Below are 144,179 nucleotides of genomic sequence, written 5' to 3'. Positions count from 1 at the left end.
CACGGCGAGTGGAGTTTATACCAAAAAGCTCTATTTTTGTCTCATCAGACCACATGACCATCTCCCATTCCTATTCTGGATCATCCAGATGGTCATTGGCAAACTTCAGACGGGCCTGGACATGCGCTGGCTTGAGCAGGGGGACCTTGCGTACGCTGCAGGATTTTAATCCATGATGGCGTAATGTGTTACTAATGGTTTTCTTTGAGACTGTGGTCCCAGCTCTCTTCAGGTCATTGACCAGGTCCTGCCATGTAGTTATGGGCTGATCCCTCACCTTCCTCATGATCATTGATGCCCCAAGAGGTGAGATCTTGCATGGAGCCCCAGACCGAGGGTGATTGACTGTCATCTTGAACTTCTTCCATTTTCGAATAATTGTGCCAACAGTTGTTGCCTTCTCAGCAAGCTGCTTGCCTATTGTCCTGTAGCCCATCCCTGCCTTGTGCAGGTCTACAATTTTATCCCTGATGTCCTTACACAGCTCTCTGGTCTTGGCCATTGTGGAGAGGTTGGAGTCTGTTTGATTGAGTGTGTGGACAGGTGTCTTTTATACAGGTAACGAGTTCAAACAGGTGCAGTTAATACAGGTAATGAGTGGAGAACAGGAGGGCTTCTTAAAGAAAAACTAACAGGTCTGTGAGAGCTGGAATTCTTACTAGTTGGTAGGTGATCAAATACTTATGTCATGCAATAAAATGCAAATTAATTACTTAAAAATCATACAATGTGATTTTCTGTGTTTTGTTTTAGATTCCGTCTCTCACAGTTGAAGTGTACCTATGATAAAAATTACAGACCTCTGCATGCTTTGTAAGTAGGAAACACTGCCGATTTTGCAGGTTATCAAATACTTGTTCTACCCACTGTATGTATGGCCAAATATAACACAGTCATACTGTTTGTATATCAAAGTCAGCACACATGAAAGTTCAATCATAGACATGACATGTTTATATTGCACAAGAAGATGGTCATGCTCTGATCACAGATAGCGCTCTATAGCACTTTTATAAGCTTCAATTTTTACTAATCAACAGCAAACTATAAATTGGTCTTTTAAGCAATAACATTTCCTAAAAACTATTAGGAAAAACATGAACATTACAAATAGTTTCAGTTAATCATTAAAGCTTGTGACAGTCTATTTCATGTGTAGTGTTTTTGCATACAGATTCTGCTTTTGGTATTAAGCTAATAGAGGAAAAATAAAGTAGAAAGGTAGACGTCTACACTCACCCGTGGTCTCTTCCACTCCACCATACCAGGAGGTGGCTTCCTGTAAAACAGGGATGCGTTGGTGACAGGAAACTCTGGATCCTCAAACAGTTTCTTGTCCTCCAGACATTTCCTCTTCAGCTCAGAGTAATGCTGGTTCTTGTATGAAGTGGCCGTGGAGAACATGGTTCGGACGCTGGAACCTTGAAACTGCAAACTGACCACAGAAGAAGACGTCATGTTACTTTATAGGCAGACTACCAGGACAGTCCTTGTCAGCTTAGGATCTATTATTGTTCACCTTTGACTCTGGGTGTCTGGACAAGAGCTCAGCATACCCTACACTAATACACCCCATAAATCCCAGAGTAGCTCTTTCTTGGATAATGTTGTAATGGAATCTTTCATCTGAATCACTGTAGTTTAGATATAGTCTCCCATAGAGGCCAACCGGGCAACAAGATGGCCTAGAAATAAATATATCCAATAACCAATATGCAAATGATGCATATTTAAATAAATTCAAGTAGAAAAACAGTTTTCTACAAACAACTACGCTACATCACTTTAAAAGTTACAGTCAAGCATAGATTTTACTGCAATCTGACCACAAACTGTTCCTGGTTTTGTGATGGAAACATCCCATGGGTGATCAAAAACATCTGATCAAAACTGCTATCCTTTGGGAATATTCTGATATTCTAACTCTATGACCAGTCTCTTTACTCCTGACCCCCGACCCCAGAGGTCAAGCTCTTTATAAACAAGATTAGATTTTATATGGAGTCTGTCTGCCAGTGCAGTTTCGTACATTTGCTGTCTGCCATGAATAACACAGACACAAATAATTAAATTCCACCGGAGAACAGTCAAGCTCTAAACTAAATGACACTTTTCCCAAAAACATTACACACTTTAGGAAATGCCTCTCAGAGCAAAGCCCATTTGGAACACAGTGAGAGGCAGTTCACGATGAAGTTGTCATGATTCTGACAGTTCATTATCATCATGGCCAACTATCTGCTTCCTTCAGTTTTCAGTCAGAACATTACGCAGAAATGGACCCATATCCAATACACTAGAATAATTGGTGGGAAAAAAATGTGAATGTTTTTCTCCTCCGTCTTTCTCTCCCTCTCCTGTACACTTTCTCTCCCCCTTCACACACAGAACAACCACATTCTCTGTCTCTTCTTCAAACTATTAAAGCAAAGAGAACTCCTTACATGTATCACATTTAAGGATCTAGAAGAAAAAGCCCAGTAAAAGTGTCTTCGTACCTCCGTCGTAGTGCTGTGACAACCCCCTCCTCCAGGATAGTGAAAGAGAAGGGTGTTTCCACCAGGTCTTTGTACCTGTCTTTCTCACCCCTCCCCCTCCTCCCCCCCTCCCCCACAACATCTCTGCAGTGACCCAGTTTAGTTTTGCTTGTTCATGCTCAGGGCCACACCCATATCCCAGGAACAAGTGTTCTACTTCACACAGTCTGTGTTGACTTATTGTGTCAGTGGGTGACTATCATGAAGTGAGTGTGTGTGTGGCTTTATTGATTGAATAAGTAACTGTGATGTGAGTTTGCCATGCAGTTCTGATCATGCCTTTGTGATGTCACTTCCCTGTAGAAGAGTCCTTCCTCGGGTGTACACTGGCGTGTCTGTGTGTGTTTATACCACGTGAAACCTCAGTACCTGACTGACGAGCTCCAACAGGTTTTTCTGTGTTTGGTGTAAATGTCATCACTGCAGGGGAGATTGAGGAGGGGGGAGTATCGCTGTTATAATTGCCACAGCTGTTGGGTTTATTGTTATAATGGTCTATTTTAGTGTACGCTGATAAAATAGGCTTAGACTCAATGGTCACCAACATTGTACTAAAAGCTGTTGCTGTTTAAATGGTAAGGTCACCAGTATGCATCATCAAAGGTTATGTTACTAACAAAGTTAGAACAAGAATGGTGGCAAAACGACAAGCTTAATTCACTGTAATAATGCCTGTATACTTAATGTTGTAGGTGGAATGCTATTATCACTATCCAGCTGGGAGAATGTACACATCCACTGTGGTTTCAGTTTAGCAGAGCTGCCTTAGATGCAGGTTCTAATGACAGAGGCTGTGATAGACAGCATTTCACTCCCTATACAACTGCTGCTGAACAAATGGACAGATGCTGCTGCTAAGGGGGAGTACATGTTAAGTATATAACAATTTGACAAATTCATTCATGAACAAAATGTTTTTAATATTATGTCTGATAATAACTGCAGCAATTAAATGTCTCCACAGTGTGTGGCTCTTACCTGTTCTTGTCCTCCTAAAATCCCCAAATAAATCCTAAAGTTCCTTATAAGGTTGCAAAAATGTCCCCTCTGATACACCTTGGGAAGATCTACTGGGACGTCACAACTAAAGCCAAAGGGTTGTGTCCTCCTGTCTGTCCCCTTCCTATGACAATGGTCTGCAGCACGTAGGGCTCCAAAGGAGCAACCAAAAACACACAGCAATGGTATTTCCACTCCTAACCACAAACACACTCATTAACAAACAGAAAAACCCACATTCACTGACGCACACCAAAAATTGGTCTGACGAGTGGTTCATTAGGGCAGAATGCATCATGCAAAGTGCTGGCTCCCAGTCTCATTCCTTTCTAGTGAAGTTCGAAGAGAGATATGTTATCCACTGCATTCCTGGAGCCGTTGGGCTCTCCAAGGTGCAGAGGAGAGGAGAGGAGAGGAGAGGAGAGGAGAGGAGAAGAGAGGAGAGGAGAGGAGAGAGAGAGAGAGAGAGAGAGAGGAGAGAGAGAGAGAGAGAGAGAGAGAGAGAGAGAGAGAGAGAGAGGGGGGGGGGGGGTTGGGAAGAGAGAGGAGTGGGTAGAGGAGAGGAGGGAGAGAAGAGGAGAGGAGGGAAGAGGAGAGGTGGAAAGAGGAGAGGAGAGAGAGAGGTGGAAAGAGGACAGAGAGGGGAGGAGAGGAGAGGAGAGGAGAGAAGAGAGGTGGGAAGAGGAGAGGAGAGAAGAGAGGTGGGAAGAGGAGAGCAGGGAGAAGAGAGAAGGGAAGGGGAGAGGAGTGGAGAGTTGGGGGAAGAGGGAGATGGAAAGAGGATGGAGAGGGGAGGGGAGGAGAGTAGGGAAGAGGAGATGAGGGAGAGAAGGGGAGAGGAGGGAGTGAAGAGGAGAGGAGAGTAGAGGAGGGAAGAGTAGAGGAGGGAGATGAGAAGAGGGAAGAGGAGAGGAGAGGAGGGATAGATGGAAAGAGGCAGGAGAGGGGAGGAGAGGAGGGAGAGAAGAGGAGAGGAGAGAATAGAAGAGGAGTGGAGGAGAGGAGGGGAGGGAAGAGGAGAGAATAGAAGAGGAGAGGAGATGAGGGAGAGGAGGAAAGAGGAGAGCTGGAAAGAGGCGGGAGAGGAGAGGAGATGAGGGAAGAGGAAGAGGAGAGAAGGAAAGAGGAGAGGAGGGGAGGAAGAGGAGGGAGAGAAGAGGAGAGGAGGGAAGATAAGAGGAAAGAATAGAAGAGGAGAGTAGGGAGAGGAGGAAAGAGGAGAGGAGAGGAGGGAAGGAGAGAGAGGTGGAAAGGGGCGGGTAGAGCGGAGGAGATGAGGGAAGAGGATAGGAGGGAGAGGAGAGGAGGGTAGGGAAGAGGAAAGGATGGAGAGAAGCGGAAAGGCGGGGAGAGGAGAGAAGAGGAGGGAATAGGAGAGAGGGGAGGGAAGAGATGAAGAAGAGGAGAGAAGGGAAGATATTTTTTGTATTGTCATTTATCAGTATCCTCAGCTCCCCTACTTCCCGCGGTTATGGGGATACCTAGTCAGATGCATTGAACCGAAACGTGTCTTCTGCATTTTTTAACCCAACCCCTCTGAATCAGAGAGGTGTGAGGGGCTGCCTTAATCAAGGCTCAAGAGAAGAACAGCAGATTTTTCCTTACCAGCTAGAGGATTCAAACCAGCAACCTTTCAGTTACTGTCCTAACGCTCTTAAGCTCTAGGCTACCTGCCGCCCCGAGAGGGGGTGAGTATGGAAGAGGAGGGGAGGGAAGAAGAGAAAAGGGAGAGGAGGCATGGAAGAGGAGGAAGAGGAGAGGAGAGGAGGGAGGAGGAGAGGAGGGGAGAGGAGAGGAGAGAGAGGAGGTGAGAAGAGGGCAGTGGAGGGAGAGTTTGTAGGAGGTCGAAGTCAGGTAGGAGGAGAACTTTACTGCCACTCTCTGTTGAATCAAAGGACTAGTGGAAGCTCGTCAGGCTGGGCGAAACCTGTCTCTTCTCCTGATAGGCCCATTCAACAATAGTTAGCATACCTGTTACCATTCCTGTTCCATTGTTGCAGATAGAGCAGAGATAACAGTCCCATGATACTCCACAGCTGGTTGGATGAAACCACGGAAACTAGATTTACCGGCAGGATTGCCTTTATGCTTCTCTATCGAGATGTCATCAACCGAGAGACACTGTGAGCACTGATAGACTTACAGCAATACAGTCTGGTTCCCTTCAATGTTTCGTCATGCACCTGTAGTCTGTAAAGCCGACTGTTTGCATAACTACATCTTATTGACGGATGGTTGCGCTGTCTAATTCTGTGGAAACTCAGTGCCAAGTTAAAAATAAATGGGCTGGAAATATCCCACAGAATTGTCTGTATGCAGAACCATGTACTGTCTCAGTGAGGTAGCATTGGTAGTGGGATGAGCTGTGTGCTGTCTTAGTGAGGTAGCATTGGTAGTGGGATAAGCTGTGTGCTGTCTTAGTGAGGTAGCATTGGTAGTGGGATGAGCTGTGTGCTGTCTTAGTGAGGTAGCATTGGTAGTGGGATGAGCTGTGTGCTGTCTTAGTGAGGTAGCATTGGTAGTGGGATGAGCTGTGTGCTGTCTTAGTGAGGTAGCATTGGTAGTGGGATGAGCTGTGTGCTGTCTTAGTGAGGTAGCATTGGTAGTGGGATGAGCTGTGTGCTGTCTTAGTGAGGTAGCATTGGTAGTGGGATGAGCTGTGTGCTGTCTTAGTGAGGTAGCATTGGTAGTGGGATGAGCTGTGTGCTGTCTTAGTGAGGTAGCATTGGTAGTGGGATGAGCTGTGTACTGTCTTAGTGAGGTAGCATTGGTAGTGGGATGAGCTGTGTGCTGTCTTAGTGAGGTAGCATTGGTAGTGGGATGAGCTGTGTGCTGTCTTAGTGAGGTAGCATTGGTAGTGGGATGAGCTGTGTGCTGTCTTAGTGAGGTAGCATTGGTAGTGGGATGAGCTGTGTACTGTCTTAGTGAGGTAGCATTGGTAGTGGGATGAGCTGTGTGCTGTCTTAGTGAGGTAGCATTGGTAGTGGGATGAGCTGTGTGCTGTCTTAGTGAGGTAGCATTGGTAGTGGGATGAGCTGTGTACTGTCTTAGTGAGGTAGCATTGGTAGTGGGATGAGCTGTGTGCTGTCTTAGTGAGGTAGCATTGGTAGTGGGATGAGCTGTGTGCTGTCTTAGTGAGGTAGCATTGGTAGTGGGATGAGCTGTGTGCTGTCTTAGTGAGGTAGCATTGGTAGTGGGATGAGCTGTGTGCTGTCTTAGTGAGGTAGCATTGGTAGTGGGATGAGCTGTGTGCTGTCTTAGTGAGGTAGCATTGGTAGTGGGATGAGCTGTGTGCTGTCTTAATGAGGTAGCATTGGTAGTGGGATGAGCTGTGTGCTGTCTTAGTGAGGTAGCATTGGTAGTGGGATGAGCTGTGTGCTGTCTTAGTGAGGTAGCATTGGTAGTGGGATGAGCTGTGTGCTGTCTTAGTGAGGTAGCATTGGTAGTGGGATGAGCTGTGTGCTGTCTTAGTGAGGTAGCATTGGTAGTGGGATGAGCTGTGTGCTGTCTTAGTGAGGTAGCATTGGTAGTGGGATGAGCTGTGTACTGTCTTAGTGAGGTAGCATTGGTAGTGGGATGAGCTGTGTGCTGTCTTAGTGAGGTAGCATTGGTAGTGGGATGAGCTGTGTGCTCGTCCACATCATGTAGTGGCCTGGTGGTCCCTGTATGCCATGAGACAGGCTTTAGGAGGAAATTACAGTTATTAGTTTAAAATTCCAGCAGACAGAGAGACACAAATCCTGTCTGGCTGCCTGGCCTCGGTCTGTGTGTGGCAGGGCCAAGCGCTCAGCCAAGGGACAGTCACACAACTCTGAACATGGCAGCAGCAAATTAGGTCAAATCCATGCTAGAGTGAAACACGGCCTGAAGAGATTCCCAAAATAAAGGGGACGCATGGACCAGCAGAGATAGGTAAGGGGGCCATCGGAGCAACTCTGAGGTCTCATATACAACCCAAAGCTGACAATATCAAGACCAGTAGTACTTGTGATGCAACATAATATAAACTAGCAGACTGGTCTCATAGACTAGACATAACATAGTAAAAGTAAATCTGAGAAACTCAAATTAGTATGATATGGTTACATAAGATAGGTTACTTTTAAGGGAAAAATAAAAAAGAGGGGTTGTGTGGGTGGGCAGGTATATAACATGAACATCTAGCAACCTGAAGCTTGTGTGTTCAAATCTCATCACAGACAACTTTACAACTACTTGCTACTTCTCAAAAAATTAGCATGTTAGCTAACCCTTCCCCTAACGCTTCCCCTAACCTTCACCCTTCCCCTAACACTTCCCCTAACCTTCCCCTAACCTTAACCCTTCCCCTAACACTTCCCCTAACCTTCACCCTTCCCCTAACCTTAACCCTTCCCCTAACCTTAACCCTTCCCCTAACGCTTCCCATAACCTTCCCCTAACCTTAACCCTTCCCATAACTTTCCTTTAACCCTTCCCCTAACGCTTCCCCTAACCTTAACCCTTCCCATAACCTTCCCCTAACGCTTCCCCTAACCTTAACCCTTCCCCTAACGCTTCCCCTAACCTTAACCCTTCCCCTAACCTTAACCCTTCCCCTAACGCTTCCCCTAACCCTTCCCCTAACGCTTCCCCTAACCCTTCCCCTAACCCTTCCCCTAACCTTAACCCTTCCCCTAACCTTAACCCTTCCCCTAACGCTTCCCATAACTTTAACCCTTCCCCTAAGCTTAACCCTTCCCCTAACCTTAACCCTTCCCCTAACCTTAACCCTTCCCCTAACCTTAACTCTTCCCCTAACGTTTCCCCTAACCTTAACCCTTCCCCTAACCTTAACATTTCCCCTAATACTTCCCATAATCTTCCCTTAACCCCTCCCCTAACCTTAACCCTTCCCCTAACGCTTCCCATAACCTTCCCTTAACCCTTCCCCTAACCTTAACCCTTCCCCTAACGCTTCCCATAACCTTCCCTTAACCCTTCCCCTAACCTTAGCCCTTCCCATAACCTTAACCCTTCCCCTAACCTTAACCCTTCCCATAACCTTAACCCTTCCCCTAACCTTAACCCTTCCCCTAACCTTAACCCTTCCCCTAACGCTTCCCATAACCTTCCCTTAACCCTTCCCCTAACCTTAACCCTTCCCCTAACCTTAACCCTTCCCCTAACGCTTCCCATAACCTTCCCTTAACCCTTCCCCTAACCTTAGCCCTTCCCATAACCTTAACCCTTCCCCTAACCTTAACCCTTCCTATAACCTTAACCCTTCCCCTAACCTTAACCCTTCCCCTAACCTTAACCCTTCCCCTAACGCTTCCCATAACCTTCCCTTAACCCTTCCCCTAACCTTAACCCTTCCCATAACCTTAACCCTTCCCCTAACCTTAACCCTTCCCCTAACGCTTCCCATAACCTTCCCTTAACCCTTCCCATAACCTTCCCCTAACGCTTCCCATAACCTTCCCCTAAAGCTTCCCCTAACCTTAACCCTTCCCCTAACCTTAACCCTTCCCCTAACCATAACCCTTCCCCTAACGCTTCCCATAACCTTCCCCTAACCTTAACCCTTCCCCTAACGCTTCCCCTAACCTTGCGCTAACACTTCCCCTAACATTCTCCTAACCTTCCCCTAACCTTCCCCTAACACTTCCCCTAACCTTCCCCTAACACTTCCCCTAACACTTCCCCTAACCTTCCCCTAACCTTCCCCTAACACTTCCCCTAACCTTCCCCTAACACTTCCCCCAACCTTCCCCTAACACTTCCATTAACCTTCCCCTAACCTTCTCCTAACACTTCCCCTAACCTTCCCCTAACCTTGCCCTAACGCTTCCCCTAAACTTCCCCTAACCCTTCCCCTAACCTTCCCCTAACACTTCCCCTAACCTTCCCCTAACACTTCCCCTAACCTTAACCTTAACCCTTCCCCTAACCCTTCCCCTAACCTTAACCCTTCCTCTAACGCTTCCCATAACCTTAACCCTTCCCTTAACACTTCCCCTAACCTTCACCCTTTAACCTAACCTTCACCCTTTGACCTAACCCCTGAGCGTAACCCCTAACCTTAACCCCTAGTAATAGCTAACATTAGCGTTAGCCACCTAGCTAACACTTATAACATATATGAAATGGATGATGGACATCCACAAATTAATACATACCATACAAAACGTAACATATCATACTAAACGGAGTGTCCCCGGATCATTGTACAGAATAATACGAAATGCTCTGAGACAATGTTGAAACTGGGCTTACGTGACTGAGGTTTAATGAGGAATTTATGTACAGAATAATACGAAATGCTCTGAGACAATGTTGAAACTAGGCTTACGTGACTGAGGTTTCATGAGGAATTTATGTACAGAATAATACGAAATGCTCTGAGACAATGTTGAAACTGGGCTTACGTGACTGAGGTTTCATGAGGAATTTATGTACATGTAGTTGTAACAGCCCAGGGCAGCCCAGCTCTCTCAAGGGTCCAGTTCTAGATTGTGTAACACAACATGACTAGTAGTCTCCATGTTGATGGACCAGGCAGGGCACTTCTACCCTACTAGGGACCCAGACAGAGAGGAAAACCAACCTGACTCACTCCACACACAACAACTCTGAAGATCCCTCCTAAACATTCTCACCATCAATTGCGTACACAAAGTCAGTGTTAGGACATCATTCATGAGAGTACTAATAGGAAGTCAGTGCAAACGCTGATTCACATTGTTGCTGATTCATTCTCAGAAACCATGTGGGGAATATAAAGCTATATCCTGTCATAGTTCTGTGGAGCAAACAAAGCACAACCCTACACTTGTGAGTGTACTGGCAGAGTTGTGTCCCATGAACGGCTGGCTATTCATATCAGAATCAGCCTGATCCCTTCTCATCAGTGTGAAATCTCCCAATGACCCCTGGTACCATTCCAGTTACAGAGACAAGGAACATGAAAGCTGTCTGTGTCTGAGTTTGAGTGAATGTGAAGTCCCTTACTGTAGTTACTGCAGAATGAACTGTACCTCTTCTATTGGTAACTTGTGTCTGGCCCGGCCTGTGCCGGTTAAATACCACAAGACAGGATTGTTAACTATAAACCCATTTCCCTTCTAAATTCAACTCTATGGTAACCACTGCCAAACCCTATTCTCAGCAGTTCACACAAAGTGTTGAAACATCTCTGTTTTTTCAGTAATTGCAGTAATTACTCAAAAGCCAGAGCCCGAATTAGTGACCTTGTCATGATGTCTAATATCAGTGTCCTCCCCTGATGAGGGGGATTCTTAGCAAGTCAGTCTAGTGAAAAGTCAGTCTAGTGAAAAGTCAGTCTAGTGAAAAGTCAGTCTAGTGAAAAGTAGCCAGTGGTGCCAAATGACCTGGTGTCGACCTCAGGATGAAGATGTCCTGTTTAATTGCCAACCAGAGCTCCAGTACAACAGCCTCCCACTGTATCAAATCACTTTCACCATCACCCTTCTGCAGGCAGATGGAACCCAGACTCCTGATCCTCATGCCAAACTCATTGTGGATTCCTTAGACAATGAATCCATGCAGTGGCAAGTCCTACACATTCCTAGGGAAAGGCAACAAATAAAGGGATGAACTCGTCATGCCCTGACAAGCCACCTGATGGCAGACAAACCATGTTTTTGTTCTGGCCAATGCCAGACGTGGTAAAGCAAGTGGTTCAGTTGAGCTGGAGCTACAAGGCAGATCTGTTCATTCAGGTAGGTTTTTGGAGTGGCCTGTGTGAACTTTTGCCCTAACCTCTCTGGCAGCTTCATGAAATGTTCCTACGCGCCCTTAACCTTAACCCTTCCCCTAACGCTTCCCCTAACCTTGCCCTAACACTTCCCCTAACATTCTCCTAACCTTCCCCTAACCTTCCCCTAACACTTCCCCTAACCTTCCCCTAACACTTCCCCTAACACTTCCCCTAACCTTCCCCTAACCTTCCCCTAACACTTCCCCTAACCTTCCCCTAACACTTCCCCCAACCTTCCCCTAACACTTCCCCTAACCTTCCCCTAACCTTCTCCTAACACTTCCCCTAACCTTCCCCTAACCTTGCCCTAACGCTTCCCCTAAACTTCCCCTAACCCTTCCCCTAACCTTCCCCTAACACTTCCCCTAACCTTCCCCTAACACTTCCCCTAACCTTAACCTTAACCCTTCCCCTAACCCTTCCCCTAACCTTAACCAGTTACAGAGACAAGGAACATGAAAGCTGTCTGTGTCTGAGTTTGAGTGAATGTGAAGTCCCTTACTGTAGTTACTGCAGAATGAACTGTACCTCTTCTATTGGTAACTTGTGTCTGGCCCGGCCTGTGCCGGTTAAATACCACAAGACAGGATTGTTAACTATAAACCCATTTCCCTTCTAAATTCAACTCTATGGTAACCACTGCCAAACCCTATTCTCAGCAGTTCACACAAAGTGTTGAAACATCTCTGTTTTTTCAGTAATTGCAGTAATTACTCAAAAGCCAGAGCCCGAATTAGTGACCTTGTCATGATGTCTAATATCAGAGTCCTCCCCTGATGAGGGGGATTCTTAGCAAGTCAGTCTAGTGAAAAGTCAGTCTAGTGAAAAGTCAGTCTAGTGAAAAGTCAGTCTAGTGAAAAGTAGCCAGTGGTGCCAAATGACCTGGTGTCGACCTCAGGATGAAGATGTCCTGTTTAATTGCCAACCAGAGCTCCAGTACAACAGCCTCCCCCTGTATCAAATCACTTTCACCATCACCCTTCTGCAGGCAGATGGAACCCAGACTCCTGATCCTCATGCCAAACTCCTAGTGGATTCCTTAGACAATGAATCCATGCAGTGGCAAGTCCTACACATTCCTAGGGAAAGGCAACAAATAAAGGGATGAACAGTTGAGCTGGAGCTACAGGGCAGATCTGTTCATTCAGGTAGGTTTTTGGAGTGGCCTGTGTGAACTTTTGCCCTAACCTCTCTGGCAGCTTCATGAAATGTTCCTACGCGCCCTTGCGCCCAGTCCCCCTCGTGGGTAACATACTGTACTGAACTTTTAGTCCCCTAATCTAACCTTAACCCTGGAGATAGGGCCCAGAGACATAAAAATATACATTTTGTCCTGTCAAAGGTTTCTCGGTGGATTATGCTTGTCCATCAACTACTCTTGCAATTAAGCTTTCGGGCCATCCTGGATAATGCCCCAAAATCCAATATGTCTGCCTCAATACCATTAAATTGAGGTTTAGGCACCTATAAATGTAAAAATATCTATGATAGAATACCATTTTCCGAGGTGTGTTATATATCTATGCTTTACTGTGAATCCGAAATGTCTGCCATACTGAGCATTAAAGCCAGGCATCACACTCAAATATTTCCCCCCTTCTTTTATTCATGTCACAATCAACTTTTACCAGTTGAATAAAGACACAAATATAATACTTTGTTGTATTACACTTTTTCTGAAATATTTTATTACAGTGCCTTGCGAAAGTATTCGGCCCCCTTGAACTGTGCGACCTTTTTCCACATTTCAGGCTTCAAACATAAAGATATAAAACTGTATTTTTTTGTGAAGAATCAACAACAAGTGGGACACAATCATGAAGTGGAACGACATTTATTGGATATTTCAAACTTTTTTAACAAATCAAGAACTGAAAAATTGGGCGTGCAAAATTATTCTGCCCCCTTAAGTTAATACTTTGTAGCGCCACCTTTTGCTGCGATTACAGCTGTAAGTCGCTTGGGGTATGTCTCTATCAGTTTTGCACATCGAGAGACTGAATTTTTTTCCATTCCTCCTTGCAAAACAGCTCGAGCTCAGTGAGGTTGGATGGAGAGCATTTGTGAACAGCAGTTTTCAGTTCTTTCCACAGATTCTCAATTGGATTCAGGTCTGGACTTTGACTTGGCCATTCTAACACCTGGATATGTTTATTTTTGAACCATTCCATTGTAGATTTTGCTTTATGTTTTGGATCATTGTCTTGTTGGAAGACAAATCTCCGTCCCAGTCTCAGGTCTTTTGCAGACTCCATCAGGTTTTCTTCCAGAATGGTCCTGTATTTGGCTCCATCCATCTTCCCATCAATTTTAACCATCTTCCCTGTCCCTGCTGAAGAAAAGCAGGCCCAAACCATGATGCTGCCACCACCATGTTTGACAGTGGGGATGGTGTGTTCAGCTGTGTTGCTTTTACGCCAAACATAATGTTTTGCATTGTTGTTAAAAAGTTCAATTTTGGTTTCATCTGACCAGAGCACCTTCTTCCACATGTTTGGTGTGTCTCCCAGGTGGCTTGTGGCAAACTTTAAACGACACTTTTTATGGATATCTTTAAGAAATGGCTTTCTTCTTGCTACTCTTCCATAAAGGCCAGATTTGTGCAATATACGACTGATTGTTGTCCTATGGACAGAGTCTCCCACCTCAGCTGTAGATCTCTGCAGTTTATCCAGAGTGATCATGGGCCTCTTGGCTGCATCTCTGATCAGTCTTCTCCTTGTATGAGCTGAAAGTTTAGAGGGACGGCCAGGTCTTGGTAGATTTGCAGTGGTCTGATACTCCTTCCATTTCAATATTATCGCTTGCACAGTGCTCCTTGGGATGTTTAAAGCTTGGGAAATCTTTTTGTATCCAAATCCGGCTTTAAACTTCTTCACAACAGTATCTCGGACCTGCCTGGTGTGTTCCTTGTTCTTCATGATGCTCTCTGCGCTTTTAACGGACCTCTGAGACTATCACAGTGCAGGTGCATTTATACGGAGACTTGATTACACACAGGTGGATTGTATTTATCATCATTAGTCATTTAGGTCAACATTGGATCATTCAGAGATCCTCACTGAACTTCTGGAGAGAGTTTGCTGCACTGAAAGTAAAGGGGCTGAATAATTTTGCACGCCCAATTTTTCAGTTTTTGATTTGTTAAAAAAGTTTGAAATATCCAATAAATGTTGTTCCACTTCATGATTGTGTCCCACTTGTTGTTGATTCTTCACACAAAAAATACAGTTTTATATCTTTATGTTTGAAGCATGAAATGTGGCAAAAGGTCGCAAAGTTCAAGGGGGCCGAATACTTTCGCAAGGCACTGTATATGCAAATAAGGCAATACATGCAGTTCAGTGGGATGCAGACTGTGGCCTTCTCTCAATTGGATTAGCTCACCTCCTGCGTCCTCTCTCCTCCGTCCTCTCTCGTATCATTTCCAAAAAAGGTCAGAGGTAATCGAGGAAAGTCAATGAGGAGAGTGAATGTGGACAGAAATTCACTTGTTTAAAATGAGACAGCCCTTCGTCACTCTCACGTCATAAGGCAAATTATCCGAAAAGAAATGTGTAAAATAAAATAAAAATGTCAAAAAACAAATGTAGCTAGTTGTGCAATACATTTCCTAGATAAAAGGAAAAGTAGGCCTGCCATGTTGTTTTCAAATGTATGCATGCTTTTCTCCTCCCACAATGCAACAACTGATTGAAAGGGGGTCAACTACCTCTTACATTATTATGATCCACTTCCATGTCATTGAGTGAATATGAACACACAGCTTTAATAATTAAGGAATACATTTTGTGTTAATTTGGGGTTGTGTGCAGTAAAGGCTTGGGAGCCTCTGCTATGGTGCAATCTTGTCTGTCCAAAGTGGTAACGGAATGTGGTCTTTTGTAGGCGAAGTCACACACACACACACACGCATACACACACACACACACACACACAAACACACAGCTTTAATGTAGTATTTTGTAGGCGAAGTCACATGCACACACACACACACACACACACCCACACACACACACCCACACACACACACACACACACACACACACACACACACACACACACACACACACACACACACACACACACACACACATACACACACACACACACACACACACACACACACACACACACACACACACACACACACACACACACACAGCTTGAATGTAGTATTTTATATGCAAAGTCACACACACGTACACACACACACAATATGTAGTAACTTACTTTGAAGAGATGGTGATTGTGCCTGAATAGCGATTGGTAGTCAGTGTACTTCTCTTTAAAACCTTTTACTACAGGGGCTGAATCAGGGTCACACAGAGTGTTTCTTGGTAGTCTTAAACAAATCTACTTTGACACAAAAGTACACACCTCACACACATGGTTATGGGCAAATCATAAAGAAGACAGCTGTACCATGTCAGTTATAGAGTTGCAATGTGTTCAAGTATGAGTTTGCATCCCAGTATTACACTTTATATACATGACACTTTATATACATGATACTTTATATACATGACAGAAGACTGAAAAACTGTTTGATAAATAACAAATTTAGGCTGACAATCCAGTTTTCAGACAAATTGAAAGTATTATATTTGTGCTTATGTTCAACTGGTAAAAGTTGATTGGGATATGAATAAAGGGGAAAGAAAGACCCTATAAGGGTTTGATGCCTGGCCTTACAGTTTTTAACAATCACTTTGGCACTAATTTCAGAACCTAGTGGTCATTTTTCAAAACTCTAGACACAAAACTCAAAACGGTCATCACTTGTAACACAGGCTGTCCAATGTTCAAAACATTGCATTGGGCATTCATATCTTTAAAGAAACCTTGCACTTGCAGAATCATTGGTTCAAATAACATTTATCATGAAATATCATAGTAACATTCATTTAGATCACCCACACACAAGATACTGATAGTTTCACTGTGTAGTTGTTCGTCCAATCATTAAATATTGTAGTACAAAATATGTGATACATGTTTCAATATGCTACTACATGTAAATACATCACTGTAAAAGGACTAGTAGAGAGAATACTACAGACACTGGAATCATTGAACAAAATCTGATATTCATTGATAAAATACAATAAAATCACAACATAGGTTTCTTTGAATCAAAGCAAAAATAATTAGCTACCAAAAAAGAAAAAAACTACAGTAAAACATCAACTGCAGTGTTCCTCACCTGGCTTACTGTAAAAAGCCAAACAAAGGGTTGATTACTGTACTTCTATATTTCCATCAACCCTGTCTTGTGGATTTGGCCACAGGTTCTCATCTACATCACAATGGATGTTTTCATTAGCCAAACATCTTGGGAAGAATCTTCGGGCATGGCGAATCCAGGCCTGACACTGGTCTGCCGTGATGTCATTGCATGCGTCATCCATGGCCTGGAGAAGGGCGGCTTGTCCGTGAGGGCGCCTATCTTCCACCTCCATGTGGAGAAAAATTCCTCAATCGGGTTAAGGAAAGGAGAGTATGGGGGTAAGTACAGGGTGGTAAATTGTGGATGGGCCTGAAACCATGCTTGCACCATCTGAGCATGGTGGAGTCCGTGAGGGCGCCTATCTTCAACCTTGATCTTCCACCTTGATCCACCTTCCTTGATGAGCTAAATCAGGTCTGTAGAGCTGATGGCATGACCTATGTCATTGTGTGGGATAATGTCAGGACATTATCCCACACAATGACATAGGTCATGCCATCAGCTCTACAGACCTGATTTAGCTCATCAAGGAAAGTTACATTCGAACAGCGAATCATGTGGCTGCCTGCAACTCAATATATAGAGTATATAGAGTCGAGAGCTTTAGATGTTGTTCGACCAAACATTAGAACAGGAAGATGAGTAATCTAAGCCAGTTTGACCGTGGTATGATTGTTGATGCCACACATGGTGATTCCAGCATCTCAGAAATAGCTGCCTTCCTAGGATTTTTATGCACTACAGACTACAGTAGAGTTTACAGAGAATGGTGAGATAAACAAAACACATTCAGTGAGCGGCAGTTCTGTGGGCAAAAACACCTTGTTAATGAGAGAGGTCAGAGGAGAACATCCAGACTCATTCAAGCTAACAGAAAGACCACAAATGCTCAAATAACAGCTGTTTAAAACAGTGGTGTGCAGAAGGGCATCTCTTAACGTACAACACCGTGAATAATTCAGGCTGTTGTGGAGGCAAAAGGGGGTCCTACCCAGTACTAGATAGGTGTACCTACTAAATGTCAAATCTGAAAACATGGTCTGGATAAGTAGTACATGGGACCATAGAGACAGTGAGGAAGAATGATGACGAAATATTACATCCATAGATAATGTAGTCCAATTGGTTCATGTTCCACGGTAAGCAGCCATCTTCTTTGAGTATTTCGTGGGTGATTGTTCCTGTCTCTGTGTTTGTTTGCACCAGATAGGGCTGTTTTGGTTTTTCATGTTTATTGTGTTTGTATTTTCATCTTTATTAAAGATGTTTATAAATAACCACGCTGCATTTTGCTCCTCCTCTCTTTCACCAGAAGAAAACCATAACATTTTGATCATCGGTTGTGAGTTTTGTGTCTAGAGTTTTGAAAAATGACATCAAGGTTTCTGAAATTAGTGCCAAAGTGATTGTAAAAAACTGTAATATGCTCATACAACAAAATACAACAAGTGTGTGTGTGTTTGGTTTGGTATTGTGACAGCAAAATTATCATTTCTATTGTGAAATGCACTCCGTTAAGACTACTACACTGACTATGTTGTGTCTGATGTGTGAAACACTGATACAATCTCAGGAAATAAGTAGAAATTGTATTAATAATATCCAATACAACGTGTGTGAGAGAGAGTAGAGAGAGAGAGAGTAGAGAGAGAGAGTAGAGAGGAGGAAGTGTTGTACACTGAATGCTACTCTGTGTTACAGTATGTTGTCATAGTGATGTTAAAACACTTTCTCACATCTTTTTATTTATTTATTTAACCCTCAATTAACTAGGCAAGTCAGTTAAGAACAAATTCTTATTTACAATGACGGCCTACCCCGGCCAAACCCGGACGACGCCGGGCCAATTGTGCACCGCCCTATGGGACTCCCAATCACAGCCAGATGTTATGCAGCCTGGATTCAAACCAGGGACTACAGTGAAGCCTCTTGCACTGGGATGTAGTGTCTCAGACCACTGCGCCACTCGGGAGCCCAAGTCATTCCACGCCTATAGAGGAAATTGGTCTGTACTTGAGTCTATATCAGCACTGTCCTCCCCATTTCCTGGTTTGGCATCACCATTATCAGGCGGTAGGTCATACCAGTACCTACTGGGTAAACAACACTGAGAACCAGACAGTCGGACACTGTGGTACAAAACATGCTCAGGAAGTATATCCAGAAGATTTCCGTTTTTACTGAAGCCTTTTTATTATGTGGAGTATTTATCTCTTATGCTGTGGTTAGCAGTTTGCTGTCCACCCATTTCCAAGACCCCTCTTCAGCTATGTCAGACCAATCTAGATGTTGATGCTAATCTTGTTGAGGTTGTTGATAAAGATGTTGTCATCAAATGCAATAGGCTATATGTGTAAAATACTAGAAAATACATTATGGACCATAGATTACTATGGAAAACATCTATATCCCTCCACTCTTTTCTTACTATCTCTCTACTCTCTCTCCCTATTCTCTCTCTACTCTATATCTCTCTACTCTCTCTCCCTACTCTCTCTCTATTCTATATCTCTACTCTCTCTCTACTCTATATCTCTCTACTCTCTCTCTCTACTCTCTCTCTCCTCTATATCTCTACTCTGTCTTCTATATATCTCTACTCTATATCTCTACTCTATATTTCTTTACTCTCTCTCGCTCTATTCAGCTCTCTCTCTCATTCTATATCTCTACTCTCTCTCTACTCTATATCTCTCTACTCTCTCTCTCTACTCTCTCTCTCCTCTATATCTCTACTCTGTCTTCTATATATCTCTACTCTATATCTCTACTCTATATTTCTTTACTCTCTCTCGCTCTATTCAGCTCTCTCTCTCATTCTTTCTCTCTACTCTATATCTCTACTCTATATCTCTCTCTACTCTCTCTCTTTCTCTCTCTCTACTCTCTATCGCTCTCTCTACTCTCTCTCTACTCTCTCTCTCTCTATTCTCTCTCTCTACTCACTCTCTCTCTCTACAATCTTTCTCTCTCTCTACTCTCTCTCTCTACTCTCTCTCTTTCTCTCTCTACTCTATCACCCTCTCTACTCTCTCTCTACTCTCTCTCTCTCTACTCTCTCTCTACTCTCTCTCTCTACAATCTTTCTCTCTCGCTACTCTCTCTCTCTACTCTCTCTCTCTCTTTCTCTTTCTCCAGTATTTATATTTATTATGGATCCCCATGAGCTGCTGCCAAAGCAGAAGCTACTCTTCCCGGGTTCCTGAAAAATTAAGGCAGTTTATACAATTTTATAACATTACAATACATTCACAGATTTCACAACACACTGTGTGCTCTCAGGCCCCTACTCCACCACCACCACCACATATCTACAGTACTAAATCCATGTGTACGTATAGAGAGTATGTTATCGTGTGTGTGTGAGTGTGTGTATGCATGTGTCTGTGCCAATGTTTGTGTTGCTTCTCAGTCCCTGCTGTTCCATAAGGTGTTTTTTTAATCTGTTTTTTAAATATAATTTCACTGCTGGCATGAGTTACTTGATGTGGAATAAAGTTCCATGTAGTCATAGCTCTAAAACTGTATTTTTTTGTGAAGAATCAACAACAAGTGGGACACAATCATGAAGTGGAACGACATTTATTGGATATTTCAAACTTTTTTAACAAATCAAAAACTGAAAAATTGGGCGTGCAAAATTATTCAGCCCCTTTACTTTCAGTGCAGCAAACTCTCTCCAGAAGTTCAGTGAGGATCTCTGAATGATCCAATGTTGACCTAAATGACTAATGATGATAAATACAATCCACCTGTGTGTAATCAAGTCTCCGTATAAATGCACCTGCACTGTGATAGTCTCAGAGGTCCGTTAAAAGCGCAGAGAGCATCATGAAGAACAAGGAACACACCAGGCAGGTCCGAGATACTGTTGTGAAGAAGTTTAAAGCCGGATTTGGATACAAAAAGATTTCCCAAGCTTTAAACATCCCAAGGAGCACTGTGCAAGTGATAATATTGAAATGGAAGGAATATCAGACCACTGCAAATCTACCAAGACCTGGCCGTCCCTCTAAACTTTCAGCTCATACAAAGAGAAGACTGATCAGAGATGCAGCCAAGAGGCCCATGATCACTCTGGATGAACTGCAGAGATCTACAGCTGAGGTGGGAGACTCTGTCCATAGGACAACAATCAGTCGTATATTGCACAAATCTGGCCTTTATGGAAGAGTGGCAAGAAGAAAGCCATTTCTTAAAGATATCCATAAAAAGTGTCGTTTAAAGTTTGCCACAAGCCACCTGGGAGACACACCAAACATGTGGAAGAAGGTGCTCTGGTCAGATGAAACCAAAATGGAACTTTTTGGCAACAATGCAAAACGTTATGTTTGGCGTAAAAGCAACACAGCTGAACACACCATCCCCACTGTCAAACATGGTGGTGGCAGCATCATGGTTTGGGCCTGCTTTTCTTCAGCAGGGACAGGGAAGATGGTTAAAATTGATGGGAAGATGGATGGAGCCAAATACAGGACCATTCTGGAAGAAAACCTGATGGAGTCTGCAAAAGACCTGAGACTGGGACGGAGATTTGTCTTCCAACAAGACAATGATCCAAAACATAAAGCAAAATCTACAATGGAATGGTTCAAAAATAAACATATCCAGGTGTTAGAATGGCCAAGTCAAAGTCCAGACCTGAATCCAATCGAGAATCTGTGGAAAGAACTGAAAACTGCTGTTCACAAATGCTCTCCATCCAACCTCACTGAGCTCGAGCTGTTTTGAAAAAATGTCAGTCTCTCGATGTGCAAAACTGATAGAGACATACCCCAAGCGACTTACAGCTGTAATCGCAGCAAAAGGTGGCACTACAAAGTATTAACTTAAGGGGGCTGAATAATTTTGCACGCCCAATTTTTCAGTTTTTGATTTGTTAAAAAAGTTTGAAATATCCAATAAATGTCGTTCCACTTCATGATTGTGTCCCACTTGTTGTTGATTCTTCACAAAAAAATACAGTTTTATATCTTTATGTTTGAAGCCTGAAATGTGGCAAAAGGTCGCAAAGTTCAAGGGGGCCGAATACTTTCGCAAGGCACTGTATATAGTACTGTGTGCCTCCCATAGTCTGTTCTGGACTTGGGGACTGTGAAGAGACCTCTTGTGACATGTCTTGTGGGGTATGCATGGGTGTCAGAGCTGTGTGCCAGTAGTTTAGACAGGCAGCTCGGTGCATTCAACATGTCAATACCTCTCATAAATAAAAGTAGTGAGGAAGTCAATCTCCACTTTCAGCCAGGTGAGATTGACATGCATATGATTAATATTAGCTCTCTGTGTACATCCAAGGGCCAGCTGTGCTGCCCTGTTCTGTGCCAATTGCAATTTTCATTTTTTTGTGGCACCTGACCACACGACTGAACATTTGTCAAGGTGCGAGAAAACTAGGGCCTGTAGGACCTGACTTGTTGATAGTGTTGTTAAGAAGGCAGAACATCGCTTTATTATAGACAGACTTCTCCCCATCTTATCTACTACTGCATCAATATGTTTTGACCATGACAGTTTACAATCACGTGTTACTCCAAGCAGTTTAGTCATCTCAACTTGCTGAATTTCCACATTATTTATTACAAGATTCAGTTGAGGTTTAGGCTTCAGTGAGTGTTTTGTTCCAAATACATTGCTTTTAGTTTTAGAAAAAAATAGGGCTAACTTATTCCTTGCCACCCACTATGAAACTAACTGCAGCTCTTTGTTGAGTGTTGCAATCATTTTAGTCGCTGTAGTAGCTGACGTGTATAGTGTTGAGTCAACCGCATACATAGAAACTCTGGCTTTACTCAAAGTCAGTGGCATGTCGTTAGTAAAATTTTAAAAAGCAAGGGGCCTAAACAGCTACCCTGGGGAATTCCTGATACTAACCGGATTATATTTGAGAGGCTTCCATTAAAGAACACCATTTGTGTTCTGTTAGACAAGTAACTCTTTATCCACATTATAGCAGGGGGTGTAAAGCCACAACACATATGTTTTTTCAGCAGCAGACTTTGATCGATAATGTGAAAAGCTGCACTGAAGTCTAACAAGACAGTCCCCACAATCATTTTATCATCAATTTCTCTCTGCCAATCATCAGTCGTTTGTGTAAGTGCTGTGCTTGTTGAGTGTCCTTCCCTATAAGCGTGCTGAAATTCTGTTGTCAATTTATTTTCCGTGAAATAGCATTGTATCTGGTCAAACACACATTTTTCCAGAAGTTAACAAAGGGTTGGTAACAGGCTGATTGGTCGGCTATTTGAGCCAGTAAAGGGGGCTTTACTATTCTTGGGTAGTAATGACTTTATTTTAATAATTTTGCACGCCCAATTTTTCAGTTTTTGATTTGTTAAAAAAGTTTGAAATATCCAATAAATGTCGTTCCACTTCATGATTGTGTCCCACTTGTTGTTGATTCTTCACAAAAAAATACAGTTTTATATCTTTATGTTTGAAGCCTGAAATGTGGCAAAAGGTCGCAAAGTTCAAGGGGGCCGAATACTTTCGCAAGGCACTGTATATAGTACTGTGTGCCTCCCATAGTCTGTTCTGGACTTGGGGACTGTGAAGAGACCTCTTGTGACATGTCTTGTGGGGTATGCATGGGTGTCAGAGCTGTGTGCCAGTAGTTTAGACAGACAGCTCGGTGCATTCAACTTGTCAATACCTCTCATAAATAAAAGTAGTGATGAAGTCAATCTCCACTTTCAGCCAGGTGAGATTGACATGCATATGATTAATATTAGCTCTCTGTGTACATCCAAGGGCCAGCTGTGCTGCCCTGTTCTGTGCCAATTGCAATTTTCATTTTTTTGTGGCACCTGACCACACGACTGAACATTTGTCAAGGTGCGAGAAAACTAGGGCCTGTAGGACCTGACTTGTTGATAGTGTTGTTAAGAAGGCAGAACATCGCTTTATTATAGACAGACTTCTCCCCATCTTATCTACTACTGCATCAATATGTTTTGACCATGACAGTTTACAATCACGTGTTACTCCAAGCAGTTTAGTCATCTCAACTTGCTGAATTTCCACATTATTTATTACAAGATTCAGTTGAGGTTTAGGCTTCAGTGAGTGTTTTGTTCCAAATACATTGCTTTTAGTTTTAGAAAAAAATAGGGCTAACTTATTCCTTGCCACCCACTATGAAACTAACTGCAGCTCTTTGTTGAGTGTTGCAATCATTTTAGTCGCTGTAGTAGCTGACGTGTATAGTGTTGAGTCAACCGCATACATAGAAACTCTGGCTTTACTCAAAGTCAGTGGCATGTCGTTAGTAAAATTTTAAAAAGCAAGGGGCCTAAACAGCTACCCTGGGGAATTCCTGATACTAACCGGATTATATTTGAGAGGCTTCCATTAAAGAACACCCTTTGTGTTCTGTTAGACAAGTAACTCTTTATCCACATTATAGCAGGGGGTGTAAAGCCACAACACATATGTTTTTTCAGCAGCAGACTTTGATCGATAATGTGAAAAGCTGCACTGAAGTCTAACAAGACAGTCCCCACAATCATTTTATCATCAATTTCTCTCTGCCAATCATCAGTCGTTTGTGTAAGTGCTGTGCTTGTTGAGTGTCCTTCCCTATAAGCGTGCTGAAATTCTGTTGTCAATTTATTTTCCGTGAAATAGCATTGTATCTGGTCAAACACACATTTTTCCAGAAGTTAACAAAGGGTTGGTAACAGGCTGATTGGTCGGCTATTTGAGCCAGTAAAGGGGGCTTTACTATTCTTGGGTAGTAATGACTTTAGATTCCCTGCAGGCCTGAGGGCACACGCTCTCTAGTAGGCTTAAATTGAAGATGTGGCAAATAGGAGTGGCAATATCGTGTGCTATTATCCATCCAGATTGTCAGACCCCGGTGGCTTGTCATTGTTGATAGACAACAATATTTTTTTCACCTCTTCCACACTTAATTTACGGAAGTACAATTCTTGTCTTTCATAATTTGGTCCGATATACTTGGATGTGTAGTGTCAGCGTTTGTTGCTGGCATATCATCTCTAAGTTTGCTTATCTTGCCAATCAAAAAGTCATTAAAGTAGTTTGCAATATCAATGGGCTTTGTGATGAATGAGCCATCTGATTCAATGTTGGCTTTTTTCCCCAAAATTTAATTTAAGGTTCCCCAAAACTTTTTACTATCATTCTTTATATAATTGATCTTTGTTTTATTGTGTAGTTTCTTTTTCTTTTTCTTTAGTTTAGTTACATGGTTTCTTAATTTGCAGTACGTTTGCCAATCAGTTGAGCTGCCAGACTTAATTGCCATACCTTTTTCCTCATCCCTCTCAACCATACAATTTTTTAATTCCTCATCAATCCAAGGGGATTTAACAGTTTTTACAGTCATTTTCTTAATGGGTGCATGCTTATTAGTAACTGGAATAAGTAGTTTCATAAATGCATCAAGTGCAGCGTCTGGTTGCTCCTCATTACACACCACAGACCAGCAAATATTCTTTACATCATCAACATATGAATCACTACAAAACTTCTTATATGACCTCTTATACACTATATTAAGCCCAGCCTTTGGAACTGTGGTTTTCCTAGATATGGCTATTATATTGTGATCACTACATCCTTTGGATTTGGATACTGCTTTAAAGCAAATATCTGCAGCATTAGTAAAGATGTGATCAATACATTGGCTGTTTTTTGGAGTCTTTAATGCTAAATCAGTTCTTACAAATCCATTTTCCAATGTTCCCGAGCTAGCCTTCCTGATGTCGTTTGACTCCACATGGACTACGACAGTGTCAGCCCCCGGCATTTGTGGTAGAACAGTCGGAAGCAGCCTTGTTATGTCCTCTACTCGTGCTACTGGGTAGCACAGGGTTTTTGCCTTGGGGACCGAGATGTTTCTCACCATAGAGCTGCCTATGATGACAGCCAGTGATGTTGAATGGGACGATTTCTCAGGCAGCCTCATCTCTCTCTCTCTCTCTCTCTCTCTCTCTCTCTCTCTCTCTCTCTCTCTCTCTCTCTCTCTCTCTCTCTCTCTCTCTCTATCACCTCTTCCTCCTTGCTTTTTATGATCACCAGGTGTGCTACTCTGTTGATACAGTGCAGTCTGCTCTCCTCCCATGTTTTAGTCTCGGTGGAAATGTAGTACCAACCTTTAAAATCATCTCTCTCTTCCTCTCTAGCTGGTCTCTCTCTTTAGTCAGGTTGTTGTAACTGGTCTGTTGCTGGTCTCTCTCTTTAGCAAGGTTGTTGTAACTGGTCTGTAGCTGGTCTTTCTCTTTAGTCAGGTTGTTGTCACTGGTCTGTAGCTGGTCTTTCTCTTAAGTCAGGCTGTTGTAACTGGTCTGTAGCTGGTCTTTCTCTTTAGTCAGGTTGTTGTAACTGGTCTGTAGCTGGTCTTTCTCTTTAGTCAGGTTGTTGTAACTGGTCTGTAGCTGGTCTTTCTCTTAAGTCAGGCTGTTGTAACTGGTCTGTAGCTGGTCTTTCTCTTTAGTCAGGTTGTTGTAACTGGTCTGCAGCTGGTCTCTCTCTTCAGTTGCATTGGTCTTGTAAAGGTAAAAACTTGAAGAACCCCTTTGGTTCCAGGTAGAACCCTTTTGGGTTCCATGTAGAACCCTTTCTACAGAGGGTTCTACCTAGAACCAAAAAGGGTTCTACCTGGAACCAAAAACGGTTCTCCTACGGAGACAGCCAACGAACCCTTTTGGAACCCTTTTTTCTAAGTGTAGATAAACTTACAGTGGACAGACATACCTATTATCCCAGCCAGTAGGAGAACACACAGCAGCCCCAGACACACCGCAACAGCTATGAAGGGTCTCTTCCCTGTGCTACCAAGCTCTGTGGACACATAAAAAGATGTGTATATTATTTGTGTGTATAGTATGTGTGTGTGTGTGTACATTATCTGAGTGTTCAGGTTGTACTGTGCTTCCTGGGGTCACTGCATCCTCAGTCTCTTTCTCCATCCAGGAGATGTGTTTGGAGTTTTGCTCTTCATAGACACCATCATAGTTGTCAGCTCCATTTTCATAAATGGGTCCCCTAAAATACACTGTTTTCCACGAACATCTTCATAGACATAAGCAGTGGACCCAGACATCTCCATGGTCTACCACTGACTGTCTGAAAGCTGTCCGGTGAGTTCAGTCTGGACAGGGAACTATCATACCAGGAAGATATAGACTACAAAGGGGAAGTAGAAAACAAAGGCTAGATGTTGACATATTTTAAAAATCATACAAATATCAAACAGTTCCAAGAAAATTCAGGGAGTATCCTGAAATCCCCCTTCCTTTCACCTTTCTGCAGATTTGGACCCTCTGTTTCCTCCCAAATATACATCAACATGTTCAGACAGTCCAGGATTAGAAACACGGATCATGACATTGATGAGTAGGTAGGTTTAAAGCTCATTATGGTGACCATTTTTAGATTATGGTGGCCATTTTATAATTACCCCAAAAATAGTAGAAATTAGTATAGATAACATAACACAGCTCAGAAAATGGTTTTCTATCATACCGTTTTTGTTTTACATTCATAGGTGCCTACACCTCCCTTCAATGGTATTACAGCAGCCATATTGGATTTGGGACAAAATCCAGGATGACAGTCCAGCTCAAACCCAGCTAGCCATAAACCTAACCTAACCTTAACCTTAACTATAGCTCTAGCTTCCATGGATCTAGCGTCCATGGATCTGTCCATGGCAGAGATTCAGTCCTGCAGCAGAGGGTGTCAAAGCCACACATGCACTCTACATGGCCATTAGAGCACAGGGACATGGCCTAGAGAACACTTATTTGCTTGTGTTTTCTCCTGTTTGATCAGTGTCATGTGAGTCATTTGGGGTTGTGCATGAAGCGATTGTAATGATTCACAAGGGAAATTGTGCTACGTATTTTGTGGATGCATTATATCTGTTGTGCTGTTGTACAGGAATAACAAATGTTGTGACAGTGTTCACAACAAATATAATCAGGGACTCAGACAAAGCAGACGTGTTTTTTTTGTAATCACATTTATTTATTTGTGATCTTTTTATATGACAGCAATGTTCACAAAAAATGGAAGCTTCGGAGTCTAATTTCACGCAGTTTTGATCTTTACATTGTATAGTTGTGTCCATATAAGGACCATAGAAAACCCCCTACCTAACCCAATATCGGTACATGCATTAATGTACTAAGCATGCAATCTTACTTTAAAAAAAATCTTACTTAGAAATGTTTAGTTTTACAAAGATAAGTTACTTTTTAAGACAGAATTCACCAGAACTAAATGGACATACGTCATCTCAGCAAGACACACATGTTGAATTCTATAATTTTGTAAACTATCCTCTAAACTACAGAACCTTTGTTTCTTTGCCTTCTAAAGTCTATAACAGTAGAAATATCCATGTGCAAAATGAATACCTCACAAGAAATATTCATTTAAACAAAGGCCAAAAAGTGGGCATGACTGAGAATCATACACATGAGATGGAGTTCAGAGATGGAGTTCAGACAATCATGATTATGTTTTTCTGTGCTATGAATAATCAGTAATGACCACAGATTTATAATCCATGGCTGATAGGGGATGATTTATGACTGTTTATTCTGTTTTTGACATGCCTTCAAAGGTAAACTGGACTTTGCGTTGTTCCAAATAATTCATATAAAACATTGTTTAGTCACTTAAGCTACATTATCTAAGAAATGAACCATTGTATCAATCTGTTTATTATTCTTGAGTAAATATTGTAGTTCATTTCTTTGCAAACCCATTGATGATAGTATTGGTTATTCATCAGAACGTCCTTGAATACAGTACTGTGACTATAGAGTATAAAGGTCTGAATGGTCCTCTGTTAGAAGATTCCTAGACTAGATGAGAAAACAAAGGTTTGAATGGTCCTCTATTAGAGGATTCCTAGACTAGATGAGAAAAAAAAGGTTTGAATGGCCTCTATTAGAAGATTCCTAGACTAGATGAGAAAACAAAGGTTTGAATGGCCTCTATTAGAGGATTCCTAGACTAGATGAGAAAACAAAGGTTTGAATGGCCTCTATTAGGAAACTCCTAGCACCATGGTAGAATGTAGAGAATGATAAGGTACTATTTACAGAATAGCCCAACTGCCCTGTCCATTTCCAATAGACTTTGTCATATAGTGTGTATAGCATGTCTGTCTGTCTGTGTGTGTAGGTGGGTGTGTGTGTTTGGCTTTACTATCTTTGTGAGGACCAGAAGTCCTCACAAGCATTTAGCCGATTCCCACAAGCAAAAAAGGCTGTTTTAGGCTTAGGGGTAAGGTTTAGGTTCACAATTAGGTTGAGGGTTAGAATTATGGTTGGGGGGTAGGGTTATGTTTAGGGAAAATATAATTTTGAATTGAAATCAATTATTTGGTCCCCACAAGGGTGGTAAAACAAACGTGTGTGTATACAAGCATGTGTGTGTCTATGTGTGCATATTTCTGTCTGTGGTCAATAGTCCTGTATCCTTCATAGGGTTGACCAACTCTCAAAAAGAATAATGCCAGAGTTTACCTGTAATATGTTATATTCTAGTGGATGAATGTCATGAATCTGTATTGAATTATATAAGGTACACAGTAATTGTGGATGTTTTTAGCCCATACAGATGGTTAGGTGCATGTGTTGATAAATGCTTTATCTTAGGATTGTCTTATTGCATTTTTGGTTGTACTCTCCCCAGTAAAATATGAGTAACAGTGAAGATATACTATAGTAAATATGATGGATTTAGGCAGATTTTGTCTGTCTGTATGGATGCATTTACTACTAGAAAATAATGGACATGCTACTCTCTCTTCACAACCATCTTGGACACTGCTCTTCAGAGAGAAAGCATGTCTTCCAGCCGCCCTGTTAAGTTTTACCAGAGGAAACCGTACAGAACAGCAGCAGTTATTTAGTGCTTGGCTGTGTTTCCAGCAGGTCTACTAATGTGCCACGGTCACAGCTGCATCGAAAGCAGTGTAAACGTGAGGGGAACTCCCCAGTAGTGTACATCGCAATGAATTCCCCAGACACCCCTGTTTATACTGGAGATTAATGTTTACTGTTGAGACTCCGTGTTTCCATGGCAACGGAGACGGACAAAATGGTGAGTTCTCATGAACAGAATAGAAACACAGCGTTTCTCACTGTGGTACTGCTTGTGGAATTCCTTCTATATAGCCATCTTATTATATAACCATAACTCATTCTTATGCGTTATTCACTGTGTATTTATTCCTCATGTCACTATTTCCTTCTGTTTATCTTTCATTTGGAATTCTTGGAACAGGACCCGGAAGCATTTCACCGTTAGTCTACACCTGTTGTTTCCGAAGTATGTGACAAATAACATTTGATACCATTTTTTTTGTACCTCTTGATGTCTCTACATATCTTTGCATCTCTTTCAGACTTCCCCCTACCACAAACACACATGCATGTGCACACAGACACCCACAACAAAATACACCCAAGTCATTCTGCTGAGCACTACCAAGGGACATATGACTAGAATACGGACTGTATTGTTACCATGGTAGCTTAAACATTTTTTTTACTTGCCATTTTAAATGTGGGCGATATGATCATCACTTAAAATTCCTTCCAAATTCACCCAAGCTTGCACGTTTCTAGAATATGTTTCCGCTAATTTTACACAGAAGAATCCACTGCAGCACAGGCTGCTTTGTTCACTAGCCTAATAATGGGCAAAAACAGCGAGGAGACGGACTGTTGTGTGATTTCAACAGGATTTATGGATATGACCGTGTGTGGATATTGATGTATGGTAGTGGTGTGAATAAAACAAAGAGACAGAAGTGTAGAACTGTGTTGCTCAGTTAAGACTGAGCGAACAGCCATCGTTGGATTACAGCCAAAGGGAGGTGGAACACAACTCTTTTAATTGCAAAAGGGAATTGATTAATACATAGAACGAAGCACTGAAACAAGCCACTGTGACATTGCAAAAAACACCATCAAAGACATTGTACATTTCCCAGTAACCCAAGTCATAAAGAGAATAATACATTTTGCACCATGATAAAGTTATTATCTTGGCAGTCTACAAACAATGAGAGTTCACACTGCGCTGACCGCAGCGCTACAAAGACATTTAAAAAAGCTTTACAGTTGGTTAACAAAGAACAAGTCTTAGTTTTCCTCTTTATTATAAAAAAAAAAAAAGGCACCACTGGAGCTGAGAGGTGTTTCCCACCTCCTGTCTGACATGGTGACTGCAGCTTCACACAAAACAACTGACACTTAATGTTAAGCTGAAGAAAATCTGGGGCAAAGATAAAAGATATCAAACAGCTGGTGAGAAAGTCGAACTGAAATGTCCACATAAGAAAAACAAACTCTTAAGGTTTTATTTTACACAGTGTTGATTCCCAGACGGGGTAAAAGTGGACCTGCAGTTGGACTAGCTGTAGTGCTGACATCACAATGACATCACCCTGCAGACGGAGGGTGGGAGGAGTCTAGTTGCTGCGCTGCTCACTTGGGTCCAATTTAGCAGATTTTTTTGCAGAGTCAGGTAGATCCAGAGAGAGGTGCACACCTGACATACGTAATACATAGTCTGTCTACCTAATAGGCTAGTATGTCACTATTCCTTGTGATGACTGCCACAGAAAAATGTCCCTGTATGCCTGCACTAATTCACTTTGCATTACACAATGTGTCCATCAGATTTCATTGGACATTCTCTCCAGGAACATGACATTATTATAACCATTCATGTGTTATTGTTTTAGACATATATGTATATTACTTTTAACATCATTTTATCAACAATAAAATTCCACTTTTTTTTGAGAACAAATCCAAAAATGCAATTTCCTCCTATCTAAAAACGTTGTATTCAATCATTAAGCACTAAGAAAAAAAGAAACAAGATCTAGCCATGCAAAATGTGAGAAGCTCTACTTATTGTTTTTCTATGCGGGTGAAAATCTATTTCCCCTATATGGACATGGTCTGGTCAGATTGGACTAGGTCCCAGTAACATACAGACAGTACATGTAGCCTACACGTATGACTCTACTGGGGCATTACAGATTATCTACATTTCAAATTTCCACATTGCTCGTTTATTCAAAACTTGCTCAATATAGTACACCTGGCTTTATCACATGAACATTAAAGTCTCCTTAGAATCAGTTTGAAAAAGGAGGAAAGATAATCATGCTAAAATAGACTTAAAAATCCTAAACCCTTTTTTAATAAAAAAAGATGTGCTTGTTTGTTTTTAAAAAAAGGGCCACATTTTCTGGCTTTGGTTGGTTGGTTGGCTTCTACACACTAAGAGGACTTCTCCCCAGTACTCCTACTCTTAACGGTTTCAGAGCTTCTTGGCTCCTGTGCCTTGCAGTTTTTTTCCCTCATAGATAGATGAAAAACATGTTATGTTGATTCAACGTTTGGCAGACATTGTATTGACGCTCGATGGAAGCATGAATGTTAGGCATTAGCTGGGATGTAGCAATGGCTATACACAGTATTTACAGCGGATGAAAAGGACATTCAACTCTCATGGCTAAAGAGCCTTCACCTAAAACTAAAAATGTTCATTACTTTAACACCTTGAACCATAGCACAGAAAGAGAGATGGACAGAGAGACATTATTCAAACTTTGACTCAAGTCTGACTACTACACCCCTGGATAAATAGTCCATTTGCTGCTTGGAATTGTTCACGTGAATTTGGAATATGTGTTGTTTGCACTATATCAGGATGCATGGTTTTCAAGTTAAAAAGACACCGTAGATATATTGTAGATATATTGTGGGAACTGCCTTTTTGAAATTGCTTGTAAATAAATGATGTGCTCTCCTTTGAAAGTATAACAATAAACATGTAATAGTGAACCTTCACACAATATAATGATTTGGTGAATTTGTTAGAGGCGGTAATTCGTACATCATTGTCGTATACGCCCAGCATATACATTCTTAGCAACATAGGATATAAAAACATGATCTAGTGGTGAATTCTCAAGCAGCAAAAGGTGGAACAGCCGTGGTGGCCAAGCCAGGTAGACTTAACGCGTGGCACCAGGGAGAGATCAAATGGAGAAGTCCTCCAGGAACACTAGAGGGCGCTGGCCGTTAGTGAAGGTGGAGAGCATCAGAGATACATCTGAGTGGTAGGTAGGCCTGGGTGAGACAGGCAGGCAGCAGCAGCTGACTGACAGACAGACACAGACAGGAGGCTCTACATAGACTCGCCAAGAGAATCATCATCATCCAGAGATAGGGGCAGGTAGAGATCCTACAGGGAAAAACATGGAGGATCATTATCTGAATGAGCTGGGCCAGGGGTTTTCAAGCATTTCTTGCCCAGAGACCCCCGTCCAGGCAAACCGGCAGACCAGGTATATATTAGCAAAACAAAAAAACACACATCTTGTCTTATCAGATGAATGGTAATGGTAAGTAGAAGTAATCAACATTTTATGAATATACACTGCTCAAAAAAATTAAGGGAACACTAAAATAACACAACACAATAACACATCGGAATGAATGAAATATTCGTATTAAATACTTTTTTCTTTACATAGTTGAATGTGCTGACAACAAAAATCACACAAAAATTATCAATGGAAATCAAATTTATCAACCCATGGAGGTCTGGATTTGGAGTCACACTCAAAATGAAAGTGGAAAACCACACTACAGGCTGATTCAACTTTGATGTAATGTCCTTAAAACAAGTCAAAATGAGGCTCAGTAGTGTGTGTGGCCTCCACGTGCCAGTATGACCTCCCTACAATGCCTGGGCATGCTCCTGATGAGGTGGCGGATGGTCTCCTGAGGGATCTCCTCCCAGACCTGGACTAAAGCATCCGCCAACTCCTGGACAGTCTGTGGTGCAACAGATGTTGGTGGATGGAGCGAGACATGATGTCCCAGATGTGCTCAATTGGATTCAGGTCTGGGGAATGGGCGGGCCAGTCCATAGCATCAATGCCTTCCTCTTGCAGGAACTGCTGACACACTCCAGTCACATGAGGTCTAGCATTATCTTGCATTAGGAGGAACCCAGGGCCAACCGCACCAGCATATGGTCTCACAAGGGGTCTGAGGATCTCATCTCGGTACCTAATGGCAGTCAGGCTACCTCTGGCTCAGGCTACCTCAGGCTATGCTCAGGCTACCGAGCACATGGAGGGCTGTGCGGCCCCCCAAATAAATGCCACCCCACACCATGACTGACCCACTGCCAAACCGGTCATGCTGGAGGATGTTGCAGGCAGCAGAACGCTCTCCACTGCGTCTCCAGACTCTGTCACGTCTGTCACATGTGCTCAGTGTGAACCTGCTTTCATCTGTGAAGAGCACAGGGCGCCAGTGGCGAATTTGCCAATCTTGGTGTTCTCTGGCAAATGCCAAACGTCCTGCACGGTGTTGGGCTGTAAGCACAACCCCCACCTGTGGACATCGGGCCCTCATACCACCCAAATGGCGTCTGTTTCTGACCGTTTGAGCACACATGCACATTTGTGGCCTGCTGGAGGTTATTTTGCAGGGCTCTGGCAGTGCTCCTCCTGCTCCTCCTTGCACAAAGGCGGAGGTAGCGGTCCTGCTGCTGGGTTGTTGCCCTCCTACGGCCTCCTCCATGTCTCCTGATGTACTGGCCTGTCTCCTGGTAGCGCCTCCATGCTCTGGACACTACGCTGACAGACACAGCAAACATTCTTGCCACAGCCCGCATTGATGTGCCATTTTGGATGAGCTGCACTACCTGAGCCACTTGTGTGGGTTGTAGACTCCGTCTCATGCTACCACTAGAGTGAAAGCACCGCCAGCATTCAAAAGTGACCAAAACATCAGCCAGGAAGCATAGGAACTGAGTGGTCTGTGGTGACTACCTGCAGAACCACTCCTTTATTGGGCGTATCTTGCTAATTGCCTATAATTTCCACCTGTTGTCTATTCCATTTGCACAACAGCATGTGAAATTTATTGTCAATCAGTGTTGCTTCCTAAGTGGACAGTTTGATTTCACAGAAGTGTGATTGACTTGGAGTTACATTGTGTTGTTTAAGTGTTCCCTTCAGTTTATTTGGTAGACAGTTTCATTATTATGATCTCCCCACAGTTCACTAGAAGAGGAAGTGGAGAATAAAAGTATATTTGCTAGAAAGGTAAAGGTATTTTGGCGACATAGAGAAAATTTGCTATAGTAAAGCACATTCTGCAATTCTACCCATTTTTCCATGGCGCTGAGAGACAATTTTGATGTTTTTAAAGCTAATTTCCTGCAATTCTATGCATTTTGCCATGACTACTGCGGTGTTCCTCTGCGGAAACATTATAAAATAATATATGGGCTTGTGCCCTGAAAGCCTGGTTTTGGAATTTTCGATTCTCCCTGACAAACATTGTTTCCATCTACAGTTTTTATGCGAGTCAAGTCATACCGTAAGGAAAAAAAATAACGAGAGTTGTGATGGAAACAGGAACGGTCGGTACAATTTTGTGACTAGCTATTATTATACATGTTTTGCTTTAATATTGCAGATACAGTGCATTCAGAAAGTATTCAGACCCCTTGACTTTTTCCACATTTTGTTTCATTACAACCTTATTCTAAAATGGATGAAATAATCCCCCCCTCACCAATCTACACACAATACCCCAAAAACAGTTTTTTATGTGCAAGAAAAACCCCCCGAAATATTACATTTAAATAAGTATTCAGACCCTTTATTAAGTACTTTGTTGAAGCACCTTTGTCAGCGATTACAGCCTCGATTCTTCTTGGGTATTAACCTACAAGCTTGGCACACCTGTATTTGAGGAGTTTCTCCCAATCTTCTCTGCTGATCTTCTCAATCCCTGTCAGGTTGGATGGGGAGCGTTGCTGCACAGCTATTTTCAGGTCTCTCCAGAGATGTTCACTCGGGTTCAAGTCCGGGCACTGGCTGGGCCACTCAAGGACCTGTCCCAAAGCCACTCATGCGTTGTCTTGGCTGTGTGCTGAACCTTTGCCCTAGTCTGAGGTCATGAGCGCTCTGGAGCAGGTTTTCATCAAGGATCTCTCTGTACTTTTCTCCATTCATCTTTCCCTCAATCCTGACTTGTCTCCCAGTCCCTGTCACTGAAAAACATCCCCACAGCTTGATGCTGCCACCACCATGCTTCACCGTAGGGATTGTGTCAGGTTTCCTCCAGACGTGACGCTTGGCATTCAGGCCAATGAGTTCAATCTTGGTTTCATCAGACCAGAGAATCTTGTTTCTCATGGTCTGAGAGTCTTTAGGTGCCTTTTGGCAAACTCCAAGCAGGCTGTCATGTGCCTTTTACGGAGGAGTGGCATCAGTCTGGCCACTTTACCATAAAGGCCTGACTGGTGGAGTTCTGCAGAGATTGTTGTCCTTCTGGAAGGTTCTCTCATCTCCACAGAGGAACTCAAACAGAGTGACCATCGGATTCCTGGTCACCTCCCTGACCAATGCCCTTCTCCCCCAAATGCTTAGTTTGGCTGGGCAGCCAGTCCTTCCATTTAAGAATGATGAAGGCCACGGTGTTCTTGGGGACCTTCAATACTGCAGACATTTTTTTGGAACCCTTCCCAAGATCTGTGCTTCGAAAGAATCCTGTCCAGGAGCGCTACGGACAATTCCTTCAACCTCACGGCTTGGTTTCTGCTCTGACATGCACTGTCAACTGTGGGACCTTATATAGACAGGTGTGTTGTAACGTGTCGTTAAATGGAGACCAAGGTGCAGCGTGATAGGCGTACATTTTCTTTCATTTGAAATGTTCCACCAAAAAACAATAAACAACTCAACGAATGTAAAGCTAGGAGTGCAACACATGCAACACACAAAGACAAGATCCCACAACTGAAGGTGGGAAAAAGGGCTGCCTAAATATGATCAAAAAATGGGAGACAACGATAGACAGCTGCCTCTGATTGGGTACCATACTCTGCCAACAAAGAAATATAAACATAGATTTCCCACCCTAGTCACATCCTGACCTACCACATAAAACATTTAAAGGATCTCTAAGGTCAGGGTGTGACATGTGTGCCTTTCCAAATCATGTCCAATCAATTGAATTTACCACAGGTGGACTTCAAGTTGTAGTAACATCTCAAGGATGATCAATGGAAACAGGATGCACCTGAGCTCAATTTCCAGTCTCATAGCAAAGGGTCTGAACACTTATGTAAATAAGATATTTCTGTTTTATATTTTATATTCTTCAAAGTAGCCACTCTTTGCCTTGATGACAGCTTTGTACACTCAAGCATTCTCTCAACCAGCTTCATGAGGAATGCTTTTCCAACAGTCTTGAAGGAGTTCCCACATATGCGGGGCAGTAGTTGGCTGTTTTTCCTTCCTTCTGCGGTCCAACTCATCCCAAACCACCTCAATTGGGTTGAGGTCGGGTAATTGTGGAGGCGAGGTCATCTGATACAGCACTCCATCACTCTCCTTCTTGGTCAAATAGCCCTTACACATCCTGGAGGTGTGTTGGGTCATTGTCCTGTTGAAAAACAAATGATAGTCCTACTAAGCGCAAACCAGATGGGATGGCGTATCGCTGCAGAATGCTGTGGTAGCCATACTGGTTAGTGTGCCTTGAATTCTAAATAAATCACAGACAGTGTCACCATCACACCTCCATGCTTCATGGTGGGAGCCACACATGCGGAGATCATCCGTTCACCACTGCGTCTCACAAAGACACTGCAGTTGGAACCAAGGATCTCAAATTTGGACTCAGACCAAAGGACAGATTTCCACCAGTCTAATATTAATTGCTCATGTTTCTTGGTTGAGAGAAGAGTGTGCAAAGCTATCATCAAGGCAAAGGGTGGCTACTTTGAAAAATCTCAAATATAAAATATATTTTGATTTGTTTAACACTTTTTTGGTTAATACATGATTCCACATGTGTTATTTCATAGTTTTAATGTCTTCACTATTATTCTACAATGTAGAAAATAGTAAAGGTAAAGAAAAACTTTGCAAGGAGTAGGTGTGTCTAAAACGTTTGACTGGTACTGCATGTATGAAATTAGTTTTGATTTAGAATGGACCATTATCATGCACCTGTATCGAAACAGGGGCAGGGGAAAAAATACATGTCATCTATGCACTTAAATAGCAAATGGAGGATGCTTTTCCCGATGATTTATTTTCATGCCAGCCATCATTCCCTCCGGCGTTCGACGTCGCCGGTTTACTAACCACCAGTCCAGACATTCATCATTAGGCAGACCTGGACTCCATCACTTCACTGATTACCTCCCCTAAATCTGTCACTCCCTTAGTAAATACTGTCTGAGGAATGGAACTGTCTTTCATGTTTGAAACTCGTGTTTGTTATTTTGTTCTCTGTTCCGTTTATTATTAAACTCACCACCTGCACGTGCTTCCCTACTCCTAGCGTCTACGTTACACTCCTGTGGTAAATTTAAGCAATGTGCTTAATTTCAGGAAATTTGAGAGAAATATACTAGGCCTAGCCTATAGAAAGCTGATGGGATCCTCCTCTTTTTATTAGAGGCCATCACTCTGTATTCTCCCATAATTGCATAGACTATAGAAATGTTGCTCATGGGCTCTCATGAAGTGTTTGATTACATTTGCATCGATGTCAGAGTGATTAGAGGGGCAACAGAGTGCTGAGTACCAGGCAGTTAGCAAGTTTGGTAGGTTACTAATGACCAGCAGCAGCATCAAAGCTTGGAGAAGCCTAATTACCGTGACTAAATGGTCATGTGGAATTTGACTGCCTTCATGACTCGTGACCGCGGTAATACGGTCACCGCAACAGCCCTGGTCCTCCCACTACGACTCTGGAAACAATGCAGTTTATTAGGCTACAGATTAAATAACTTATGATAAACTTCACAGGGTGGGGAAAGTGCACAGTAATCTTAATGATATTTTCCAATAAATATCAAGGGCCTGATTGGTGACATGATGATCGATGCTTGACTGCCGTTTGACAAATAAAAATATTTGCCATAATAATCTCATCATGTAGACAAGCATACCGGCATGGCACACCCTACCCACACTGTATCTGCAAGCCATTTGCTAAAGCCCCAAGAACAGAGTAGACACATTTGCTATTTAAATCAACAGTTTGTGATATGTATTTTGTACATGAAAACTTAAGCGAAAAAGTACTGTGTGTGCACTACGTCATCACACTCTGATTTCTATCTGCAACAAGTCTGTTTGATGGAAACTCACCACTTCTGGGAAAGGTGTATTTTGTTTATGCTGATTTTAGAACATTCACATGAAGATCTGTCGCCAATTGAGTGGAAACCTAGCTAGTGTCTAGCTTTAATTTGATTGTTAGTTCTCAAAGATGGTATCAATTATTCTTCGATCTGGTTTTGGTCGTTTAAGTTGACACTCTTCGATCCTGAAAATTGCCCACTTAGACTAAGACAAAGAATTTTCTATACAGAAAAAAACCTGTAATTGTCTCCAATGACTGTAATTTCCTCCATATTAAATGGGTAGTTCAAGATAGCCATTTATCTACTGCCCTAGAGTCGGACGAACAGAAACAGCTAGCATGCTAACTGTTCCTGTAGACTTCCTGTCATTGCACTAATGCTAGATAGCTATGGGGTTCTATCGGGGTACTACAGGGTTCAATTCTCGGGCCGACTCTCTTCTCTGTATATATCAATGATGTCGCTCTTGCTCCGGGCGATTCCCTGATTCACCTCTACGCAGACGACACCATTCCGTATACATCTGGCCCTTCCTTGGACACTGTGCTAACTAACCTCCAAACAAGCTTCAATGCCATACAACACTCCTTCCATGGCCTCCAACTGCTCTAAAAAGCTAGTAAAACCAAATGCATGCTTTTCAACCGTTCGCTGCCCGCACCCGCCCGCCCGACTAACATCACCACCCTGGACGGTTCCGACCTAGAATATGTGGACAACTATAAATACCTAGTTGTCTGGCTAGACTGTAAACTCTCCTTCCAGACTCATATTAAACATCTCCAATCAAAAATCAAATCTAGAATCGGCTTTCCATTTCGCAACAAAGCCTCCTTCACTCACGCCACCAAACTTACCCTAGTAAAACTGACTATCCTAAAGATCCTCGACTTCGGGGATGTCATCTACAAAATAGCTTCCAACACTCTACTCAGCAAACTGGATGCAGTCTATCACAGTGCCATCAGTTTTGTTACCAAATGAAATTATACCACCCACCACTGCGACCTGTATGCTCTAGTCGGCTGGCCCTTGCTACACATCCGTCACCAGACCCACTGGCTCCAGGTCATCTATAAGTCTATGCTAGGTAAAGCTCCGCCTTATCTCAGTTCACTGGTCATGATAACAACACCCACCCGTGGCACACGTTCCAGCAGGTATATCTCACTGATCATCCCTAAAGCCAAAACCTCCTTTGACCGCCTTTCCTTCCAGTTCTCTGCTGCCAGTGACTGGAACGAATTGCAAAAATCGTTGGAGACTTATTTCCCTCACCAACTTTAAACATCAACTATCTGAGCAGCTAACCGATTGCTGCAGCTGTACATAGTCCATCTGTAAATAGCCCACCCAATCCATCTACCTTACTTTTCTGCTCTTTTGCACACCAGTATCTCTACTTGCACATCATCATCTGATCATTTATCACTCCAGTGTTAATCTGCTAAATTGTAATTATTTGCTCCTATGGCCTATTTATTGCCTACCTCCTCATGCCTTTTGCACACACTGTATATAGACTTTATTTTTTCTACTGTGTCATTGATTTGTTTATTGTGTTATTGGCTTGTTTATTGTTTACGCCATGTGTAACTCTGTGTTGTTGTCTGTGTCACACTGCTTTGCAGACCCCCTGAGTACTTCAGCGGACACCGTGGATCCTCGTTTGAAAACGCCTGAGCTAGGGGACAGATCCTGTTCAATGAGTTCTGAGCTGAGCTATGGGCTTGAAGGTGAAGTATGAGAGAGATGAAGAGAGAAGGCAGTATGAGGGAGAACAGGGAAAGAGAGAGAGGGGAAGAGAGGGGGGGATAGGTGGTGGAGAGAATGGGGTACCTTCTGCTTGCGGTGGATGCCTGGGCTGTTGGGGGTGGAGGTGGGGGACTGCTTGCGGTGGATGCCTGGGCTGTTGGGGGTGGAGGTGGGGGACTGCTTGGAAATTGGGGTAGAGAGCTGGCTGCTGGAGCCCGTCCCGTTGGCTGTGAGAACCCAGACGAAGTGAGAAAGAAAAGGTGTAAAGAGAGAGAATAAGAGAAAGAGAGAGAAAAAGAGAGAGACCAGTGAATTAGATTGTGTAAGACCTGTATGCCAGGAGTAATGTCTGTCACAGCCAGGAGAGGTCTGGCCACTCCTCAGAGCCCGGTTCCTCTCTGGGTTTTTTCCTAGATTCCTCCCTTTCTAGGGTGTTTTTCCAAGCCACTATGCTTCTACATCTGCATTGCTTGCCCTGTGGAGTTTTAAGCTGAGTATCTGTATAGCACTTTATGACATCTGCTGATGTAAAAAGGACTTTATACAATACATTTGATTGATTCATTGAGTGCTTGACCCTCACTTGGCTGTGGACAGAGTCTCTCTGGGCGGCTGACTGACTGGGTCCCTGTTTGTTCCTCTCTGCCGGGGGACATTTGGCCATTACTCTACAGCCCTTTCAGGTTGCTAAGATACCCCTAGCCTAGACAGTGTTTACATCAGAGTGGTGTGATGTCGTAGTTTGTGGAGTAAGACATTTTAAAAGAGCAAAACTGAATCCCGAAGGAAAGACTAAAACAGATGGCCACTCTCTCTTCCAGGCTGAATTGGTAACAGGTACAGTAGCACAAGAGCAGAGCTTTGCAGATGAAGCCAACTTCAATTCCATAAAGTTCATATCTTCATCCAGATCAAAAATGTATATTTAACTAAAACCAGAAAACCAGAACTAAAAAGCTAAGAATGAATGATATGAAAGCAGTATGGACAGAACTAGGTTGGGAAGGCAATGAAGATATGGAGTATTCTAGTCCATGCCTATTTCAGAAGATTTGTCTATGGGTGTATATGATGTAAAGCAGTATAATGGCCAGGAGATGAACTTTTAGTCTGATTCCAGGCTTTAAATATAAATTGAATAAAACAACAAGGCCATGGTGTTATGGAGAGAAGCAGGGGTACATCACAGAAAACCTGGATTTTTATTTCAAATGAAGAAAAATAACAAAAATGTGCAACAAAACTAAAATAACAAACAAAACAAAAGTGTGAACAAAAGAGTAAAACCCAAACCACCATTGGAGGAGGTAGTAAGTAGGGTTAATATTGGGAAGGTACATACAAGGGAGCAAGCATGCTGGCAGTCAGGATTACGTTTACTACCACCACGATAAACATATAATCAATAAACAATAAATATTTTCAGACCAAGCCAAAACAATGTGATACCAAATATTAAAACAGTGTGATGATGTCCTTTAAAACCAAACTATTTTGATCATGTGTGACTGCAGTGTAAAATGGGGGCCTCTGTAGAGGCTGTAAAAATTGTTTTCATTAAGACATTTATCTTATGTTCTCCTGCTCATGACGCGGCTGCATCAGATCAAATTAAACAGGCCAACACTGGCACCCTCTACCCCTGTCTCTACCCTATGTGTACCCCAACCCATCCTGATTCCACCCACCTGGGTGGCCACTTTACCCTCATCACAATAAAGAGGCTGTTTAACCTTGGACAAACTAGCCACTTGGCTGTCCATCTGCTGCCTTTACAAGCCTGGGCCCCACCGGTACACACTGAAATATTAAACGAAACACAACATACTTAATGGAGGTGCACAAATTTGGGTAAAATAGCCAACATTTGATCAGTGAGTTCAGTCTGAGCAAGCACCTCACTGTGGAGTGACAAGACCAGGGGGCATGCGACACTAAACCAATCAGTCGGCGTGACACGTCAGCTAGGATAGCACCTTAATGGTGTGTTAAAATCTTAGCCTATGTGTGCACTTCACTGGATGAATTGGTGTGAGAAAAAAGTAAATAATGGTGCCATCTTGTGTCATCAACCTTTCACCTGTCTAGTGAACACTCTGACCATATGAGTAGGTATAACAGGTCTAGTAGGTATAACAGGTCTAGTAGGTATAACAGGTCTAGTAGGTATAACAGCTCTAGTAGGTATAACAGGTCAAGTAGGTATAACAGGTCAAGTAGGTATAACAGGTATAGTTTGTATAACAGGTCAAGTAGTTATAACAGGTCTAGTAGGTATAACAGGTCCGGTAGGTATAACAGGTATAGTAGTTATAACAGGTCTGGTAGGTATAACAGGTCTAGTAGTCACAACAGGTCTAGTAGTTATAACAGGTCTAGTAGTTATAACAGGTCTAGTAGGTATAACAGGTCCGGTAGGTATAACAGGTCCAGTAGGTATTACAGGTCTAGTAGTTATAACAGGTCTAGTAGGTATAACAGTTTCAGTAGTTATAACAGGTCTAGTAGTTATAACAGGTCTAGTAGGTATAACAGGTATAGTAGTTATAACAGGTCTGGTAGGTATAACAGGTCTAGTAGTCACAACAGGTCTAGTAGTTATAACAGGTCTAGTAGTTATAACAGGTCTAGTAGGTATAACAGGTCCGGTAGGTATAACAGGTCCAGTAGGTATTACAGGTCTAGTAGTTATAACAGGTCTAGTAGGTATAACAGTTTCAGTAGTTATAACAGGTCTAGTAGTTATAACAGGTATAGTAGGTATAACAGTTTCAGTAGTTATAACAGGTATAGTAGGTATAACAGTTTCAGTAGTTATAACAGGTCTAGTAGGTATAACAGTTTCGGTAGTTATAACAGGTCTAGTAGGTATAACAGGTCTAGTAGGTATAACAGGTCTAGTAGTTATAACAGTTCCAGTAGTTATAACAGGTCTAGTAGTTGAGGGAGATTGCTGCTTACTCCTGATTGTTCTCTTCAAATCTCTGTCTATCTATCTTGTTGGCCCCCTCCTTGACACAGTATGTCACGGATAATAATAGCTCCAAGCTCTAGAGACAGATGTGAGGTATTTACAATCCTCCACTACCTTTGTTTCCTTTTCAGATTTCATATTTTCACCAATGCTTAAGGAAAGCAGATCTGGATTAGTATCATTTTGTAATTCATAATCTGCTCACATTATCCTGATCAAACAAAGGCTGGATTTGTTTGTGTCCCCATTTTGATTTATTAGTGGGGGTATTGGGCAACGCAGCATGCAGAAAGTGTTGTGTTGAGGTTAGAGGGCAGTGCCCACCAGTAAACATTGTCTGCCTCACTGTCTCACTCACAGTATAGACAGACATTGCAGACAGAACAGACAACAGGAACCAGGGTTTAAACACCCTGACTGTGCAATGAAATCCTGGACAACAACATGCAAATTACAGACATATAATTCAACATAAAAAAAATGAATGAAACAAAATCAATAGAACAGAAATTCACATTATGATAATGACACGTAAAAACAATAATAACCACATGCATCCATGTCAGTTGGTTTAAATCTAGCTGCATTTAGAATCAGGGTGGGTGGATGGATGCTCATAGTAAAGGTGAGTAGCAGTATCTGTATTAAAGTCTATGTGGGCCAACATGGAGTCACATAGAAGATGAGACAACAATGAGCTCACTCGATTCAGCAGGAGACTTGCTGCGCCGGATCGGACCTGGACTCTTAGAACCTTTCTTCTTCATCATCCTGCACCCTTCTGTGAAGAGAAACGCAGAAGCACACGAACGACAGACAGACAGTGTGTGAGCATCAGACAAACCGTAATCACAGTAGCATCTTTCATGTGAAAGGCAGCATTGACAAAGAAATAGACGTTCATACAAACAGATTGACATGGACACTGTAAAATGTTAATTGATTACCAAATGGCATACAGATGTGTCTTTAATGAAGTCCATTGTTGCTGAAATGTTTTCAGCAAGGTGGGTAGTTTGGTGGTCTCTGTTGTACAAAGACTAGCTTCATAGTGAGCTTCAGTCTATGTGGTTTCTGTGTGTACAGCAATTATATATTGTGTATGCAGAGCGGTGAGGTTTACTGTCTGTAGACAGTATGCAGAGCGGTGAGGTTTACTGTCTGTAGACAGTATGCAGAGCGGTGAGGTTTACTGTCTGTACAGTAGTTGTGTGTGTCATGCAGTTTATTTTGGGTCATTGCATTAATAAGTGTAAAGAGTGCAGCATGAAGCCGACAGCCACAAAGACTGCTAGACATCCTCCCTCTGCTCACCTCTCCACTCCTCCTCTGCCTTCCTCTCAGCACTACAGTGCTTTTCTATTCCTCCACCCTACTCTCCTCTCTAAAAAGCTTCACTCCTCTAGCGCCCATCCCTCCTCCCTCCACTAGCGCCCATCCCTCCTCCCTCCACTAGCGCCCATCCCTCCTACCTCCACTAGCGCCCATCCCTCCTACCTCCACTAGCGCCCATCCCTCATTCCTCCACTAGCGCCCATCCCTCCTACCTCCACTAGCGCCCATCCCTCCTACCTCCTCTAGCGCCCATCCCTCCTACCTCCTCAGGCGCCCATCCCTCCTACCTCCTCTAGCGCCCATCCCTCCTACCTCCTCTAGCACCCATCCCTCCTCCCTCCTCTAGCGCCCAATCTCCTCTAGCGCCCATCCCTCCTCTAGCACCCATCCCTCCTCTAGCACCCATCCCTCCTCTAGCGCCCATCCCTCCACCTTCCTCAAGCACCCATTCCTCCTCTAGCGCACATCCCTCCTCCCTCCTCTAGCGCCCATCCCTCCTCCCTCCTCTAGCGCCCATCCCTCCTACCTCCTCTAGCGCCCATCCCTCCTCCCTCCTCTAGCGCCCAATCTCCTCTAGCGCCCATCCCTCCTCTAGCACCCATCCCTCCTCTAGCGCCCATCCCTCCACCTTCCTCAAGCACCCATTCCTCCTCTAGCGCACATCCCTCCTCCCTCCTCCCTCCTCTAGCGCCCATCCCTCCTCCCTCCTCTTGCGCCCATCCCTCCTCTTGCGCCCATCCCTCCTCCCTCCTCTTGCGCCCATCCCTCCTCCCTCCTCTTGCGCCCATCCCTCCTCCCTCCTCTTGCGCCCATCCCTCCTCCCTCCTCTAGCTCCCATCCCTCCTCCCTCCTCTAGCGCCCATCCCTCCTCCCTCCTCTAGCGCCCATCCCTCCACCCTCCTCTAGCGCCCATCCCTCCACCCTCCTCTAGCGCCCATCCCTCCACCCTCCTCTAGCGCCCATCCCTCCACCCTCCTCTAGCGCCCATCCCTCCACCCTCCTCTAGCGCCCATCCCTTCACCCTCCTCTAGCGCCCATCCCTCCACCCTCCTCTAGGGCCCATCCCTCCTCTAGCGCCCATCCCTCCTCTAGCGCCCATCCCTCTACCCTCCTCTAGCACCCATCCCTCCTCTAGCGCCCATCCCTCCACCCTTCTCTAGCGCCCATCCCTCCACCCTCCTCTAGCACCCATCCCTCCTCTAGCACGCATCCCTCCTCCTCTAGCGCCCACCCCTCCTAAAGCGCCCACCCCTCCTCTAGCGCCCACACCGCCTCTAGCGCCCACACCGCCTCTAGCGCCCACACTTCCTCTAGCGCCCACCCCTCCTCTAGCGCCGATCCTTCCTCGAGCGCCCATCCCTCCTCGAGCGCCCATCCTTCCTCGAGCGCCCACCCCTCCTCTAGCGCCCATCCCCTCCGCCAGCGCCCATCCCTCCTCTAGCGCCATCCCATCCGCCAGCACCCATCCCTCTTCTAGCGCCCACCCCTCCGCCCTCCTCTAGCGCCCATCCCTCCTCTAGCGCCCATCCCCTCCGCCAGCGCCCATCCCCTCCGCCAGCGCCCATCCCCTCCGCCAGCGCCCACCCCTCCGTCTAGCGCCCACCCCTCCGCCATCGCCCACCCCTCCTCTAGCGCCCATCCCTCCTCTAGCGCCATCCCCTCCGCCAGCGCCCACCCCTCCGTCTAGCGCCCACCCCTCCGCCATCGCCCACCCCTCCTCTAGCGCCCATCCCTCCTCTAGCGCCATCCCCTCCACCATCGCCCACCCCTCCTCTAGCGCCCACCCATCCACTAGCACCCACCCATCCACTAGCGGCCACCCATCCACTAGCGGCCACCCCTCCTCCCTCCTCCAGCGGCCACCCCTCCTCCCTCCTCCAGCGGCCATCCCTCTCCCCTCCTCCAGCGCCCCGCTCTCTTCCAGTATCCCTCTCTCGCCACTCCTCTAGCGCCCACCCTTCCTCTAGCGCCTATCCCCTCCGCCAGCGCCCATCCCCTCCTCTAGCGCCCACCCCTCCGTCTAGAACCCACCCCTCCGTCTAGAGCCCACCCCTCCGTCTAATCAAATCAAATACATTTATATAGCCCTTCTTACATCAGCTGATATCTCAAAGTGCTGTACTAAAACCCAGCCTAAAGCCCCAAACAGCAAGCAATGCAAGTGTAGAAGCACAGTGGCTAGGAAAAACTCCCTAGGAAGGCCAAAACCTAGGAAGAAACCTAGAGAGGAACCAGGCTATGAGGGGTGGCCAGTCCTCTTCTGGCTGTGCACGGTCTAACGCTCACCCCTCCGTCTAGAGCCCACCCCTGCGTCTAGAGCCCACCCCTCCGTCTACCGCCCACCCCTCCGTCTACAGCCCACCCCTCCGTCTAGAGCCCACCGCTCCGTCTAGAGCCCACCCCTCCGTCTAGAGCCCACACCTCCAGTCTAGAGCCCACACCTCCAGTCTAGAGCCCACACCTCCAGTCTAGAGCCCACCCCGTCTAGAGCCCACTCCTCCGTCTAGAGCCCACCCCTCCGTCTAGCGCCCACCCCTCCGTCTAGCGCCCACCCCTCCGTCTAGAGCCCACACCTCCGTCTAGAGCCCACCCCTCCGTCTAGCGCCCACCCCTCCGTCTAGCGCCCACCCCTCCGTCTAGCGCCCACACCTCCGTCTAGCGCCCACAACTCCGTCTAGAGCCCACACCTCCGTCTAGAGCCCACACCTCCGTCTAGAGCCCACACCTCCGTCTAGAGCCCACACCTCCGTCTAGAGCCCACCCCTCCGTCTAGCGCCCACCCCTCCGTCTAGCGTCCACCCCTCCGTCTAGAGCCCACCCCTCCGTCTAGAGCCCACCCCTCCGTCTAGAGCCCACCCCTCCATCTAGCGCCCACCCCTCCTCCCTCCTCTAGCACCCACCCCTCCTCCCTCCTCTAGCGCCCATCCCTCCTCTAGCGCCCACCCCTCCTCTAGCGCCCATCCCTCCTCTAGCGCCCATCCCTCCTCTAGCGCCCATCCCTCCTCTAGCGCCCATCCCTCCTCCCTCCTCTAGCGCCCATCCCTCCTCCCTCCTCTAGCGCCCATCCCTCCTCCCTCCTCTACCGCCCATCCCTCCTCTAGCGCCCATCCCTCCTCTAGCGCCCACCCCTCCTCTAGCGCCCACCCCTCCTCTAGCGCCCATCCCTCCTCTAGCGCCCATCCCTCCTCCCTCCTCTAGCGCCCATCCCTCCTCCCTCCTCTAGCGCCCATCCCTCCTCCCTCCTCTACCGCCCATCCCTCCTCCCTCCTCTACCGCCCATCCCTCCGCCAGCGCCCACCCCTTCGTCTAGCGCCCACCCCTCCGCCATCGCCCACCCCTCCTCTAGCGCCCATCCCTCCTCTAGCGCCATCCCCTCCGCCAGCGCCCACCCCTCCGTCTAGCGCCCACCCCTCCGCCATCGCCCACCCCTCCTCTAGCGCCCATCCCTCCTCTAGCGCCATCCCCTCCGCCATCGCCCACCCCTCCTCTAGCGCCCACCCATCCACTAGCACCCACCCATCCACTAGCGGCCACCCATCCACTAGCGGCCACCCCTCCTCCCTCCTCCAGCGGCCACCCCTCCTCCCTCCTCCAGCGGCCATCCCTCTCCCCTCCTCCAGCGCCCCACTCTCTTCCAGTACCCCTCTCTCGCCACTCCTCTAGCGCCCACCCTTCCTCTAGCGCCTATCCCCTCCGCCAGCGCCCATCCCCTCCTCTAGCGCCCACCCCTCCGTCTAGAACCCACCCCTCCGTCTAGAGCCCACCCCTCCGTCTAATCAAATCAAATACATTTATATAGCCCTTCTTACATCAGCTGATATCTCAAAGTGCTGTACTAAAACCCAGCCTAAAGCCCCAAACAGCAAGCAATGCAAGTGTAGAAGCACAGTGGCTAGGAAAAACTCCCTAGGAAGGCCAAAACCTAGGAAGAAACCTAGAGAGGAACCAGGCTATGAGGGGTGGCCAGTCCTCTTCTGGCTGTGCACGGTCTAACGCTCACCCCTCCGTCTAGAGCCCACCCCTCCGTCTAGAGCCCACCCCTCCGTCTACAGCCCACCCCTCCGTCTACAGCCCACCCCTCCGTCTAGAGCCCACCGCTCCGTCTAGAGCCCACCCCTCCGTCTAGAGCCCACACCTCCGTCTAGAGCCCACACCTCCAGTCTAGAGCCCACACCTCCAGTCTAGAGCCCACCCCGTCTAGAGCCCACTCCGTCTAGAGCCCACCCCTCCGTCTAGAGCCCACCCCTCCGTCTAGCGCCCACCTCTCCGTCTAGCGCCCACCCCTCCGTCTAGCGCCCACCCCTCCGTCTAGCGCCCACCCCTCCGTCTAGAGCCCACACCTCCGTCTAGAGCCCACCCCTCCGTCTAGCGCCCACCCCTCCGTCTAGCGCCCACACCTCCGTCTAGAGCCCACACCTCCGTCTAGAGCCCACACCTCCGTCTAGAGCCCACACCTCCGTCTAGAGCCCACACCTCCAGTCTAGAGCCCACACCTCCAGTCTAGAGCCCACTCCGTCTAGAGCCCACCCCTCCGTCTAGCGCCCACCCCTCCGTCTAGCGTCCACCCCTCCGTCTAGAGCCCACCCCTCCGTCTAGAGCCCACCCCTCCATCTAGCGCCCACCCCTCCTCCCTCCTCTAGCACCCACCCCTCCTCCCTCCTCTAGCGCCCATCCCTCCTCTAGCGCCCACCCCTCCTCTAGCGCCCATCCCTCCTCTAGCGCCCATCCCTCCTCTAGCGCCCATCCCTCCTCCCTCCTCTAGCGCCCATCCCTCCTCCCTCCTCTAGCGCCCATCCCTCCTCCCTCCTCTACCGCCCATCCCTCCTCTAGCGCCCATCCCTCCTCCCTCCTCTAGCGCCCACACCTCCTCCAGCACCCACCCCTCCTCCCTCCTCTAGCGCCCATCCCTCCTCTAGCGCCCACCCCTCCTCTAGCGCCCATCCCTCCTCTAGCGCCCATCCCTCCTCTAGCGCCCATCCCTCCTCCCTCCTCTAGCGCCCATCCCTCCTCCCTCCTCTAGCGCCCATCCCTCCTCCCTCCTCTACCGCCCATCCCTCCTCTAGCGCCCATCCCTCCTCTAGCGCCCATCCCTCCTCCCTCCTCTAGCGCCCACACCTCCTCCAGCACCCATCCCTCCTCCAGAGCCCACCCCTCCGTCTAGAGCCCACCCCTCCGTCTAGAGCCCACCCCTCCGTCTAGAGCCCACCCCTCCGTCTAGCGCCCACCCCTCCGTCTAGCGCCCACCCCTCCTCTAGCGCCCACCCCTCCTCTAGCGCCCATCCCTCCTCTAGCGCCCATCTCTCCTCTAGCGCCCATCCCTCCACCTTCCTCAAGCACCCATTCCTCCTCTAGCGCACATCCCTCCTCCCTCCTCCCTCCTCTAGCGCCCATCCCTTTTCCCTCCTCTAGCGCCCATCCCTCCTCCCTCCTCTAGCGCCCATCCCTCCTCCCTCCTCTAGCGCCCATCCCTCCTCTAGCGCCCATCCCTCCTCCCTCCTCTAGCGCCCACACCTCCTCCAGCACCCATCCCTCCTCCAGGACCCATCCCTCCTCCAGGACCCATCCCTCCTCCAGGACCCATCCCTCCTCCAGGACCCATCCCTCCTCCCTCCACCCTCATCTCGTGTCCATCCCTCCACCCTCCTCTCGTGTCCATCCCTCCACCCTCCTCTCGTGTCCATCGTGTCCATCCCTCCCCTTCATGCACCAGGAGTCACACAGCCAGATGTCTGTGTGCCAGTGCTCGTGTGAAATGCCACCGGGTATTCAAAAATCCTTCACACCTAAAGAGCATATTAGACACTCACTTCCCCTCTACACCACGCTCACCCCGCCCCTGTCTGGAAGAGTGGTTTAGTCTATGAAATACTCTGCTACACCCCCAGGGAGAGGAAATTATATGACCCAAAGATGACAGAAGTGTTCTTAAAATGACAGATTTGACTTATCTGAAATAGCCTTATGTATTTAGACTTTTAAAGGGTTAATTAAAGGGCTTTGAGTTCAGTCCACATTTGCCATGGCCAATTGAAGGTGATCCAATTCTGCTTGTAGTGATGCTTATTAAATACTGAGCTACATACACTCCCCTCTGTCTCCTGCAATGGCCATCAAAACTGGATACATTTTTACGTGTAAATCCGATTAAGCAACAGGATCCAAATCTATACCAAATATGTCTGTGTATGGTGATAGGATTGGATTATCTCTGACTGTGCTGTATCAGTTTGGACCAGTGCAGTGTGTGAAAGACAGGGCCACTCCGTTCCTCGCTCCTGGCCCCACCCAGGCCAACTCAGTGGTCTCCAGCAGACATAATATGATGTCAGTGTGATGTCGGCATGACCCCACTGACCTTGGTTATTAAAGGCCCCCTGGGCTGATTTGGGTTTGGTTCCAGAGGGGTAGAGCGCTGAAAGAAAGGAACCACAACATTAAAGCACACGGGCCAACTCCTCAGTCAAGGACCCAGAGGACTGGCAGGGGGTTAGGAAATAGACCCTGCCTAAAACATATCAATCCTACACTGATAGTGTACCGTAATCATGTATATGATTTCCCCTTGTTACTGAGCTCTCTGCTATAGAGAGGTGTGACGGTGCTTGGGAGAGGGAGCTGAATGTGCAGTGGCCTGTGTAGCTATTATGTGAAAATAACCTTTAAAACACCTGTAGGAAGTGGCCAGGCTGGGTAGTGTAGCTCTACTTCTCTCCTCCACCCAGAGTCAGTATCAGCACCAATGATCTCAACCTGTCACCAACAAGATGAATGGCTGTTCCTCCACCCAGACTTATCTTTCCCTGCTGCTTACTGCCACAACACAGCAGACCAATACTTGACATTTACATTCACTACACACACACATGAATACACAGTGGCACACACTATATTTATTCTGGTAAGTAAGAGGCATCTGTTCTAGTGTAGCCTGGAAATGCCTGTCCTACATGTAGGCCTGTCTTTTAAAATGTGATGGGAGGAACACATAGAATGGCCATTCTTAAGTCCTTCCCATTATGGCCCTGGCGGTACCTGATCCTGTTTGGCATTTGAGGTGCCCTAGAGACTACTTACCACTCTATTTACATGTCATCCCCCAAGATGGCATAGCAGTTCAGACGTATTTTTGTCCTTGTCCTGTCGTGTCCCGTATATATATATATATTTACAACTTTTTTTTCACATACATTTTTAATTTTCCAAAAACTCATCTTCAGAACACTCTCCTGCAATCCGCTTCACCAATTTATATTGATATAAAAAAGTATTATTTACCTCAGATCTGTGATCCTCCGAGAGGCTAGCCAGAAATTAGCCAGAAGCTAGCCGGGAGCTAGCCAGAAGCTGGTCCAGAAGCTACTCTGAAGCTGGTTCAGGGGCTAGTTCAGAAGCTAGTTAGCTAATTTACTGGCTAATCGTTGGTACTCAGCTGACCACGGTTTGTGGTCATCGGCTGTCCTTTGGCTCGAGAATCTATCGCCAGTTTTGTACGGCGCGGTGCAGCGCAGCGCGGCTCGGAGCGGAACATATCGGACCAATTTTTCTCTCCATGTCCCTGGATTTCGGCCGCTGGCTCTGGACGTCCATGCCTGGATCTCGCAGCCAGCTAGCTGCTATCCGTGTGACTATCGGCTTTCGTCGATTCCGGAGCTAACATCAATTGTTCCGGAGCTAGCCAGCTGAAGAGTTCCATCAATCACTCCTGGGCTGCAGTCACCTATCCGGACCTGTTTTGCTGCCTACGCGGAGCCCCACCGGGCCTTCACGGCTGGACTGCCGACGTTGTCTACCCGAGGGAATTGTCCGGCTGGCTCCTCCGGCGCAACGTTGCCTGGGCGCCCATCTGCAGCCTGCTAGCCGTTGACTATCTTATCGGCTGCTATCTGAATAGACAATCGGACAATTTTTATTTTATTTTATTTTTATTTATTTATTTATTTTTCTTCTTGGGCCTCTATAACTATATCTATTGTTTTTATTTTTGTTGTTGTTGTGTGATTTGGATTAATCCCCTCTACCACACGGAAACCCACTAATCTACTGACGGAACGCAAGAGTTGGCTAATAACAGACCTCCATCCTATGCTAGCTTGCTCCTATGCTAGCTTGCTACCGATTTAGCTGTCTAAATCGCCGTGACCCCCAACCAACCTCTCCACTCACTGGACCCTTTTGATCACTCGACTGAGCATGCCTCTCCTTAATGTCAATATGCCTTGTCCATTGCTGTTCTGGTTAGTGTTTATTGGCTTATTTCACTGTAGAGCCTCTAGTCCTGCTCATTATACCTTATCCAACCTATTAGTTCCACCACCCACACATGCAATGACATCTCCTGGTTTCAATGAGACAATATCTCTCTCTTCATCACTCAATACCTAGGTTTACCTCCACTGTATTCACATCCTACCTTACCTTTGTCTGTACATTATACCTTGATGCTATTTTATCGACCCCAGAAACCTCCTTTTACTCTCTGTTCCAGACGTTCTAAACGACCAATTCTTATTGCTTTTAGCCGCACCCTTATTCTACTCCTACTCTGTTCATCTGGCGATGTAGATGCACCCTGCAGTGCCTAGCTCCACTCCTATTCCCAAGGCGCTCTCTTTTGACAACTTCTGTAACTGTAATAGCCTTGGTTTCATGCATGTTAACATTAGAAGCCTCCTCCCTAAGTTTGTTCTATTCACTGCTTTAGCACACTCTGCCAACCCGGATGTTCTAGCTGTGTCTGAATCCTGGCTTAGGAAGACCACCAAAAATTCAGACATTTTAATTCCAAACTACAACATTTTCAGACAAGATAGAACTGCCAAAGGGGGCGGTGTTGCAATCTACTGCAAAGATAGCCTGCAGAGTTCTGTCCTACTATCCAGGTCTGTACCCAAACAATTTGAACTTCTACTTTTAAAAAATCCACCTCTCTAAAAACAAGTCTCTCACCGTTGCCGCCTGATATAGACCACCCTCTGCCCCCAGCTGTGCTCTGGACACCATATGTGAACTGATTGCCCCCCATCTTTCTTCAGAGCTTGTGCTGCTAGGCGACCTAAACTGGAACATGCTTAACACCCCAGCCATCCTACAATCTAAACTTGATGCCCTCAACCTCACACAAATTATCAATGAACCTACCAGGTACCTCCCCAAAGCCTTAAACACGGGCACCCTCATAGATATCATCCTAACCAACTTGCCCTCTAAATACACCTCTGCTGTTTTCAACCAAGATCTCAGCAATCACTGCCTCATTGCCTGCATCCGTAATGGGTCAGCGGTCAAACGACCTCCACTCATCACTGTAAAACGCTCCCTGAAACACTTCAGCGAGCAGGCCTTTCTAATCGACCTGGCCGGGGTATCCTGGAAGGATATTGATCTCATCCCGTCAGTAGAGGATGCCTGGATATTTTTTTTAAATTCCTTCCTAACCATCGTAAATAAACATGCCCCATTCAAGAAATTTAGAACCAGGAACAGATATAGCCCTTGGTTCTCCCCAGACCTGACTGCCCTTAACCAACACAAAAACATCCTATGGCGTTCTGCATTAGCATCGAACAGCCCCTGTGATATGCAGCTGTTCAGGGAAGCTAGAAACCATTATACACAGGCAGTTAGAAAAGCCAAGGCTAGCTTTTTCAAGCAGAAATTTGCTTCCTGCAATTTGCTTCCTCAAAAAAGTTCTGGGACACTGTAAAGTCCATGGAGAATAAGAACACCTCCTCCCAGCTGCCCACTGCACTGAAGAACACTGTCACCACTGATAAATCCACCATAATTGAGAATTTCAATAAGCATTTTTCTACGGCTGGCCATGCTTTCCACCTGGCTACTCCTACCCCGGTCAACAGCACTGCACCCCCCACAACAACTCGCCCAAGCCTTCCCCATTTCTCCTTCTCCCAAATCTGCTCAGCTGATGTTCTGAATGAGATGCAAAATCTGGACCCCTACAAATCAGCCAGGCTAGACAATCTGGACCCTTTCTTTCTAAAAATTATCTGCCAAAATTGTTGCCACCCCTATTACTAGCCTGTTCAACCTCTCTTTCGTGTCGTCTGAGATTCCCAAAGATTGGAAAGCAGCTGCGGTCATCCCCCTCTTCAAAGGGGGTGACACTCTTGACCCAAACTGCTACAGACCTATATCTATCCTACCATGCCTTTCTAAGGTCTTCGAAAGCCAAGTCAACAAACAGATTAACGACCATTTCGAATCTCACCATACCTTCTCTGCTATGCAATCTGGTTTCAGAGCTGGTCATGGGTGCACCTCAGCCACGCTGAAGGTCCTAAATGATATCTTAACCGCCATCGATAAGAAACATTACTGTGCAGCCGTATTCATTGATCTGGCCAAGGCTTTCGACTCTGTCAATCACCACATCCTCATCGGCAGACTCGACAGCCTTGGTTTCTCAAATGATTGCCTCGCCTGGTTCACCAACTACTTCTCTGATAGAGTTCAGTGTGTCAAATCGGAGGGTCTGCTGTCCGGACCTCTGGCAGTCTCTATGGGGGTGCCACAGGGTTCAATTCTTGGACCGACTCTCTTCTCTGTATACATCAATGAGGTCGCTCTTGCTGCTGGTGAGTCTCTGATCCACCTCTACGCAGACGACACCATTCTGTATACTTCTGGCCCTTCTTTGGACACTGTGTTAACAACCATCCAGGCAAGCTTCAATGCCATACAACTCTCCTTCCGTGGCCTCCAATTGCTCTTAAATACAAGTAAAACTAAATGCATGCTCTTCAACCGATCGCTACCTGTACCTACCCGCCTGTCCAACATTACTACTCTGGACGGCTCTGACTTAGAATACGTGGACAACTACAAATACTTAGGTGTCTGGTTAGACTGTAAACTCTCCTTCCAAACCCATATCAAACATCTCCAATCCAAAGTTAAATCTAGAATTGGCTTCCTATTTCGCAACAAAGCATCCTTCACTCATGCTGCCAAACATACCCTTGTAAAACTGACCATCCTACCAATCCTCGACTTTGGCGATGTCATTTACAAAATAGCCTCCAATACCCTACTCAACAAATTGGATGCAGTCTATCACAGTGCAATCCGTTTTGTCACCAAAGCCCCATATACTACCCACCATTGCGACCTGTACGCTCTCGTTGGCTGGCCCTCGCTTCATACTCGTCGCCAAACCCACTGGCTCCATGTCATCTACAAGACCCTGCTAGGTAAAGTCCCCCCTTATCTCAGCTCGCTGGTCACCATTGCATCTCCCACCTGCAGCACACGCTCCAGCAGGTATATCTCTCTAGTCACCCCCAAAACCAATTCTTTCTTTGGCCGCCTCTCCTTCCAGTACTCTGCTGCCAATGACTGGAACGAACTACAAAAATCTCTGAAACTGGAAACACTTATCTCCCTCACTAGCTTTAAGCACCAACTGTCAGAGTAGCTCACATATTACTGTACCTGTACATAGTCCACCTATAATTTAGCCCAAACAACTACCTCTTGCCCTACTGTATTTAATTAATTTATTTATTTTGCTCCTTTGCACCCCATTATTTTTTATTTCTACTTTGCACATTCTCCCATTGCAAATCTACCATTCCAGTGTTTTACTTGCTATATTGTATTTACTTTGCCACCATGGCCTTTTTGCCTTTACCTCCCTTATCTCACCTCATTTGCTCACATCGTATATAGACTTGTTTATACTGTATTATTGACTGTATGTTTGTTTTACTCCATGTGTAACTCTGTGTCGTTGTATGTGTCGAACTGCTTTGCTTTATCTTGGCCAGGTCGCAATTGTAAATGAGAACTTGTTCTCAACTTGCCTACCTGGTTAAATAAAGGTGAAATAAATAAAATAAATAAATGTCTAAAACCTCATTTACACCATCTAAATAATGAGCTCTAGTGCAATACTGATTTGAAAGACCTATAAAGAAAAAACTCCAAAAGGAGACAAAAGAAGAAGGCAATGTGATGTATTTGCCAGTCACTCCATTGAACAGCTAGCTACCATAATCTACATGTGGACTGAGCTGTATGTTGACATAACTGAGTCCGGCCTCCAGCCTAAATCTGGATTTTCTGGGGTTCTGGGGTGCTGATATTTTATTTAGCTATATATTTCAGAGAGATTATTTCCTTTCTAAATCAGAGCTGCAAGTTCCTATCTGCACTGTGTGTGTGTGTGTGTGTGTGTGTGTGTGTGTGATGTGTGTGTGAGAGAGAGAGAGAGAGAGAGAAAGAAATATACAGTGACTAAAATACCACTATCACATTGACAGATTAGAGAATTTCACAAAAGGTTACAAAACTTCCTATGTTGCAATGTATACAGTACAAATATAATGCATGTCACATCATAGAAAATGGGCAATATTTTAGATAGAACAGTAACAGTAACATTTGACCACAGTAAAACAGTGACTTTTGCAGTGTATGAGGGAAACAGGTTCTGGTCCCAGGAACTTAAGCAGGGAACAGTGATTCAGTGAGAGTGGTGTGAAGGGGGACTAGCCGTGTTACAGTGGTGTAGTTAGTGACTAGTGGTGTAGTTAGTGACTAGTGGTGTAGTTGGTGACTAGCCGTGTTACAGTGGTGTAGTTAGTGACTAGCCGTGTTACAGTGGTGTAGTTAGTGACTAGCCGTGTTACAGTGGTGTAGTTAGTGACTAGTGGTATAGTTAGTGACTAGTGGTATAGTTAGTGACTAGTGGTATAGTTAGTGACTAGTGGTATAGTTAGTGACTACTGGTGCTACAGTGGTATAGTTAGTGACTACTGGTGCTACAGTGGTATAGTTAGTGACTACTGGTGCTACAGTGGTATAGTTAGTGACTACTGGTGCTACAGTGGTGTAGTTAGTGACTACTGGTGCTACAGTGGTGTAGTTAGTGACTACTGGTGCTACAGTGGTGTAGTTAGTGACTAGCCGTGTTACAGTGGTGTAGTTAGTGACTAGTGGTATAGTTAGTGACTAGTGGTATAGTTAGTGACTAGTGGTATAGTTAGTGACTACTGGTATAGTTAGTGACTACTGGTGCTACAGTGGTATAGTTAGTGACTACTGGTGCTACAGTGGTGTAGTTAGTAACTAGCCGTGTTACAGTGGTGTAGTTAGTGACTACTGGTATAGTTAGTGACTACTGGTGCTACAGTGGTATAGTTAGTGACTACTGGTGCTACAGTGGTATAGTTAGTGACTACTGGTGCTACAGTGGTGTAGTTAGTGACTACTGGTGCTACAGTGGTGTAGTTAGTGACTACTGGTGCTACAGTGGTGTAGTTAGTGACTACTGGTGCTACAGTGGTGTAGTTAGTGACTACTGGTGCTACAGTGGTGTAGTTAGTGACTACTGGTGCTACAGTGGTGTAGTTAGTGACTACTGGTGCTACAGTGGTGTAGTTAGTGACTACTGGTGCTACAGTGGTGTAGTTAGTGACTACTGGTGTGGCTGCTCTCACCATTCTCATCCAGAGAGAAGTCATCCTGGGCATAGCGGAACTTCTCAGGGCCACAGGCAATGAAGACATCATCATCACCAAAGAAATCCTGAAGACAGGTGACCTGGAGGAGCAGAGAGACAGTACCATTTGAGAATGCAGGCCTGCAACAACACATATCAGATGTAAAATAAATCCATCTTAGACAATGACCAGTGTAACATCTCAGCACTACTACCTCCTTGACTCCTCATTTTCTCCCAGGTCACATCATGCTACTAACAGTGGCGGGAGCAGATTGGCTGAATACCCGGGGCGCGGGGTGCAGGGGTGTTTGGAGTGGATCAGGTCCCAGGCTCCCATGACTGTTATGATTATTTATTTACATGCTAATAAACACGTTAATTGTACCTAATAGAGCAGATAAAGTTTCACATGCGGAAGTAACACGTATGGCGCGAGAGACTCAATGGGAGGGAGACTAGAACAGACCCAGAAGTTCTGACTGAGCGCACATTTGAGTGCCCTAGGACAGTCCATTAACTTTGTGCTGTTAAATTTTATGCTATGAAATCGTGCGATTTCATTGGGGCAGTTCCCCCTCATAGCAAATAGCTGTAAAAACAATCCAAGCAATGTAGCCACAGCCTATGTGCCAGCAGAGCTGCTGTCAGAGTCACAGAGGGGCAGAGCAGTAAGTAACTGAACAGCTTGTTTTGAACAATAGATTTTAGAAATGTCACGCCCTGGTCGAAGTATTTTGTGTTTATATCTTTATTTATTTGGTCAGGCCAGGGTGTGGCATGGGTTTTTGTATGTGGTGTGTATGTATGGGGATTGTAGCTAGTGGGGTGTTCTAGTTAAGTCTATGGCTGTCTGAAGTGGTTCTCAATCAGAGGCAGGTGTTTATCGTTGTCTCTGATTGGGAACCATATTTAGGCAGCCATATTCTTTGAGTTTGTCGTGGGTGATTGTCCTTAGTGTCCTTGTTCCTGTCTTTGTTAGTTTACACAAGTATAGGCTGTTTTGGTTTTGTTCATTACGTTCTTTTGTTTTGTAGTGTTTGTATTAATTCATGTTTACGTTTGTTCATTAAACATGGATCGCAATCTACACGCTGCATTTTGGTCCGATCCTTGTTCCACCTCTTCGTCAGAGGAGGAGATAGAAGAAAGCCGTTACAAGAAACAGGAACAATTTACACATGTACCACACTTTCATGAGCATTTAAAACATAATCCATGAATGAATGAATGAATGAATGATATATATATACATACAGTTGAAGTCTACATACAAAAAGTTTACATACACTGGAGTCATTAAAACTGTTTTTTCAACCACTCCACAAATCTCTTGTTAACAAACTATAGTTTTGGCAAGTCGGTTAGGACATCTACTTTGTGCATGACAAGTCATTTTTCCAACAATTGTTTACAGACATATTATTTCACTTATAATTCACTGTATCATAATTACAGTGGGTCAGAAGTTTACATACACTAACTTGACTGTGCCTTTAAACAGCTTGGAAAATTCCAGAAAATTATGTCATGGCTTTAGAAGCTTCTGATAGGCTAATTGACATCATTTGAGTCAATTGGAGGTGTTACCTGTGGATGTATTTCAAGGCCTACTTTCAAACTCAGTGCCTCTTTGCTTGACATCATGGGAAAATCTAAAGAAATCAGCCAAAATACCACTACTAAAGGACACCAATAATAAGAAGAGACTTGCTTGGTCTAAGAGACACGAGCAATGGACATTAGACCGGAAATCTGTCCTTTGGTCTGATGATTCCAAATTTGAGAATTTTGGTTCCAACCTCTGTCTTTGAGATGCAGAATAGGTGAATGGATGATCTCCGCATGTGTGGTTCCCACCATGAAGAATGGAGGAGGTGTGATGGTCTGGGGGTGCTTTACTGGTGACACTGTCTGTGATTTATTTAGAATTCAAGGCACAACTTAACAAGCATGGCTACCACAGCATTCTGAAGCGATACGCCATCCCATCTGGTTTGCGCTTAGTGGGACTATTTTATTTATTTGATTTATTTCACCTATTTAACCAGGTAGTTCTCATTTACAACTGCGACCTGGCCAAGATAAAGCAAAGCAGTGCGACACAAATAACAACACAGAGTTACACTTGGAATGAACAAGCGTACAGTCAATAACACAACAGAAAAAAGAAAGTCTATATACAGTGTGTGTCACGCCCTGACCATAGTTTGCTTTGTACGTTTCTATGTTTTGTTTGGTCAGGGTGTGATCTGAGTGGGCATTCTATGTTGTATGTCTAGTTTGTCTGTTTCTGTGTTTGGCCTGATATGGTTCTCAATCAGAGGCAGGTGTTAGTCGTTGTCTCTGATTGGGAACCATATTTAGGTAGCCTGTTTTGTCATTGTGGGTTGTGGGTGATTGTCTATGTTAGTTGCTTGTGTCAGCACATTTCGTATATAGCGTCACGGTCATTGTTTATTCATTGTTTTGTTCAGTTTACTTCGTGTTTTCGTCATCCTTTAAAATTATGCATTCACACCACGCTGCGCTTTGGTCCGCTTCTTACGACGGTCGTGACAGTGTGTGCAAATGGCGTGAGGGGGTAAGGCAATAAATAGGCCATAGTAGCAAGTAATTACAATTTAGCAAATAACACTGGAGTGATAAATGTGCAGATGATGATGGGCAAGTAGAAATACTGGTGTACAAAAGAGCAGAAAAGTAAATAAAATAAAAACAAGATGGGGTAGGTAGATTGGATGGGCTATTTACAGATGGGCTATGTACAGCTGCAGCGATCAGTTAGCTGCTCGGATAGCTGATGTTTAAAAAGTTAGTGAGGGAAATATAAGTCTCCAGCTTCAGCGATTTTTGCAATTCGTTCCAGTCATTGGCAGCAGAGAACTGGAAGGAAAGGCGGCCAAAGGAGCTGTTGGCTTTGGGGATGACCAGTGAGATATACCTGCTGGAACGTGTGCTACGGGTGGGTGTTGTTATCGTGACCAGTGAGCTGAGACAAGGCGGACCTTTACCTAGCAAAGACTTATAGATGACCTGGAGCCAGTGGGTCTGGCGAGGAATATGTAGCGAGGGCCAGCCAACTAGAGCATACAGGTCACAGCGGTGGGTGGTATATGGGGCTTTGGTGACAAAACAGATGGCACTGGGATGGACTGAATCCAGTTTGCTGAGTAGAGTGTTGGTGGCTATTTTGTAAATGACATCACCAAAGTCGAGGATCGGAAGGATAGTCAGTTTTACTAGGGTATGTTTGGCGGCGTGAGTGAAAGTCTTTGTTGCGAAATAGAAAGCCGATTCCAGATGTAATTTTGGATTGGAGGTGTTTAATATGAGTCTGGAAGGAGAGTTTACAGTCTAGCCAGACACCTAGGTATTTGTAGTTGTCCACATAATCAGAACCGTCCAGAGTAGTGATGCTAGTCGGGCAGGCGGGTGTGGGCAGCGAACGGTTGAAAAGCAAGCTTTTAGTTTAACTAGCGTTTAAGAGCAGTTGGAGGACACGGAAGGAGTGTAGTATGGCATTGAAGCTCGTTGGAGGTTTGTTAACACAGTGTCCAAAGGGCCAGATGTATACAGAATGGTGTCGTCTGTGTAGAGGTGGATCAGGGAATCACCCGCATCAAGAGCGGCATCGTTGATGTATACAGAGAAAAGAGTCGGCCCGAGAATTGAACCCTGTTGTACCCCCATAGAGATTGCCAGAGGTCCGGACAACAGGCCCTCCGATTTGACACACTGAAATCTGTCTGAGAAGTAGTTGGTGAATCAGGCGAGGCAGTCATTTGAGAAACCAAGGCTGTTGAGTCTGTCGATAAGAATACAGTGATTGACAGAGTCGAAAGCCTTGTCCAGGTCGATTTACTGTGCAGCCGGCTTCAATCTTTTATCAATGGCGGTTATGTTATCATTTAGTACCTTGAAAGTGTCTGAACTCTTTCAGAACATCTACTATCAGGATTTGGGTGAAGTAGAAACTGGGGAGGCTTGGACAAGTAGTTGCGGGGGGGTGCGGAGCTGTTGGCCGGGGTTGGGGTAGCCAGGAGGAAAGCATGGCCAGCCATAGAAAAATGCTTGTTGAAATTCTCGATTATCGTGGATTTATCGGTGGTGACAGTGTTACCTAGCCTCAGTGCAGTGGGAAGCTGGGAGGGGGTGCTCTTGTTCTCCATGGACTCCATGTCCCAAAACATTTTGGAGTTAGAGCTACAGGCTGCAAATTTATGTTTGAAAAAGCTAGTCTTTGCTAGCTGACTTCCGTGAACAGTTGCTTATCGCGGAATCTATTCGATTCTATTGCAGTCCACCACAGGATGTTTTTATGCTGGTCGAGGGCAGTCAGGTCTGGAGTGAACCAAGGGCTATATCTGTTCTTAGTTCTACATTTTTTTTAAAGGTGCATGCTTATTTAAGATTGTGAGGAAATTACTGCTGAATTGGAGAATCGCTTCTTGAATCGGGGCTACAGCGTTCAGGTCCTGAAAGATGCCGGTATAAGGGCTGACAGATAGAACTTGTTGTGAAGGGGGGTGCCTCGTGATACATCGGAGAGAGTGTATTTTGTTACAAGATACAGCACTGAAGCAGAGAGCATTAAAATAATCATTAAAAACAATTGGGCGCTGTACTGCAGCGCCAGCTGTGCCATCAGAGTCCCTGGGTTCGCGCCCAGGCTCTGTCGCGACCGGGAGGTCCGTGGGGCGACGCACAATTGGCCTAGCGTCGCCCGGGTTAGGGAGGGCTTGGTCGGTAGGGGTGTCCTTGTCTCATTGCGCACCAGCGACTCCTGTGGCGGGCTGGGCGCAGTGTACGCTAACCAAGGTGGCCAGGTGCACTGTGTTTCCTCTGGCGCATTGGTGCGGCTGGCTTCCGGGTTGGATGTGCGCTGTGTTAAAGAAGCAGCGGCTTGGTTGGTTGTGTATCGGAGGACGCATGACTTTCAACCTTCGTCTCTCCCGAGCCCGTACGGGAGTTGTAGCGATGAGACAAGATAGTAGCTACTACAACAATTGGATACTACGAAATTGGGGAGAAAAAGGGGTAAAATTTAAAATAAAATAAAAAATAAAAACAATTGGGGAATCATCCAAAGTGATACACTACTACGCCAAGTCTTTCCTGAGCCATCAGTCATAAGCTTTAAGAGATGTCCTACCCTAAATGACAAATTAGTCCACAGTTATCTTCCGGGTGACTCTCAGAAAACCCAAGCTCTTTTAAATGTAACCATTGCAACCATTGCAGTGATATTGCACAGAATAAGTATTTTGTTGACACAGCTTCCAAAATGGAGTATTACGTCAAGCATTTCATTAACTGTAAAACCACTCATGTCATCTATAGATTGGAATGTCCACAGTGCAGGGTGTTCTACATTGGAAGGACAAAGAGATGCCTTCAAGACCGCTTAGCGGAACACAAGTACGCCATACGGGTAGGTAATGAAGACTACCCCATGACAAGGCACTACAAGTCCCTACACCATGGCAACCCTGCCTCTCTACAAGCTATGGGTATTGATCATATTCCAGCCTCTATTAGAAAATGGGACTGCCTTTAACAGTTAAACCAAAGGGACAGTTTTGGGATTTACAAACTACAGGCCACAAAATACCCTGGTTTAAATGAAGATATGGATTTCTCACCCTTCCTGTAGGGTCGTGCTGGGTCCATTTGCTTTCATCTAGTGGACATTTTGCTCTATTGCCCTCAGCTATGGTTAGACTGTTGTTGTTCATGTTTTGCTGTGTTCTAGTGTACTATGGAATATTTAGCTTTCTTTTTCTTGACACTTCTCCCAGTCATATTTAAGGTTAGAACTACCTTTTAGTGTTCTGATACTTGTAGTTTGGAGTTGTATTTTTATGATAACATAGCTACAGTATTTCAATGTGTATAGTATTGCTTACTAGGTGTGTCCAATCAATTGTGTAACCACTCCCTCTTCGGGCTAATTGATAAGCTGTTTAAAAGAGGACCTTGTATTCCTTTTTTTTTGTACTCTCTGACGAAGGCCATGCAGCCGAAACGCGTCGTTTAAAAAAAACGTTGTTTCTATTGAACATGCCATACTAATAAAGACATTTTAATTAATTATATGAAGAGTGCTTTGGTCCTCCTTCCTTTTTGATTTACCCCTTTTACCAAAGAGCACCTATCTACCAAAATGTACAATTGTGTAGCTTAGTAGCGCTTCCCTTCCTCCTCTTTCTACTATTTATAAAGCCCTTCTTACATCAGCTGATATCTCAAAGTTCTGTACATAATCCCAGCCTAAAACCCCAAACAGCAAGCAATGCAGGTGTAGAAGCACGGTGGCTAGGAAAACTCTCTAGAAAGGCCAGAACCTAGGAAGAAACCTAGAGAGGAACCAGGCTATGAGGGGTGGCCAGTCCTCTTCTGGCTGTGCCGGGTGGAGATAACAGAACATGGCCAAGATGTTCAAATGTTCATAAATGACCAGCATGGTCAAATAATAATAATCACAGTGGTTGTAGAGGGTGTAACAGTTCAGCACCTCAGGAGTAAATGTCATTCAGAGTAATTCTACCGCTCCTGCTGTCTCCAGAGAGAAGTGTTTTAGGGAGCGGATGACAGTGATGTGGGGTGGTCGTTTGACCGCAGGCAATGAGGTACTGATCGCTGAGATCCTGATTGAAAACAGCAGAGGTGTATTTGGAAGGCAAGTTGGTCAGGATAATATCTATGAGGGTGCCCATGTTTACAGATTTAGGGTTGGTGGGTTTCTTGAAAATTTGTGTGAGATTGAGGGAATCTGAGATTGTCGGACTGCCGAGGTGTTAAGCATATCCCAGTTTAGGTCACCTAACAGAATGAACTCTGAAGATAGATGAGGGGCAATCAATTCACATATAGTGTCTAGGGCACAGTTGGGAGCTGGGGGGGGTCTATAACAGGCAGCAACAGTGAGAGACTTAGTTCTAGAGAGATTCATTTTTAAAATTAGAAGCTCGAATTGTTTGGGCATAGACCTGGAAAGTATGACAGAACTTTCCAAGCTATCTCTGCAGTAGATTGCAACTCCACCGCCTTTGGCACTTTCTTGAAGGAAAATGTTGTAGTCGGGGATGGAATGGTGGGATGGTGGCCTTCCTAAGCCAGGATTCAGACACGGCAAGGACATCAAGGTTGGCAGAGTGTGCTGAAGCAGTGAGAAAAACAAACTTACGGAGGAGGCTTCTGATGTTAACATGCATGAAACCAAGCCTTTTTTGGTTACAGAAGTCAACAAATGAGAGTGCCTGGGGACACACATGGCCTGGGTTAACCTTCACATCACCCGAGGAACAGAGGAGGAGTAGGATGAGGGTACGGCTGAAGGCTATCAAAACTGGTCGTCTAGTACGTTGGGGACAGAGAATAAAAGGAGCAGATTTCTGGGCATGGTAGAATAGATTCAGGGCATAATGTACAGACAGGGTTATGGTGGGGTACGGGTACAGTGGAGGTAAACTCAGGCATTTTGTGATGATAAGAGAGATTGCATCTCTGGACATACTAATTATGCTGCGTGAGGTCACCACATGTGTGGGAGGTGGGAAAAAGGAGGTATCTGAGGCATGTTGAGTGGGACTAGGGGCTCCGCAGTAAACTAAAAAATGATAACTATCCTAAACAACAATATATAATGCATATTGACATTTGAGAGAGACAAAGCGAGGCATAAAGCAATCACAGGTGTTGATTGGGAGAGCTAGCTAAGACAACAACGGGTAAGACAACAACAGGTAAAATGGCAATGAATGGGCAGAGAGGGTCAGTTAACTACACACAGGGCCTGAGTTCAAGGCTGTGGCTGACAGATAAACAAAAATAAACAAAATGGAGTACCGTGATTAATGAACAGTCCAGCAGGCATCAGCTATGTAGCCAAGTGATCATAGGGTCCAGTGAACAACAATAGGTTAAACAGGGAAGCCACTGGGTAGTCCTTACTACCTAGCAAGCTGTAGACATGGCTTTAAAGTTAGCAGGCCGGGGCTAGTAGAAGCGCCTGCGCCGACGTCTGGCAAAGGCCGTTGGGGGCACAGCTGATAGAGTTACGTTGGCAGACCAGTCGTGGTGGAACGGCGGGGCTTCGTGTCATTTGTTTTTCAACAGGACAATGACCCAAATCACAACTCCAGGCTATGTAAGGGCTATTTGACCAAGAAGGAGAGTGATGGAGTGCTGCATCAGATGACCTGGCCTCCACAATCACCCGACCTCAACCCAATTGAGATGGTTTTGGAGTTGGACTGCAGAGTGCAGGAAAAGCAGCCAACAAGAGATCAACTCCTTCAAGACTGTTGGAAAAGCATTCCTCCCTCATGAAGCTGGTTGAGGGAATGCCAAAAGTATGCAATGCTGTCATCAAGGGAAAGGTTGGCTACTTTGAAGAATCTAAAATCTAAAATATGTTAAGCACTTTTTTGGTTACTACATGACTCCATATATGTTATTTCATAGTTTTGATGTCTTCACTATTATTCTACAATGTAGAAAATAGTAAAAATAAAGACAAACCCTTGAATGAGTAGGTGTGTCCAAACTTTTGACTGGTACTGTATATACAGTGCCTTGCGAAAGTATTCGGCCCCCTTGAACTTTGCGACCTTTTGCCACATTTCAGGCTTCAAACAAAGATATAAAACTGTATTTTTTTGTGAAGAATCAACAACAAGTGGGACACAATCATGAAGTGGAACAACATTTATTGGATATTTCAAACTTTTTTAACAAATCAAAAACTGAAAAATTGGGCGTGCAAAATTATTCAGCCCCTTTACTTTCAGTGCAGCAAACTCTCTCCAGAAGTTCAGTGAGGATCTCTGAATGATCCAATGTTGACCTAAATGACTAATGATGATAAATACAATCCACCTGTGTGTAATCAAGTCTCCGTATAAATGCACCTGCACTGTGATAGTCTCAGAGGTCCGTTAAAAGCGCAGAGAGCATCATGAAGAACAAGGAACACACCAGGCAGGTCCGAGATACTGTTGTGAAGAAGTTTAAAGCCGGATTTGGATACAGAAATATTTCCCAAGCTTTAAACATCCCAAGGAGCACTGTGCAAGCGATAATATTAAAATGGAAGGAGTATCAGACCACTGCAAATCTACCAAGACCTGGCCGTCCCTCTAAACTTTCAGCTCATACAAGGAGAAGACTGATCAGAGATGCAGCCAAGAGGCCCATGATCACTCTGGATGAACTGCAGAGATCTACAGCTGAGGTGGGAGACTCTGTCCATAGGACAACAATCAGTCGTATATTGCACAAATCTGGCCTTTATGGAAGAGTGGCAAGAAGAAAGCCATTTCTTAAAGATATCCATAAAAAGTGTTGTTTAAAGTTTGCCACAAGCCACCTGGGAGACACACCAAACATGTGGAAGAAGGTGCTCTGGTCAGATGAAACCAAAATTGAACTTTTTGGCAACAATGCAACACAGCTGAACACACCATCCCCACTGTCAAACATGGTGGTGGCAGCATCATGGTTTGGACCTGCTTTTCTTCAGCAGGGACAGGGAAGATGGTTAAAATTGATGGGAAGATGGATGGAACCAAATACAGGACCATTCTGGAAGAAAACCTGATGGAGTCTGCAAAAGACCTGAGACTGGGATGGAGATTTGTCTTCCAACAAGACAATGATCCAAAACATAAAGCAAAATCTACAATGGAATGGTTCAAAAATAAACATATCCAGGTGTTAGAATGGCCAAGTCAAAGCCCAGACCTGAATCCAATCGAGAATCTGTGGAAAGAACTGAAAACTGCTGTTCACAAATGCTCTCCATCCAACCTCACTGAGCTCGAGCTGTTTTGCAAGGAGGAATGGGAAAAAAATGTCAGTCTCTCGATGTGCAAAACTGATAGAGACATACCCCAAGCGACTTACAGCTGTAATCGCAGCAAAAGGTGGCGCTACAAAGTATTAACTTAAGGGGGCTGAATAATTTTGCACGCCCAATTTTTCAGTTTTTGATTTGTTAAAAAAGTTTGAAATATCCAATAAATGTCGTTCCACTTCATGATTGTGATACAGTTTTATATCTTTATGTTTGAAGCCTGAATTGTGGCAAAAGGTCGCAAAGTTCAAGGGGGCCGAATACTTTCGGAAGGCACTGTATTTTCAACAATCACATGTGGAGCGCCGCCTCTAACTCCCTGATTGGCGGGCCGCCACTGATCAGTAACAACATTACAGTAGCAGCTACACAAAGAAAGAGCAGGGAAATTCAGTAGTAAACTTGTGCTCCAAAAAGAGGGCCAGTCTCATAGTTCATTAACATTCTCTATTGCTCTCAAGTGTTTTTAAAATGCTGACTGTGTGTTCATTTTTAAAATGTTGCTTATAATATTGTGCAAGGTTTGAGATTAGTTGAATAGCTATGGGGCTCCTAGAATTATTTAAAACCTCGTGTTTAATGCCGCTTAAATGGTCCAGATGGTTAAGGATTATAAATTGTGTGGATACCAAAGGACTGACTAAGACATGGGATAAAAGACTAACCTCCCAGATCAAGAAATTGTATTAGGAGGAACTGAAATGTTCAGTATAGAGGAGACAGGTGAATGTATCTAAGATGACATCTAATGAGGCAGATCTCCTTCAGCCTTTTAGGCTTCTTCCAAAATCAAGCTTTGCTTGGTAACAGCAGAAAATCCCCTCCTGGATCAAGAGCCTTGCTGTCTAATATTTGTTTTGTGCATGCAGCAAACGGTGAGTAGCATTTTGTTTTATATAACTTCATGAGCTGGGATGTCTGTCCTTCAAATAGTTTAGGTTAGAGATTGTATTAAATGTTTGCAATTTGCTTGTTAGCATTTCGTTAGCATTGTCTATGGGATTTTACTTGTACTTGTTAGCATTGCTAATCTTCGTATTACAGAGGCTCAGTGGGGTTTGAAAATAGAAAATATATATTTTTTTACACCTTTATTGAACTAGGCAAGTCAGTTAAAAACACATTCTTATTTTCAATGACGGCCTAGAAACGGTGGGTTAACTGCCTTGTTCAGGGGCAGAACGACAGATTTTTCCCTTGTCAGGTCGGGGATTCAATCTTGCAACCTTACGGTTAACTAGTCCAACGCTCTAACCACCTGCCTTACATTACACTCCACGAGGAGCCTGCCTGTTACGCGAATGCAGTAAGAAGCCAAGGTAAGATGATAGCTAGCATTAAACTTATCTTATAAAAAACAATCAATCATAATCCCTAGTTAATTACACATGGTTGATGATATTACTAGTTTATCTAGCGTGTCTTGCGTTGCATATAATCGATGCAGTTGCTCCAATGTGTACCTAACCATGAACATCAATACCTTTCTTAAAATCAATACACAGAAGTATATATTTTTAAACCTGCATATTTAGCTAAAAGAAATCCAGGTTAGCAGGCAATATTAACCAGGTGAAATTGTGTCACTTCTCTTGCGTTCATTGCACGCTGAGTCAGGGTATATGCAACAGTTTGAGCCGCCTGGCTTGTTGAACTAATTTGCCAGAATTTTACATAATTATGGCATAACATTGAGGTTGTGCAATGTACCAGGAATATTTAGACTGATTTAGACTGAGGTTCTGTATTTCACTGAAAGAATAAACGTTTTGTTTTCGAGATGATAGTTTCCGGATTCGACCATATTAATGACCTAAGGCTCGTATTTGTGTGTTATTGTGTTATAATTACGTCTATGATTTGATAGAGCAGTCTGACTGAGCAATGGTAGGCACCAGCAGGCTCGTAAACATTTATTCAAATGGCACTTTCGTGCGTTCTGCCAGCAGCTCTTAGCAATGCTTCAAGCATTGCGCTGTTTATGACTTCGAGCCCATCAACTCCGGAGATTAGGCTGGTGTAGCCGATGTGAAATGGCTAGCTAGTTAGCGGGGTGCGCGCTAATAGCGTTTCAAACGTCACTCGCTCTGAGACTTGGAGTAGTTGTTCCCCTTGCTCTGCATGGGTAACGCTGCTTCGAGTGTGGCTGTTGTCGATGTGTTCCTGGTTCGAGCCCAGGTAGGAGCGAGGAGAGGGACGGAAGCTATACTGTTACACTGGCAATAGTAAAGTGCCTATAAGAACATCCAATAGTCAAAGTATATGTATACTTATGAAGGTATATGAAATACAAATCGTATAGAGAGAAATAGTCCTAAATTCCTATCATAAATACGACCTAAAACTTCTTACCTGGGAATATTGAAGACTCATGTTAAAAGGAACCACCAGCTTTCATGTGTTCTCATGTTCTGAGCAAGGAACTTAAACGCTAGCTTTCTTACATGGTACATATTGCACTTTTACTTTCTTCTCCAACACTTTGTTTTTGCATTATTTAAACCAAATTGAACATGTTTCATTATTTATTTGAGTCCTCCAATAATCGGTATTGGTATGGGCGTTGAAAAATCATAAAATCGGTCGACTTCTAGCACAAACCCTAGGGTCAAACAAAATGTCTATATATAATCCCTTTCTTGCTTGCTTTGTCGTTGTAGACCTCTAATTAACGGAACTCTTTCATCGAATGAATGGAGTGTCTGTTGAACACAATATTGTAAGCTTAAAAATAAATAACTTTTCTATTTCCTTTAATCTTACAATTGCTGTGGCATTTAACAAGGATGTAGCTATATTGGTGACCTTTAACAACTTCTTGGCACACCCATCCCGCTGAATTGAAGAGCGCCAAATTCTAATTACAAAAAATATTTAATTTTCATGAAATCACAAGTGCAATATAGCAAAACACAGCTTAGCTTGTTGTTAATCCACCTGGCGTGTCAGATTTCAAAAAAGCTTTACAGCAAAAGCAATCCAAGCGTTTATGTTAGGACATCTCTCTCAGCAGACAAAACATTAGCAGCAAAGGAGATTGGTCACGAAAGTCAGAAAAGCAATCAAATTAATCACTTACCTTTGATGATCTTTGGATGTTTGCACTAACGAGACTCCCAGTTACACAATAAATGTTCCTTATGATCCATAAAGATGATTTTTATATCCAAAATACCTCCATTTGGTTGGCGCATTTTGTTCAGAAATCCACAGGCTGGAGCGGTGACGACGTGGCAGACGAAAATTCCAAATAGTATCCGTAAAGTTCGTAGAAACATGTCAAACGTTTTTTATAATCAATTCTCAGGTTGTTTTTACAATAAATAATCGATAATATTTCAACCGGACCGTAGATTTTTCAATAGGACAGAGAGAGAAAATGTCTGCTCCAAGCTGCAGACATTGCAAAACTCTGCTGGCACCCAGCCATCCACTGATGCAATGTGATCGTTCTCGCTCATTTTTCGGAATAAAAGCCTGAAACTTTGTCTAAAGACTATTCACACCATGCGGAAGTCATAGAGAAAGGAATCTGGTTGATATCCCTTTAAATGGAGGGAAGGCATGCAATGGAACAGAGAGGTTTCAGGAAAAACAGCACTTCCGGGTGCAATATCAGTTCTGTTATACTCACAGACAATATTTTGACAGTTTTGGAGACTTTAGAGTGTTTTATATCCTAATCAATTCTATGCATATTCTGGATTCTGGGCCTGAGAAATAGGCAGTTTCATTTGGGTACGTTTTTCATCCAAACATCAAAATACTGCTCCCTACACTCAAGAGGTTAAAGGCTGCCTCTCAGCCAGTCAATCATTTCTCAGATGGGGAGCGTGATGGGGTCCCTCTAACCCCCAACCCAGCCCCCCACTACATCCCTAGGTGGTGCTGATGGAGATGGGATGTAAATGGGGGTCTTTGGAGGTCTCTGGGGGATCCAGGTGTCAGACCCTTTGTTGACAACAGCCCATCAAGGCTGGCCGGGCTCCCCAGCTGCACCGTTAATGAAATCAATGCAGAGCAGGAGGAGAGGGTGGCTGCGGGGGTGAAGCAAGCCACAGGGCCCTATGAGGAAGGTCATAGTTGGACCACAGTATGATTATGGTTCATATTTGTCTGTCTTTCTGTGTGTCCCACACCCACTCCCCCATGCTTTTGTTCAGGGTCACTCTGGATGAGTCAGAGGTCATTATTAGAGTGATGAGAATCCAGCAGACAGACAAAAGGAGCAATACAGTTTAGAGGTCGACAGATTAAATCGGCATGGCAGATTAATTAGGGCCGATTTCAAGTTTTCATAACAATCGGTAATTGGCCTTTTTGGATGCCGATTATGGCCGATGAGGAAACTGCGTGGCAGGATGACCACCTGTTACGCGAGTGCAGCGTCAAAAGGACCAAGGAGCCAAGGTAAGTTGCTAGCTAGCATTAAACTTGTCTTTTAAAAAACAATCAATCTTCACATAATGATTAGTTAACTACACATGGTTGATGATATTACTAGGTTAACTAGCTTGTCCTGCGTTTCATATAATCAATGCGGTGCCTGTTAATTTATCATCGAATCACAGCCCACTTCAACTTTGCCAAACGGGTGATGATTTAACAAAAGCGCATTCGTGAAAAAAGCACAATCGTTGAACAAATGTACCTAACCATAAACATCAATGTTTTTCTTAAAATCCATACATATAAGTATATATTTTAAACCTGCATATTTAGTTAAAATAAATTCATTTTAGCAGGCAATATTAACTAGGGAAATTGTTTCACTTCTCTTTGTTCAGTGCAAGCAGAGTCAGGGTATATGCAACAGTCTGGGCCGCCTGGCTCATTGCCAACTGTGTGAAGACCGTAATTAATTTGCCAGAATCGTAAGCATTCATTCAAACAGCACTTTACTGCATTTGCACAGTGCTGTTTATGACTTCAATCCTATCAACTCCTGAGATTAGGCTGGCAATACTAAAGTGCCTATAAGAACATCCAATAGTCAAAAGGCAATACAAAATGGTACAGAGAGAAAGAGTCGACGCGTCATAATTCCTATAATAACTACAACCTAAAACTTCTTAACTGGGAATATTGAAGAACTGGGAATATTGAACCACCAGCTTTCATATGCTCTCATGTTCAACAACTTACAAAAAAATTGAAGCTGAAATTGGGATTTTGTTTTAGGAATAAGGCCTGGTTTTTCTTTTGAAGCCAGAAGGAGGCTAGTATCAGCTACATTTATGCCTTTACTAGACTATGGGGATATTTTATATATGAATGCTTCCGCTCAGTGTTTGAGATCAATTGACACTCTTTACCATGGCACTTTGAGATTTATTTTAAACTGCAAAACCCTTATGCACCACTGCACTTTGTATACCAGGGCTGGCTGGCCTTCTCTAGTCACTCGTAGGCTCAGTCACTGGTATACTTTTATTTACAAAGCCATTTTGGGTTTACTACCTTTTTATTTGTGCATTTCAATTGTTCAGAAATGTGGTGGGTACTCTCTTCGTTCGCTGGACTTTATCCTGCTAACTGTTACAAATGTCCGAACTGAATTTGGTAAAAGGGCTTTTATATTCTCTGCGCCATCGTCTTGGAACACCTTACAAAATACTTTTAAACTGGATGACCTTGTCCCGATTGGTGTTTTTAAATCACCGATGAAGGATTTTGAGGCTGATTCCCTGACCTGTCAATGTTTTTAATTTGCTGTTTTATACTCTTGTGAATTCAATGGTTTTTACTAGATTACTTGTAGTTTTTCATGTTGTCTGCCTGTCATTTTTTTGTAATGACTTGCTGCTGCCTATCTTAGCCAGGGCGCTCTTGAAAAAGATATTGTAATCTCAATGAGCCCTTCCTGTTTAAATAAAGGTTAAATAAAATAAAAAATGTTCTGAGCAAGGAACTTAAATGTTAGTTTTTTTACATGGCACATATTGCACTTTTACTTTCTTTGCCAACGTGTTTTTTGTATTATTTAAACAAAATTGAACATGTTTCATTATTTATTTGAGACTTAATATATTTTGTATTATATTAAGTTAAAATAAAAGTGTTCATTGTTCATTCAGTATTGTTGTAATTGTCATTATCACACACACACACACACACACACACACACACACACACACATATATATATAGTGGGGCAAAAAAGTATTTAGTCAGCCACCAATTGTGCAAGTTCTCCCACTTAAAAATATGAGAGAGGCCTGTAATTTTCACCACAGGTACACTTCAACAATGACAGAAAAAAAATCCAGAAAATCACATAGGATTTTTAATGAATTTATTTGCAAATTATGGTGGAAAATAAGTATTTGGTCACCTACAAACAAGCAAGATTCCTGGCTCTCACAGACCTGTAACTTCTTCTTTAAGAGGCTCCTCTTTCCTCCACTCGTTACCTGTATCAATGGCACCTGTTTGAACTTGATATCAGTATAAAAGACACCTGTCCACAACCTCAAACAGTCACACTCCAAACTCCACTATGACCAAGACCAAAGAGCTGTCAAAGGACACCAGAAACAAAATTGTAGACCTGCACCAGGCTGGGAAGACTTCATCTGCAATAGGTAAGCAGCTTGGTTTGAAGAAATCAACTGTGGGAGCAATTATTAGGAAATGGAAGACATACAAGACCACTGATAATCTCCCTCAATCTGGGGCTCCACGCAAGATCTCACCCTGTGGGGTCAAAATGATCACAAGAACGGTGAGCAAAATCCCAGAACCACACGGGGGGACCTAGTGAATGACCTGCAGAGAGCTGGGACCAAAGTAACAAAGCCTACCATCAGTAGCACACTACGCCGCCAGGGACTTAAATCCTGCAGTGCCAGACGTGTCCCCCTGCTTAAGCCAGTACATGGCCAGGCCCGTCTGAAGTTTGTTAGAGAGCATTTGGATGATCCAGAAGAAGATTGGGAGAATGTCATATGGTCAGATGAAACCAAAATATAACTTTTTGGTAAAAACTCAACTCGTCGTGTTTGGAGGACAAAGAATGCTGAGTTGCATCCAACGAACACCATACCTGCTGTGAAGCATTTTCTGCAAAGGGACAAGGACCACTGATATGTGTAAAGGAAGGAATGAATGGGGCCATGTATCGTGAGATTTTGAGTGAAAACCTCCTATCAGCAAGGGCATTGAAGATGAAACGTGGCTGGGTCTTTCAGCATGACAATGATCCCAAACACACCGCCCGGCCAACGAAGGAGGGGCTTCGTAAGAAGCATTTCAAGGTCCTGGAGTGGCCTAGCCAGTCTCCAGATCTCAACCCCATAGAAAATCTTTGGAGGGAGTTGAAATGTTGCCCAGCAACAGCCCCAAAACATCACTGCTCTAGAGGAGATCTGCATGGAGGAATGGGCCAAAATACCAGCAACCTTGTGAAGACTTACAGAACACGTGTGACCTCTGTCATTGCCAACAAAGGGTATATAACAAAGTATTGAGATAAACTTTTGTTATTGACCAAATACTTATTTTCCACCATAATTTGCAAATAAATTCATTAAAAATCCTACAATGTGATTTTCTGGATTTTTTTTCTCATTTTGTCGGTTGAAGTGTACCTATGATGAAAATTACAGTCCTCTCTCATCTTTTTAAGTGGGAGAACTTGCACAATTGGTGGCTGACTAAATACTTTTTTGCCCCATTGTACATATAAAAAAAAATATATATATATATATATATATATATATATATTATAATAAATTTGGCCGATTAAATCACTATCGGCTTTTTTTGGTCCTCCAATAATCGGTATCGGTGTTGGAAAAATCATAATCGGCATCGGTGTTGGAAAAATGATAATCGGTCGACCTCTAATACAGAAAATGTAGGTCAAATATAATGGTCTATGTAGAATAAGCCTCCCATGTATTGCTTTATGCAGTGATGGTCAACATTAGAATTATATCTCATACTATCTATCAAGTCCACTACTTTAGAATGACAGGTCAGTGACCAGAGTACTGGCCTGAGGGCATCCAAACATGTCCGTGTATGAAATCAGATCATCAATATAATCAGTGACCCAAGACTTGTTATTTTGAGAATTCATCCATTTCTGGAGAAAAACATTGGAACTCGTAGCCAGCGAGAAGCGTTTTGGAAACTGTGGTGTGTGTATGTGGGCTAAATAGAAAATGAATGAGTGTGTTGCTGCAGTAATGGAAATAAAATAGTTTGATCCACATGAAGCCGTAGTCAGCCTTTCCAGAGATCCCGTGTCCCTCCATAAAGGTCAGTCATATTGCACTACCATTACCACCAGGGAATCAAACCACACACTGTCTGTCTAAGTATATACCCATCTAACCATGTGTTCAGTCATACTTCATTGAGAAGCACTACTTGATCACCTAATACAACTGAATGTTTATGTTAATGCTCAGACATGAGTGCAGCCACTGCTGTATGGTGCTATAGGCAGCCCACTCAGCACACCAATGCACTTTAGACAAGAGGAGCTGTCATGTCATCCAGTGTGACAGCCACTGATTTTGTGTGGATTTGTGCTGACGTAGAGCTAATTGACTGCAGAGCTCCTGATTATAGAAATGCCTGTCTGATCTGACAGCACTATCACTGTGACAAACACGGCCTAGAAAGGTCCAGAATGGACATGGACAGTCGGAGCAGTACAGGAGAAGGACCTGGGGACAAAGGCAGGGGAGACTTCCTAGTGAGCAAGAAGGTCATTTTCACATCACTGCAACCAGTTTTGTCAGCTGTATTGTCCTGTCCTCCATCTTGCTAAGGAAGTATTACATTGAGAAAGAGTATTCACGGAAGTCGGAGCAGATCAGGTCTGAGACAGCAGAGAGCATGACATGTTGCCTGTAGACACCAGCTTAATCCTGATTGGGCTTGCTTCCACCAGCTCACATAAGGAACTGTGTCGAGCTGGTAAGGTTGGGCCACTAACCCTCATCTGTCAACTCCTTTCACCTCTCAGCACCACAGTCAACACAGCTCAACCAACCAATCACAACCCTCGGCCAGACAGACACCACAGCTTAAATTGACAGCCAGCCAATCACAACTCAGTCAGGCAGATACCACAGTTTACACCGACCAGCCAGCCAATCACATCTCACTAACCATAAGGAGGACAGGGTTCGGTCAGAGACACGCTGTACACTTACACTAAGATCAAATATCTAATCACAAGGCTTTACCCAACCATTAACATGAACAGTAAGGAGGAGGTTTGGAAATACTGTATGGGTCATTTCAATCATGCCTTTGGTTGCTCTAATTAAAGTACTTATCCAGAGCGATTCAAGTTGTCACCTTTCTCAAGTCAATACATCACAATTGCAGTTTGATTTCAACTGTGCATTTACTTACATTGTAGTTGCATTGATACTAAATTCTATATAAAGTTATACCCTAACATACAGCGACATTTGTTCATAGACCCTCCTTTAAGCCTAGACCTATAACTGAATATTAAAGATGAAAGCAGTGCATCCTGGGAGAATAGTGGGTCTGAGAAAGATCATTCTCCAGATATCATATGATGCTTACTGCTGTGAAGATAGAGGCACATCTACATCTATATTAAATGGCTTTGCTTAGGGCTTCATTTTTGCAGGGCAACAGTCACATTGCCACACAGTGAGACAGAGGAGGTTTGGGAGCACAGTCGTAGGTTGAGGCTGTGGCTGACAGGGCAGCAGGCAGTGGTGATGTGATCTGAGTGGATGGGAGAGAAGACACCCACAAACATGGACCAGGGAGGAAAGGGGGAGGGGTGACCTTCAACGCGGGTGTGCCTGTCAGACTGGCCACCAGCATTCATATATACAGTAGACACACACACAGAGAGAGCTGGAGATGAACTCAGGGGAGGGACCGTCTAGGCCACCAACTAGGCCAGACACTATGCAATAAGAGGAAAGACAGTGCTGTAGCCTCAACAGAGGAACACATCAAGGCCAATCAACAGCTCCCTCAGCACATCAAGGCCAATCAACAGCTCCCCCTCAGCAGCATCACTGACATATCATCACACCACTCAGAAAGGGGATCTACACTGCCTCAAAGAAGAAAAGGAGTTCAAAAACATCTGATGTGAGATGACAGGTCAATGCTGATCCATTCTGTCTGAGTTCATGCAATCGCAGACAAGGCCTCTCTTACTCTTCTGTCGGTCCAAGGCCTTTATTACTACTCTGCCATTGGTCTGATTAGACAGGGCATTCGGATTAGTAGCTAACACTGTAACTAAAGACCTCCACTTCGGAGGGCTGTGAGAATGAGCACGTAACACTAGAACCGCCATAGGCCAACAACCACTGACGTTTGATTTAGTAAATCCATTTTTTAAATCTTCCCGCAAAAAATGCTACAGTGTATGTCCTGCTCCGACCCGGACTTTTCCTAAATCTTTGTATTTTACAGTATTTATAGCCTAAACTGTTTTTTTTTCTCCACACTTATTCCAAACTTAACCCGCCAAGAAATGTGCTGTAGGACGTTGGTACCCAGCCAGACGCTAATGCATCTCGCTTTCCTCACTGAGTGAATGACAAATAGATGAATGGCCGATAATTGTGCACCTTACTATACAATTTAATAACAAAATAGGCCTAAAAATGATGAGGGTGAATTTAGAAAGTCAGTTTGTGTGAAATCATTATTTATCAACAGCCTTGTGGGTTGATGCCATTCTCTTTTACACTTTACTTTGTAAAAAATAAGCTGTTTTGGGAATGTTTTATTTACTATAACTATTTTTCTAATCAAATGTATTGTAAGGGAAACAAAAACATGCTACGTGTTGCAGTAGGACTTTAGAATAATGCAAAACATTTCCTTGAGTCTATCCAGCGAAGCAAAGCCCACTGAATTAATGACAAGTGGATCGATTGGGCGATAATTTTATTTTTTTTTTATTTTTACCTTTATTTTACTAGGCAAGTCAGTTAAGAACAAATTCTTATTTTCAATGACGGCCTAGGAACAGTGGGTTAACTGCCTGTTCAGGGGCAGAACGACAGATTTGTACCTTGTCAGCTCGGGGATTTGAACTTGCAACCTTTCGGTTACTAGTCCAACACTCTAACCACTAGGCTACGCTTGTGGAAGTTACTTCACAATCAAATTTAAGTTAGGCCTAACTGAATGATGAGTTTGAAGAGGTTGATTTCATTTAGAACAACAATAGTGTAATGAAGAGTTTGTAATACCTATTTCTCAGCATTGGCCCTCATGTTATTCATTTGACTGTGTGCCTTGCGAGTTGATACCATTCTCATTTATGTTTTACTTTGTAAAAATAAGCTGTTACAGGACTTTTTATTTTATTTACGGTAACTCTATTACGAATCTAATTTATTGTAAGGGGAACGAAAACATGTTGCGTGTTGCAGTAGGCCTTTCGAAAAATGCAAAACATTTCCTTGAGTCCATCCAAGTTGATGAGCGGGAAACAAACAATGCCAGTCAGCCTGCCCATTGAAACTACCCCGAAACTATACCCAAACTAATTTCACACATAATAAACGTTAGCCTATAGACCTGATTAAATTGACAATAATCTGAAGGGTGATAATATTAGGACTATCAGTTGTCAAACTTTACAATACATGAAGCGATGGGAGCATCTTGTAATTGACAGATGCAGGGAAAGGAGCATCACTTTTATCTTCCAGAGTCACATGCAGGTAAAACATGTTGATTTCTATATAGTATCAGAAAGAGCATATTCTGCCGTTTCTATGACACATTTGTCAAATAGCTCTCAGAATTCAAGAGGTGCAGCTCTATTTCCAAATGTCAGAATAATGTCAGAATATGTCAGAATATCCATGCTGTCCATGCATTCGCCACATGACCACGAGTGCGGCAGCATTGCTCTGGCTACTACTCAAAAACTAGTAACATATTAAAATATGCTATTCTGTTGTCAATGTTAGAATCTGATAATGGTGCATCTTCCACTGGGAGAGTCAAATCAGGCACGGAATACAACATACAATGTGTGTAGTTCACAAAGGCAAGCCCAACCAAAAGACTGGATGCACTGAGTTGGAGTCAGATGGAGGATTGGATATTGAGCCTGCTGATGAAGAGTCTTCATCTGATTCTGATGTTGATTTCGAGCCTCCGCCTCCGATGCCTGAGCCTCACTGCAGAAAAACCAGAACAGAGCCAACTGAGACAGTGATCCCAACTGCCACAGTGAGACAGGACTCTGGGAGGGATGGCACGGTAGAGTTAGAGTTATCAAAGTGACTACACATTTTTCAATGACGGCCTAGGAACAGTGGGTTAACTGCCTGTTCAGGGGCAGAACGACAGATTTGTACCTTGTCAGCTTACCTTGTCAGCTTGGGGATTTGTACTTGCAACCTTTCGGTTACTAGCCCAACACGCTACCCTGCCGCCCCAATAGATAGATGACAACAGAGAGTAGCAGTGGTGTAAAGAGGGGGTAGGAGGTGGCACTGCAAATAGTCTGGGTAGCCATTTGACTAGATGTACAGAAGTATTATGGCTCGGGGGTAGAAGCTGTTTAGAAGCCTCTGGACCTAGACTTGGCGCTCCGGTACCGTTTGTCATGCGGTAGCAGAGAGAACAGTCTATGACTAGGGTGGCTGGAGTCTTTGGCAATTTTTAGGGCCTTCCTCTGACACCACCTGGTATAGAGGTCCTGGATGGCAGGAAGCTTGGCCCCAGTGATGTACTGGACCGTTCGCACTACCCTGTGTAGTGCCTTGAGGTCGGAGGCCAAGCAGTTGCCATACCAGGCAGTGATGCAACCCGTCAGGATGCTCTCGATGGTGCAGCTGTAGAACCTTTTGAGGATCTGAGGACCCATGACAAATCTTTTCAGTCTCGTGAGGGGGAATAGGTTTTGTCGTGCCCTCTTCACGACTGTATTGGTGTGCTTGGACCATGATAGTTTGTTGGTGATGTGGACACCAAGGAACTTGAAGCGCTCAACCTGCTCCACTGCAGCCCCATCAATGAGAATGGGGGCGGGCTCAGTCCTCTTTTTCCTGTAATCCACAATCATCTCCTTTGTCTTGATCACGTTGAGGGAGAGGTTGTCCAGGCACCACACGGCCAGGTCTCTGACCCCCCTTTAGGCTGTCTCATCGTTCTCGGTGATCAGGTCTACCACTGTTGTGTCATCGGCAATTTGAATGGTATTGGAGTCGTGTTTGGCCATGCAGTCATGAATGAACAGGGAGTATAGGAGGGGACTGAGCATGCACCCCTGAGGGGCCCCCGTGTTGAGGATCAGCGTGGCGGATGTGTTGTTACCTACCCTTACCACCTGAGGTTGGCCCGTCAGGAAGTCCAGGATCCAGTTGCAGAGTGAGGTGTTTAGTCCCAGGGTCCCTAGCTTATTGATGAGCTTTGAGGGCATTATGGTGTTAAACACTGAGCTGTAGTCAATGAATAGCATTCTCACATAGGTGTTCCTTTTGTCCAGGTGGGAAAGGGCAGTATGGACTGCAATGGAGATTGCAACATCTGTGGATCTGTTGGGGCGGTACGCAAATTGGAGTGGGTCTAGGGTTTCTGGGATGATGGTGTTGATGTGAGCCATGACCAGCCTTTCAAATCATGTCATGGCTACAGACATGAGTGCTATGGGTCGGTAGTCATTTAGGCAGGTTACCTTAGTGTTCTTGGGCACACAGACTATGGTGGTCTGCTTAAAACATGTTGGTATTACAGACTCGGACAGGGAGAGGTTGAAAATGTCAGTGAAGACCCTTGCCAGCTGGTCAGTGCATGCTCGCAGTACACGTCCTGGTAATCCGTGTCCAATACAATCAACAAATTATGTTTTTATATCTTGTCATGAATATATTTCCATAAATATTTATTGTGGCAATTCATCCTTTACAATTGTTCATGCACTGATGCGTTTGTTTAGGAATATGGAAAAAATGTCACCTGTGACCTGGCTGGTTATATTATCATCATCTTGTTTGTTTCTACATTGTCAGGTTGATATGCATATGCTAAAGGTGACACCCGGCAATGTTCTCTAGTGAGTACTGATAGGCTGAAAGGCCAGGCAGTTCTAGTGTTAATGGTTAATCCTTTAGCCTCGATACTATTGAACACAGTGGAGGAGTTATACAGCAGCTCAGCCTAGCTCTGTGTGTGTGTGTGTGTGTGTGAGTGAGTGAGTGAGTGAGTGTGTTCTGAGTGATTGGAGGGAGACAACTCCCATCTACAGGCTTTACATTACCATAATTACATGTACACTTCATCTAGAAAGCCATTGGAGCTGTAAGACCACTAGCGCTCATAAAACAAAAGCAGAATGAGTGAAATCAATGAGCAGGGTAACCACGGAAACACAGATTCCACACTGTGCAGGGAGCCTGAGAACAGTCTGCCTATCCCAGTTCATCTCCGTCATCTATGTCCACTACAGCAGTCAAGGTTACACAACATGCGACAGTTACTACTGGAGAGCTTCCCAGAATTCAGCAGCTCATCTCCTGGACATCTCCTGGACTCCTTCACATTGCTGCAGTGCATCTCCTTCAGTCTGAGAGACAACTGGCCCACTGAAATTACACTTAAAAGAGGATTCACTGGGTCAAATGTAATTATTATTATTTATTTTTTTACATATACTCAACTCTCTGCCCCCCCCCAAAAAAACCAGATCGACAGAATGCAGCGTCAGCCAGCAGCAGCCAGAAGAGGATATGATGTCACCCCAATATACCTGCACCCTTCCAGGCCTGGCTAAAATGGCCGTACTAGTGTAATCCCATTAGAGCTAATCCCAGCACGATGCCTCTCTCCTGGGTACAGCTCCCGGCTCTGAACCCCTCCACCCCCTCTCCTTCCCTTCTCCCTGGCCCTGCCTCTGTGAGGGGTAGGGTGGGGTGAAGGCACACGGGGTGGGGGGGGGGGTGGGGGGGGCTAGGGTGCGCCACTAATTAAGATGTACATTTACATCCGAACATGCAGATTGGCTGTGAGAATGACTTGTGGGCCCGGAAAATGTGTGTAATCCAAACATAGGCTCTCATTATCATGCTGGGGATAAAATTGTTTTTTTGGCTAATCCTATCCAAGTGCATCCTGGGACAGTGCCCATAGTGGCTGACACACACCAACTCTATTAGATCTATTGTTATACTGTATGGAACTGTCTTTGGAAACATGGAGATACTGCAAGGGGTGTTAGAAATGAGTAGAACTAATCTAGTAACACAGATCAGGTGATAGTGTGTTAGGCTCTGGAACACTGTTGTGTGCGGTATGCTTCTCTATATGGAGCCCGGTAGCAGCTTCTACACACAGGTGAAAGGTGAAAGCACAACTACAAACGGGCTCAAATTAAGATCCTACATCTGTAACAGTGATAATGGCACTAGAACTAGAGTTATTCCATCCTGGCCCCTGGCTGTTTCCCCTGCGAGTCTGATAGGTCAACATGGAGCTAATCCTCCACAGCTACTGCCACACTGACCTGTCAATCAGAACACAGATCTGTCAAACAGAGATAACCACCTGATTAAGCAATCATACATAAATATGGCACTGCTCTGTGGATCAATACCCCCTGCAATCACAATGACTGGAAGGATCTTGCAAGCTAATCATGTAACCAAGCAAGCAAAATGTTTTATCTTATTTAATATTAATGAAACAATTAGACTGCAGGCGAGGCACACTGCATTCTCCTCTCTGTTGTCTTCGGTTACTGAATCTACAGTATGAAGCCAGCCAAAGAGGAAAAGAACAATGCAATGGGATAAGACTAGGTCTCTCATTCTACATGATCTACATCCCTGTAGTTTCTAAACAGAAACCAATGACCTTTCAACAAAAAGCCCAATCCAGCCAAACGGAGACAGCAAGTCTTCCACTAGGCACCAACGCTTGTCTGAGCCAAAACTAAAGCCCTCTTCAAAGGAAAAGACAATGTGTCTGTTGACTGTAGCCTTTATGCAGTGTGACTGACTGGGCCCTTGAGAGGAGCATGAGGCTAGTTAGAGAGGCTGGGGCAGAGGCCGAGACCAAGGCAGAGGGATGGTGAGGGAGGGAGGGAGGCTGAGGCAGCCCAGGCAGACAGAGCCAGAGCAGTTCCCTTCTCTAATCCCCTCCCTGTTAAACGTTGACAGCAGGAGAATGATTAGTCCTGTACTCGGGCTCTCAGGGGTGCCAAGGAGAAGCTGACATATTCAAAAGGAAGCCTTATCAGCAACCGCTCACAGGGTGTTTGCGCTGCGATTTCCATAAATCAGGAGTAAGTTGAGGAAGTGAGAGAGCTCACACTCTCCACCCTCCTGCTCTCATCTGCACCGCACTCCCAATATGGGAAGGGGGTGGGGATGCTAGTTTGCTTTCCTCTTAAGTCTTCCTCACAGCCATGTGGTCCCAGGTGGCCTGCTGCATCTACAGGTTCTATATGGACTTGATCAAACAAATGGAAACTCAATGTGTCCTTGAGGATATTTGTTGTGAGTGTTTTTGAAAATACATGGGGAGTCTGAGAATCTGGAAAACACACACTAGAGGCGACATTTCAAAATCTGACAGAATCTGTCAGGGTACAACACAAAAGCATGAATGCACTATCGTCTTTACCCCTCTAGGGACAGATGCTACAAGAGGCAGATGTCTGTACTTCCCTACAAAGACAAAGTGTTGTAACTCCGCAAAAAATATTAACTGCAAAATCGGAAAGTCTTTTTCTGTCTAGACAGACAGCAATTACTGGTACTTATGATATATTCTGATCGACTGGCGTGTTCTTGTGTCAGTAAACTAAATACCACGAGTCAGATAAAATACGTGTCCATTACAAGAGATCCATTTTTCTTTTGTAAACCTACCTTCTTTTCTGAGAACTGTCTTATATTTCCAGACATGTTGAAGCAGACATCTGTGTAGGCAGCGTACCGGAGGCTGAAATGTGAAATGTCACAGTCCCTCACAGCCATGACTGTCAAGATTGGGCAATATTAAATCAGATGAGCATCATGTCTCTGTGTGAAAAGGTCAAGCCACGTAGTCATCTAAGCCTCATTTATACCTGGCGCTAACATGCATCCTTTGCCCTGATTTTATCCATATTCTGAATGTGCCCACTTTTTCAGATGTGCGTCTACACATGGTATTAAAATGTGTCTCATATCTGTACACTGTGTCCGCATTGTGACCAGATTTCCCGGTCCCTCCCTGTATGCTAATTACAGTTATTCTTTCAAAATAATATTTATTTGTTATTTTAAGACACATATTGATGCCATAAGTCAATGGCGGTACCTGTCAATGATTTTAGAAGGAGGATAATCATGATTTAAATAGATTCACTGTCCCGATCAGTGTACACTTGTAAGATATCCAGACACAACGCGTGCCTGACAACCTCTGGAAGTGGTCGGAAGATCAGATCACAATCTGTCTGAAAATGTGGGCATAATCGGAATGAGGACAAGATCAGGAAAAAGGATGCATGTTAGAACCAGGTATATATGGGGCTCTAGAGTCGCCTAGCAACAGGATCCATTGGTGGGATGACACAGGACACTTTTAAGATGTTTTATTATTCATCCCTGTATTGTCTACATATACAGTACAAGTCAAAAATGTGGACACCTACTCAAGGGTTTTTCTTAATTTTTTACTATTTTCTACATTGTAGCATAACAGTGAAGACATCAAAACTACAAAATAACACACAGAATTATGTAGTAACCAAAAAAAGTGTTAAACAAATCAAAATATATTTGAGATTTGAGATTCTTCAAAGTAGCCACCCTTTGCCTTGATGACAGCTTTGCACACGGGTGGCATTCTCTCAACCAGCTTCACCTGGAATGCTTTTCCAACAGTCTTGAAGGAGTTCCCACATATGCTGAACACTTGTTGACTGCTTTTCCTTCCCTCTGCGGTCCAACTCATCCCAAACCATCTCAATTGGGTTGAGGTCTCGTGATTATGGAGGCCAGGTCATCCATCTGATGCAGCACTACATATAATATAAAATATATATTATTTGGTTACCACACGATTCCATATGTGTTATTTCATAGTTTTGATGTCTTGTAGAAAATAGCAAAAATAAAGAAAAACCCTGGAATGAGCAGGTGTGTAAACGTTTGACTGGTACGGTGTGTTCATTTAAATGTGTCTACACAGTCTACATGTATGATCCTGACCACAGTACAGTATGTACAGTATTTACAGAGCATAGTCTATGCCAATATGAAGTGTGTGTCTGGGTCTATAGCCACCTTCCCCGATCTGCAGCAGCAGTAGTGGGTGTTCTGTTGAGAGTCTGGCCCCTCCCCGATCTGCAGCAGCAGTAGTGGGTGTTCTGTTGAGAGTCTGGCCCCTCCCCGATCTGCAGCAGCAGTAGTGGGTGTTCTGTTGAGTGTCTGGCTCCTCCCTGATCTGCAGCAGCAGTAGTAGGTGTCCTGTTGAGAGTCTGGCCCCTCCCTGACTCCAGGTGTCCCCCCACCCCTAATCCCGGTCTTACCAGCTGTCAGGGCCACATGCCCCCCCCAAACTACCACCAGTACCAGCAGCCAAGCAGGGACCCCACAACTACACCAACTGAATTATTCAAAGCTCTTTTCTTGACACAATTCCAAACAATTGTTCATTCTCCCAGATGCTTTACAATCTGATAGCAGTGGATTAGTGAGTAATAAAGTCAAATCTATTCCTATAAACCACCATCTCAGCAAAACTATTGAGAGTGCCCTCAAGCTTAACGACAATTCTATCATTTCTCTAAAGGCAGTGAAAACATTTGTTTTCCTTCCAATATCCAGTCTAAAGAAATAGTGGAGTAACACAACCCAATTACCTAGTCCTATAGGCCCAGACACTTTGCCTTTGAAAGGAATTCATTTTCACAAACTTGGAGAAAGAGTTGCTAGAGGCACGGCTAAGAGAAGGCACTACAGATCACCTCCAGGAGGAGAGCTGAAAAAGCAGGAATGAAACATACAAGCTAGTGTATCCTCGTTCTGAGGTTGAATGATGTGGATTACTGTAGCTATGATATGATTCATGTTATACAAGCCAATAAGAATAACAGAAAATATATGCCTCCCTCATTTTTCAGATAGCAGATTGGGTAATATTTCACAGATTGACAGCAGAAAATTGGTGCTGTATTTGAAGCAAACATGTACTGCAAACAAAAGGTCCATCATTTGACTATTAATTATAAGTCAGCACCAATGCCAGCTGGTCTCAAATTTTAAAAAATGCACCTAGGCTTTCGATTTACAGTGTTGAAAGATAGAGTCGAATTCCAACAAAAATATATCTATATATAGCGAACAACCTTTCTTACGACTGGCTTAACATTTTGTCTGAGAAACAAAGACTTCAGTTGTGTCTGAACAGAGCAACACGATTTAATGCCAGATAATTATGGCTGAACACCAGTTCCTTGACTCTGACCTTGATTATTGTGCCAAATCTGACAAGCAGCAGGAAGCATTTCCCCCAATCCCCAACTCTGGAATCATCTCTCCTTGTAGAACAGCCACGGGAGGTTTGGCTTGAATGCATTTATTCCAATATCACTTTTGAATGGAAATAAATTAATGAACAAATGACTAGCCCTGAGATACCTCTTCTCTCTCTGCATCTCTGCCTGGACTGTCGCCATCCCTACTGTTGCCCCGGGAAACCATGTTAATTAATCTTCATGCACAACAAAAGCAGAGCAATTAGTGCATTTTGGGTGAGATGGTTGGCTAATGTAATCAGGAAGGAGCACAGGTCTGGGACCTGGGAGGGATCTAACTTATTTTACCAACACTAGAGGTCGAGACTAGAAGTCGACCGATTAATCGGAATGGCCGATTAATTAGGACCGATTTCAGGTTTTCATAACAATTGGAAATCGGTAATTTTGGACACTGAATTTGCAGATTTTTTTACACCTTTATTTAATCTTTATTTAACTAGGCAAGTCAGTTAAGAACACATTCTTATTTTCAATGACGGCCTTGGAACGGTGAGTTAACTGCCTTGTTCAGGGGCAGAACGACAGATTTTTACCTTGTCAGCTCAGGGATTCAATCTTGCAACCTTACGGTTAACTAGTCCAACGCTCTAACCACCTGCCTCACGAAGAGCCCACCTGTTACGCGAATGCAGTAAGAAGCCAAGGTAAGTTGCTAGCTAGCATTAAACTTATCTTATAAAAAACAATCATTCACTCAATCATAATCACTAGTTTTAACTACACATGGTTGATGATATTAATAGTTTATCTAGCGTGTCCTGCGTTGCATATAATCGATGCAGTGCGCATTCGCGAAAAAGGACTGTCGTTGCTCCAACGTGTACCTAACCGTAAACATCAATGCCTTTCTTAAAATCAATACACAGAAGTATATATTTTTAAACCTGCATATTTAGCTAAAAGAAATCCAGGTTCACAGGCAAAATTAACTAGGTGAAATTGTGTCACTTCTCTTGCGTTCATTGCACGCAGAGTCAGGGTATATGCAACAGTTTGGGCCGCCTGGCTCATTGCGAACTAATTTACCAGAATTGTACATAATTATGACATAACATTGAAGGTTGTGCAATGTAGCAGGAATATTTAGACTTATGGATGCCACCCGTTAGATAAAATACGGAACGGTTCCGTATTTCGCTGAAAGAATCAATTTAGTTTCTGGATTCGACCATATTAATGACCTAAGGCTCGTATTTCTGTGTGTTATTATGTCATAATTAAGTCTATGATTTGATAGAGCACCCTGACAGAGGTGGTAGGCACCAGCAGGCTCGTAAGCATTCATTCAAACAGCACTTTCGTGCGTTTTGCCAGCAGCTCTGCTGTTGAGATTAGACTGGTGTAACCAATGTGAAATGGCTAGCTAGTTAGCGGGGTGCGCGCTAATAGCTTTTCAAACGTCACTCGCTCTGAGACTTGGAGTAGTTGTTCCCCTTGCTCTGCATGGGTAACGCTGCTTCGAGGGTGGCTGTTGTCGATGTGTTTCTGGTTCGAGCCCAGGTAGGAGCAAGGAGAGGGACCGAAGCTATACTGTTACACTGGCAATACTAAAGTGCCTATAAGAACATCCAATAGTCAAAGGTTAATGAAATACAAATGGTATAGAGGGAAATAGTCCTATAATTCCTATAATAACTACAACCTAAAACTTCTTACCTGGGAATATTGAAGACTCATGTTAAAAGGAACCACCAGCTTTCATATGTTCTCATGTTCTGAGCAAGGAACTTAAACGTTAGCTTTCTTACATGGCACATATTGCACTTTTACTTTCTTCTCCAACACTTTGTTTTTGCATTATTTAAACCAAATTGAACATATTTCATTATTTATTTGAGGCTAAATTGATTTGATTGATGTATTATATTAAGTTAAAATAATTGTTCATTCAGTATTGTTGTAATTGTCACTATTACAAATACATTTTAAAAATCAGCCGATTAAATCCGTATCTGCTTTTTTTGTCCTCCAATAATCGGTATCGGCTTTGAGAAATCATAATCGGTCGACCTCTACTTGAGACTCACAACTAATGTTAACGAGGAGTCAAAAGAGAATGTAGTAGAGTCAATGAGTAATCCATCAGTGATCTGCTCCTATTTCATCTGAAAAACAGATATCAGTTGGTGACAGTCAGATGCATGTCTGCTTTCTATTACAGGATGCAGCTGTTTCATATGCCTCCAGTGCTCCCTGTTCACATTGTCATGATGTTGCCCTCTTTGAGTACAGCGAGCACCATCCCCCGCTCTCTGCTTCTACAACCAGACTGCTGTGGGCAGAGTGAGGTCGTAAATTCCTAAGGAAGACCCTGCCTCATGGACACACAGTTATAGAGAGTAGTTTTCATGGAGACAAAGGAAATCCTTCCACCTCACAGAACGTGAGGTACGAAAAAATGTCATGTTCCAGAGAAAGTGTAAAAGATCGGTTAAGAATCCAGCTACGAACTGGTGCGTTTGCCACAACTTGGGAAGCTCATGGGAGACAGTGTGGCCACATTACCATAACGCTGTTTATATAATAGCCTCAGATATGAGGTTTACATCTAATTGTTATATAAGATGAATGAGGATGATACTGTTTGAATAATGGTGTAATATGATTGTGGACTGTTTAATGAAGAAAAATACAATTCCCTTTTGATTTGAACTAAATCAGAGGACCGCCCCTGAGCCCAGTTAGGGCCAGACATCCTGAGACAGCCCTATTCTGCCATTCTGAATAAAACCCCACTTTGACAAATTATCAGTAGACCATGTCTTTCTCCATTAGGAGGGGGACTAAAGGTATTTTAACCATACCACGTGGTTAAACTCTTAGACTATCGATACCGACAGAATAAGAACAAGTCTTTGATATTGATTACTAGTCTGCAGCTAGGAATTCGGTATCATTGAACGTGAAGAACGACAACCACCGAAACATCCATTCTATAACGAATGTCACTCTGAACCATCCCCTCTAACCACAACCGAGAGAGACGGACAATCCTACAAAAGAAATTCACTTTTCAGCAGAGATCAAGAAGACACACTGAGCGTAAATATATATATTGATTGTAATTGTTCCCGAATGAGTGAGCGTTCATGTGTAAGGGATTAGCATTTTAATTGTTATAATTAACTCTTTATGGACTTCTTAGTTGACCCCCCATTGCCCCTTTGTCTAACAAGCTGTCATGCCGGTTCAGCCCACTAGGGCACATTCTACCATTTCATGTGACCATATTTACTGTTTGTTTATGCATTTCTGTGAATTACTTAGTTAGTAATAAATAAATGATTTAAGACAATTGATGTATGGATGACTAATAGTGAAGACTGGATTCGTGCAGAAAACCAACAATTTACGACGTTTGGAATGAGACTAACGTGAGGTAAAATAAATAAATCATTAATCAGAAGACTATTGATCAGATATGAAAATATCTGAAAGGTTATATTGGGAAATTATAACCTTGTAATCTGAATACTTTCCTTGGTGCCCCGATTTCCTAGTTAATTACAGTTACATGATTATTCAGTTTAATCGCGTAATACTAATTCATGGAATCTTTGATAAAAACGAAGTCTTCAATTGAATGATAGTAAAGACACGACAACATTGATCTTACTATTAAACAATCATGCAAAGACGTATGTAACTCATACAGTATTGCTTAGCATAAGTCAAAAGGAACAACCGTAAACTTTGAGAGAACTTTGTTGGGGTTGTCTTGGGTATTTCAGCCAGCATGGACGGTCAGGTGAGGCCAATCGATAGCCTGTGATACCTATTGATCTGCCGGGGGCTGTCTGTGGGACTGTGGGGCTGTTCTAGCTGTTGTTGTAGAGCCAGCACAGTAACAGCCAGCAGGCCTTACCACTGCTGTACTTTCTAGAAGACAGGGGCGAGAGGCGAGGGGCGAGGCGAGACAAACGAGGGACCTTCTTTCTACAGAGCCAAGCAGCCATGCTAAATCATTTCGGCAGCTCTTCCCAGAGCAATTTAGCAACATCTCAGATTCACTATATCATCTCCTTCCATAGACACAGGCTATGATATCGAGAAACAAGACAAGCACCATGTGAAATATTAAAGACCTAGGAACATGGGAAATGAGGTGTAGCAGAGGAGTGCACGCTGCAGTAGTTTCTGCCGCACTAGGCTTTCTCAGAGACATGGAGAGAGCGGGGGGTAAGATGAACAGAGTATTGTCCCCCATGAGATGAGAAGGGGGGCAGTGGGCAGGACAAGCATGCAGGTGGAGAAGACATGGCTAGGTTTTCTTTAGAAATCCATACATGTACATTCCCAATGTCTGAGTTAATGGCTGAATGGCATTAGAAATGTGAAACATATAAGATCCTTTGTGAATGTCATAAGGAACATGCAACAGAACAATATGTATTTATATTTAAGCAAGTCTCCACCACCATTACCCACACTATGCACCAGCACAGTGACAGAATAAAGTCCTGAGCCTGAATCCAGAAGGAACCGGTACCTGACCTGAGGGCAACTCCCCACTCCTCTGCAGACTCCTCCCCATGATTGATAGTGTGGGCTCTGAAGCCTGCCTAAAACAGGACCCTTGTATCATCACAGAACACTGCATTTCCCTCACCACTGCCTGAGTGCAGTTGATAAAGCACTGGGCTACTTTTTCCTATTGATTGTGTGAAAGGTAATAGTGTATGTGCTTTCGTCCTTAATCACATCTGGTCTGTAATGTTGAGCAGAATGGATTACAACATTTTTATAACAAGCCTAAATCACACTAGGCTGATCATCAACATTTGTTTCAGTTATTTTAATTGAAAGGAAGGAATTTGAAAGCAAATTTCTTTGCCAGGAATTATTCTGGAAATATATGAGCTGCAGAAATAAAAGGAAAAAAAGACATTATGTAATCCCTCTAGGTCTCTAAGAACAATATCAGTTATATGAAGATGGTGAAATACCATGTGAGTAGTCATAATGGCAAATATCACCCTCCATCCCTCCAAATGTTTCTTCTACATATATCAAAACTATAGAGCCAATAAACATGCAGTGCACACATTTGAGTAGTTGGACACTGACTCCATGTCCCAATTCTATCCATACAGAACACAGATCAAGGAACAACTGCAGGGGAAGGACTGGTGGCCAATAACACTGTATACTGTGGCTCCTCTGACGCAATGTGGCTTTCAGACATGTGTTTGAATGTCAGAGCCTAATCCAGACCGGGAATTAGAAAATAGATTATTTTATATTAGTGTATATCAGCATTCTTTGGGGGGGGGGGGGGGGGGGACCTCTGAAATACCTCAAAGTCCACAGTCAGCTCTCTGATAACTGAACAAGCCTTTTGGTCCCGGAGAGATTGGGAAGGGATCAAGCGTGTCAGGCAAAGCAGCATCTTGGATACACTTTACCAAAGACTCTTTGAAAGTCCAACATCAATGTTCCCCAATAATGTCACTTTTTACAATACCATTTGTTCCAATATATCTTCGTATTACAGTACAGGTAGTGCCACAATATTAGGATATTTGGGGAAATTCTATGAAAGGATGTTGTTTCTTTTCAAAATGGCATATATGTTTACCTCAACGAGGATTAGAATCCTAATCTTTGATTCCAGAGCCATGGTTCAGAACCTCCGCTCCATTACTCTCCAAACAGCCAACTGAAATGACCTATTTACAAAAAAAAACAAAATACCTTATCTAGCCCAGCAGTCATGTGTGTTTTCCTGAGGGAGGTAGGGAGTAGGACTGTGATATTTTGGTGCGACCGGCACTTTGAAGCCAGAGAAGAGGAAGCGAAGAGGCTGGTTTAAGGATAAGACAGGCCCATGGAAAGGAGGATTAGCAGGATTTAGAGTCAGTGTCGTGGGTGTGTAGCTCACAACACAAAATATGCTGTTTCTATCTTAGTCACTGTTCTGAAACTTTGAGAACCCTTCAAAGCGGAGACCATGACTTTGTGAAAGCTTCGAGGTGGGAGGTAGAGAACACAAAAACACAATGAGCTATAGGTCACTGAGGTCAATACACCTACTGTATTCTCTGGATTAAATTGTTGTCTCATACACTATGGGATCTTCTGAAGCTTTTGTAAAAATGGATGACACACCTATGACAAAATGTGAAGTAGGTCTCCATATGAGACAATGACAACAAACATTAAGACAACTTTGGTAAATCCAAGTGTTCAGCAGCTCTGCTGACAGGGCATTGTGCCAACGTGTACTGTAAAGGAGGGGGCTCTGCAGCAAATAAGAAGACCATTTCTGAAATTCACGTTAGCGGTGAGCTAAATTCAGTGAGGTTCAAACGATGGGAGAATCTGGAGTAAATAACGATGCTCCGACATGGACGCAGTGTTTTGACTTAGGGATGAAAGGCGACCAGAATAAGGGATGCGAGAAACAAGCCTGGGTACATTCAGCAAACAGGGCTGCATGCAGCTCCTCAGCATATTCAGGCTTCACGTATTGTTTTGGGGGATGGTGGGGATGGAGTCACTGGAGGTGGGCTCAGGCTCTGCGGTGGGTTTAGTGCCGTATTAACCAAGCTTTTCAGACGGCTCTCCCCTGCTCTCAGTGTGCAGAGTTGGACTAACTACCCTAAGTAGAGCACGCTACTTTATAGGACTTAAAGTGAGTGCTTGTAACTCTCAACAGACATATGAGCCCTTCTTCAGTGTAACACACTAGATTATTAATTACGGCAACAACAGCTGACACAAAAAGAGGTGCACACACACACACACACTAATCAGTGTTCTGGGAGCCTAGAGGTGGATTGCTCTCTCTGTTACTGCACTCCTCTGTTTGTAATCTGATAAGGGCTGACTGAAGAGCCTCTTGCTGGTGAGGTCAAATGAACTCCTATTCTTTTCTCTATATAGAGGTACAGAGTGGCAGTAGGTTAGAATGTGTTAGGGAGGTTGGGAACAGGGTCAGTACTATGGACCCCCCCCCCCCCCCCCACATCCCATCCCTCTCTCCTTGTGCACTCTGGTAATTGAGTCAGTCCTGTGTATCAGGAAGCATCAGGCAGAGAGGACTGAGGCTGCCAGGGTGTATTTAGGTTAAGATTGTTATGACACTGAAACATTCCCAGCAAAGTACTCAAAATAAATACACACTCAAGTCAAGGAAATCCCTGACGGAAAAATATTTTTGTTCAAATAATGAAAGTTGTTTGCGGGGGACAAAACAAAGAGATACTGAGTCAAGAGTCTGGTTTTCTCATCTCTCCTACCTTGCAGAATCCCTCGCTTCTCATCCTTTATTTCTAACCTTCTTATCTATCCAATTAAAAAGTCTAGAGGAAATGTTCTGATTTATATGCAGCTTGTTTTCTTCCATATAAGGACAAATACTGTAGGTCGTAAGGAGTGGTCACAATCACAGACTCCGGGACAGGAGAGTAGTGTTGAGTGCAGACCACCCAGAGGAACCAGGGGTGAAGGAAGGAGACTACGATGTGTAATCACAACGTCCTATGGTCTAGTATTTCATAACCATGGCAGTCAAACCATGCTAAAATCACTACGTTAACATCTGTCCACTGGTCAGTACTATTATAATTAAACACGGTCTTAACAGTCAATCACCATTAACCTGTCTTCCTTAAGCACCAGCTAAGCCCAGCCACGAGCTGTTTACACCCGTACCGTCGATCAGAAAGTACCGGAGCATGATGTCCAATATCAACAGGCTCAGGGACAGTTTCTATCTACAAGCCATCAGACTGCTGAACACTTGACCTGGACTGACCACCTGCACTGATTCTCAGCACCTTAGTACACATGCACTCACTCAGGCACGCACTCAGGCACGCACTCAGGCACGCACTCACACACCCACACATTCATGCTACACACACATCACAACTGCTGCTACCAGACTTATGTTTTCTAAATACTGCACAATTTAAAACACTTGCCCCCCTATTCCCTCTTCTCAAACACACGTAAATATTGAACAATAAATTGTGCCTTCCTGTATTATACTGATGCTAAAATGCTTATTTTATTTACTTTGTTCATATTCTTATCTTTTCTTATTTATTATTGTTGTTGCATTGTCGAGACGAAACCTGCAAGTAAACATTTCATTGGATGGTGTATACCACACCTGTATCCCGTAGATATGACTAATAGAACATAAAACTGTTAAATGAAGAGGTCCCTGCCTGTAAAAGACCGTGATCGGCCTATTACAGAGCTCTGATTGGCCCATGCTTGCTCTGATTGGCCCATGCTTGGTTCTTTAAACTGTGTTTAGGGCAGCAGTAGTGAAACAGAATTTAGCCAGCCGGGCAGCCAACCGAGCAGCCAGCCGGGGCAGCCAGCCGGGGCAGCCAGCCGAGCAGCCAGCCAGCCAAGCAGCCAGCCAGCCAATCAGCCAGCCAAGCAGCCAGCCAGCCAAGCAGCCAGCCGAGCAGCCAGCCGGGGCAGACAGCCGGGGCAGACAGCCGGGGCAGACAGCCGGGGCAGCCAGCCGGGGCAGCCAGCCGGGCAGCCAGCCGGAGCAGCCAGCCGGGGCAGCCAGCCGGGGCAGCCAGCCGGGGCAGCCAGCTCCGTAGAGTTATGGGGGCCAGCTGGTGCCTGATGTTCCGGAGGCCCCCAGGGTTACACATCACAGCTGTGATGTCACTAATGGGCTCCAAATGCTGCCGAGGTTCCGCCATGCACACACTGCTGCCTCCATGCGATCTCCATTGAGACGGCCAGGCTGGCCATGTGGCTCTGACTGATGTGGCTCTGGTGTTATTAGATTTATTCTGCTCATCCCCACAGGTTGTGGTCACTTGTTGATGTGGGCTAGATATGGGGGTTGGGGTGAGGGCAGCACTGGATGCCTGCAGCTATGTCTGTTCAATCAGGATGCTTTATGATGTGGCCATGCCCCTTGTTCAGCTCATCCATCTCTCTCTCAAATCCTGTACGAGCGCGGCAGGGTAGGAAGAAGGAAGGATTGTGAATACGAATGTGAGAGGTTAGGAGTTCTGTGGCTAGCTCCGTTACAGAATGTAAGGAGCAGACTCAGCGTATTTTGCTGCGTAGCCATTGTCACAGACACCGAGTCAATCACTGTGGAGTAAATTGCCATGGCAACCGCCTCCACTGCATGCCTTGCAAACCCTCCCCTGATCAGAGGAGCAGACAGAAAGAACCCTGCAATCTCCAGAGGAAAGTCAGATTTTCAGGCATTCAACCTGGGAACATTTAAACATGAAGCATACGTACCTAAACCATTTTCACCGATTCACTGGCCAAACTGGATGGTGTGTGTGTGTGTGGGGGGGGGGGGGGGGGGGGGGTGCTAAGACAATTGCAGCATGACCTTGTGCAGGGAACATGGACGTATGAGATTGAATTGAGTGCTAATTAGCATCTTTAGTGCCTCTTTGTAGGAAATGACTTTACAAGACATATGGCCAAGCTCAGCTCAGGACCTTGATGCAATAATGAACATTCTAAAATGAGAGGCCACAACACAGTGTCTTCCTTAAATGAATAGATGATTTAAAAGAAAGATTGGAGAGCTACTCCCAATATAGCAAATATTAGAAAACGATTGTGGTGTCAGTCACAAAGAATCTGATCGACAATTTGCCTGAACTTGCTGTTATAAGCCAAGGACGAGCTAAAAAAAAAACACCTGTTCTGGGAGAGCCCTCAAGTTAAAAGGACAGTGGCATTTAGTGAGTCACTCTACCATGAACACAGCTATTAGGAAAAAATAGGGACAAAATGGCTGCCAGGAAAATAAGTCTCTCCTCCCTGATGTACCCTGGAAAGACAGGAGAGGGCGAATGAAGGAATTCACTCCAGCTTTTTAGATACAAGGAATAAGTATCCCCTGCAGTGAATATAAAACAGATCCCAATTTTCTGTTTTTTAAACTGGAGAATGCATCCTGTACCCCATCACCCTGCCCCTGTTCTCCTTGGGTCTGAATGCGCAGGCTGTTGAGGAGAAAATTGTGGCGTTTTACTCACTGACAGCGAAGGAGGGCGGCGGCGGCTGGTGGGGGGCTATATCTTCACATAGCAATTAACAGTGGTGAAGTCCGCATTCAAGGACAAATTGCTGGATAAGGTGCAATAAGCTGGCCCCACCAATCTGCCTCTCTCGCTCCCTTTAACACACACACTGTCAAATTCTTATGCAAAGCACACACACACACACACACATACCCAGACAGTGTACAATGAACATACCTTACATACATGCAGTACTTGACTGGGGCAGTAGTACCGGCATCTTAAATGTTCTAGCTACTGCTTGAGCTCCTGTTCCTCTTATGGAATATTAGCTCAACAGTATCTTGGAGCTAAATAGAAACAGTACCTGCACCCAAAATGAGTACAGACACCTATTTCAATCCAAGTCAAGCACTGCATACATGGCAGCTGATATTGAAACACACACACACACACTGGATGTGGTGACTGATAGACCAGTCACACCAGCTGGGCTCTCTTTGTGCTTCAGATGTGGTCTCCTAGCAACCAGTCACACCAGCTGTCGGTGAGGAATGGGAAGAGGAGGAACGGTGCAGGATCAGGGAGGGGCTGGCACTGCATCAAAACTCCCCCTACCATATCACCAGCAGCACATCGCCCCTGCCTCGCCTACAGTCTGCAGCTAGCCTAGCCACCCCGCCTCGCCTGCAGTCTGCAGCTAGCCTAGCCACCCCGCCTCGCCAGCTTCAGCACACAAAGAGAGCCCTAATACTACTCACATCGCAGTTTCATCACTCCAGAAGCTACGTGTCTGTGCATTACAATGAACCTCAGGACTGGAGACACATTCTGAGAAACAGACACAGTGTATTATAGTACACTTTGATTAGGCTGGTGAACACATGGTTAGAGTGGGTTTGTTACTGCTACACACTATGGCATCTGAGAGCCATGTGGGTTTAAGAGTGTACTGCGTAATACACGGACCAAAGGCAAACGTGTGGGTTTCACACAGAAAATAACAGATGATATGTACAATCATATCACATCAAACTGTACATATGGCACATGCAGTCATACAGCCAGCAATAAAATCAGTGTGCATCTTAGTGTGCATCTTATTAAACATTCATAGCATGCAACAGCCAACGGTTCCTAGAGTTAGAGAGAGACAGAGAGACAACAGATCTGAGATTCAATCCAAAAGAAGGTCTAGTGCCTTTAAGCAGACAAACTTTTGACAGCGTCTCTCGTTTAGGAAAAACATCCCCATTTTGTATAAACGCTAAAGAGGTTTGGCATGTTATTACTGTAATTCTCATGCAGGTATGGCTGTGATGGTACAGTATAACCATGTGACTGACGGTTAGGGATGAAGACAGCCATGCAAATAAAATAACCGTCAAACCCGTTTAAACATGCTTACATTCATTATTATTATTATTATTTTTATGTAGATAAAGCAATTATTTAGCTAACTTAGTCCGTCTGTCTTTTAAACGGTCTACATCTCCTCTTTCCAACAGCTCCAGCAGCTAATCCCACGTTGGAGTAGAATCTATAGGCTATGCCACTTCAGTTTAAAAAATAAGAACTTTCTTTTATTTAAAGCACATTCTCATTGCTTGCTAGTAAATACATAAATTGGTCTTCTCTTAAAAAAAGGTTGGATGTGTCTGACTATTCATGAATTATTCAACAGCAGTTGACAAGGTTGTTCTGGCTCTGAGTCCATCACCTACAGTATGTCCATTCAGATAGTTTCCTAAAGTAGCCTGTCAAACGCTCCCGTCATGTAATATTTTCAGTAAAGGCCCTTTCTAAAAAAAAGTCTGTTATTTCTGTCAGAATAATTATGAAGAAAATAATAAATATGAGCACATTTGTTTATGACACCGTTCAAGCCAACTGCGAAAATATCGTCCTGCCACAATCCCTCAATGATTTATTCGGAACAAGTTTGTTGTGTGAATTGAATTAATACATTTCTCTCTGCCTATTTTTTACGTTCGAAATGCATCAGTGCAGCAAGCAGCAAGGTATGATTTTAGCAAATGTATTAAAACATTTAAAAAACTGAAATATTACATTTACGTAAGTATTCAGACCCTTTACTCAATACTTTGTTCAAGCACCTTTGGCAGCGATTACAGCCTCGAGTTTTCTTGGGTATGACGCTACAAGCTTGGCACACCTGTATTTGGGGAGTTTATCCCATTCTTCTCTGCAGATCCTCTCAAGCTCTGTCAGGTTGGATGGGGAGCGTCACTGCACAGCTCTTATCAGGTCTTTCCAGAGATGTTAGATCGGGATGGTGCCAGGTTCCCTCCAGACGTGACGCTTGGCATTCAGGCCTAAGATTTCAATCTTGGTTTCATCAGACCAGAGAATCTTGTTTCTTATGGTCTGAGAGTCCTTTAGGTGCCTTTTGGTGCCTTTTACTGAGGTGCCTGTCATGTGCCTTTTACTGAGGGGTGGCTTCTGTCTGGTCACTCTACCATAAAGGCCTGATTGGTGGAGTGCTGCAAAGATGGTTGTGCTTCTGGAACATTCTCTCATCTCCACAGAGGAACTCTGGAGCTCTGTCAGAGTTACCATCGGGTCTTGGTCACCTCCCTGACCAAGGCCCTCCTTCCTTGATTACTCAGTTTGGATGGGCGGCCAGCTCTAGGAAGAGTCTTGGTGGTTCCAAACTTCTTCCATTTAAGAATGATGGAGGCCATTGTGACATTTTTTTGGTACCCTTCCCCAGATCTGTGCCTTGACACAATCCTGTCTCTGCGCACTACAGACAATTCCTTTGACCTCATGGCTTGGTTTTCGCTCTGACATGCACTGCCATCTGTGGGACCTTATATAGACAGGTGTTTGCCTTTCCAAATCATGTCCAACCAATTGAATTTACCACAGGTGGACTGCAATCAAGTTGTCGAAACTTATCAAGGATGGTAAATGGAAACAGGATGCACCCGAGCTCAATTTATAGTCTCATAGCAAAGGGTCTGAATACTTACGGTATTTCTGTTTTCTTATTGTTAATACATTTGCAGTACTCGGTCTGAGGTTTCTTTTGCTCTCTCTTCCTCCTTGCGGATGCGAACCGGGATGTCTGTTTGGGTCTGTTTTTCCACTGGCCTTTTCGGAACAGGTCCGACTGTCCTCGGGTACAGTCAGAATTTTTGGGACCCCTGAAGAACTCTACTTTGAACAACATATTGCCACAGAGAATGAGGTGACATTATGTGAATTGTTCGGAAAAGTGGAGGGCAAAACGCATCGGACTTGGTGTGAATGGTTTAGTGCTTCAAAATCAGAAATCTAGATTCTTTCAGTAATTCCTCTCCAATCTGATGTTTCTTCATTTGTAAACCTGACTAATACTTAGAGGTAATAATAACTTGAATAATAATGAAATGCTTCAGATAATAACAAAGTGTAATGGTAATAGTGAAGTTGCAGAGAAAAGCAATGTGTTTATTTTGAGTCTGGTTTTTGCCAATCACCCCTCCCAACGGTTATGACGGTGACCATGTACATTGTCCTGGCCAATAACCGTAACCTGAAATTCCAAGACCGTCACAGCCCTACATCCAGGTTTTGTGAGTTTCAGTTTCCTGGTGTGAGATCGCTCCAGACTGGGTCAGTGAAATATGCTGATCAGACTTCATGTGAGACTGAATGTGAATAGAAATCCTGGACATTATTGTGTACACATACAAACATGCATGTGCGCACGCACAGACATAAGTCCAGCATGTTTCCATCCATATTGATCCACAGCTGCCTTATATCTAAAACAAAATAGACAACACTGCCTAGGCTCAAAGTGACAGAAATCGTAAGGGGCCTACTAGGAGACAGTGACCTGGGGCAGTGAGCCCCTAGGGTGGGATATTAAAGTCAAATCAGCCTGCTATCTCCACACTGCAGCTCTGTCCTCCCTAAAGCCTGCTGGACTTACATCTTGCCGTTATTAACAGGAATAATAATGAAGAAATAACAGAGGGAGCACAATCCCATTCTCCTCAATCAGCAGAACAAAAAGCAGAGGAGATCTGACTTCTCCACAAGAGAGGGGGGGGGGGGGGGGGGGGGGGATTTCCTTAGTTAGTCTGCCGACCGTGGCCTCAGATGCCTGTTTGATGACTGATACAATCAGAGTGGTCCAGACACAAGAGATTAGCAGTCAGTTTAACCATATCTGTAAACACTCCTGGCTAGGACCGGGTCTATAGTACTGGAGCCTAATTGAACCTGGCCTCTTGCAGCACTGAGTGGTGTTGGACAGCCAGGAGAAGAGAAGAGAAGAGGGAATTCTAACGAACAGGGTCAGATGCATTATGACAGGGCAGAATTGTCTTTTGCTCCCAGCAAGGACATGAAATCAACGATGCCATCGTTAAAAAAATAAAAAAAATTGCAGATGTCGCTCTACCACTGCTGACACCCTTAAGAACATGGATGTAATGTCCTCTCTCTATGTCAGGTCATCAGGGTTGTTTGTGCCTCCTGATGTGTCCTCTGTGTCTCTCTGGGGCTGACCAGGCCAGGGCTGTGGCTGCCTGCTGAGGTAGAGGCACTTTAACCTCTCAGAGGAGCCCTCACGCACTGTCATTACCTCCATTTCTACTACTCTATTGTACCGAAAACCTTTAAACTGCTTTAAGAGCCTACGGACAGCTGGCCCTTTGTCTTTACAGCTGCTAATTGCTGCACTTTGAGTGGCCTCCTGGCAGTGTAAATAGATTCATATGGATATTAGTAATTTAAATGTTCATATGCCTTATGGTGCATTACAACCCCTCATAACAAGGCAATGCTCTTTTCATGGTTGGGCTGTAGAGGTCTTTTCTATCTCATCTGAGTCATGAAGATCCTGATGAAACAGCCAATTCACATATTGATTATCAGTAACTAGCCTATATGGGTGTTTTCATTCCACTGCAGGTCTGTTAGAGAGCTGGGAGCCAAGGCAGCAAAAGAGTCCATTTCCTGCCTCCTTTCTGACTGAGTGATGGATGGATCGCTGTGGGACTTTCTGATGTCAGTCCAGCTCTCTGAAGAAGCGTCAGTCTTTGGTCTGAGCCATCTGCACCGTTTCTGATTAAGCTTCCCACCTCAGCCAACTGGTAGGCTGCTTAGTCAAGTCAGGGGTGTGTGGGTATGTCTCAACAGACAAATGAGTTGCACCTTGTCAGTGAGTCGCCCCTGACCCATGGACTCAACGTCCTGGTGCTGCTGTGGACCGGTTGGTTTCTCTACACAGCACCTACCAACCCAAAATTGACCTGCAGGAACACATAAAGCTTGGCCCAGGCATATACCAGTAAACGTCTTTGGGATGAAATAACATGACTTTATTCTCTTCTTTATTTATCCGTTATTTTACCAGGTAAGTTGACTGAGAACACGTTCTCATTTGCAGCAACGACCTGGGGAATAGTTACAGGGGAGAAGAGGGGGATGAATGAGCCAATTGTAAACTGGGGATTATTAGGTGACCGTGATGGTTTGAGGGCCAGATTGGGAATTTAGCCAGGACACCGGGGTTTATACCCCTACTCTTACAATAAGTGCCATGGGATCTTTAATGACCTCAGAGAGTCAGGACACCCATTTAACGTCCCATCTGAAAGACAGCCCCCTACACAGGGTAGTGTCCCAAATCCCTGCCCTGGGGCATTGGGATATTTTAGACCAGAGGAAAGAGTGCCTCCTACTGGCCCTCCAACACCACTTCCAGCAGCATCTGGTCTCCCATCCAGGGACAGACCAGGACCAACCCTGCTTAGCTTCAGAAGCAAACCAGCAGTGGTATGCAGGGTGGTATGCTGCTGGCAAATTTTGAATGATTAGAAATGACATCAGTATTTAAACATATTCTTTACTTATTCCAGCTTTTATCCTCTTATTCCAGGTTGCATGTTCCCTGGAGCCTGAATAGAAACGACCTTATAGGGACAGCAAAACAAACTAAACAGCATTGTCAGGCTGCCTCTCAATATCAACAGAGAGAACTAAACACAAGAGACTTCTTAGGTATATTTTTGATTCATGTTTGTTTCAGATGTTTGTATAATGACTCAGGGTTAGTAGTGCTGAATGTGACCTTAGTCTGACATCGATCTGAGTCCAACTAACATTCTGGAGGTGGGTGTTGAGGTGTGCCAGTGTGAGTGAATGTGTGACCTACCTGCTTTCCGTCCAGTGTGTAGATCCTCTTGACCACGCCGCTCTCCAGCTTGATGGCCTCTGTGATGTCGGTGAGCACCTGTTCGAAGGAGTGCGCTGTCTTCTTGTTGAGCAGCACGCGGACGGCCTTCCTCGGCTTCACGCCACTCCGCATCACCGTCACCAGCTTGGGGCGAACAAACTCCTTACCCTCCCGGGCCTCGTTGGCCTGCTTGCTGGCCAGGCTCTGCAGGTTCTTCTGGCTGGCCGAGGCCTTCACGTTCACAGACCAGTTGGGGTTGACGTTCTTTGTGTAGTCGACCTTCTTGTAGACGTTCTCAGACGCACAGACGTAGCTCTCTCCTGAGGGGGTGAGAGGAGAGACAAAGAGAGAACGCCGTAAGGAATATGAAATAATCAACTTTGTTTGACATAAACTGAGGAAATATTTGCTTTAAAAGGAACCCAACATCAGTACTATCGTAAGTAGAGGTGTGGAGTTAAAGCTTGGAGGATAACCAGCTCAGATGTCACAGACCTTCGTGAGGGAGACAATACCAACACATCTTCATATAAACTATGCATCCCCACTACATCTGATCTAAATGCATGGATTCAAGATAAACTGAGGACAGAAAAACAGCCTCCTACTCAAACGGGACAATCTAGCTCTACCGTATCTCATAGTGTGTTGGCAAACTAGCAGTTACTCTCCCAGAAGTTTAAAAAACGAGCCAGTGACGTGTGCTTCCACCCTGTCAGTAATTGCTATAGCATCTCCATGAACCTAATCCAAAGCATGGTGACCTGTGCACTGAACTCTCCCCCAATCATCAAACAGCAGGAGACTGCTCTGACAGAGATTCGCCATCCCCCATTCTCTCAAACACAAACATACAATATTGTAATGTCATACCAGTCCATGAGTCCTCCTCCACCATGCTTTATTACAGCAACACACGGTGACAATGACATGGTCCTCTTAGTGGGTGTATCAAGTTCTTCACATCAGCTGATGGAATTACCTTAGATCCTAGGTGTGGTAATGCTCTCCAATTTGTCCTAGTTTAAAAAATACTGATCATGAAGACCTGTGGTTCTACTGTGACCTGTAGGATGAGGGTGGTTCTACTGTGACCTGCAGGAGAAGGGTGGTTCTACTGTGACCTGTAGGAGAAGGGTGGTTCTACTGTGACCTGTAGGAGAAGGGTGGTTCTACTGTGACCTGTAGGAGAAGGGTGGTTCTACTGTGACCTGTAGGAGAAGGGTGGTTCTACTGTGACCTGTAGGAGAAGGGTGGTTCTACTGTGACCTGTAGGAGAAGGGTGGTTCTACTGTGACTTGTAGGAGAAGGGTGGTTCTACTGTGACCTGTAGGAGGAGGGTGGTTCTACTGTGACCTGCAGGAGGAGGGTGGTTCTACTGTGACCTGCAGGAGGAGGGTGGTTCTACTGTGACCTGCAGGAGGAGGGTGGTCCTACTGTGACCTGCAGGAGGAGGGTGGTCCTACTGTGACCTGTAGGAGGAGGGTGGTCCTACTGTGACCTGTAGGAGGAGGGTGGTCCTACTGTGACCTGCAGGAGGAGGGTGGTCCTACTGTGACCTGCAGGAGGAGGGTGGTCCTACTGTGACCTGCAGGAGCAGGGTGGTCCTACTGTGACCTGCAGGAGCAGGGTGGTCCTACTGTGACCTGCAGGAGCAGGGTGGTCCTACTGTGACCTGCAGGAGGAGGGTGGTTCTACTGTGACCTGTAGGAGGAGGGTGGTCCTACTGTGACCTGTAGGAGGAGGGTGGTCCTACTGTGACCTGTAGGAGGAGGGTGGTCCTACTGTGACCTGTAGGAGGAGGGTGGTCCTACTGTGACCTGTAGGAGGAGGGTGGTTCTACTGTGATCTGCAGGAGGAGGGTGGTTCTACTGTGACCTGCAGGAGGAGGGTGGTTCTACTGTGACCTGCAGGAGGAGGGTGGTTCTACTGTGACCTGTAGGAGGAGGGTGGTCCTACTGTGACCTGTAGGAGGAGGGTGGTCCTACTGTGACCTGCAGGAGGAGGGTGGTCCTACTGTGACCTGCAGGAGGAGGGTGGTCCTACTGTGACCTGCAGGAGCAGGGTGGTCCTACTGTGACCTGCAGGAGCAGGGTGGTCCTACTGTGACCTGCAGAAGCAGGGTGGTCCTACTGTGACCTGCAGGAGGAGGGTGGTCCTACTGTGACCTGCAGGAGGAGGGTGGTCCTACTGTGACCTGTAGGAGGAGGGTGGTCCTACTGTGACCTGTAGGAGGAGGGTGGTCCTACTGTGACCTGTAGGAGGAGGGTGGTCCTACTGTGACCTTGTATGTAGTGTACTGTAGGAGGAGCAGTAACGGGACAGGTCTCTGTGGATCAGGGGCCAGCTATAGGTGATCTCTATAGACCAGTGATAGGATGACATCTATACTGGCCTCCAGTTAAGAGAGTCAGGGATATACATTTGATATACAGAGAGACTAGCTACATGAAAGGGGCTAGAAAGTGGAGAGAAGCGAGCGTAATGTTTTGAGGCTGAAGAGAGAGAAGAGGAGAAGAGACAGGACAGTCAGTGGATAGACTGATGATCCCTGTCACAGAGAGGAAGCAAACCAGAGAAAGATAGATGGAATCTGCAGGAGCGAGAGCTGGGAGACAAAACTCATCAGGCTGGTGATGAGAGCTAGCTAGGTGCCAGAGGAGCAATGACACACCAGAGGACAGGACGACCAGAGGAGCAATGAAACTGACAAACCTTTACTTTTCTTTACTTTGAAAAGCAGTGGGCTTTTGCTTCCACATAGTCAGCCCTGAACTCCCCCAGATCTGCCTGTCAGTGGGTGTATGTGACAGGTCACATGGTTGATAGACAAAGCTCACTCTACATTTACATTTTACTAGATGCTCTTATCCAGAGCAACTTACAGGAGCCAATAGGGTTAAGTGTGTTGCACAAGGGCACCGACAGATCTGTCACGTAGTCGGCAAGGGGATTCAAACCAACAACCTTTCGGTTGCTGGTCCAATGCTCATAACCGCTAGGCTACTTGGCACCTCCTTCCTACTCATTATATTCTCTGCATTTGTTCCAGACGGCACACAGAGAAGGCGCTGTCATTGAGACGTGATCAAAGCTACATAGCCTACGGTATAGCATGTTCATCCCTGGAGAACGCACACAATTATTTACATGCCTTTGCCTAAGCAAATGAATAAGTTAAGTCTAAAATGAGCTCTTTGTGCATCAAAACACTGTTATAATATAATATTCCATGTCTAGCTGAAATACTAATGTGAATTTCTACTAAAGTCTTCCTACCTGTGGTGCTCAAAATCATGATATGTTTTGTCATGAGATCCAACACAATATCATAGGTATATTTCTACAGATGTTTTTCCAATGGAAAGTGAATAAATTACATTAGCACATAACACTACATCTGAAACTGTGGCTGTCCTGTGTAAAAGTGCAGAGACAGCAGAAACAGCTTTTCAAACAGTGTTATGACAGCATCTACCTAGAGTGCACTGCTTACTCACAGCACCTGGAAAGAATATATTTCTCTCTCTCTTTCATCAGATCTAGCAGATTCTGTAGTAGGACGGTGGGGAACTGCCTGCTACCTCTCACTATTATAATTGAGCGAGTCTATACAGTAGGGCATTCTGCCCAGCAACAGTGTAAATGGCAACGCTCAACACTTCCATCCAGGTAAGCAGGTCCTGATTTCTCCTAAGGTCAGATCGTAAGAGTCAGCCAGTCCCACTAAGCCTTATGCCTGGGTGGACTGTCAGCTTGGGCTGAGATCCAGTACTCTGACCCGTACAGTAGCGTAAGTTCCAGAGGCCTGTAAGGTGGTGCAGCAGTTAACTCGGGCTAATACTGTATCATGTAAGCCTTCCTCTAAATGGTCTTCCGTAAAGGGTATTTCGGCTGTTCGTGCACACGAAAGTCTACGCCCCTTCGTCTGTGATTGGTCAATGGTAGAGATTCTTCAATTAAGTGTTCGTTGTCATTCAACAATAGACTCATTTTCATGAGAAATACTGCACCAAACATCTTAGATAGATTGTGCGACTAAGATTTCCTCAGCAAAAAACGTCAAAACGAATGACAGATTTCTTGAGTTATCTTAGATTAATTCTGACCATTTTGAGGAAGTGTATACTGGCTACAGAGTCTCAAGATGGACAAACAGTACTATTGCCACTTTTCTCTCGTTTTTTCAAGCAAAGGTATTTTAAGGGAGTATGCAAGCATACTCGTTCGGTTCTCTTTACCGGTTCGGCTGGCGCCCGAAGCATCCGGAAGCCTCCTTCAGCAGTCTGGGTTAATTTCCCTACATGCACTGCACTGTTAGTGACCTAAATGAGAAAGAGGAGCAGCCACCCCCACATCTTTGTTTAATTTTCCTGCATAAGTAAAAATCAGGAGTATGCCTCTACTGCCATTAATTCCAATTAGACTGGTTTGGATTTCTCCCTGACCAATATGGCTGCCATTTTCACCCCATTCTGGAACGTTGAGGGTTTATGACATAGCCCCTAATCATTTTATAGGATCTCTATGGTCACCAGCCAAAAAAAACAGCCCATGGCCATGTGTCATAAACCCTCAACGTTCCAGAATGGGGTGAAAATGGCAGCCATATTGGTAGAATTGCAAGTAATAAGCTTAAAAAATCTAAAATTCTCTCAGCCCGATTGCAAAATGTGTAGAATAGCATGAGATTATCTATAAAACTGCACATTTTTCTGATCTTGCGAGGGGGCTCAGTTGGTAGAGCATGGCACATGCAGTGCCAGGGTTGTGGGTTCGATTCCCATGGGGGACCAGTATGAAAACATTTATGCATTCACTACTGTAAGATGCTCTGCATAAGAGCATCTGCTAAATGACAAAACAGTAAATGTAAAATGAAACTGCAGTATTCCACTAGTGCCATACATTGTCTCTTCTGGCCCACCTCAGCCGCCCCACACATACAACATACAGTCACTCCCCCAATGCCCCGCTCTTTCCTAAACAGAAAACAAGAGATGATCACCTAATTTTGATCAAATGAAGCCAGGGTTTATCTCTTTGTATCATTTGTATAATCCCAGCCCCTTTCCCCCACCCCCTTCCCTAGAAACACCCCCTGAAGGGCTTCCAAGCTTTTAGGAAAATACATCTGCCACACACTGGAATGAATTGGTATGTTGTTTAGTGGTCCTGTTCATTGGTGTCAGTAGAAAGATAAGACAATGGTTGATGTGTCAGTAGGAAAGAGAGAGTGTATCCAGGGAAGTGAACAGCACAATTAGCCAGGGGTGTTGAGTGTAATTGAAAAACTCTGCCTCCAGGGCAGATGGCGTTGAGGGAGAGTCTTAATCAACACTGGCAGAGGACACTGAATTCCCGGGTCATACGAGTCGAGAGGAAGAGGTAAGTAATTGCATCAGAGTGAAGTGTATAAGGTTACAGGGTTTTCTTACTCTGAGGGGTGTGGTCTCAAGGTAATGAACCCTAAGGTAGAGTACATTACTGGCACGCTGTACTTCAAATAGCATAGTGTAATGAACTAACTGCTGTATAGTGCAACTAGAAGAAATATTTTATTGCCTTCTACATCCCTTCTCTTTCACTACATGGCTCTTCATACCCTTTTTCATTTGTCCTTGATTTTTCCTCTTTGGTTGTAGTCCAAACATGCAGGCTCTCTGTTTCCTTAAGTCATCCCTTTTAACAACCATAGATCATTTCCCAGCTGGCAACGTGACATCATCTAAAACGTTTTATAACGCTAAGTAGCAGTAGGATCTATTTATATTCTATTAATAGGCCTCAATATGATCTATTTCTCTTGGCAGGCAGTAACAGTTCTTCTCCCCTATACAGGGATCCAGCTGGTGTCTGGAGAGAGAGAGGAAGCTCAGCTCCGCCTACCTGTCAGCCTCATCAGACTGTGCATCCCTTCATTCCCAGGAGAGCCTGTTTTATATAGTTACAGACCCACTTCCACCTTATTTTGGGCTTTCTAACAGGAAGGAATAGAGTTGCAAAGCTACTGGTAACTTACCAAATTTACCTGAGTATTCTGTAACTTAAGTAATTAACAGGTAATCTATGGCAACTTCGGTCATTTATACTTGAATAACTTTAAAAATAAAAATAAAATAAAAGGTTTTTCTATATCTGTGTCCCTATTGTCCATGAGTTTCTAGTGGATAGATCATATGATTCAAGAGAAAATAGCCTAATTAATGAAAAAATACATAGAATCAACAAATGCATTATTTTTACTCTTTCAACTATTGACTTTTTTTTCACAACTGCCACCAGTTTGGCACCAACACATTTACAAAGACATACTGACACAGTCAAATAAATGTGTGTAAAAAATATATACTGTATATACAGTGCCTTGCGAAAGTATTCGGCCCCCTTGAACTTTGCGACCTTTTGCCACATTTCAGGCTTCAAACATAAAGATATAAAACTGTATTTTTTTTGTGAAGAATCAACAACAAGTGGGACACAATCATGAAGTGGAACGACATTTATTGGATATTTCAAACTTTTTTAACAAATCAAAAACTGAAAAATTGGGCATGCAAAATGATTCAGCTCCCTTAAGTTAATACTTTGTAGCGCCACCTTTTGCTGCGATTACAGCTGTAAGTCGCTTGGGGTATGTCTCTATCAGTTTTGCACATTGAGAGACTGAATTTTTTTCCCATTCCTCCTTGCAAAACAGCTCGAGCTCAGTGAGGTTGGATGGAGAGCATTTGTGAACAGCAGTTTTCAGTTCTTTCCACAGATTCTCGATTGGATTCAGGTCTGGACTTTGACTTGGCCATTCTAACATCTGGATATGTTTATTTGTGAACCATTCCATTGTAGATTTTGCTTTATGTTTTGGATCATTGTCTTGTTGGAAGACAAATCTCCGTCCCATTCTCAGGTCTTTTGCAGACTCCATCAGGTTTTCTTCCAGAATGGTCCTGTATTTGGCTCCATCCATCTTCCCATCAATTTTAACCATCTTCCCTGTCCCTGCTGAAGAAAAGCAGGCCCAAACCATGATGCTGCCACCACCATGTTTGACAGTGGGGATGGTGTGTTCAGCTGTGTTGCTTTTACGCCAAACATAACGTTTTGCATTGTTGCCAAAAAGTTCCATTTTGGTTTCATCTGACCAGAGCACCTTCTTCCACATGTTTGGTGTGTCTCCCAGGTGGCTTGTGGCAAACTTTAAACGACACTTTTTATGGATATCTTTAAGAAATGGCTTTCTTCTTGCCACTCTTCCATAAAGGCCAGATTTGTGCAATATACGACTGATTGTTGTCCTATGGACAGAGTCTCCCACCTCAGCTGTAGATCTCTGCAGTTCATCCAGAGTGATCATGGGCCTCTTGGCTGCATCTCTGATCAGTCTTCTCCTTGTATGAGCTGAAAGTTTAGAGGGACGACCAGGTCTTGGTAGATTTGCAGTGGTCTGATACTCCTTCCATTTCAATATTATCGCTTGCACAGTGCTCCATGGGATGTTTAAAGCTTGGGAAATATTTTTGTATCCAAATCCGGCTTTAAACTTCTTCACAACAGTATCTCGGACCTGCCTGGTGTGTTCCTTGTTCTTCATGATGCTCTCTGCGCTTTTAACGGACCTCTGAGACTATCACAGTGCAGGTGCATTTATACGGAGACTTGATTACACACAGGTGGATTGTATTTATCATCATTAGTCATTTAGGTCAACATTGGATCATTCAGAGATCCTCACTGAACTTCTGGAGAGAGTTTGCTGCACTGAAAGTAAAGGGGCTGAATAATTTTGCACGCCCAATTTTTCAGCTTTTGATTTGTTAAAAAAGTTTGAAATATCCAATAAATGTTGTTCCACTTCATGATTGTGTCCCACTTGTTGATTCTTCACAAAAAAATACAGTTTTATATCTTTATGTTTGAAGCCTGAAATGTGGCAAAAGGTTGCAAAGTTCAAGGGGGCAGAATACTTTCGCAAGGCACTGTATATGCTGAAACCGTCACCCTTGAGCGAGGCATTGCTCCTGTGAATCACTCTGGATATTATTTTATATATTTTGCATGCAGTAAGGCAAAACAGAGGGTCAGAAATAATTACAGACACGTGTGACAATCTGTGCCCAAAAATGCCACTAGATGTAATTTGATAAAATTCCAAACAAACCCTGGAAGTTACCAAAATTCTGTTAGTTTACTGGTAGACTTTGATAGTTTCCACTAATTTAACCTCCCTTTGCAACCTTAAGAAGGAATAACAGATACTAGTACTGTTGAGGGGGGTATTAATATAACCGAGTAAGAGATGTACAGGAGGGGGCCGAGCACCCTTGGGAGGCCCCCCTGTGTTGAGGTGTTATTGACTACCCTCACCACCCGAGGTCTGCCTGTCAGGAAGTCCAGGATCCAGTTGCAGAGGGAGGTGCTCATACTCAGGTCCTTGAGCAGTGTCAAGCTTGGAGGGGACTATTGTGTTGAATGCTGAGCTGTAGTCAATTAGCAACATTCTCACATAGGTGTTCCTCTTGTCCAGGTGGGATAGGGCAGTGTGTAGAGCATCCAGCAGTCTTCATGATATTCTGCTGAGAGAGATTGGCTGAGCTGGCTGTAAGACTCCCGTATGGATAATTATGGCGAGTCTGAGACTCAGCAATCACATCAAGGTGGGGGAGTCCCCCTAATGAGGGGAGGAGACGTTACATTACATCATGCCAAGGAGAGGGGCCGAGACCCCGTCTGTCGGCTCATCAAACAGAATGCTGCCTGTGCTCCAGCCTCCAGGCAGATGGATGGATGGTTCCACTGGGACAACAGGCTCCATTTAGGAACCATTTCCTAATTCCTGGATGCAGACGCAGCGATTACGGCTTTGGATCCTGCCAAGCACTCATTGCAATGCTCTCTCTCCCTCCGCTTCTGAGCAGAGAATTCCACATGTACATTCCAGTGAGAGTCACTGACCGGATAAAAACCTCAGTGAGAATCTCTAATAACAGTGTACGGTTTCACACAACGAAAGCAACAGACTACCACTACACCATGCATATCAATGAGAGGAGGAAGACATAATTGTGAAAACTGTTTCACTATCCATGTCCACCCTACTGACTATGATGATCATGAAGACAGTAGGATGCATCATTATCACAATCCATCAACCCACAGAGCACTAAAGCAGTCACTAAAGTGGTGGACACCAACAGCGGAACAGAGCAGTGGTAAAGTGGTGGAACAGTGAAGGAACAGTGGTGGTAAAGTAGTGGAACAGTGAAGGAACAGTGGGGGTAAAGTGGTGGTAAAGTGGTGGAACAGTGGGGGAACAGTGGTGGTAAAGTGGTGGTAAAGTAGTGGAACAGTGAAGGAACAGTGGGGGTAAAGTGGTGGAACAGTGGGGCTAAAGTGGTGGTAAAGTGAAGGAACAGTGGTGGAACAGTGGGGGTAAAGTGGTGGTAAAGTGGTGGAACAGTGGGGGAACAGTGGTGGTAAAGTGAAGGAACAGTGGGGCTAAAGTGGTGGAACAGTGAAGGAACAGTGGGGGTAAAGTGGTGGTAAAGTAGTGGAACAGTGAAGGAACAGTGGTGGTAAAGTGAAGGAACAGTGGTGGAACAGTGGGGGTAAAGTGGTGGTAAAGTGGTGGAACAGTGGGGGTAAAGTGGTGGTAAAATGGTGGAACAGTGAAGGAACAGTGGTGGTAAAGTGAAGGAACAGTGGTGGAACAGTGGGGGTAAAGTGGTGGTAAAATGGTGGTAAAATGGTGGAACAGTGAAGGAACAGTGCCGGTAAAGTGGTGGTAAAGTGGTGGAACAGTGGGGGAACAGTGGTGGTAAAGTAGTGGAACAGTGAAGGAACAGTGGTGGTAAAGTGAAGGAACAGTGGTGGAACAGTGGGGGTAAAGTGGTGGTAAAGTGGTGGAACAGTGAAGGAACAGTGGTGGTAAAGTGGTGGTACAGTGGTGGTACAGTGGTGGTAAAGTGTTGGAACAGTGAAGGAACAGTGGGGGTAAAGTGGTGGTAATGTGGTGGAACAGTGAAGGAACAGTGGTGGTAAAGTGGTGGAACAGTGGTGGTAAAGTGAAGGAACAGTGGGGGTAAAGTGGTGGTACAGTGGTGGTAAAATGGTGGTAAAGTGGTGGAACAGTGAAGGAACAGTGGTGGTAAAGTGGTGGAACAGTGGGGGTAAAGTGGTGGAACAGTGGGGGTAAATTGAAGGAACAGTGGTGGAACAGTGAAGAAACAGTGGTGCAACAGTGGTGCAACAGTGGTGCAACAGTGGTGGTAAAGTGAAAGAACAGTGGGGGTAAAGTGAAGGAACAGTGGGGGTAAAGTGAAGGAACAGTGGGGGTAAAGTGAAGGAACAGTGGGGGTAAAGTGAAGGAACAGTGGGGGTAAAGTGAAGGAACAGTGGGGGTAAAGTGAAGGAACAGTGGGGGTAAAGTGAAGGAACAGTGGGGGTAAAGTGAAGGAACAGTGGGGGTAAAGTGAAGGAACAGTGGTGGTAAAGTGAAGGAACAGTGGTGGTAAAGTGAAGGAACAGTGGGGGTAAAGTGAAGGAACAGTGGTGGTAAAGTGAAGGAACAGTGGGGGTAAAGTGAAGGAACAGTGGGGGTAAAGTGAAGGAACAGTGGTGGTAAAGTGGTGGAACAGTGGTGGGAACAGTGGTGGTAAAGTGGTGGAACAGTGAAGGAACAGTGGAGGAACAGTGGAGGTAAAGTGGTGGGAACAGTGGGGGTAAAGTGAAGGAACAGTGGGGGTAAAGTGAAGGAACAGTGGGGGTAAAGTGAAGGAACAGTGGGGGTAAAGTGAAGGAACAGTGGTGGTAAAGTGAAGGAACAGTGGTGGTAAAGTGAAGGAACAGTGGTGGTAAAGTGAAGGAACAGTGGTGGTAAAGTGAAGGAACAGTGGTGGTAAAGTGAAGGAACAGTGGTGGTAAAGTAGTGGAACAGTGGTGGAACAGTGGTGGTAAAGTAGTGGAACAGTGAAGGAACAGTGGTGGGAACAGTGGTGGTAAAGTGGTGGAACAGTGGTGGTAAAGTGGTGGAACAGTGAAGGAACAGTGGAGGTAAAGTGGTGGGAACAGTGGTGGAACAGTGGGGGTAAAGTGGTGGGAACAGTGGTGGAAAAGTGTTAAACCAGCATAGTCTAGACCAGCGAGTTATGAGTAAACATGTATTATTTCAGACTATTTCTTAATTTGGGTCGTTTGAGGACAGTACATTTCTCACTTGGGTCTAGAGCTGAAAAAGTTGATGACTAGATGACATTCTGATGCTATCATCGGTCTGCTTCAGACATACTGAGACTGCTGCTCGCTGGCTCCTGAGGCGCTGACCGAATCACTGCTAATGAATTACTGAGATTTAACAGCATGACTGAAGTGACTGTACTTGTGCTGCTCAACAAGTAGCAGCTTTTAGCAGAGTGGCAGGGTCTCTGGAGTACACTGTGTAAACTAGTATAGCACACCGTCCCACTGCTCCATTGCCCTGTAAACCATCAGATGATCATATTTAATATGCAGAGATTACAGCCAGACTAGACTCCATCTCAGAGCAGGAGACGTTCATGTCTCTCGTTATTCCCATGTTACAGGTGATGACAGAATACCGCTGTTTAACCTTTCCTAATCAAATTAACAGAACTTAGAATGATAGGTGTCATCCAAGGAGAAAACTATGCACAAACTCCCCCACTCCTTACCACCCAACCCCCGTGACCACACCTTTATCCATAATGACCCCCACTCACTACCACCCAACCCCTTGTGAGCTCACCATTATCCACAATGACCCCCACTCCCAAGCACCCAACCCCCCATGTGAGATCACCTTCCTCCATAATGACCCCCACTCCCAAGCACCCAACCCCCCATGTGAGCTCACCTTCCTCCATAATGACCCCCACTCCATACCACCCAACCCCTGTGACCACACTTTCCTCCATATTGACCCCCACTCCATACCACCCAACCCCGTGAGCTCACCTTCCTCCATAATGACCCCCACTCCCTATCACCCAACCCCCCCATGTGAGATCACCTTCCTCCACAATGACCCCCACTCCCTATCACCCAACCCCCCCATGTGAGATCACCTTCCTCCACAATGACCCCCACTCCCTAGCACTCAACCCCCCCATGTGAGATCACCTTCCTCCACAATCACCCAACCCCCATATGAGATCACCTTCCTCCATAATGACCGCCACTCCCGATCATCCAACCCCCTGTGAGCTCACCTTCCTCCACAATGACCCCCACTCCCTATCACCCAACCCCCCATTTGAGATCACCTTCCTCCATAATGACCCCCACTCCCAATCACCCAACCCCCTGTGAGCTCACCTTCCTCCACCATTACCCCCTACTCCCTAGCAACCAACCCCCCTACTCCCTAGCACCCAAACCCCCTACTCCCTAGCACCCAACCCCCCATGTGAGATCACCTTCCTCCATAATGACCCCCTACTCCCTAGCACCCAACCCCCCATGTGATATCACCTTCCTCCACAATGACCCCCACTCCCTAGCACCCAACCCCCCCATGTGAGATCACCTTCCTCCACAATCACCCAACCCCCTGTGAGCTCACCTTCCTCCACAATGACCCCCACTCCCTAGCACCCAACCCCCCATGTGAGATCACCTTCCTCCATAATGACCCCCACTCCCAATCACCCAACCCCCTGTGAGCTCACCTTCCTCCACAATGACCCCCACTCCCTATCACCCAACCCCCCATGTGAGATCACCTTCCTCCATAATGACCCCCTACTCCCTAGCACCCAACCCCCCATGTGATATCACCTTCCTCCACAATGACCCCCACTCCCTAGCACCCAACCCCCCCATGTGAGATCACCTTCCTCCACAATCACCCAACCCCCTGTGAGCTCACCTTCCTCCACAATGACCCCCACTCCCTAGAACCCAACCCCCCATGTGAGATCACCTTCCTCCATAATGACCCCCACTCCCAATCACCCAACCCCCTGTGAGCTCACCTTCCTCCACAATGACCCCCACTCCCTAGCACCCAACCCCCCATGTGAGCTCACCTGCCTACACAATGACCCCCTACTCCCTAGCACCCAACCCCCCTACTCCCTAGCACCCAACCCCCCCTAACTCCCTAGCACCCAACACCCCATGTGAGATCACCTTCCTCCATAATGACCCCCACTCCCTAGCACCCAAGCCCCCATGTGAGATCACCTTCCTCCATAATGACCCCACTCCCTATCACCCAACCCCCCATGTGAGATCACCTTCCTCCACAATGACCAACTCCCTAGCACCCAACCCCCCATGTGAGATCACCTTCCTCCACAATGACCCCCACTCCCTAGCTCACCTTCCTACACAATGACCCCCTACTCCCTAGCACCAAACCCCCCTACTCCCTAGAACCCAACCCCCCCTACTCCCTAGCACCCAACCCCCCACTCCCTACTACCCGACTTGCCTGTGAGCTCACCATTATCCACAATGACCCCCACTCCCTACCACCCAACCAACCTGTGAGCTCACCTTCCTACATAATGACCCCCACTCCCTACTACCCGACTTCCCTGTGAGCTCACCATTATCCACAATGACCCCCACTCCCTACCACCCAACCAACCTGTGAGCTCACCTTCCTCCACAATGATCCCCACTCCCTACTACCCGACTTCCCTGTGAGCTCACCATTATCCACAATGATCCCCACTCCCTACCACCCAACCCCTGTGAGCTCACCTTCCTCCATAATGACCCCCACTCCCTATCACCCAACCGCTGTGAGCTCACCTTCCTCCATAATGACCCCCACTCCCTATCACCCAACCGCTGTGAGCTCACCTTCCTCCACAATAACCCCCACTCCCTACCACCCAAACCCCCTGTGAGCTCACCTTCCTCCACAATGACCCCCATTCCCTACCACCCAACCCCCCGTGAGCTCACCTTCCTCCATTCCCTTTCACTCAACCCCTGTGAGCTTACCTTCCTCCATAATGACCCCCACTCCCGACCTCCCTGTGAGCTCACCTTCTCCATAATGACCCCCACTCTCTACCTACCGACTTCCCTGTGAGCTCACCTTCCTCCAATGACCACCACTCCCTACCACCCAACCCCGTGAGCTCACCTTCCTCCACAAGGACCCCCACTCCCTACCACCCAACCCCCTGTGAGCTCACCTTCCTCCATAATGACCCCCACTCCCTACCACCCAACCCCCCTGTGAGCTCACCTTCCTCCATAATGACCCCCACTCCCTATCACCCAACCGCTGTGAGCTCACCTTCCTCCACAATAACCCCCACCTCCTACCACACAAACCCTGTGAGCTCACCTTCCTCCACAAGGACCCCCACTCCCTACCACCCAACCTCCCTGTGAGCTCACCTTCCTCCATAATGACCTCCACTCCCTATCACTTAACCCCTGTGAGCTCACCTTCGTCCATAATGACCCCCACTCCCTACCACCCAACCAACCTGTGAGCTCACCTTCCTCCAATGACCCCCACTCCCTACCACCCAACCAACCTGTGAGCTCACCTTCCTCCATAATGACCACCCTTCCTACCACCCAACCCCTGTGAGCTCACCTTCTCCATAATGACCCCCACTCTCTACCTACCGACTTCCCTGTGAGCTCACCTTCCTCCATAATGACCACCACTCCCTACCACCCAACCCCATGAGCTCACCTTCCTCCACAAGGACCCCCACTCCTTACCACCCAACCCCCTGTGAGCTCAAATTCCTCCATAATGACCCCCACTCCCTACCACCCAACCCCCCTGTGAGCTCACCTTCCTCCATAATGACCTCCACTCCCTACCACCCAAACCCCGTGAGCTCACCTTCCTCCATAATGACCCCCACTCCTTACCACCCAACCCCGTGAGCTCACCTTTATCCAATGACCCCCACTCCCTACCACCCAACCCCCTGTGAGCTCACCTTCCTCCATAATGACCCCCACTCCCTACCACCCAACCCCCCTGTGAGCTCACCTTCCTCCATAATGACCACTACTCCCTACCACCCAACCCCCTGTGAGCTCACCTTCCTCCAGCTCGTCCATGGTGGTGATCTTGCGCGTTCCGTCGATGGAGAAGATGAAGCGGACCCCCTGGGGAAGGTTGATGTGGTCGGAGAGCGAGCGCGTCAGGTCGGCCAAGAGGGCGTCGAAGGTGCGGAAGCGTTCCACGGCCACGGCGTACACGATGCCCTTGAAGTAGCGGTCTCCGTTGCGGTAGAACCTCACCTTCTTGGCCTTCTTCTCGTTGGTGAGGGCCTGCAGGGTGCGCGTGCGGTAGAAGCTGCAGTGGGCGCTGTGGGTGGGGCTAGGCAGCCCATTCATGCGACCACCCCGTGGGGTACGGGGCTTGTCGCGCTCATCAAAATGGCCGAAGTCCAGCTCCATGGTGACAGATGTCAGGGAGGGTCCGTGGTAGAGAGGTGCTGGTTGTGCTGAGCTCTGGGAAGTCTAGCATTGGAAAAACATAACACTATGAGTTATACTGATGCTCATACAGTATACAACTAAGGAGACTTGGTAAAGGTATTTTAGGCATGAACATCTAAAAAGGGCTATTCAATAACAGAGTACCAAAGTGGTAAATGAATCCCTCAACATTCCACCATCTAGCTACTGTGAAATTCCCCTGCAGTGGGAATTCCTTTCCATCTCTATCCCTCTAATACAGTAGAGTACCATGCACCACAGGTGTGCTGGGGGTCACATGCAGTAAACTAAGCCAAGCCTCCCATGCCCTGTTTCTTCCATGACCCGTTACCCCAAGCCACCCCCCCCCCCATGCTTTGCCTCCTAATGCCCAGTCTCCCCATTCCCTGTCTCTCCACGTCTCCCCATTCCCTGTCTCCCCATTCCCTGTCTCTCCACGTCTCCTCATTCCCTGTCTCTCCATACCCTGTCTCCCCATACCCTGTCTCTCCATACCCTGTCTCTCCATACCCTGTCTCCCCATTCCCTGTCTCTCCATACCCTGTCTCCCCATTCCCTGTCTCTCCATACCCTGTCTCCCCATTCCCTGTCTCTCCATACCCTGTCTCCCCATTCCCTGTCTCTCCATACCCTGTCTCCCCATTCCCTGTCTCTCCATACCCTGTCTCCCCATTCCCTGTCTCTCCACGTCTCCCCATTCCCTGTCTCCCCACGTCTCCCCATGTCTCCCCATTCCCTGTCTCCCCATGTCTCCCCATTCCCTGTCTCCCCACGTCTCCCCATGTCTCCCCATTCCCTGTCTCCCCACGTCTCCCCACGTCTCCCCATTCCCTGTCTCCCCACGTCTCCCCATTCCCTGTCTCCCCACGTCTCCCCATTCCCTGTCTCCCCACGTCTCCCCATTCCCTGTCTCCCCACGTCTCCCCATTCCCTGTCTCCCCACGTCTCCCCATTCCCTGTCTCCCCACGTCTCCCCATACCCTGTCTCTCCACGTCTCCCCATACCCTGTCTCTCCATACCCTGTCTCTCCACGTCTCCCCATACCATGTCTCCCCATGTCTCCCCATACCCTGTCACTCCATGTCTCCCCATACCCTGTCACTCCATGTCTCCCCATACCCTGTCTCTCCATACCCTGTCTCTCCATGTCTCCCCATACCCTGTCTCTCCATACCCTGTCTCTCCATGTCCTGTCTCTCCATGTCTTCCCACGCCCCGCCTCCCCATGCCCTCTCTCCAGAGTGTGTATGGTTTCTGCCAGATGAAGAGAGGCTAGGCCAGCCCAATCAATTACAGCCCTCACTATCGATTAGCCCACCCACTCACAGACAGACACAGAGATGTGTTAACCCTCAGCCCTTCTGTGTGTGTGGAAGTGTGTGAAAGCAACTGGAGAACGTTCTGCCATGACGGCGCAGCAACAAAAACACAAGCCTCGTTTAGGATGTTCCCGAGTGAACAGGGGATCAGTATTTAATGTCAGGTGAACAGAATCACTCTGCTGTATACTCAGTAGTACATGCCCTATGTAGGCATTACAACCCTTCAGTGACCCCTAAAACTAAGGCCATTAGTTCTGAACATACACTACATACTAAACATGGTATGCACTAAATGGGATGTACAGGTCTCCTGTAGAGCGGAGGTTGCTCCGGCTGTACGTCTGTCTGTCATCTACCATATATTCAGCCTGTGTTCTTCAGAGAGGGGAAGGGAGTGGCCAGTAAGGAACTATTATTAAGAAGGCAAAGTGGATGTGTGATATTTTGGAGAAGAATGTCTCATCAGAGAGTGTTGCTGTTTGTGGTCTGACCAGGGTGGGAAACGAGACACTTTCCCTCTGGCTCCAGGATATGTGCACAGATTGACATTGATTGTCCTGAGTCTTGTCCTGGAGGCAGAACTGAGCGATTTACGCTAATGGGCCAGCTGTAAAGTCAAAATTGTCTATAATGTAAGAATTCATAAAAATGTTAGGGTTAGCAGTGTGGTTAAGGTTAGGTGTACATTTCAAATCAGATTAGATGATTTTGTGGCTGTGACAGCTAGTGACCACTCTGTGAACTGCCTCCAGGTAAAGATTTATGACAATAAATGCCAGCATGCAATATGTGCTTAATGTGATTCTGGTTTCTGTATCTGATCTCTGTACAGTTCCCCTTTGCCTTACAACCATGACAATATACTCATTTTTGGGATGTGCATTTGCAAGTACCATATATCTTACATGGAAAGGCTAACAAAAATGTTTCACCACCTGGGTTGTTTTAAAGAACGGCAGAAACAAGCTAGAACCATCTGAATCCTACCACACCTCGGGGTCTGAGCTATGAGCAGGCAGCAGGGGAGGTTCTGGATCTACTGTACAATCAGCATCCCATAAAAAGGGCTCATGGACCAGAGAGCTGAGCTGAACATTTGGAGCATTAGTCACTGATGTAAAGTCCATGGTATCATAGTCACTACATCGATGTGTGGTGCTGAGCACCATGTGTGAGGGTGTATTCACACATTTCAGTGGTTACTCATCCTCTACCACTGGGAAAGGTACATGGAGTGATCCACCCACAAGTTTACATAATCCAATGTACAAAGGAAGCCGGTCTAAAACCTTATAGCATACAAAGACTCTGAAAGAACAATTACTAAGGTTGAGGTTAAAAAATGATTCAATGTATTTTTTAAAGGGTTTTCTATTTGGTGTCTTTTGGCAGATAACATGGCTTGTGTAAAGGCCTGAGCAGCCTAGCAGGAATGGTCTCTTTCTGGGTAGTCCAGACGTCTCTGTAAAGCCTGTAGATGAGGCGAGGGTTAGAGAGCACAGCGTGCTCCTGCCAAAACTCTCCACTAACATCTGCTCTTTCTAAACGCAAGCAGACCGTTTTATCCCCTCCGCAAAAAGACAGAAGAAAAGAAAGCATGGTGGGAGGGACTGACTGGCTGGCTGACTGGCTGGCTGACTGGCTGGCTGACTGGCTGGCTGACTGGCCAGAGACGTGTTTTCTGCTACCCAGTTCGTTACTGGAACTTTGAAATAGACCGTTTGGAATAATGAGGAGATTAGCCACTAAACGGGCAGAGAGCACTCATTACTGTGCCACTGTGAATGGGATCCCAGCAGCCGTCACCCTCTCTGCCATGTCTCACATCTCACACCATCATAACAATGTCCCCGCCATAGGAGGACAGAGGGCACAGTGAAGGTCATCGTTGAAACGCCGTGCCCTGGAACATGCTTGGAGTCCTGTCCAGGTCAGACAGGCAGTCTGTCTGTTCGTTTCAACGAACGTTTCGATTCCGAGCATTCAGGAGTGGAACTAGCGTTTCAGTGAAACTAGCCGACTGCAGAGCAGACAAAGAAACACGTCAGAGTCGTGGGGCAGGTTGCTTCGCTACGACGACACACAAAGCCCCATTTCTAATGAATGTCATTAGCCATCTCTGTGTGATCTAATCAAAGTGAATATAATTCCTCTGTATGAGATGGGAAACGTGAGGTTATGATGACCGCACAGTAGAGCTGAATGCTAGCTGCTCCATGTCAGAACAAAGACTCACTGCACCACAGCAGTATCCACGTGCTAGAGCACAGGCACAGCAGCCATATTGTACTGTACAAGACTTGTGAATGAGGTTAGCTGCAGTGGGACAAACCCCATCTACACCTGCCTAGAATGTGCTGACACTCAAGTCTGGGCTGTCTGGCTGCATTTGTAGCCATGTTTACAAGGCAAACAGCTTCTCTGTAAAAGACACATCCGATACAGGAACTAGTGGCTTCTTATATTACACTGCAAGTCACAAGGTATGTCATCTTTTATCAAAGTACAGTAACTATCAGGTAAAACAACATCAGTACTCTAGGGACAATATGGTGCTCTGTTTAGCTCCAGGCCTATCTTTTTCCTATATTGTTCAACCATCATCAATAGCCCCTCTCACTCAAATGCCCCAAAATGTCTTTCAATAACCACTCGTCAATAAGCTCACGCCCATTGTTCACAAACAAAGCATTTGTCACTGTCGCCCCCCCAAGCTGACTCCCAGGATATGGGCCAGTAGGGTGATGTGTTGAAGTAGGCAGGAGGTGTGGCGGCTGAAGGAGGCAGGAGCAGATGATGTGTGATAAATGAGAGTCCTTTATGACAGTCTGACCTCCGCCGCCCAGTCCACTGAGCCCTGGAGCCCCACAGAGACCACATCCCCTTCCTGGAGAGGACCAAAAAACATAACAGCACCCCCCTCCATCTCACATCACATGCCTCTGCCTGATGACAAGCCCTTTTCAAGTGGCCTTAACTATCCACCCCAACCCATGCCGCAAAAATATAGTGTTCTTGTTGTGAGCCCCCTGGGCCACTTTCACATCCTGTCGAGAATTAGATTTGTTTGCTAAATTCCTAATGCATTGTTAGTATTAGAACGAAGCTGGAGGAGCTGCTCTCTGGGGAAATGTAGCAAAGCTCGGCCTGTTGTTTAGGAAAAGAGAGGTCGAATCCCAACTCTGATTCACTGGTGACGGACTGACTCTCTTCCAGAACTGCTGCTTCACTCTGATACACAAGATTATCACACAAGATTATCACGCACAATCAACTCCACACATTCTTAAGACTATTTGTGAACCTTGATTGATCAATCAATCGTCATATGTAGATGATCAATGACTCAGTAATTAATTTTATACAGAGTGAGTCTTGAGTGAGAAACATGTGTGAAGATGTCACATGGTAAGGTAACTTTATAACACACCTCAATGCACCATGTGGTTAAATCAACTTTTAAAACAGCACATCAACCCAGTGCTCAGGACAATTATTGGATTTCTAGGTGTTAGATCTGGGCTTGTCAGTTTGACTGAACTACCCTATCTGAAATAAACAGCCCCCTCCAGAGGGTAGCACTGTAACAGCCGCTGTTCACCATGCCTCTACCCAGAAGGTTCCACTTCGTACAACACACAGACCCTCATGTGAGGAGGGAGATGAGGTTATATCTGACCGTTGATCAACACAGTGGGGGAGTTTTACTAATGGCCACACAAAGCTTAATCACACATTAATGAACTGGAAAACAGCTTTAACTAGCAATAAAAGGGCTTTGGCACACATTGTTATGTCAACACATTCAGTCCATCTTGGCCATTAATTAGTGGGCAAGATAACATTTTTCGGCATGAATCTAGTTCAAGAGGCAGCGCTGCAGAGTGGTCACCATCTGGCACAGCCACAAAGTCATAAAATGTGATTTTAAAACTTAACCATAACCACAATGCCTAACAGTAACCTTAAATTAAGAAAAAAAGCAAATGTTTTGTTTTTTGTTAATTTTTACAATTTGGCCAATTTTGGCTTTACAGTTGGCCCATCTAGTGCAAATTGCTCAGTTCTGCCTCGTCCCAATAAACATCAACCTGCCGCTAGTGAGGGTGTGTAGACTAGAGGCTGCTATCTGTGACATTTAAAGCTCTGATCTGTGCCAGACAGACAGACAGACAGACCAGTCCTGGGCTGGGCCAAGGATTGAAGCAGCTTTACCAATTAAAACCTGGCCACTTCCTGTCAAATCCCCACCTAGTGGCTGTGACCAGTGACCACACCTCAATGGCTTCAGATAAAGACATGCAGCCTAACCCCTCAACCCCTCCACACCCTTGCTATCACCCACTCTCGCTCCACATACAATGCCCACACATGGCTCTACTGCTGGGTAATGGCAACCAAATGTAGACTCCATGACTTAACAGGGGCTTGTTAACTCATTTCTGCTTAAACAATGATTGTGTAAGACTGGCAACGCCCCAATGCCAAAGGTCATGAAACTCACAGCTTTTAATGGCGAAATACTGATTATGATTGATATGTCCTCCTCCCCTTGTCTCTTCACAGCCCCATCACGCGTGTCCTCCTCCATGAAGACAAACAGAGAGGACCACATTGTCCCCACGCTTAACGCGTCTGGGATCTCCCCTCCCCCGCACACCCTGGCCCTGAGTCTGGCTGAGCTTTTATGACAGGTCCTGAGATGGGGGTAGGTCCCAGACCAGGGAGGGATGGGTTATGGGTAGTGGTACTCCTCCCGACAGACAGGGGCCCGGGAGCCCATCTGCTCGCCTAATATAATAGACAGAGAGGTAAATCACTGACCCTCTCCCTATGACGTCACTTAGGACTATATATGGTCTACGCTCAGGACAGCCCATTGTCTCACAGGGACACCCCCATCACTACGACTACTGTAGTGCTACATCACACACGGATACAACTACAAATAATAGTATTATTACTAGACTAATGATTCACCCCAGTGAATTGCAATCATCAGGGCTCAAATTACAGGAGGGGCCCCTAAGTATGTAAAATGTCTATCCCCATAAGGTCCAGACCACTACTCATAACACCCCCCAACAGATATGTCATTCAATCCCTGAATATCACAAATAAATGGATATGTGTAAAATAATACAAATGTTCTCACCATGCTTACCTAACCTGGGCAGGCTACTTCCTGCTCACAGTGCAGCACACAGACTGCAGAGCTGTTCTATTGTGTGACTGTGACATGTCTAACTGCACGACAGAGATGTGAGGCTGGGTCTGTGCTATCAGCGCCACAGCAGCCCAGATAACAACTTTGACCTGCCCGTCAGCGTCCTGCATCAAATCACCCCAAACATCCTCATCACAGCAGATCTGTGTCTTATCTAGTAACACTAAGCCAGTCTGAGCTGGTTTTAAGTCATATTTGTTTTTAAATAACAACAAAAGTTTTTCAGTACCCCCTCTAGCTTTCAGCAACAAAAAAAACGGATCAGTTGTCCATATGCCCTCAGAGAAAAGCGGTGGGCGCAGTACATACAGATGAGCCATGACAGTTTTGTACCAACGGGTACGCGCACACCTATAATCACCTGCTCATATAGCCGACAGCCTAAATAGACAAAAATTCTACCAATCATTCACAGTGTGCAATACTCCTGAACACAACAACTTAACTCACCGTCAGAAACATAATTTAAATACTGACATAATATTTTTTCTCCATTTAATTATGTTTAACCAAAATTTAAAAAGTATCGGGTACTCACCCGCGCTGGAGCGTTTGGAGTGAGGTGGGTGGGTGTGGATGCTGCAGGATAGCGGCACGAGCTCTCTCTGCCTTTGTCTGCCTCTCTCTAGTCTACGAGCTGAGCCTACCTGACCGGCTGCACTGCTGGGTCCTAGAGGCGACCCAGCTGAACCCGCCCTAGCATGGCAATGGCACTGACCAACATTTTGGGGTATTTCTCACAAAAGGATGATGTAAACCTTTTCAGAGCTGATTTTTTAAAAACTTTCGGGAATCTACTGTGCCATGATGAATAGTTTTTTATTCATTCAGACACCCATGCACTGTATATGCTGCCTATTGAAATTAGAAATACAAATCTGGAGAGAGAAAAAATCTGCCTGCTAAATTGATTTGATCCCTGTGTTTTGAGAAAATGATGCCACAGGATCTTTCCACTATCTCTATTGTAAAGTAATGTGGTGTTGATAACCCCCTCCAAACAGATTGAACTGTGTGGGTGTTGCTCCTCTCTTCACACCATCCATGTTATATTTCCAGAGGCAGAAACAGCAGGATTGTAGATTGATTTATTGACGAATGTGTATGGGTGTGTGTGTTGGCTTCTGAAGGTAAAAGCCCATTATCTACACCACTGCCAGAGAGAAAGGAGAAAGGATAGCTCTAAAGAGCTGATGTCCTTCCAGATAAGAGGCTCTTTACATGGGAGGCATCTGGTGTGTGGTGTGAGTTTCAGGTGCAGGTGGAAGTGTTTATGAGCACCTGTGTTTAGATTAGCACCTGTGTTTAGATTGTTTAGTGTGTGTGTGTGTGTGTGTGTGAAGTTGTTATCATACAATCCCGTGTGTAATGAACTGAGATAAAGTCATCCCAGAATATCTGCATTGACCCCCTTTGCGCGAACTCTTTTGACTCATCACATAAGTTGCTGCTACTGCTTATTATCTATCCTGTTACCGAGTCACTTTACCCCTACCTATATGTACACACTGTACCTACCTCAATTACCTCGTACCCCTGCACATCTACTCTGTACTGGTACCCCGTGTATACAGCCAAGTTTCGTTACTCATTGTGTATTTATTCCTTGTGCTACACGTTCATTATTTTTCTATTTTTCTCTCTGCTTTGTTGGAAAGTGCCTGTCAGAAGGCACTGTTAGTCTACACCTGTTGTTTAAGAAGCATGTGACAAATAAAATATGATTTGATTTGATCTCTTTCAGACTAATCAGAAATGGTGTTGTGATGCAGGGCCTCTTTGGGGAGTATTGATACATGTAATGGGGTCCTGTGTGTAGCTGGTTTAGAGAGTCAGGTGCAGGACAGCAGAAATTAGTAATCAACATACTTTACTCAAAAATACAAAAATACAAGGCAAAAATTACGAGCCCACAATAACGGACCGATTTACAAAAAACAATCACTCACAAACAAACATGGGGAACAGAGGGTTAAATAATAAACAGGTAATTGGGTGAGTGAAACCACCAACCAAGACAAAACAAATGGAAAATGAAAAGTGGATCGGCGGTGGCTATCGGCCGGTGACGTCGACAGCCGAACGCCGCCCGAACAAGGAGGGGCATCGACTTCGGCGGAAGTCGTGACACTAAAAGCCTAAACACCTCAATGCATGTGTCCAATCTGCCTTGCTTCCGTGGAGTTGGGGTTTTAAGATGAGTCGACTCTTTAAATCAAATTTGTGTCTTGGTCCAGTCAACAACACACACACTACATCACCCTGTGGTGACAGAGGGGAGTAGTGTGGTGTCATATAACACCATCACCTCTTTGTAAGGGTCCTGTCACTGTCAATAACAATATCGCTCTCCATCAGATATAGGATCCATTGGACTCGGTCCAAGTGAGTCACCAGAACATTTGATCTAGCTAATGTCACACTGATTTGCAAAGCTGTGCTGTCTACATTTGTCACCTCACCTCATGGCCAGGCACAATGTATCATAAAATGAGAGTGTGGTGTAGTATTGATGTTAGTCACTCACAACTCTGACAGAGCAGTGCAGGAATAATGCGTAGCCCAGGTGATATCTGACCTGAGGGACCTGACCTAGAGCATTTCATTGGATACTCTCAGAGCTCTAGTCAGGTTGATTCTTGCTTGTCCTAACCCATCGATAGGTCAAAGTGTATCAACGAGGAAAAATCATGACAGAGTACAATGACAAACAAAACACAAAATGTTCTACCATGCCAGGTATTAACACTGGGACAGTGGCTGGTGACTTCAGCGCCTATGGGGACCGCTGGAGCAAAGCGAGGGTTGATTTTCTCAATTTGTGAAATTATTTCCGTCAGACATTTTCAGGATATAGTTTCCAATTTATCTTGCAGTTCACAACAAGAAATGACTTGTGGCCATTCATACCATAGAAACCACCAATCTCTGCCTCTGTGACACTAGGAGACAGTACTGCTGTTTAATGTTTCATGCTCTCTGGTACTGCTGGTGCTAAGAACACGGGAAGGGTGGCCTTTCTTTTGGTTATGTATCCATTTGATTCTCTATCAATTGTGTTTTTTATTAGAAACAGACAATGGGTTGTACAATATTTAAATCCCAGGGAGTTTGAGTGTTCAAATGCCTGCCTCTGTCAAAAAGACTGCCTCTATCAAAAAGACTGCCTCTGTCAAAAAGACTGCCTCTGTCAAAAAGACTGCCTCTGTCAAAAAGACTGCCTCTGTCAAAAAGACTGTCTCTGTCAAATAGACTGCCTCTGTCAAAAAGACTGCCTCTGTCAAATAGATCACCTAAATAGAGCAGCCTAATTCTTTACAAATGTTCTTCCTATTTAACATGACATAACACAAGGCCACCATTTGTCGCCTAAGAGAGCTCACAGAAACATTAGTAGTTTACATTTTTTGTTGTTGTTTATTTCACCTTTATTTAACCAGGAAGGCTAGTTGAGAACAAGTTATCATTTACAACTGCGACCTGGCCATGATAAAACACATGGAATAAACAAAACATACAGTCAATAATACAGTAGAGAAAAAAAATAAGTCTATATACAGTGAGTGCAAATGAGGTAAGATAAGGGAGAAGGCAATAAATAGGCCATCTTGGCGAAGTAATTACAATATAGCAATATAAACACTGGAATGGTAGATGTGCAGAAGATAAATGTGCAAGAAGAGATATTGGAGTGCAAAGGCGCAAGATACATAAATAAATACAGTATGGGGATGAGGTAGGTAGATGGGCTGTTTACAGATGGGCTATGTACAGGTGCAGTGATCTGTGAGCTGCTCTGACAGCTGGTGCTTAAAGCTAGTGAGGGAGATATGATTCTCCAGCCTCAGTGATTTTTGCAGTTTGTTCCAGTCAATGGCAGCAGAGAACTGGAAGGAAAGGCGACCAAAGGAGGAATTGGCTTTGGGGGTGACCAGTGAGATATACCTTCTGGAGACGTGTGCTACGAGTGGGTGCTGCTGTGGTGACCAGTGAGCTGAGATAAGGCGAGGCTTTACCTAGCAGAAACTTGTAGATAACCTGTAGCCAGCGGGTTTGGCGAAGATTATGAAGCGAGGGCCAACCAACGAGAGCGTACAGGTCGCAGTGGTGGGTAGTGTATGGGGCTTTGGTAACAAAACGGATGGCACTGTGATAGACTGCATCCAATTTGTTGAGTAGAGTGTTGGAGGCTATTTTATAGATGACATCGCCGAAGTCGAGGATCGGTAGGATGGTCAGTTTTACGAGGGTATGTTTGGCGGCATGAGTGAAGGATGCTTTGTTGCGATATAGGAAGCCGATTCTAGATTTAATTTTGGATTGGAGATGCTTAATGTGAGTCTGGAAAGGGAGTTTACAGTCTAACTAGACACCTAGGTATTTGTAGTTGTCCACATATTCTAAGTCAGAACCATCCAGAGTAGTGATGCTAGACAGGCGGGTGGGTGCAGGAAGTGATCGGTTGAAGAGCATGCATTTAGTTTAACTTGCATTTACGAGCAGTTGGAGGCCACGGAAGGAGAGTTGTATGGCATTGAAGCTCGTCTGGAGGTTAGTTAACACAGTGTCTAAAGAGGGGCCAGAAGTATACAGAATGGTGTCGTCTGCGTAGAGGTGGATCAGAGAATCACCAGCAGCAAGAGCAACATCATTGATGTATACAGAGAAGAGAGTCGGCCCGAGAATTTAACCCTGTGGCACCCCCATAGAGACTGCAAGAGGTCCGGACAACAGGCCCACCGATTTGACACACTGAACTCTGTCTGAGAAGTAGTTGGTAAACCAGGCGAGGCAATCATTAGAGAAACCAAGGCTGTTGAGTCTGCCAATAAGAATGTGGTGATTGACAGAGTCGAAAGCCTTGGCCAGGTCGATGACTACGGCTGCACAGTAATGTCTCTTATCGATGGCGGTTATGATGTTATTTAGGACCTTGAGCGTGGCTGAGGTGCACCCATGACCAGCTCTGAAACCATATTGCATAGCGGAGAAGGTATGGTGGGATTCGAAATGGTCGGTAATCTGTTTGTTAACTTGGCTTTCAAAGACCTTAGAAAGACAGGGTAGGATAGATAGAAGAGGACTGGCCACCCCACATAGCCTGGTTCCTCTTTGGCCTTTCTAGGGAGTTTTTCCTAGCCACCGTGCTTCTACACCTGCATTGCTTGCTGTTTGGGGTTTTAGGCTGGGTTTCTGTACAGCACTTTGAGATATCAGCTGATGTATGAAGGGCTATATAAATAAATGTGATATGATTTGATTTGAGATATATCTTTGATGAGGGGGATGACCACGGCAGCTTTCCAATCTTTGGGAATCTCAGATGATACGAAAGAGAGGTTGAATAGGCTAGTAATAGTAATAGGGGCAACAATTTCAGCAGATCATTTTAGAAAGAGAGGCTCCAGATTTTGCAGCTCTTTCAGAACATCAGCTATCTGGATTTGGGTGAAGGAGAAATGGTGGGGGCTTCGGCGGGTTGCTGTGGAGGGTGCCAGGCAGTTGACCGGGGTAGGGGTAGCCAGGTGGAAAGCATGGCCAGCCGTAGAGAAATGCTTATTGAACATCTCAATTATAGTGGATTTATCGGTGGTAACAGTGTTTCCTAGCCTCAGAGCAGTGGGCAGCTGGGAGGAGGTGCTCTTATTCTCCATGGACTTTGCAATGTCCCAGAACTTTTTGGAGTTTGTACTACAGGAAGCAGATTTCTGTTTGAAAAAGCTAGCCTTGGCTTTCCTACCTGCCTGTGTATATTTGTTCTTACTTTCCCTGAAATCATATCATATCATATCCCTGAAATCATATCATATCACAGGGGCTATTCGACGCTAATGCAGAACGCCACTGGATGTTTTTGTGCTGGTCAAGTGCAGACAGGTCTGGAGTGAACCAAGGACTATTTCTATTCCTAGTTCTACATTTTTTGAATGGGGCATGCTTATTTAAGATGGTGAGGAAGGAACTTTTATTAAAGAATAACCAGGCATCCTCTACTGATGGGATGAGGTCAATGTCATTCCAGGATAACCCGGCCAGGTCGATTAGAAGGCCTGCTCGCAGAAGTGTTTTAGGGAGCGTTTGACAGTGATGAGGGGTGGTCGTTTGGTCACAGACCCATTACGGATGCTGGCAATGAGGCAGTGATCGCTGAGATCTTGATTGAAAACAGCAGAGGTGTATTTGGAGGTTGAGTTAGTTAGGATGATATCTATGAGGGTGCCCGTGTTTACAGATTTGGGGTTGTACCTGGTAGGTTCATTGACAATTTGTGTGAGATTGGAGGCATCAAGTTTAGATTGTAGGATGGCCGGGGTGTTAAGCATGTCCCAGTTTAGGTCACCTAGTAGCAAGAGCTCAGAAGATAGATGGGGGGGCAATCAATTCACATATGGTGTCTAGGGTACACCTGGGGGCAGAGGATGGTCTATGGCAAGCGGCAACAGTGAGATACTTGTTTCTGGAAAGGTGAATTTTTAGAAGTAGAAGCTTGAATTGTTTGGGCACAGACCTGGATAGTAAGACAGAACTCTGCAGGCTATCTTTGCAGTAGATTGCAACACCGCCCCCTTTGGCAGTTCTAGCTTGGCGGAAAATGTTATAGTTAGGAATGGAGATTTCAGAGTGTTTGGTGGTTTTCCTAAACCAGGATTCAGACACGGCTAAGACATCCGGGTTGGCAGAGTGTGCTAAAGCAGTGAGTAAAACAAACTTAGGGAGTAGGCTTCTAATGTTAACATGCATGAAACCAAGGCTTTTATGGTTACAGAAGTCAACAAATGAGAACACCTGGGGAGTGGGAGTGGAGCTAGGCACTGCAGGACCTAGATTAGCCTCTACATCACCAGAAGAACAGAGGGGAAGTAGGATAAGGTTACGGCTAAAGACTATACGAACTGGCCATCTAGCACGTTCAGAACAGAGAGTAAAAGGAGCAGGTTTCTGGGAACGATAGCATAGATTCAAGGCATAGTGTACAGACAAAGGTAAGGTAGGATGTGAGTACATTGGAGAAAAACCTAGGCATTGAGTAACGGTGAGAAAGATATAGTCTCTAGAGACGTTTAACCCAGGTGATGGAAACGCTAGCCAGGAGTAGTCACCCGGGATTGCGGTTAGCTTTTGCTGCATTCTGGTACCTCTCCTGTGCATGTCACACATAACTCTAACTCAGTCTGACCGAAGCCTCCTCACCACCTCCCCCAGCTGTCTGAGAGGGGCTGCCTCATCACCACCTCCCCCAGTTGTCTGAGAGGGGCTGCCTCCTCACCACCTCCCCCAGCTGTCTGAGAGGGGCTGCCTCCTCACCACCTTCCCCAGCTGTCTGAGAGGGGCTGCCTCTCGCCCACAGACTGCCGGGACACAGACAGGTGGGGCAACGGGTGAATTTGGTTGGGGGGCTGGCACAGGAAGGGGGGGCAGATTTGGACCTTAGCCACTCTGTCACGTTCTGACCATAGTCCTGTTATTTTATTATTTGTTTTAGTATGGTCAGGGCGTGAGTTGGGGTGGGCAGTCTGTTTGTTTTTCTATGTTGGTTTTTGTGTTCGGCCTAGTATGGTTCTCAATCAGAGGCAGGTGTCGTTAGTTGTCTCTGATTGAGAATCATACTTAGGTAGCCTGGGTTTCACTTTTGGTTTGTGGGTGTTTGTTTCCGTGTGAGTGTTTGGGTCACACGGTACTGTTTCGGTTTTCATTTTGTTCACATCGTTTATTGTTTTGTATTTCAGTGTTCAGTTCGTTTCAATTAAATATCATCATGAACACTTACCACGCTGCCCTTTGGTCCGATCCTTCTTCCACCTCTGAATGCCGTTACACACTCAGTGGGGTGCTGTGTCACACAATGCTTCGGCCAAACTCAACATGCTCTGTGCCTCATTAAAAAGCTATTGTGGATTAAGCTTATTTGGGCTTCACTTAAAAATGTTGACTACGTTTACCACCGCAGAGAACCTAAATCAGATGAAGTTTATGTGTTTTCCTTTGACTGCTAGTTTACTGTACACATACTATTTCAACATGAGTCAATTAACAATTTGTTCAAATGAGGAACAGATTATCTACAGTGAATTAGCTATTACTGTGCCAACAACACACTTTGATGCACCATGTAGACCATGTAGGAGTGAGGTGAGAGCAGATCTTTAGAGGGTATTTTGGGGAAACATGAGAAAAAGGGCCGGCAATGGGGAGGGGGGCTGCTATGTTGACGGATCTTTATCCCTTTACACTTGTGTGTATAAGGTAGTGGATTTGGAACTGTTAGGTTAGATTAGATTACCCGTTGGTTATTACTGCATTGTCGGGAACTAGAAGCACAAGCATTTCGCTACACTCGCATTAACATCTGCTTACCATGTGTATGTGACAAATACATTTGATTTGGATTGACGAGGATGTAAACAGACGATGGGTCATGGAGGCAGATGTCCAAGAGGCTAGCAGAAAGGAACATGGTCCAGGCCAGTAGAGAGGGACATGGTCCAGGCCGGTAGAGAGGGACATGGTCCAGGCCGGTAGAGAGAAACATGGTCCAGGCCGGTAGAGAGGGACATGGTCCAGGCCGGTAGAGAGAAACATGGTCCAGGCCGGTAGAGAGGGACATGGTCCAGGCTGGTAGAGAGAAACATGGTCCAGGCCAGTAGAGAGGGACATAGTCCAGGCCGGTAGAGAGGGACATGGTCCAGGCTGGTAGAGAGAAACATGGTCCAGGCCAGTAGAGAGGGACATGGTCCAGGCCGGTAGAGAGGGACATGGTCCAGGCCGGTAGAGAGGGACATGGTCCAGGCCAGTAGAGAGGGACATGGTCCAGGCTGGTAGAGAGGGACATGGTCCAGGCCGGTAGAGAGGGACATGGTCCAGGCCGGTAGAGAGGGACATGGTCCAGGCCAGTAGAGAGGGACATGGTCCAGGCCGGTAGAGAGGGACATGGTCCAGGCCGCTAGAGAGGGACATGGTCCAGGCCGGTAGAGAGGGACATGGTCCAGGCCGGTAGAGAGGGACATGGTCCAGGCCAGTAGAGAGGGACATAGTCCAGGCCGGTAGAGAGGGACATGGTCCAGGCCGGTAGAGAGAAACATGGTCCAGGCCAGTAGAGAGGGACATGGTCCAGGCCGGTAGAGAGGGACATGGTCCAGGCCGGTAGAGAGGGACATGGTCCAGGCCAGTAGAGAGGGACATCGTCCAGGCTGGTAGAGAGGGACATGGTCCAGGCCGGTAGAGAGGGACATGGTCCAGGCCGGTAGAGAGGGACATGGTCCAGGCCGGTAGAGAGGGACATGGTCCAGGCCGGTAGAGAGGGACATGGTCCAGGCCGCTAGAGAGGGACATGGTCCAGGCCGCTAGAGAGGGACATGGTCCAGGCCAGTAGAGAGGGACATGGTCCAGGCCGGTAGAGAGGGACATGGTCCAGGCCAGTAGAGAGGGACATGGTCCAGGCCAGTAGAGAGGGACATGGTCCAGGCCGGTAGAGAGGGACATGGTCCAGGCTGGTAGAGAGGACATGGTCCAGGCTGGTAGAGAGAAACATGGTCCAGGCTGGTAGAGAGGGACATGGTCCAGGCCGGTAGAGAGAAACATGGTCCAGGCTGGTAGAGAGGGACATGGTCCAGGCCGGTAGAGAGGGACATGGTCCAGGCTGGTAGAGAGGACATGGTCCAGGCTGGTAGAGAGGACATGGTCCAGGCTGGTAGAGAGAAACATGATCCAGGCTGGTAGAGAGGGACATGGTCCAGGCCGGTAGAGAGAAACATGGTCCAGGCTGGTAGAGAGGGACATATAGGAGACAGGTGGAGGATGGGGGTCCTGGCCCAGGCTGGTAGAACTATAGGAGGCAGGTGGAGGATGGGGGGTCCTTGCCCAGGCTGGTAGAACTATAGGAGACAGGTGGAGGAGGGGTTCCTGGCCCAGGCTGGTAGAACTATAGGAGACAGGTGGAGGAGGGGGGTCCTGGCCCAGGTTGGTAGAACTATAGGAGACAGGTGGAGGAGGGGGGTCCTGGCCCAGGCTGGTAGAATTATAGGAGACAGGTGGATGAGGGGGGTCCTGGCCCAGGCTGGTAGAACTATAGGAGACAGGTGGAGGATGGGGGTCCTGGCCCGGGCTGGTAGAACTATAGGACACAGGTGGATGATGGGGGTCCTTGCCCAGGCTGGTAGAACTATATGAGACAGGTGGAGGAGGGGGGTCCTGGCCCAGGCTGGTGGAACTATAGGAGACAGGTGGAGGAGGGGGGTCCTGGCCCAGGCTGGTAGAACTATAGGAGAGGTGGAGGAGGGGGGTCCTGGCCCAGGCTGGTAGAACTATAGGAGACAGGTGGAGGAGGGGGGTCCTGGCCCAGGCTGGTAGAACTATAGGAGACAGGTGGAGCAGGGGGGTCCTGGCCCAGGCTGGTAGAACTATAGGAGACAGGTGGAGGAGAGGGGTCTTGGCTCAGGCTGGTAGAACTATACATGCCCATAGAAACTCACCCACTACCCGTAAGTAATTCAGTGGAAACAGAAGAAGTGATTGACACTAGACTATCAAATATTAAAGCTGTTGTGTCTCATCAGCTACCATGCTGTCAGATCTAGCCAAACAAATACAAACATTGGTATTCATTTCAGCTGTGATCTAATAAGGATCATATAATCAAATCCTGACCTGAAAATGGATCCCATAATTCAGTTTGTGCTAAATTGCATTTTATCACCCTGGTGGTGTTTCTAGAAAACCAAAAGCTTCATCCCTCAATAATTTAACAAAGGATCCGATCATACAAACAGTTCAAGATGCATATTAAACGTGTATATGCATGAATATTTCTCTTCATAAAAGTCAAGTGATGCTGTGTTGTATTTAAAGGATGGTAAGACGGCTGTGTTTTGAGATAACATACAGATACATGGTCCCTGATCTTTCATCTTTTAAAGAGGGTTTGGAAGGAGCACCTGTTTGTGTATCAGACTGATGTAATCATAATCTCCAGACTAGAACGGTGTGAAGTCTGACACACAGTCAGCACGTCAGTCAGTCAGCCAGTCAGTCAGCCAGTCAGTCAGCCAGTCAATCAGCCAGTCAGCCAGTCAGCCAGTCAATCAATCAGTCAGTCAGCCAGTCAGTCAGTCAGCCAGTCAGTCAGCCAGTCAGTCAGCCAGTCAGTCAATCAGTCAGTCAGTCAGCCAGTCAGTCAGTCAGTCAGCCAGTCAGCCAGTCAATCAGTCAGTCAATCAGTCAGTCAGTCAATCATTCAGTCAGTCAGCCAGTCAGTCAGTCAGCCAGTCAGTCAATCAGTCAGTCAGTCAGCCAGTCAGTCAGCCAGTCAGTCAGCCAGTCAGCCAGTCAGCCAGTCAGTCAGCCAGTCAGTCAGTCAATCAATCAGCCAGTCAGTCAGCCAGTCAGTCAGTCAGCCAGTCAATCAGTCAGTCAGCCAGTCAGTCAGCCAGTCAGTCAGTCAGCCAGTCAATCAGCCAGTCAGCCAGTCAGTCAGTCAATCAGCCAGTCAGCCAGTCAGTCAGTCAGCCAGTCAGCCAGTCAGTCAGTCAGTCAGTCAGTTAGTCAGCCAGTCAGTCAGCCAGTCAGCCAGTCAATCAGTCAGTCAGTCAGCCAGTCAATCAGTCAGTCAGCCAGTCAGTCAGCCAGTCAGTCAGTCAGCCAGTCAATCAGCCAGTCAGCCAGTCAGTCAGTCAATCAGCCAGTCAGCCAGTCAGTCAGTCAGCCAGTCAGTCAGCCAGTCAGTCAGTCAGTCAGTCAGTCAGCCAGTCAGTCAGTCAGTCAGCCAGTCAATCAGTCAGTCAGCCAGTCAATCAGCCAGTCAGTCAGCCAGTCAGTCAGTCAGCCAGTCAGTCAGCCAGTCAGTCAGTCAGCCAGTCAGCCAGTCAGTCAGCCAGTCAGTCAGTCAGCCAGTCAGTCAGTCAGTCAGCCAGTCAATCAGTCAGCCAGTCAATCAGCCAGTCAGTCAGCCAGTCAATCAGCCAGTCAGTCAGCCAGTCAGTCAGTCAGCCAGTCAATCAGCCAGTCAGCCAGTCAGTCAGTCAGTCAGCCAGTCAATCAGCCAGTCAGTCAGCCAGTCAATCAGCCAGTCAGCCAGTCAGCCAGTCAGTCAGCCAGCCAGTCAATCCATCAACGATACACATGTTAATAACATTAACCATCATGCACCACAGTTTTCAGTCTAAATACTTTGATCATGATTCTCATCATGATCAAAGTTAATCAGCAAGACCACTGTGACCACTTTTATTTATCATATTTCAGCAGCTCCTTTATACTTTCTGCGAGATTCATTGATGATTGAGCCGATGAGCTAATATGACTCTGATAAACTCATTTGGGCTGTTAGAAAGCTTTTTATCACAGCAGCAGTCTGAATGGATCCATCAGGCGGCCTCTTCCTGTTCCTTCCCGGCTCAGTCAGCACTCTGTTGGAGCACTCAGTGACATCATCAGTAAGTGGCTGACGAGCAGGAAGCATGACAGGGCGTCATCACATCGACCCAATAAGCAGCCCTGACTCAAACAGACAGGCCATGAGGAAAGCCAAGGGTTGGAGGGTCCAGTGGGGTTGAAATTGGTTGCCACAGATTTCAGAAGACCGGGTGGAAAGGGAGGAATTAGTAGTGATGACAGTACCAGTAGGATGATGACCCATCCATAAAACTGTGTGTCTAATGAGACCCTGTTCATGCTCTGAGGAGCCATAAGTGGTTTACATCCAGAGGCCCAGGGTTAGGGATGAGCTCAGTCACACACACTGCCAGGAAACCATGTGAACACTAGAGGACTAGAGGATGACATCATGTGTGTATGGAAGTACTGTGCTTTCTCTCCCTCGAAGATACTTATCATCACATCTGGTGAATCACAGCTGCACCCCGCACCACATGTATGTGTGTGTGTATGTTTGTGTTTGTGTGTATGTGTGCGTGTGTGTGTGTTATTGCACTTTGTAAGGTGATATCAGTCAGTGCCTGTGCAGTCAGTGTGGCAGAGGGCTTTGTCTCTCTCAATGCCAGTTGAGAATGAGGCAGACCTACAGCCAGACCAGAGCCTGGCACACCCCTCTGACCGACTGCAGGGGATAAAGAGTTACAATTGTTTCAGGGGCTTTTCATGCTGGTTATGAAAACAAAGATGACGTGAAAGCTGAGGGTGTTGTAGAGACTGTGTAGGCATATGGTGTCTGAACATTGTCACCATATTTATTGTATGGCATGTATGAAATTGGAAGGGTGGGTGGGTATGGAGGAAGGGACGGTGTGAGGTTAGTGGGTGGGTATGGAGGAAGGGACGGTGTGAGGTTAGTGGGTGGGTATGGAGGAAGGGACGGTGTGAGGTTAGTGGGTGGGTATGGAGGAAGGGACGGTGTGAGGTTAGTGGGTGGGTATGGAGGAAGGGACGGTGTGAGGTTAGTGGGTGGGTATGGAGGAAGGGACGGTGTGAGGTTAGTGGGTGGGTATGGAGGAAGGGACGGTGTGAGGTTAGTGGGTGGGTATGGAGGAAGGGACGGTGTGAGGTTAGTGGGTGGGTATGGAGGAAGGGACGGTGTGAGGTTAGTGGGTGGGTATGGAGGAAGGGACGGTGTGAGGTTAGTGGGTGGGTATGCAGGAAGGGACGGTGTGAGGTTAGTGGGTGGGTATGGAGGAAGGGACGGTGTGAGGTTAGTGGGTGGGTATGCAGGAAGGGACGGTGTGAGGTTAGTGGGTGGGTATGGAGGAAGGGACGGTGTGAGGTTAGTGGGTGGGTATGGAGGAAGGGACGGTGTGAGGTTAGGGCGGTTCAAACAAAAAGACATGACCTGGATTTCCTTTATCTGCTCTCCCATCACTATGGTTACCACAGCCAGTTACCTTTTGTGCAGAGTAACAAGTAGCCTGTTCTCTTTACCCCATTTTCTAATGAAGAGGTTTGGAGAGGGATGACAGCACACGCTGCAAGCTCACAGGGGGACCGGAGGGGCATCAAAAGAGAACGTCCATTAGGATGTCGCCTCAGACTGAAACCCCCTCCTCTCCTCTGCCCTGCTGGCAGTTTGACAGTACTATGTAGACAGAGTGGCATTAGTCTGTTATTTCACCCACTGAATGTCAGACTCACTGAAAGCCTCTAATTTAGACACTGGTTAGGAAAATGGTTCGGGCGGAGGGAGCACACAGCCTTCTGAGAAAAAATAGGAGTTCAGATAGAGGCTTGCTAGGAGTTCAGACAGAGGCTTGCTAGGAGTTCAGACAGAGGCTTGCTAGGAGTTCAGACAGAGGCTTGCTAGGAGTTCAGACAGAGGCTTGCTAGGAGTTCAGACAGAGGCTTGCTAGGAGTTCAGACAGAGGCTTGATAGGAGTTCAGACAGAGGCTTGCTAGGAGTTCAGACAGAGGCTTGCTAGGAGTTCAGACAGAGGCTTGCTAGGAGTTCAGACAGAGGCTTGCTAGGAGTTCAGACAGAGGCTTGCTAGGAGGTCAGACAGAGGCTTGCTAGGAGTTCAGACAGAGGCTTGCTAGGAGTTCAGACAGCGGCTTGCTAGGAGTTCAGACAGAGGCTTGCTAGGAGTTCAGACAGAGGCTTGCTAGGAGTTCAGACAGAGGCTTGCTAGGAGTTCAGACAGAGGCTTGCTAGGAGTTCAGACAGAGGCTTGCTAGGAGGTCAGACAGAGGCTTGCTAGGAGTTCAGACAGAGGCTTGCTAGGAGTTCAGACAGCGGCTTGCTAGGAGTTCAGACAGAGGCTTGCTAGGAGTTCAGACAGAGGCTTGATAGGAGGTCAGACAGAGGCTTGCTAGGAGGTCAGACAGAGGCTTGCTAGGAGTTCAGACAGAGGCTTGCTAGGAGTTCAGACAGAGGCTTGCTAGGAGTTCAGACAGAGGCTTGCTAGGAGGTCAGACAGAGGCTTGTTAGGAGTTCAGACAGAGGTTTGCTAGGAGTTCAGACAGAGGCTTGCTAGGAGTTCAGACAGAGGCTTGCTAGGAGTTCAGACAGAGGCTTGCTAGGAGGTCAGACAGAGGCTTGCTAGGAGTTCAGACAGAGGCTTGCTAGGAGTTCAGACAGAGGCTTGCTAGGAGGTCAGACAGAGGCTTGCTAGGAGTTCAGACAGAGGCTTGCTAGGAGTTCAGACAGAGTCTTGCTAGGAGGTCAGACAGAGGCTTGCTAGGAGTTCAGACAGAGGCTTGATAGGAGGTCAGACAGAGGCTTGCTAGGAGGTCAGACAGAGGCTTGCTAGGAGGTCAGACAGAGGCTTGCTAGGAGGTCAGACAGAGGCTTGCTAGGAGTTCAGACAGAGGCTTGCTAGGAGTTCAGACAGAGGCTTGCTAGGAGTTCAGACAGAGGCTTGCTAGGAAGTCAGACAGAGGCTTGCTAGGAGTTCAGACAGAGGCTTGCTAGGAGGTCAGACAGAGGCTTGCTAGGAGGTCAGACAGAGGCTTGCTAGGAGTTCAGACAGAGGCTTGCTAGGAGTTCAGACAGAGGCTTGCTAGGAGTTCAGACAGAGGCTTGCTAGGAGTTCAGACAGAGGCTTGCTAGGAGGTCAGACAGAGGCTTGCTAGGAGTTCAGACAGAGGCTTGCTAGGAGTTCAGACTGAGGCCTGCTAGGAGTTCAGACAGAGGCTTGCTAGGAGTTCAGACAGAGGCTTGCTAGGAGTTCAGACAGAGGCTTGCTAGGAGTTCAGACAGAGGCTTGCTAGGAGGTCAGACAGAGGCTTGCTAGGAGGTCAGACAGAGGCTTGCTAGGATGTCAGACAGAGGCTTGCTAGGAGGTCAGACAGAGGCTTGCTAGGAGTTCAGACAGAGGCTTGCTAGGAGTTCAGACAGAGGCTTGCTAGGAGTTCAGACAGAGGCTTGCTAGGAGTTCAGACAGAGGCTTGCTAGGAGGTCAGACAGAGGCTTGCTAGGAGTTCAGACAGAGGCTTGCTAGGAGTTCAGACAGAGGCTTGCTAGGAGTTCAGACAGAGGCTTGCTAGGAGTTCAGACAGAGGCTTGCTAGGAGTTCAGACAGAGGCTTGCTAGGAGTTCAGACAGAGGCTTGCTAGGAGTTCAGACAGAGGCTTGCTAGGAGGTCAGACAGAGGCTTGATAGGAGGTCAGACAGAGGCTTGCTAGGAGGTCAGACAGACGCTTGCTAGGAGTTCAGACAGAGGTTTGCTAGGAGTTCAGACAGAGGCTTGCTAGGAGTTCAGACAGAGGCTTGCTAGGAGATCAGACAGAGGCTTGCTAGGAGTTCAGACAGAGGCTTGCTAGGAGTTCAGACAGAGGCTTGCTAGGAGGTCAGACAGAGGCTTGCTAGGAGTTCAGACAGAGGCTTGCTAGGAGTTCAGACAGAGGCTTGCTAGGAGTTCAGACAGAGGCTTGCTAGGAGTTCAGACAGAGGCTTGCTAGGAGATCAGACAGAGGCTTGCTAGGAGTTCAGACAGAGGCTTGCTAGGAGTTCAGACAGAGGCTTGCTAGGAGGTCAGACAGAGGCTTGCTAGGAGTTCAGACAGAGGCTTGCTAGGAGTTCAGACAGAGGCTTGCTAGGAGTTCAGACAGAGGCTTGCTAGGAGGTCAGACAGAGGCTTGTTAGGAGTTCAGACAGAGGCTTGCTAGGAGTTCAGACAGAGGCTTGCTAGGAGTTCAGACAGAGGCTTGCTAGGAGTTCAGACAGAGGCTTGCTAGGAGGTCAGACAGAGGCTTGCTAGGAGTTCAGACAGAGGCTTGCTAGGAGTTCAGACAGAGGCTTGCTAGGAGGTCAGACAGAGGCTTGCTAGGAGTTCTGACAGAGGCTTGCTAGGAGTTCAGACAGAGTCTTGCTAGGAGGTCAGACAGAGGCTTGCTAGGAGTTCAGACAGAGGCTTGATAGGAGGTCAGACAGAGGCTTGCTAGGAGGTCAGACAGAGGCTTGCTAGGAGGTCAGACAGAGGCTTGCTAGGAGGTCAGACAGAGGCTTGCTAGGAGTTCAGACAGAGGCTTGCTAGGAGTTCAGACAGAGGCTTGCTAGGAGTTCAGACAGAGGCTTGCTAGGAGGTCAGACAGAGGCTTGCTAGGAGTTCAGACAGAGGCTTGCTAGGAGGTCAGACAGAGGCTTGCTAGGCGGTCAGACAGAGGCTTGCTAGGAGTTCAGACAGAGGCTTGCTAGGAGTTCAGACAGAGGCTTGCTAGGAGTTCAGACAGAGGCTTGCTAGGAGTTCAGACAGAGGCTTGCTAGGAGGTCAGACAGAGGCTTGCTAGGAGTTCAGACAGAGGCTTGCTAGGAGTTCAGACTGAGGCTTGCTAGGAGTTCAGACAGAGGCTTGCTAGGAGTTCAGACAGAGGCTTGCTAGGAGGTCAGACAGAGGCTTGCTAGGAGTTCAGACAGAGGCTTGCTAGGAGGTCAGACAGAGGCTTGCTAGGAGGTCAGACAGAGGCTTGCTAGGAGTTCAGACAGAGGCTTGCTAGGAGTTCAGACAGAGGCTTGCTAGGAGTTCAGACAGAGGCTTCCTAGGAGTTCAGACAGAGGCTTGCTAGGAGGTCAGACAGAGGCTTGCTAGGAGTTCAGACAGAGGCTTGCTAGGAGTTCAGACTGAGGCTTGCTAGGAGTTCAGACAGAGGCTTGCTAGGAGTTCAGACAGAGGCTTGCTAGGAGTTCAGACAGAGGCTTGCTAGGAGTTCAGACAGAGGCTTGCTAGGAGGTCAGACAGAGGCTTGCTAGGAGGTCAGACAGAGGCTTGCTAGGATGTCAGACAGAGGCTTGCTAGGAGGTCAGACAGAGGCTTGCTAGGAGTTCAGACAGAGGCTTGCTAGGAGTTCAGACAGAGGCTTGCTAGGAGTTCAGACAGAGGCTTGCTAGGAGTTCAGACAGAGGCTTGCTAGGAGGTCAGACAGAGGCTTGCTAGGAGTTCAGACAGAGGCTTGCTAGGAGTTCAGACAGAGGCTTGCTAGGAGTTCAGACAGAGGCTTGCTAGGAGTTCAGACAGAGGCTTGCTAGGAGTTCAGACAGAGGCTTGCTAGGAGTTCAGACAGAGGCTTGCTAGGAGTTCAGACAGAGGCTTGCTAGGAGGTCAGACAGAGGCTTGATAGGAGGTCAGACAGAGGCTTGCTAGGAGGTCAGACAGACGCTTGCTAGGAGTTCAGACAGAGGTTTGCTAGGAGTTCAGACAGAGGCTTGCTAGGAGTTCAGACAGAGGCTTGCTAGGAGATCAGACAGAGGCTTGCTAGGAGTTCAGACAGAGGCTTGCTAGGAGTTCAGACAGAGGCTTGCTAGGAGGTCAGACAGAGGCTTGCTAGGAGTTCAGACAGAGGCTTGCTAGGAGTTCAGACAGAGGCTTGCTAGGAGTTCAGACAGAGGCTTGCTAGGAGTTCAGACAGAGGCTTGCTAGGAGATCAGACAGAGGCTTGCTAGGAGTTCAGACAGAGGCTTGCTAGGAGTTCAGACAGAGGCTTGCTAGGAGGTCAGACAGAGGCTTGCTAGGAGTTCAGACAGAGGCT

At 45.6% G+C, this 144,179-nt stretch overlaps 2 protein-coding genes across 8 annotated transcripts in view; both read right to left on the bottom strand.

Annotated features, from left to right (window-relative positions):
* LOC110510025 (calpain-5) overlaps positions 1-3,894 on the bottom strand; it is a 13,743-nt gene extending 9,849 nt beyond the window's left edge. The window contains exons 1-2 of one of the 3 annotated variants that reach the window (XM_021591298.2): positions 3,516-3,894; positions 1,240-1,435 (exon numbers count right to left, since the gene is read on the bottom strand). In XM_021591298.2, the coding sequence (XP_021446973.1) occupies positions 1,240-1,404 (165 nt within the window). In that variant the 5' untranslated portion in view covers positions 1,405-1,435; positions 3,516-3,894. Of the gene's footprint in view, positions 1-1,239; positions 1,436-2,444; positions 2,609-3,515 lie in introns of those variants that run through there. The other 2 variants (XM_021591296.2, XM_021591297.2) reach the window with 2 other exon arrangements.
* Positions 3,895-30,322: 26,428 nt separating this feature from the next.
* Positions 30,323-126,473, bottom strand: LOC110510024 (neuronal migration protein doublecortin). Of its 5 annotated transcripts, none has more exons than XM_036967372.1 (8): positions 126,316-126,473; positions 118,825-119,248; positions 103,760-104,100; positions 58,235-58,337; positions 51,130-51,186; positions 44,143-44,220; positions 40,550-40,692; positions 30,323-32,761 (listed from the first exon to the last, which is right to left on the bottom strand). In XM_036967372.1, the coding sequence occupies exons 2-8, from the start codon at positions 119,183-119,185 to the stop codon at positions 32,705-32,707; spliced, it is 1,140 nt and encodes a 379-aa protein (XP_036823267.1). In that variant the 5' UTR covers positions 119,186-119,248; positions 126,316-126,473; the 3' UTR covers positions 30,323-32,704. The 5 variants fall into 5 exon arrangements, with proteins under 5 accessions (XP_036823267.1, XP_036823268.1, XP_036823269.1 ...); XM_036967373.1 differs by lacking the exon at positions 126,316-126,473 and adding an exon at positions 126,007-126,114; XM_036967374.1 differs by lacking the exon at positions 51,130-51,186.
* Positions 126,474-144,179: the final 17,706 nt, after the last annotated feature.

This window comes from Oncorhynchus mykiss, chromosome Y (genome assembly GCF_013265735.2).
Source record: "Oncorhynchus mykiss isolate Arlee chromosome Y, USDA_OmykA_1.1, whole genome shotgun sequence".
Lineage (NCBI taxonomy): Eukaryota > Metazoa > Chordata > Actinopteri > Salmoniformes > Salmonidae > Oncorhynchus > Oncorhynchus mykiss.
This window is presented reverse-complemented; position numbering and strand designations above follow the sequence as displayed.

Coding starts and splice junctions, on each gene's coding strand:
- LOC110510024 (XM_036967372.1), bottom strand. CDS start 119,185: ATGGAGCTGGACTTCGGCCATTTTGATGAGCGCGACAAGCCCCGTACC. Junction 51,187..58,234: donor CTTCTCTCTGGATGAGAATG/GTGAGAGCAGCC, acceptor CCTTTCTTTCAG/CGCTCTACCCCTCTGGAACC. Junction 32,762..40,549: donor GCATCCACCGCAAGCAGAAG/GTACCCCATTCT, acceptor TTTTCCCTGTAG/GATCTCTACCTGCCCCTATC.